Genomic DNA, 135,511 nt, shown 5'->3' with positions numbered 1-135,511 from the left:
TGCATGTTTGCAGGGCAGAGCTGCATGCTCACCTGCAGTCCCAATCTCTGCTCATCCCACTGCTTGCTTCCACTTGTCTGTATGGATGTCTGGTAGAAGCCTGTTGACGTCCTGACCTGCAGGACGGGTAAACAGTAAACATGTAAACAGCAGACCCCTCTGACCACCTCAGTGTCTGCTTTACATCTGCTTGTATAGTCATCCCTGTAGTGCACCAGTTAGCCATTATGTCTGTCTCTCCTGTCTCTGTTCTTCATTCTGTCTGTTCTCTCTTTTCCTGCTCTGCCCAGCTATACATATGTACATACATGTATATATATCTTGTTATGTTACAGCCTTATTCCAAAATGGATTAAATTCATTTTTCTCCTCAAAATTCTACACACAACACCCCATATTGACAATGTGTAAAAGTTTTTTTCAAAAGTTTTGCAAATTTATTAAAAATAAAAAACTAAGAAATCACATGCACATAAGTATTCACAGCCTTTGCCATTAATGTCAATGTTTTTAATCAAGTGTCATTCTTTGTCATGAATTCTTTTTAGCTTTCTGATCCTTGTATATGTTTGTTTCTTGTTTTGATATGTTTTTATTTATTTTTTTGTAAAGTTACTTGTCCTTGTATGTATTTTCTTTTATATGAAACTGAATTTATTTTTCTGCTGCCATCTTGACCAGGACTCCCTGGCAGAAGAGATAGTGTATCTCAATGGGACTTTCCTGGATAAATAAAGGATAAATAAATTAAGCTCAAAATTGAGCTAAGGTGCATGCTGTTTCCACTGATCAGCCTTGAGGTGTTTCTACAGCTTAATTGGAGTCCACCTTTGGTAAATTCAGTTGATTGGACATGATTTGGAAAGGCACACACCTGTCTATAGAAGGTCCCACAGTTGACAGTGCATGTCAGAGCACAAGCCAAGCATGAAGTCAAAGGAATTGCCTGTAGACCTCCAAGACAGGATTGTCTCGAGGCACAAATCTGGGGAAGGGTACAGAAAAATGTCTGCTGCTTTGAAGGTTCCACTTTTTTCTCGAAATTGTACTTCAACATTATTCTCAACATTTTGAATTTTTCTCGACATTTAAAATTTTTTCTCGAAGTGGATAATGAAAAAAAAAATACCTCCTCTAAAATATTATTTTTATTTTTCTCCTGCCTGGCCCTAATACTCTTCCGTAGAATCAAGAGAAAAAAAATTTGAGTGGATTTTTTTTTTTATTGTGCACTTCGAGAAAAAAGTCCTAATGTCCAGAAAAAAGTCGAAATGTCGAGATTAATGTTGAAATACAATTTCGAGAAAAAAGTCGAAATTTCGTTAATAAAGTCGGAATTTCGAGAATAAAGTTGAACAACATTTCGACTTTTTTCTCCGTATGAAATGTCGAGATTAATGTTGAAATACAATTTCAAGAATAAAGTCGAAATTTCGTGAATAAAGTCGGAATTTCGAGAATAAAGTTTTTTTTTTCTCGAAATTGTACTTAAACGTAAATTTCGTGAATAAAGTCGAAATGTTGAAAAAAAAGTCGTAATGTCGAGGAAAAAAGTCAAAATGTCGAGATTAATGTTTCGACTTTTTTCTCGACATTTCGACTTTTTTTTCAACATTTCGACTTTATTCACGAAATTTTGACTTTTTTCTCAACATTTCGACTTTTTTCTCAACATTTTGACTTTTTTTCTCGAAATTTTACTTCAACATTAATCTCGACTTTTTGACTTTTTTTGTCAACATTTCGATTTTTTTTCTCGACATTTCGACTTTTTTCTCAACATTTCGACTTTATTCACGAAATTTTGACATTTTTCTCAACATTTCGACTTTTTTCTCGACATTTCGACTTTTTTCTCAACATTTTGACTTCATTCACGAAATTTTGACTTTTTTCTCAACATTTCGACTTTTTTCTCAACATTTCGACTTTTTTCTCGAAATTTTACTTCAACATTAATCCCGACTTTTCGACTTTTTTTGTTGACATTTCGATTTTTTTTCTCGACATTTTGACTTTTTTCTCGACATTTCGACTTTTTTCTCGAAGTACATAATGAAAAAACATCTACCTCTTCTAAAATATTATTTTTATTTTTCTCCTGCCTGGCCCTAATACTCTTCTGTATGAACGAGCTGAGACTTCGGGGATCTTTTTTGTTGCCATCAGTGATTTCAGAGGCTGCCTGAGCCTGAATTATGGTTCCGCGTTAAATCGACGGCGTCGCCGCGTACCCTACACCGTAGGCTCTGCGTAGGTGTAACGCGGAACCATAAATCCTTTCACTCCAACAGGTAGGCTCTTCGTGACGTGGACGCCCCCTCCCCTCCGGCCGTGACGCTGCTGCCAGCTGCGTCTCCTCCTCCTCCTCCTCCTCCCGTCCGCCGGTGTCTGCTCCGCGCTCCGCGCCGCTCCCGCCCCGGACCCCGGACCCCCGGTTCCCCGGTTCCTCCAGCCCCCCCGCCCCCCCGACCCCCCCCAGCCCCGGCCCCGGTGGATGCCCCAGCCAGCGCCGCGACCATGACGGGCATCGCCGCCGCCTCTTTCTTCTCCAACTGCTGCAGGTTCGCGGGCTGCGGGCTGCAGTTCGAGTCGCTGGCCGAGCTCATCGTGCACATCGAGGACAGCCACATCGGTGAGTCCGGCCCTGGCCCCGGGGGGGGCCCGGGGGGCCCGGGGGGCCCCGGGGCCGGGGCTAGCCGCTACCCGCTAACTAGCACTAGCCCGGTGCCCCTGCAGCTGATCCACCTCTGCAGAACCGAACCTGCAAGGGGGGGCCGGTCCCAGGGCCGGGCTGGACCGAGCCAAATGGTTTCTTCTGCAGCGGGGGCCGGGGGGAGTAGCAGCCGGGCCGGGCAGCCGGTCCCCGGCTAGCGGTCCTGCCGGCTCCAGGCCCGCCCCTGGTACCGAGCCGGGTACCGAGCCTGGTACCGAGCCTGCCACCGCTGCAGGCTCGGTACCAGGCTCGGTACCAAGTCGCTGCTTCAGCATGCATGCATGCATGTCAGTGCAGCTGCAGCTGCAGCCGCACTGACACACCTATAACCCGCTAGACAGATGTGCAGCGACATCAGCACAGACGGACACACACTTTCACTGGTGCCAAAAATAAGCAAAAGTGCATGTATGATTTTGCTGATAAAATGCACAAAAAAAAGAAACTCAATGCAATAGAAAGTGTTTATAAAGGTGTCTTGTTTTGCTCTTTTTGTGTTAATATGACAAGAAAACCATCATTCTAACCTGGTAACCTGCAGTGCTACTACTACTACTACTGTCATTTAGTAGACACTTTTAAAATGCAAAAAGAAACTCAATGCTGATGCAATAGAAAGTGTGTAAATGTGTCTTGTTTTGCTCTATTTGTGTTAATATGACAAGAAAACCATCATTCTAACCTGGTAACCTGCAGTGCTACAACTACTACTGTCATTTAGCAGACGCTTTTATCATAGTCATAATCATGTTTATTTGGCCATGTCAGGTCAAACAGGACAGGGAATTTGACTCGGTTATTTTCGCTCACTGTACAGTAAATATACAAATGGCTCTTAACATATATACAGTTTTAAAAAAAAGTGCAGAAGTATGAGGTAGACAGGTAGGTTATTGGAAGGTGCATTGTCACAGCATATGATTGTGGTTGTTGTTATTATTATTGTTATTATTATTATTGTTATTATTATTGCACAGTGATTGATTACTAGTGGTTAGCACTGTTGCCTCACAGCAAGAAAGTTCCCGGTTCGACTCCCAGGCCTGACAGGGTCTTTCTATGAGGAGTTTGCATGTTCTCCCCGTGCTTGCGTGGGTTCCCTCCGGGTACTCCGGCTTCCTCCCACAGTCCAAAAGCATGCTAAGTTAATTGATGATTCTAAATTGCCTCTAGGCAAATGTGATTGTGAGTGTGCATGGTTGTGTGTGTATATATGTGGCCCTGCGACCTGTCCAGGGTGAACCCCTGCCTCTCGCCTGAAATGAGCTGGGATAGGCTCCAGCAGACCCCCATGACCCTGCAAAGGATAAAGTGGGTATAGATAATGGATGGATGGATGATTACTATGAGACTCTATGAGTGTTGAGAGTTCATCAGAGCAACAGCTTTGGGGAAGAAATTGAGTCTCTGAGTCTGGAGGTTTTGCGTACATTGCTCTGTAGTGCCGTCCAGAGGGGAGGAGCAAACAGACTGTGTCCTGGGTGTGAGGGGTCTGCAGAGATACCTGCACGTTTCCTGGTCCTGGAGCGGTACAGGTCCTGGATAGATGGGAGATTAGTCCCAATTATCCTCTCTCCAGACCTGATTGTCCGTTGCAGTCTGTGCCTGTCTAGTTTGCTGGCCGATCCGAACCAGACAGTGATGGACGTGCAGAGAACAGACTGTATGATGGCAGAGTAGAAGGTGCCAAAGCGACTTACATTTGAGAGAACGACACAAGCACAAAATTACACATGAAGTGCTACTTCCAGTGCTCCTAATAATAGTGATCATAATAATAATAATAATAATAACAACTGGTATTACATAACTTCTGGAAACAAGCCAAACTCTTCCCTCTGCTTAAACACCAGATACACATACTGGCAGATTGGACTTTGCTACATCATAAACGTGACACGGCCGAAGCATTTAGTGAGTCGTGAAACCGCTGCTGAGCCTAATGCCTAATGCCCGACTCGCTCTAATCATTATTTGTTGCAAGGATCCATCTTCATGAGGCCGTTTGAATGGGGGGTGAGGGAGTAAAATGGATGCTTCAGTGAGCCGGTCTCCATGGCAACTGGCTGTCTCCAACGGGGTTGGGGGCAGTTTATTGGCGGAGTTATTGCACACCTGCTGTCTCACTAACAAAGCGCTTTGCTGAGCCGCCAGCTGTGGTGATGACACTTCATGTAATTTCACTTTGGCGTGTGGGATGAGACTGCGTGCAGGTGTTTAAGGATGGCTTATATTGTGGAGGTTTGTGTTCAATGGAGGAGGAGATACATAAGGGGGGGTGGGCAGTGCTGTGAACCGCTTTCCTTCTTACCCATATGCCCCATGGATCACTTCCAAAATTAGCCAAAGAGGGTTGAAAATGTGCCTCCTACATTTCTTGACCGGCAGCTATATAAAAGCAAAACCCAGCAGTCAAACGGTTGAAAGAGATAGACATTGTTCCCCTATTCCAACAACCCAAACACAACAGACTCTGATATATGCCCCATCTGGCTTTTGTGACCTTTGACTCCAACTGTCAGCTGAGCAGGGTGTTGGTTTACCAGCCTCCTCTTTCGGATTAATGAATCGCCCCGTGCTCCTGTTATACCGTCGCTTGTCATCAGCAGTGTCAAGATCATACGCTGTTTAATCAATACAGATCCGTTACCACTGGGACCAGTGTGACAGATGGAGAGGATTTAGGTGGGGGTGTGGTAGCGAGTAGGAGGGGGTTACTTGCATTTGACTTTGAACCCTCCTCCTTTTGCTTTTGCGGTAACAGAGTGGTGGCAACAGAATCATTTAAATGATAAGCAAACTTAGCTTTCTCATAAATTGTAGATTCATGGAAAATAGGTAGACTTTATTATCTAGAGGTGAGAGTACATTGGTGCCCCAAGATGTAGCAGTGACTAAGTCAGTGGGACCTGGATCAGGGTGCAGATATCAGAGCAAGCCTGTGCCTGTTATGGTCTGTGCTGCCCTCTTGTGGCAGGGCATTTTATGTGCGCCATATGCAGAAACTAGTTAAGTTTACAGAGTATCACAGGTTTGGACCCCTGTTTAACTTGGTATCGGCAAGTTGCATCACTTTTGGACTGGTGCCCTCATTGATGCTGCACACAATACCTGGGAGCAAACGGACCAGATGAGCCTATCAAGATCCTTTCCGTGAGAAAATCAGGAAATATGTGGGATTTAGGAGCTGACCTCATCCCAGAAGAAAGGGTAGCAGCCTTTCAATGACATACCCCACTGTTTAGATTACAGCTGGATGCAAGAGGAAGTGGCTTAGGAGGACTGTGTTTAACGTGTGGAGCTTGGTTGTTGTTGTTGTGTGCTTTGTGCAGTGAGTCTAGGTAAGGTCTAAGGAATGTAATGATGTCAGGCTCCTGTGCTTGTGTGCACGACTGCAGTGTGTTGTGTTCTTACCTGTGCAAGCACATACCTGCCTCTTACCTCAACAGAAAAGCAACTGTTAAGGAGGAGGGGCATAGATAAAAGAGTGGATGAGATTTGTAAGACAAGGATAAGAAAGAGAAAGAGAGAGGAAAAAAGGGTGCACGTCCAAGGAAATCTAATTTTTGTTTGGACAGATTTAAATAGGGCTTTTTTCAGTTGGATTTGCTTCTTCATTTATTCAAGATAGCACCGTTGCTTGGTGGTTGTTACTGTTATCTTGCTGCCAGGTGATCCTGGTCCAAAGGCTGGGGGCTCTCTGGATGAAATATGGATGTTCTCCCAGTACTTGCTTGTGTTCTCTCCAGGTACTCTGGCTTCCCTTCACGGCCCCAAAACACGTAGATTACTCTCATTGGTGGCTCTAAATTGAGCTTAGAAGTGAGTGTGAGCCTGCATGGTTGTCTGTATATGTGTGTTCCTGTGATTGACTGGGGACTTGTCCAGGGCGCCCCCTGCCTTTTGCCCAGGGATAGGCGGGATAGGCTTCTGCAGATCCCCCGGCCCTGAAGAGGATTGAAGCAGACTTATAAAATGAATGCATGTATGGATCTTGAATCAGAGGTGTAGCTGTGACTTAATATGAGGAGTTCAAGCAGCATGTTGGTGGTTAACTCTCATCAGTCATTTCCAGAGCTGTATGTTTTAAGCAGATTAACATCAACAAATTGGCAGACTTGTTGCAATGATGATTTAATGGACTGATCACATCTATATGAGCCAACGACGATAAGTATATAAGAGCTGGTAGATTTGTTTAGGTATGAACACAGTAGACTCAAATGAACAGATATGTTTCATTTTAATCACTGTTATTCTCTTTAATTTGCACCATGTTCTTTTACTATGGTTAAATTGCATTAATTGTGTATTTCAAGCAGTTGAGTGTATTTTTAGTTAGTGTCTTGTTATATTAGCATCTTGGATTTAGTAAGAAGGAGCTTTTAATCATAATTATTTTTGATGAAATCTAAAAGTGAAGTTTGGTTTGATTGGTTGGATAATTGAATTTTGAGCTGACTCTGACTTCACAGCACTCTGCAATCCGGTGGGGTTCACCGAATGACATATCTGAAGACTCAAAGTGCAATTTCTTTGTTTTTTTTTTTGTTGTTTTGTTTTTTGCTTTTGAGTTGTGACTTCACATACCCAAATAAACACCAAGGCATTTTTCCAACACTTAAGACGCCATCTGAAAATGTCAATTTTCACAAAGCCTTAGGGGATCAAATAAAGCTGGTGGAGCACAGAAGCATCAGCCAAGTTGTTAAGGATGAAATTAGAAAACGGTTCAACACTGTTATTATGGTGCATAAAGGGGGACATGAAGCATTTCCTTTTGTTTCGGAGTTTGAACAAATAACTGATCAGTGACTTGGAGCATATTTTTAATTTACTGGAACAGAGAGAAGTTGTGTAATTTATTTTTTTAAATGTATATTAAAATATAATTTAATTTAAAGGAATATCTTTGTTACGGGCAGCACTGTGACTCGGTAGTTATGCCTGATGTCCCTCAGATAAAAGTTTGCTGGTTTAAACCACAGGTGGCGGCACCTCTGCGTGTAGTTTTCATGTTCTTCCTGTGCTTGCGTGGGTTTCCCTCAGGGTACTCTGATTTCCTCACATTCCAAAATCACGCATGTTCGGCCAACCGGTGCTTCTAAGCTGACCATAGAAGTGAATGTAAGTGGCCACTTGTCTGTGTCTTGCACTCAAAATGGCTCGCTGACCTATCCAGGGTTTCACCAAAACACAGCTGGGATAGGCTCCCCCTCACCTCTGTGACCAGGAATACCAAGACGTGGTTTTGCTTTGATAAAACTGGTCTTGGGAAACCGACCAAAAAAAATTGCTCTGACTATTTCAGATTTTTACGGAGTACGTCCTCTTTAAGAACTCAGTTGACAAACGAATACGACTTGCAGGCACATGAATAAGTTAGTAAGTAAGTTACATGATAGCCTAGTTACCTGAATGTCCAGCTCTCAGAGGTGTTATACAGGAATGGGTGCATGTTTGTTCATGTGAGAGGGGTATGTTCACCACACTTCCTAAATGACCTGTGAGGGTGTAGCCGAGCAATTACTGAACTGGCATCCCAGGCTGGAATCAGCAGACCTTCTCTTTTAACCCTACCGCACACACACACATACACACACACACACACACACACACACAATGCCTTGCGGATGTTGCAGGCCCAGCGCACACCGCCAAGCATCGGGATGTGTAATTACAGAGGGGGCTAGCCACACCTCCTCCCCCTCCTCCTCCTCCTCTCATCTCCCTTCATCCGGTTGCCTGCTGCTCTTGAAACACGTTAAAATGCTCTCTGTGGCTTAATTAGCAGGCTGCAAAACAAGCCATGCATTCTTGGTCTGGTTCAAACACATGCACACATAAAGATGCATATGCACAGAGCACGTCATGACGCACAGGCAGCCGTGGACGCACACCGACCGCTTGTCGCCAGCAGGGGGCAGCAGTGTGCCGTCGGTGCCACATGCATTGGAAACAAATGGCGTGCGGTGGATTGGATGCAGGAATGTTGATTAGGGATATATTAACAGCCCTTTTGAAGACTAAATACAGACACACACGTGCAGTGGCCTGCTGAAATTACGGATGCGGCATGGGGGAATTTGAAAAGGAAAACGTTGAGAGGAAATCACGCTTAGTTGACTTGACTGCATGTGCAGATCTTCATGCAGGTCCAGCTACAGGATGATCGATCAGAGTGTTAGTTTCCAGTCCTGTTAGGTGCTCGGAAGTTGTAAAGGTGTCAGACTCTGCAGCTTTAGCTCGCTGCACCTGGCTTAATACTTTAGCAGCGACGCCAAACACACGCACACACACAGCTTATCCAAGGTCCTCATCGACTTGAGCATCCAAAATGGTTAGGTTTTGACTGAGTCATGCCTGGTTTTTCCCTGTATTTTATCTCAGTATGGTTAGATATAAGCGTGTACGTGTGTGTGCGTGTGCGTGCGTGTGTGTGTGTGTCATGTGGGTTCAGAGAGCTCCACATCTGAGCAGCAGGTAGGATTTTTAAAGCGCAGCTATAAAAGCCTCTCAGAGACCACCTCTGTGAAGCATGTCACATTTAAGAGTGTGCGAACTTGTGTTTATGAACACACACACACAAAAGAAAAACCTCAGCTCCTTCAACCTTTTTTTTTCTCAGCTGGATTTTTACAGTTTAGAGTCTGTTTTTGTCTTTTTTTAGAACTGTTGTTTGTAATGCAGCCTCAGTAGCGTGCATGACTTTCTCAGGGTTGTTTTCTAGTTCGGTGGCCCCGTCTGTGTTCTCCTGCACCGTGGGAAGTCTCTGCATTTTCTTTCTTTCTTTTTTTTTAAATTATGAGGTGCGAAAGCCTGAAAACCAAAGGGCTAAGAAGGCCAGAGCACACAAATAGTAGGGGATTAGTTGGAAGGAGGGTCCCGGAGTGCACACATCTGAACTGCAATCCATCTGAAAGCTTTTAAATATTCATCTGCAATTATTTCTATTCTCACTCATGGAAGAGAGAGACAGCTTTGTTCCACGGCTGAACACTTGATGGCACTGGTAGTTCACATATTCAACACTTTGGTCAGTGTTTTCATATACAGTTGCTTCTGTTTTCCAGGGGATGGGGGGGAGAGTGGGGCTTTGAAGTTCCCACTGCAACCCTCAGGGAGTGGAAGTTGCCTACTGTTGTGTTACTGACTAAGCAAGTCAGCTGGAAAAAGCGCATGTGTACGTCTTGACTAAGACTTTGTGCACATTCATCACAGTCTCCTTCAAGTCGCTCCCTCAGCCTCTGACAAATCTCTTCTCGGCCGCACTGAGATTTGGGAAATGATTGAAAAGCCTCGGCCCACTTGTGGAGAAAGGGCATCGGTTTGTCGACTAGACTGAGGTCGGTGCTGGTCGAGAAATTCACTTAAAAACAAAAAGAAAGTAGTATCTGAAACTAATCTGCAGGGCACCATGCGTTGTAGACTAATACAGTGTGGGAAACCTTCAGCAATCCATCAGCCTGTCTGGCAGGAAGACTGGATGTATGAGTCAGCTACATACCAACAGTATTCACACACTTTTCCTCCACAGGATGAGTTAATTAAATGTGGTTGTTTTCTGTCTTTTTCAGACACGGATCCGCGGGTCTTGGAGAAGCAGGAGCAACAGCAGCCCACTTATCTGGCCCTGAGCTACATCAACAGGTACACCCCCTTCGCACACTCACAGAAAAAAAGCGTGCATCTGCAGAGGGCAGTGTTGTTCCACCAGTGGAAGTCTACGTGTGTGTTCATGTGACTCACTGAGACGATCTCAAATGACTGATGTGCACGAAAACCACACAAAACAACCTCTCCTAACTCGCTGTCCTGCCAAAGTTGGGGTTTCAGGTTTATGACACGTGCGTGGTGAACCAATGTGCCACATCCCATTTAATGTCCCATTAAATTGCTGCAAGATGAAACTCTTGAGTGAGATATTGGCAAAATGAAGAGAGGAAGTAAGGTTTACCCTTTTTTTGTGTGTGTGTGTGTGTGTGTGTGTGTGAAAATTGCTCAAGTGTTGAGGTTGTAAATGTCATCCAGATTCATTGTCTGCGTTGTCAAAGCTGTGTATTCAGTAGCTCAGTTATGTTTTACAACACCACAGATTTACTTGTAGCTGGATGACATAAAGACATCAAGTTTCAGACTGTCAATATCAAATAACATTAAAAATAATTTAATGAAGGGGTAATCCCACTTAATCATAACTTCGACCTAATCTAATAGTATCCTGTCAGTAACCGTACCCAAACAGGGCATGACTGCTTTGACAAATTAAACAGGCAGTAAATTTGAGTTATGAGTAAAGCACACAGATTTTATATGAAGATATAACTATTAATAAATTAGATAAAACAGAATGTGACTCTGTGGTTCCAGCTCAGTTTGTTCGGCGCATGCCGTCATTATTTATCCACAAGGTGCTCGAGCCGTTATGAACATGTTTTCTGGCGTGTATCAACACATGGCCTCAAAAAATCTGCGTCTGAGCGGAGCATCGATCAGAGGCCTCTCTTGTGTGCCGTCAGGTTCATGACTGACGCGGCGCGCCGGGAGCAAGAAACCCTGAAGAAGAAGGCCACACCCAAGCTGTCCCTGTCCATCACGGGCGGAATGTCCAGGAGCAGCACGGCCACGCCTCCTCGCCACACCAGCGGTAACCTGACGCCTCCCGTCACGCCCCCCATCACCCCTTCCTCCTCATTCCGCAGCAGCACACCCACAGGTACGACAGGTGTGTGTGCGGATGTGTGCGTGTCGAAGTGTGTGTTTGACAGGAATAAAGGGGGTTTTGCTAATACATGTGGTGTTGAAAGGAGGTATCGAAATGAAGCCTTCCGGCAGAAACGGAGGAAAAACCTCATGGTTGTAATTGCGCCATCGGGAGTCCATCCATCAGATTCAGACAGCACAGCGAAGAAAATGCATGTAATGCAAATGGAATGCAGTTTATTTCATACTTGTCCAATGACGTTGCATTATCGTAAGAGAGCATAGTCACAGATTTTATGTTTTATTACTTAAAAAAAAAAAAACCAACCCACCCACTATCACCTGACAAGTGTGTGTGTGCTGTTTGAGAGTTGGAGCTGGTGGCTCCTGTAGTGATCGAGCCAGTCAACACTCTGCTAATTACATAGCAGCTGTCACGCTGAGTGTGCATGGGGCCGTGTGCTGCACAGCCCCAAAGCAGATGTCCATTTCCAGCCCAAATGGTTCCAAACATAGTGTTAGGTCTGGGGTTACACACCAGCACTGCTCAAGCATCACACACACACACACACACACACATACACACATTCTTTTAACATGTGCCAGGGTGCCATCCACTTCCTCATGCTGAGGTGCAGCATTTCCTGTCTGATGGTGGGGAGTCCGTGGGCCTTTATGTGTGCATGTTTGAGTGCCTGAACATTGTAGTTATGTGGATGCCTGTGTGTGTGTGTCTGTGTGTGTGTGGAGTGGAAAATGTTCTGCACTTAGCAATGCACTTTTTTCCAGGCTGAGCAATGGGGATCACTCCCACTTAATGATCCCTTTCTCCATGCCAGTCCCCACATTTTGACTCACACACACACACACATACATGCGCACCACTTTTGTTTTGTCTGCCTTCTGTGGCATGTGCGCTGCTCGGTTATTAAATTAGCAGCAGAATACAGAGAAAAGCATTAATAAAGAGTCACATATCATTTTTGTGTGTGGTGAAGCCCCGTGGCATAATGCTCTCTTAGCTGTGTCCCCATCCATATTTCATTCGGGATGACAAATGTTTTTTTTGTTCTGCGTGGCTCCAATGTGCCTTCAGGCAGCGAGTATGATGAGGAGGAAGTAGACTACGAGGAGTCGGACAGCGATGAGTCGTGGACCACAGAAAGCGCCATCAGCTCTGAGTCCATCCTCAGCTCCATGTGCATGAATGGGGGAGAGGAGAAGCCGTTCGCCTGCCCTGTCCCCGGGTGCAAGAAGAGATACAAGGTGAGGAGAAACCCCAGGCTGGAAAAGTAATTTCCAACATAAGACATGAGGTTTAATCTGTGTTTAAATCAACACTGGAGCTTTTGTCTGGGTATCACATGTCTGGGCATAATGTGCAAAAGTGCAGCATAAATCCAGACGGTCGTGATTGGGGGTACTGATAAATACATAATGGTGCATTTGCTCTGGTTGAAAATTATCGCAGCCGCTAACAAGAACCTCATTCAGGTCCCTGTCCCTGTTCCTGAGCTGATGGACAGCATTGCAACGTTGATCCTTAACTTCCCTTTCAGGCGAAAACAGTGATGTGGGAAAAGCCTTATTCTTTGTAAATCTGGGTGATTCCTCCAGGACTCTAATACCAATCTGACACGTTCAACCTTTTTATTGTGCAAATTAACGTCAGCTGAGAATAATGTGCAGAAGTGAAGCAGTGTTCTGATATTCTCTGAAAATCCTTTAGGGGTTGAATTTTTTAAAATCCAAATATTTAATTGAGCGTCCTGTAAAGACATAAATGTGACGTATGAATGAAGATCCCTATCAAGCAGCTGATGGAGAAGTGTGCAAAGAGGATGGAAAGACCTCCCATGACCTGATGCGAGTCAGTGTTGGAGAACGTAGATCTACAACAGTCAGAAATCTAATAAATGTGAAATACTTCAATTATTTGTGATCAAAACGTAAAAAACAGAATTGATTGATTTATTTAATGCATATGGATCTATGTGCCAAGACTTCCTGTTTTGCACAAATGATGCAGACTAACCAGGAATCTTCAGGGAACAAGAAAACTCGCCCCTGCTTGCAGATTTAGCAAATTCATGCAATGACGTCAGTTGAAAAAGATTGCCATGTTACTTTCTTTAACTTTCTGTTGTATTAGAAAGTGAACGTTCCTTACTATGTAATAATAGATGGTAAGGTTGATTTAACGTCTGTAAGCAAAGAAGTTGGTGTAAATGTCCCAAACCTCCTTAGTGACGATGAAGTGCCCTCACAGGTTTGATGTGTTTGTCGTTTTCATTTTGCATCGTCTCAACAGTTTCAAAAACACAGATTTAAGTAAAAAAGAAAAAAGAAGAAGGGTTAGGGTTTGACCTACATATTTGCTTTTAACGATAATTTAGAGAAAGTATGTATATATATGTTTGTGTGTATATGTATGTGTGTGTGTGTATGTATGTATATATATATATGTATACATACATACATACATACATACACACACACACACACACACACACACACACACACACACACACACACACACACATATACAGATTACAATGTTGTTGTATTGTATATTGAGGATTTTCTGTTTCTGGTGTTTTATAATCCTGTAAGGGATCGGTTTTATTTATTTCATTTTACTTCCCTTCATTCATTCACTATTATTGTTTCATGCAGTTTACCTCTTTTATTGTGTTTCTCAAACAGTTTATCCACATATGTATTTATTTATATAGTTTCTTTATACATTTATGTCTTGCAGTGGAATCTTTATGTGGCACCTTGAGTAATGCCTCTCTTTGTTTCTCTTCCTCTTCCTCTCACTTTATTTCCCGATCCACCAGAATGTGAACGGTATCAAATACCACGCCAAGAACGGCCACCGCACTCAGATCCGCGTGAGGAAGCCCTTCAAGTGTCGCTGTGGCAAGAGCTACAAGACGTCGCAGGGGCTGAGACACCACACCATCAACTTCCACCCCCCCGTCTCTACGGAGATGCTGCGCAAGATCCAAGGCTAGAAGCCGCGGCCACAGAAGGCGCCTGCCCCCAAACATAGCCCTGTCCTGACTTTCTTTACCCTTCTACACACTAAAGGATCAAGTGCATGCTTTAAGTTTGTTTTTATTGTTATTTTCCTGTCACCTCTTTTGTTTATGTTACTTATTTTTTTTTCTACTTGTTATATCACTTTGAAAAAGAGTTATCGTTGTAGTATTTTTTATTGATGTACATTTGCACATTCGTATATGCTATCATTTTATTATATTTCATATTGTTTGACTTACATAAGGTGCTAACTGTAAAAAAAAAAACAAAAAACAAAAAAAAACTCCAAGAAAAGACAAAAAAAAAAAGAACAGAGGGAAAGAAGAGATTAATCAGGAAGCGTGACAGCTCCTGCTCGTCTCCCGCTCGTCTCGGAGAAGCTTTCTGCTGCGTTTTTCTGCTCCCTGTCCGCTGAGGTCTGTGCCTTCCACGTCTGTCACGGGAGTCTAAGAGAAAGAGTTAAGTTATACTTTAACAGATATATTGATATATAAACAATAGACAGATATGTAAGTGTACATAAAAACAAATATAAAAGTATTCATGAGCATATCCATAAATAGTTACACTTTATTTTCAAGCTTTATTTTATATATATTTTGTCAGTGTTTTAGAGTTAGTGTTTTTTATGTATCAGTAAGTGTTCCTTTTTGTTTATTTGCTGAGATGGCCAGTTTTGTTGTTTTTAAAACAAAAAAAAGAGACTGATTTGAGCATTAAAGGGGAGATTTTCTTACATGAGGAGCCGAAGCCGCGAGCGTCTGCCGCGCGTCCTCGTTCAGACTCGGCTGCTTCAGCATCAATCCGGATTCAAGTTGCCAAGACGATTGTTTTGTTGTGTCTGTTGTCTCGATCCTTTCCAACAGCTCTCCACTGCCAAACATTGACCATACCATGTGCCTGATGGGGGTGGGGTGGGGTCGGGGGGGGGTCACCTAACGTGTGACAGTAATTCCTTGAGCAGAATGTTTTCATGTAAACGAGATCGTCTACAACTTGTCATTTGTGTGTGTGTGTGTGCGTGCGTGTGTGTGTGTTTTTACACGGCAGCATTCCAGTGAATTGTTTTGTATTTCCAGCAGCGTCCCAGTCATCAGCCTAGAGAGTATTGTTGTATCTGTGTGCTACAGTGCTTGAATGTCTCATGCGTCTGTGCCGGGCTGCTGGTTCGACTCCCATGTGTCATGGTTCACTATGATGGTCCATCTTCATTTTTTTCTCCCTCGTACCAGAGTTTATAGTGCTCTGAAAGCTCAGAGACGCCCTCCCGTCCTCCAGTTTACTTCTGGGTTGTCACACCTTGCGTGGGCAGAGATTATAACCGTTAAAGGGTGGCCACCACACACCTGCTGGGGGGGAAAGGAATCATAATAGCAGCTTCTGAGATGCCCGAGTCCGTTCTGAGGTTACAGGTGTGAAGTCTTTCTTAGGATGGAGAGACTGCGGGCTCAGTCATCCTCGCTTCACAAACACTGCCAGCACCATGGCGATGGTTTGTGCTGTTTTGAAGTATTATCACAAATCGGAGAAGAGTTTTTCAGGAGGAGCGGATGAGGGAGGGACTTCAATATACCATGTACAGTGAATGTATTGTAACGTGCGTCTGTTGTCAAGTGCTTTTAAATTATATTTTCATATGTAACGTGGAGACCAACGTTTCCTTTTTGTATGGGGGTTAAACAAGTTCAGAGAAGAGTGATTTGTAAATTACGTCAAACCGTCTTTCTTTATAAAAGTAAGCTGCTTAAATGTAAACAAGAAATGACTGACATTAAAAGAAAAAAACAGCAAAATAAAGTAAAATATTCTGCAGCTCAGCCTGTTGGAGTTTGTTTCTTCTCTGTTTAGCACAAATCAAGGAAAACGGGACAATAAAAATGCATTTTAACGAGCTTAATTTATTCATAAAGATCTTTGCAATACACACATAAACCACCTTCATGACATTCACACGTGAAAACTGCAGGGTAGGACACATGACGTACACAGATCGGCCTGCAGATTAGTGGGCATGTGCAGATTTTAAAGCCTGAATACGAACACTGTTAGAACCACTTAGTAACGAACAGAGAGTCAGATCAGCGGTGGTGGTCTGGAGCCCCGAGAAAATAGTTTTATGACATTCACTCATCAGGGCACACAAAGCAGCAACTTTCCACACTTCGAAAATAAATACAAATTTAAATGAAAAAAAAAAAGTGCATGACGATAAAAGTGTCGATAAGTCAGCATCCTGCAGGCGGTGGGTTGGAAACATGATCCATCGCCTCTCAGCTCAGCTGCTTGTGATAAAAGTGCACAACAGGAAGTTAAACATCATTGGCCCTTCATTTCGTTGTTTAAAACATGAGGGAGGGGAGACGAGGGTTACGACAGTTATTCACAGGTCTCTTCACAATTTAGACTGAATTTCTTCTATGTACAGTACATTCAGAATAAAGCCTTTAAGTTTAGTGCTGACACGTTCCGGTTTACGCCATGTCACATCGTTACAAAACTCTTGCAGTCCACCCCGTATAAAATCAACGTTTTACAGTTTATAAGACATGAAAATAAAAATGATCGGTCTTCAATGAGGCAAATAAACCTCAGCTGAACACACGACATATACAACATTAATCAGTTGATTCCAGCATCTGGTTTCTTCTCACACTCCTTCCTGCTTATCTGCCACCACGAACACAATGTATTCCTTCATGGCTTAGTTTGTGTCAAATAGATCATGGCGTGATGTATTAAGTCATGTGTTCTTGTTTATCTGAGGTTTCATTTTCATTTCAATGCCTAGTGAGGACCAGATGTTTTTTACTATTATGTCCTGATATGTAAAACCTTTGATTTTGACTGAGGGGGTTTCTTTCTCCATCACGTGACTGAACATACAGCAGGATTGGAGTCAATCTCCACCACATGGTTTTACAGATATATGTACACATTCAGCTCCCATTCTGCATTTACGCCTCTGCCGAGCTTCAAATTCTCTCGTTGACCTTAAAGAAAGAAACCCAACAAAAACACAGACTTGATTGCTTTACTACTGAACGGTAAGCGTGTTTGGGTTAGTTTAAGGGGGAATAATATTTCCCTTTTTTTCTTCAAAGCCACAAATCAGGCTCCTGTCATAGTTGGAGAAGTAGGACTTTTTCTAGAAGGGCATTTTTTTTTATTTAGTTTTTTTAGTTTTAATTACAGAAGATGAGCATGCACTTTAAAAGGTGCTGTAATGAGCATAAAACTATACAAAAGTAAACATTAATGGCACTATCCTCATATATTTCTATGTTCCTCACTGTGTTTCCAGGCGAAAGCTACGAAACCTTGTGGAATATCCTCCACAGCACATACTCGGCTTTTAATCGATAGATCAACTACATTCTTTCACACCTCTAACTTTGCAAAGAAGTGCTAATGATTGTATATTAACAAAACAACGTAACGGACCCCAAATGAAAAATCGAGTAACAGCTGACAACATCCATCCATCGATGCCGTACGTTTCCGGCACAGTCCTCTACGTCCTTCATTCATTCATTCATTCATTTATTCATTCATTCATTCATTCATTCATTCAATCTGATCGAAGTTGAGCACGTGGCCGTCGAAGTGTGTGAGCACGTGCCTCTCGAAGAGCTGCTGCTGGCAGTCGAGGGGGAACTGCTCGGAGCAGATGGGGCACACCTTCCAGTGGCTCTCCACGTGCTGCTCGAAGCTGCGCTGCTCGAAGTGTGGCGGGAAGATCACCTCGCACAGCGGGCAGCGCTTGTGCACGTCGCTACTGGAGAAGAGGAAAAACGTAGGAGGGGAGAGAGGGATACAGGGGGGAGATGTAAACACAAGCGAGTCTAGGTGAGATCATGAGGCGGATGAACAAAAAGCAATGGCCCCTTCAAAGAAATGAAGCCTTTTTGGCCAAGTCATGATAGTCACACCGTTTATGAATATATTTGATCTTCAGACCAAATTACAACTACTGACATCGAGTATTTCTTCCCTCAAAAACAATCAAAAAAGCAGCTGCTGAGTCCTGGTATTAACACATTCAGATCTGAAGTTTACCTCCCTCCGGAGACCCTCACACTAAAGATGTACATGCACAAAAAACTACAATAAAAATCACCATACAGCTGTGTCTTTTTGTTTCCTTTTGCCTTTTTCTACACTCATCTCTTGAACCACTTGATCTACCAAATGATCAATCATTTTTCACAATTTTAACCTGAATTATTGAATATTTGCTAGTTTTGACCAGAGCTGCAGGACTTAACAGATTTATGCAGAAAATAATCTTGATGCATGACTATTGTATAGCAGGTTTTTTTGTGTATACATTATAGGGTCCCCCAAAGGGTGCAGAGCATTGGGATCGACTTGGATCAATGATGGTTTTATCATCCCAAATGTGATCAGCCAGATTGTTTTCTGTCTCCAAATGATTTAAATTGATCACATAGACGAGGAAACCTATCCAAATGTGTCATCGACAGCATTTAGCATTCACTACAGAACTATACACTACATGGTCTTTGTGTTGATTAATCTACCTGGAGTCAAAGCAGAAGCTGCTCCTCGCCTCGCTGCGACTGTTGGACTGATGATCACATGACTGCTGAGCTCCACCGCCCACCTTTAACACATGCACAAAGGGGTGGAACAACAAATCTGATCATTCACAGAACTGTGTAGGTTCCTAAACAGCCAATCGCTTAAAAAAAGGAGGAGGTTGGAAATGGCTCTGAGGACGTAAATGCACACAGTAAAAAAAACTAAAGGAAACACTCTTTTCTGTTCAGGTTTCTTATAAAACAGCCAAAAACATTTAATTTGACAATCGGAGACTGATCTCAGGTGTGTTCATATGCAAAACATCCTCCTAATTACTCTCTCCCAGCTCTCATTATCCCTCTCTCTTGAGCTCTAGGGGAATGACATTAATCTCAGCTTTATGCAAATGAGTTCAAAGCTCCCACTTTTAAGGGCAGCCTGTATTTTCTCATTTTCTCTCAGTCGGAGGTGCAGCAAAGGCGGGGTCGAGACAAGAATTCACTGGCTGAGAAACACACAGTCAAAGCAGAATAGGAAAAGACCAGGACTGAACCGCGGATGTCACATGTGTATATAGCTGAGGACAAATGAACGATGGTCTTGTAGCTCACTGGAATGTGATAAAACCGCGAAAATTTAAAAAAGAAATGTTTTGATGTAATGTCAGCTTCCTTTTCAAATTGAATGGAATGATTCTGTGAGGTATTAACTTCACTAATTAATAGTCAGCATCAATCAGGCTCCAACTTTCTCCTGTAACAGCTGATAGATCCACTTTGGAGCGTGGGGTCTGGCCGCCGAGCTTCTGGTCACCGTCTTGGTCCATTTCTCCCATAAACTCTTAAAACAACTGAGAGATTCAAACTGTTTCCTCGTCATGTGAGCGCTTTGCTTTGTGGAAAAATGTTTGACTGTCCTGAAAAAGGCTACAGCGTTTAAAAGTGAGTTGTAATTTTCCCCGTTCCTTTACCTGCCTGACACGAAACCTTCAAACCGGCAGTGACTGTGTGGAAATGTGCTTGTTCTCCTGGGTTAGTCGTCTTTGTACGTGTCCCGGGGTCTGTCCCAGGAGGAAAGTCTCCTTGGGTTCATGATTCAACACTGAATATCAATGTCATCCAATCCTCCAGAGCCTGGCTGCGCCTCTTTAGCCCACTGTAACCCTTTTCCCTTTTTTCTCTTCCAGTTTGGTCACAAACATCGACCAAACTGTCACAGTTTTTTTTAATTTTCTTTTTCTTTTATTTATTTTTTGTTTATATGAAGATTTTCTGTCCTGATATTTTGATATCTTTGATGGCCTGCCCTTTTTTTTTTTTTTTTAAAAAAAAAGGTATGTTTTAAAAAAACTGTTAATGTTCAGCTTTTAAATAAAATAGTTTTAAGTCTTTATTAGGGCCCGAGCACTGACAGTGCGAAGGCCCTATTGTATCTGTAGGAATTTTTTTATTTAGATTATTATTATTTTTTTTTTATTTTTCCGACGAAATGAGGGCCTTTTTGCCCCCCTAAACGTGCCCCAAAAGTCACCAAATTTTGCACGCAAGCCAGGCCGTGGCCTAACGGCTCAACAGCGCCCCTTAGAAAACTTTGTGCCTCAAGCGCCACAATACGGTTTGACGGAAAATCGGTACACACCTGTATCATGTCGCAACTTATAGAAAAGTTTCTTGGCGCCATGGCCGAAACCCAACAGGAAGTCGGCCATTTTGAAATAATCGTGTAATTTTGGCGCAATTTATGCCATTTCTTCGGCCGTTAATGCGGCCCGAACCATAACGTGCACCCAGGTGTGTTATACATCAAAATGTGCGTCTCCATCCTGCGACGACGGGCATTACTTTTCTCAGTCAAAAGCGTTACCGTGGCGACGATAGACGCCAAAAAGCGCGCCCCCCCCCTTCATCTGATTGGTCCATATTTGATAGTCCCTATTTTCTGCAATAACTTTTTAATGGTTTGACATAAAGACTCGTGGGTGGTGTCATTTCTGATATGCTTATGATGATAAGTTGAGTTTTATGTGAACAGCAAAGGCACTTTTTATAGAATTATTGACCTAGGAATGTGGGGCGAAACCGGGGGGGGGGGGCATGAGTGCGAGGGCCCGTTCATCGCTGCTTGCAGCTTTAATTTTTATTTTGAAAACCTACTTTTTGTCTGCCGTGTTTGTGTTGCTACTGACCTGCTGCGACTCCTCTGCTGGGTGCTCGGCGCTCTCTGGCGAACCCGAGCTGCGGGACGGTTGGATGCAGACCACCTTGCGGTCCCAGCCCGGTGCTCCGGGGCCGGGGCTGGGCGGCGTGACTGGAGGTGCACATGGAGGCGCGCAGGGAGGAGGAGCCTCGGGGGGAGGACGTGACATGTGCTCAGGAGACGGCACCACATCCACCTGATCTGTAATTACAATAATATGGGAGAGGGTTATCGCTGCTCGACCATCAGACCATCAGAATTGAAGGGAGAGAGAACAGGTGCAGGAAAGACTGAAGTCTGAGTTCCTCCCACCTCCTGTGGTGTCGGTGGAGTAAGGATTTCCGTACTGAAGCTCCGCGGGCCTCTGTGGAACTAGCGGTGGAGGGGAAGGGTCCTGGGGGTAGGGGAGGGGGTAGCGCAGCACCATCGGCTGCTTCACCTCTGCACCCTGGACGCCGGCTTCCTGCTCCCGCTGCCTGGACACATAACGCTGCAGCTCCTGGAGATACAAACGGGACTGGGTGTCATCAGGTGTCATTTGTGTTTACTTCCTTACTTCCTCCAGGTCTAGTTTGTATTAAAAGAAGTTTCTGACAAAATGTTGTTTTCCCTTAATCCTCTGTTTATATAGGTGCCACTATTTCTGCATATTGTTGTTACATTTACAGCATTTTGTTCTTCATGAAATCATACATGACTTCCTCTCGTCTTTCTCAGTTATTCCTCAACATGTGGAATGTGCCAGTGTTATGAGCGCAGAAGGCGGTCATTATCAGCATCGGTTTCATTCAGTCTGCATTTCCGCGGGAAACATTTTCACTGCTGGAACCGAAAGGTGAGTAAGTACTTTCAATTTACAGGAGGCTTCCCCAAACACCGTTTCTGCCCTTTGTGACTAGATCTAAAGCAAGAGCATTAGTAGCCTACTCATTACTGTAATGGGTGTCAGGCTCCGGCTCCCTCCACAATGGCTTTACGGGGATAGAGGAACTCACTCTCTCCGGTTGTGTCTCTCCTTTATTCCTCCCCGATATTCTCTCTTGATGACTTAATTAGTGCGCTCCTATCAGGTTTAACATTTAAACCAGGGTTGGGAAGGTGAAACAGACACGTAGCGTGGCATTTGCACTGTCTAATGTCACTGTACTGAAGGGCAAAAGAAGCAAGTATAGATGTTTTAATTAGTGGATGGGGGCGGGAGTGTTGAGTTGGAAGGAGAAAGCTGCAGAAAGAGTTCAGATGCTGCAGAAAAACTGCATATAAGCTCCGTCTGGTCCCCGATGGGTCTTAAATATAATCAATTTAGGACCATGTCAATGTTTATTTAGTAAAAACTAGATCAAAATGTAAAAAGAAGTGCACAAAGTACATCCCGACTGCTTCATAAGAGTTAAGATATGTGCTAATTATTAAATATACTCAATTCATTGATCCCCAGCAGGTGTACAGACCTCTATTGAAAGGTAAAATTTTAAAGTTTGCTGGCCAGTAACCTTCAGGTGTGTGCACACAATGCCAAGTAGGAAAGACATCAGTGATTGTTTTATAGAGGCAGTTCCTGCTCATCAATCTGGGAGGTATTACGAGGTCATTTCTTTTCAAATCTGGAGTCAATCATTGGACTATGAGAAAGATTACTCATAAACGGAAAATATTCAAGAGGGCCCTCCCACAATTACACTTTCCAGCATGTTTGCCCCGAGGTGACAGACTGACAAAGTGCCAAGCGAAAAATAAATGAATGAAAGAAGCAACACTGTAAAAGGAGAGTTGGCCAAATTCCTCCACTAAGAGACTGATCACTTTTTTTACAACTTCAGGTGGTTTGAGCTGCATTATTACATGGTCGACTTAACTTTTGACACTGCCAGGCCTTTGCACACCAAATTTAAATTTATTCAATTAATTTACACATGAATTTTGATGGGTGATGTGTTTTTTATGTTTCATGTCTAGAAGTCAGGTTTTGCTTACAACAGAATCACATCTGATCAATCCGATAAAACTAAAAAACCAACAACCGGCTTTTAAATAATGAGAAGATACAAAAGACTTTACCTCCAATATACCCCTAGTCGCTGCCCTGTGTCCGCCAGTCCTCTGAAATGACTCCACATCGCCTTGAGGCGCCGGGGTAACAACTAACAGCTTCTCAAACACTACGACAGATATCCTGAAGTCCGTCCTGAATCGCCTGCAGCTCAGTTTCAGCTCCAGAACCAAGCGGTGGAACTCGCTAACTTCTCTTCCTCAAAATGGGATGGTCCCCTCTATTTCTTTCTTTTTTTTTATGACGGTAAAAGCAACATGAGATCATCGTTACTTGATGATGACTTCACCCCCCACACCCCCGAGTGATTGTTTTTTTTATATCCTCAACATTTTATTAACATCGCACTTGATGTGGTAGATGTGACGAGGTAAGCAGATTCATATTTGACCACAGAGTGATTAGATGCCATCTACTCACTTCACCTTTACTTTTGATTTTTGGCTTTTTTTCCTCTTTTTTTTTTGCCAATCCGCCAATAAGTTGCAATGTTTTAGCAGAAAAGAAGAACATGAAGCTTAGTTTTTGCAGTTTTACCTCTTGTAGCTGCTGTTTGTCTCTAAGAGCCTGGGCAAGGTTCTGTTTGAGTTCGGTCACCTCGCTGGCTCGCTCTGCCATCAGCACCTGCACATGTGCAAAAGAAATAAAGAAAAATAAATCAGAAACACCACAATATAATCATGCATTTTCCTAGATAGATAAGATGTCTTCAAACCACACATCATCCTCTTGGCTTCCAGTCTGTGCCAACTGATGAGCAAGAATACGAGTATGGATGCACTCAGCTAAGCAAAAGCATTTGGCTCCTATTTAACCTGGTGCAGCGTCAGGTTTGTGGGGCTTACTGTAAAACACATAACTAAAGCCAAAAAAAAACCAGGTCAGTGTTCAAAGGAAGATGAAGCGGGTCAGGGGATCATCATAAATCTATCACTCTGTAACAGAACTGACCCTGTGGGATAGTTTACATTGCAAGCTGCTTGCTCGTCTCTTATTTCACTCCATTTCAAAGCCTCCAAACTCCCCCTCCTCTGCTGTGGTTTCTCTTTTTGCTTCACGTCTGTCCGTCTTGATTTCATCACTCTTAAATTCGGTCTGCTTCTTCTGCATCCCCCACTTACTCTCTCTCGTCTCCTTTTGTCCTCTCTTGCTCTCCCCTCTTCTCCTGAATTTACGGCGCAGCATTAGCGGGTTAAGTTCAGGTGAAGGGAGTCTGCTCCAGCGTGCATTTGTGTCTGTCCTCTCCCCCTGTCTGTCTGCGAGCCGGCTGATGTAAACAGCCGTAAAGCTCAGAGTCCTACGTCTGCCCCTCTCGTCGGTGTTCGGGGCCATTAAGAGCAGCTCAGGGCCCCTGGCACTTGCCGCAGACAGCAGACTCTATCAAAGTCAAGGCAGAGCTGTATTTATCGTGTCGATAAACAAACACTCATTCACTGAGATTAAATGCCACTCAGTACTCTGGCAGAGGCTCGCACACAAATTGCAAGAGGTCTTTTCAAGAACTGGCAGATGCATCAGCTCATTTGTAGAATAGATACAGTGTCCACGGTCCACAACCAGAGCGTGCATCATGCTTGCGTGTATAATTAATACTGACTGCTTTAAAGGGTGAAAATAGCTTTGAGATTTAAATGGTACATCAACATCAAAAGACCAATTCATAAACTCTTATCACGATTTGGAGTCAATCCTCTCTATTTCCTTATACTTTATGATGCTGTGCGTTGCCAAAAAAAAAGCCCACGTAAATTTTGATCACTGTAAGCCAAAAACTTTGATCCTATGAAATTAAAGAGGGCCAAATACTTACAAAACACATGTCAGAAACTGGTTGATTGATTTGACATTTTATGCTTTACTAAAATAATAATAAAATAATAACAACATTCTGCATCAGGAGTCAAAAAAAGGACAAGATAATTGTTCATAATTGCTCAAAATAAGTTATATACAGGAAATATACCTAACTTGAAGCTACAATACTGTTCTTTTTACTTTTTTGTGTAGTATCTTTCGGTATTGCATTTTTTTTTTCCCACATTGCAAATTGTTACTTTGTTATTGCTATTTTATTTGGCTACGTGTGCTATGAGAAGTTTTCAGAAACCTTACATTTTGATAAGGCGAGAATCTGATGGCAGATCAGAATTTATTTAAATGCAGACACTGAAAATGCAAATTTAAAATGTTTGGTGTCAATATCCCCCCAAAAAAAAGAAAACAAAGAAAAAGAAAAAAGGGAGAGCATAAGTCAATTATTTCTTTGTCACCTTTTCTCTCCTAAGCATTTAAATTGTACATCTGCTTCTACTAGAGGTTTCTTCCTGTTTCCTTCCTGAAACTGCCCAAATGTTGGGTTTCTAGATGAAAAGGATGGCTTTTCATTCTGAATTAGCATTAAATAAATAAAATCCAAATTAACTGAATAAAATGTTTTTTTTACTTTAGAAAAATTAAAAAAATACAAAAAACAAAATGACTAAACTTATTTAAAAGACAAATAATGATCAGTTAGAATGTCATAGTCATGACGGATCTACATATGAATAGAAAGAACTGAAGCCAAACTCAATCGCACTGATGTTAATGTGATTGAAAAAAAAACTAAAAACTAAAATAATTATGCTGAAAAAGAGCAACCCCTGACGTAATCCATACATTAAGCATGGGAGTGGGCCTGACAGACATTTCATCATTCATCAAGATGACGCTCTGAAGCTAATGGCCAAATCAAGTAGAGAACTCTCCAGAAGGAAGAGACTCATCTGTGCACGTCGTCAATGATCTGATCTCACCGTCAGCGAGACAACAATGTAAACATATCAAGTGGACCTGCATTTTAGTTGCTGAAGGACAGATTAAAAGGGTACTACTCCAACTATGAAACTTCAGCTGATAAATCACGTGCTGTCCAAATATAACATACTATATGTATATGTAAACCTTCAAAATCGAAACTGATATTTGGCTCCTAATGTGATTGTAACCATCAGGCGCGTCATTTCCGCCGGGGACGGTGGGGACACGTCCCTACCACTTTGTCTGACGAGCAGATTTGTCCCCACCACTTAAAAAAATAAATAAATAAATTAAGTAGAGAAAGTGCAAACGCCGCTTTTGGTGCAGAAGCTGAATTTTGGTTCAGAAGCTGCTCAAGAACGCCCCTCCCCTAGCCAGGCCTTGCCCTCCTAGTGACGCAACGCCTTCAGCAAGTCTCGAACAGAAGTGATTTGGAAGTGGATGGTAATCAGGCTACCCCTGGGGGGGTGTGTGCTTTGTGATGTTTGCAACAATGTTGCAGCCCAGGATGCTTGCAACATCCCATTGTGGTACAGCGCTCGGCCATATGTGGATGTATTGATTTGACCAGTCTGTGCATCATGCATGCAACAGACTACTCTGCAAAAACTATAATTGTATATCATGGCATTCTCCTAACCAAAGACTATTTGCTCCGCTCTGCTTTCACTCTCCTTGTATGAATGCGCTTGCGATCAGCCCCCATTGCCTTAGCAACTATGTTGAATCCGCTCCGCTCCCACACACTGCGCTTGCGGTCTGCAGTCTGTTACAGTGTAACGAGCGATGAAAGAAGTAGCTGGTGTTGCAGGTGAAGATTCGTCAGTGTTCATGATGCATATCAGGCGAGATAGACAAAAAAGACAATTAATGAAAACTTATTTCACAGAGGGGTTGCTGCTCGTTCACTCTTGCCCGACGTTTCATAGCCTGGCAATGTTTGAAAACTTTGTAAGGGCAAGGGCTGTTTGCCAGGCTACGTCTCCTGATGCGCTCTTGCTTGGTCGAGGTTTGTCTGAGATTTGTTGGTGTGTCAAGGGCTGTGCAATTACCGAAATCGTGTCTTGTACTGAAATGCGGATTTTGAAATACGAATAGGGCCTACCCATGACGAATTGTCCCAACCCATGATGTTTCTGACGACCTAAATAAGACCGGGGCAGATGGCTTTTAATATGGGGACAATATCGCGTCAATACGCATCATCTAATGCAATGCCTATTATTTATCATGAAACCTCAATTCGGAAGTAATGGGCCTAGCTCGTACCCAGCACTTTTCAAACCTTACTCAGGTTTATGGTAAATGTCCCCAGCACTTCTGAAATCAAACTGACGCCCATGGTAACCATCCAAATAAAATATGCAGTAACCTGTTTAATCAGGTTAAATCTATTATCGTATCAACACTGATGAATATTTAACACTTCTGAGCAACAGATGTTCAAAAGCAGCAGCTGCTGCTTTGTTTGCAACAGTAAGCTTTTTCTTTTGGAGTAAAAAGACAAAAAAAAAAAATCTAACTCAGTTATTTAGTCATTTTAGCCTTCATTTTTAAATCAGAAAGACACATAAATGGAACAAATGTGACGCCTTATTAGCCTTATTGATGACCATGTGCAAAAACCCGTGATCCCCCATCATCCCTGAGTGCACGTGTGCGTATGTATCTCACTCTGAATCGCTCCTCCTCATTGGCCAGCCGCTGTTTGAGTGTCTCGTTGATGGCGCACTGCTCCTTCCACTTCTCCTCCATCATTGCAAGCTCTGCCTCCACCGAGCGCGTCTGCTCCTTGTCCGCCTCCTCCTGGCTCCTCCCCTCCACCTCCGCCAGCAGCAGCTCCTGCTCCTTCTCTTTCTCCCCATCCATTCCTCCCTCTGCCTTCAGCGGAGCGTCCTCGCTGGTGTTCTCTTCAGCGCACAGCGTCTCCTTCCCCACGTCCACCCAGCTCGCCATCCTCAGGCTGTCCTCTGGCAAGCTCTGCTTCTGCTCATCCTTTTCATTCTCTCTGTTTTCCTTAGCGCCGTCTTCCATTTGTTTCACTTCCTTGTCAGTCTCTACACCGGGACTCTCCTCTGGCGTCTTGTCTCTCTCTGTTCTCTCCATCTCTGAGATGGAGGGAGCATCGGCGTACGTGGAGTTCTGCAGTTCTGGGCTGACTGCCGTCCCCATGGCTTCTTGTAGTGCTGCAGTAGCGATATTTACTGTTTAAAAAGGAAAAAAAAACAAAAACAATATCAATTCAGACCATTTAAATTTAATGAGCATCAGGATGAGATGAGGTTTTTCTGTCTGTTTAGATTTTACAGGCTCATCCATTTCAAAATCAACACTGCAAAATGGATTTGAGGCGGTTGGCAGTGTTTGGTTATCATTTGAATGTAATTGATATTTCTCGAGCACTCATTATATTAAAACACGTCTACTCATATTACTGATTTTCTAAAGAATGATTTTGGAGATGATTTAAGTTAAAAGCCTTCAAACTAACTCACAAATATTTTATTCACTGCAACAAGACTTGGTTCTCTTAAACTTGGCTATTTCAATAAACAGGGATGTCTCATTTCCAGTTGAATAGGGCGTTAATGAAGTGTCTACACTTCTGCACATGAGGATGCACACCTTCTGTGGGCGAGTCCGGACTGGGAGTAAGTGGCTCCGGTGTCGTCTCGGTGGATGCATTCCTCTTCGACTCCTGCAAAGCATCAACAAGCATGCATCAGTTGAATATGAATGCTGCTGTTATACGCAGCGGCAAGTTACTGAGATGTAAATGTCAGCGCTCACCCCTTGCGACTCCGTGGAGTTGAGCTTGGCCACCTGCCTGCGGAGCCGCTGGCACTCCCGGTACTTCTCCTTGTAATGCTCAGCGGCCATGTGCAAACGCAGCTTCAGCTCCTCCACCTCCCTCTGCAGCTCCGCCTCGGCCTCCGACACCACCATGATGCTGGGGGTCACGTCCCCGCTGGTGCCAACGCCCTGGAAAAGAGAAGGACATCCACGTGAAACATAGAATGTAAACAAAACCACAAGACGATGGAGTTGGCTCTCAGTTAAAAACACATTCTGTGATTACTCACAAAAAAGTGCTTTCTCAAAATGCAAACAGGTGTAACTCATAGCTCTCATATGAAGAAAACTTAGGATTGAAAGACATTTGGGAGAGAAAGAAGGTTGGACACTGACCACCTCCCTGTGTGCAGTGCTCCTCATCCGATCCAGCTGACTCTCTATGCGCTGGCACTCGGCCTGAGCATCAGCCAGACTGGCACGGAGCTTGTCGGCCTCCACGCGGGCTCGGTACAGCTCAGTCATTGTGTGGTCGCGAGCGCTGGCTGAGTCACGGAGCTCTGCGGCGAGTAGAGAAGCCTGTTGCCGGGAGGCCTGGAGTTGCTCCTCAGCCTGACGGAGCTGCTCACGCACGCGGGCCAGCTCCGCCTAAACACAAGCACAAGGGACTCAACTATCTTGTATGAGAACTCATTTATCTAAGAAGATCAAGACAGAAGTTTAAAAAACGACTTTTTTACTACTTGATGTTTCAGAGTCGATAAAAATAAAACAAAAAAAACAGTAGTTACCTTGTCGGCTTTGTGTGCCAGCAGCTCTTTCTCCAGACTGTCTCGTTGGGAAACACAGGCCCGGAGCCGGTCCAGCTCCTCCTGGAACTGAGCGATGGTCACCTCCCTGTTCAGCTCCACTGCCTTCAGCATCTGCAGCTCCGCACTCAGCTTGGTGTTTTCCAGCTCAGTGCTACGTAGGTGGGCCTGAAACAGGTGTTACGGCAGAGAAGGAGACCTTATTCACACAGAAACGCACACACACACACTCTGTCAGCCTTTCCATGTGGAAAGTTTTTCTCCAACCTTATAAAGATCCCTCTCGTCCTTTTCGTTCTTCAGCTGGTTCTCGAGACTCTCTCGCTCGGCTGTCAGCTTCTTCAAGCGCTCACGCAGACTGCAAGGTTGAAAGGAAGTGTTCAGCGTCTTTGAGCCTCAGTATCATTGTACTACGTAGACATTCATGGAGGCAGTCAAGACGCTCTAATGCAGCAGGACACTGATGTTGTGGGGGGGTTTTGGTTGACAGGCGTCTGATATCCGCTTGGATATCAGGGATAGGGCCTCTGCATTGGAGAACAGGGGTGGTGGTCCCCCCTTTTTAAGAGGAGTGACGGGAGCGTGTGTTGCTGAGCAGGGGCGAAAATCCCGGGGGGGACAGGGGGGACAAGTCCCCCCCATTAGTAAAGCTGTCCCCCCCTAGAATAATTTGAGACAGAATTAATAATTTTGGAACAATGCAGTAGTATTTAGTAGTGATGCACCAAAATGAAAATTTGTGGCCGAAACCGAAATCGAAAATAATAATAAACAGTAAAATCTCATTACACTTAAAACAAGAGTCATCACTGGAAAAAAACAACAATTTTCACCTGTTTCAAGTAGATTTTCACTTGAATCAAGTAGAAAAATCTGCCAGTGGGACAAGATTTATCTTCTTATTACAAGCAAAAAAATCTTGTTCCACTGGCAGATTTTTCTACTTATTTTAAGTGAAAATCTACTTGAAACAGGTGAAAATTGTTGTTTTTTCCAGTGATGACTCTTGTTTTAAGTGTAATGAGATTTTTTTTAACTAAAAATGAGACATTTTAACTAGAAATAAGACAAATATTCTTGTTAAGATTTTGGGTTTTTGCAGTGTATTATGTCAGATGTGCTGTATTATTGCCACCTTCCACCTAATACCATTGTTTTGTATTGCTCTAAGAAAGGTCTTCTGCCTGTTTGCGAGATAGAGTTGAAAATGTCAAAATGCTGTATTAAAGGAAGGCTAAAAGTTTTATTCCTTGTCCCCCACTGGATTTATTCTCTAAAATTTTACTGTTTATTGTCCCCCCCAACTATGAAACGGGATTTTCGCCCCTGTTGCTGAGGAATCAACCTCCTCGGCCTCCACGTTTGGGTCTTATCCAGGGGTGCTGACGAACAGCCTGATGGATTGTTGTACCCATAATTCAGGAGGATTCATACCTGGCCTCAGAACACCGGACCACGGCTTTGCCCTTGTTAGGAAATGGTAGTTTGCCCAGCCAGTTTACATGGTCCAATTCAGAGAAGGCATTCAACCCTATTCCTCAAGCCCGAGACATGTGAATGGAATTTGGATACGATCGCAATTCCCACCCACGTTTGTACTCTCATCTATAGTCAGGAACTGCGGCAAGAGACGGAAAGAACAAGATCTCAGACACAAGTGGCTTGAATGAGTTTTCCCCCGAGGGGTGGAGAGACTCTCCTTTGGAGAAAGGATGAGATGTTCACTAATTCGGGACGGAGTCAGAGTAGAATCACTTCTCCTCCCCATTATAGAAGCCAGCTGAGGGGGTTTGGACATCTGGTTAAAGTTCCTCCTGGTCACCACCGAGGAGGTGTTTCCAGGATGTCTGACTGGCAAACCGAGGACTTGCTGGGAAGACTGCGTCTCTCGGACGGCCTGGGAATGTCTCCGTATTCCCCTGGAAGAGCTGGAGGAGGCGGCCGGGAAGGGGGAGGTCTGGAATCTATTCTTACAAAAAACAACAGGCGCGGGGGAAACTCAATGTAGACCAGAGCTCCTTTGCAGCATCTAACCGGAGGGAATATCTCTTTAATTACCATTTGTCAGTTTTGTTATTGTTTATAAACAAAGTAGCCACTTTAAGCAATAATTATCAACTGAGTGCAAGACCGGAATTACCCACTTGATGTTAGTAAAATCTGCTCATGTGTTCGGATGTGGATGGATGGAAAGCATGTAATCAATATATATTTTACAAAAGCATGACATATATAAACTAGGGATGGGCGGTATGGACTAAAAAATGTATCACGATAATTTCTGGCATTTATCCTGATAACGATAAACCTTTGTAACTATAAATCTATCACCACATTCAGTCTTTGGAGCCCCCAAAACACTGCTCTAAAAGAATACTAAATGCTACTAAACGTCATCAATGGGAATCTTTCTTTCCTCGTTCGTTCTTTCTTTCTTTCTTTCTTTCTTTCTTTCTGGCTCATTTCCTTCCTTCCTCCTTCCTTCTTTCCTTCCTTTCTTTCTTTCTTTCTTTCTTTCTTTCTTCCTCCTTCCTTCATCCTTCCTTCCTTCCTTCCTTCCTTCCTTTATTCCTTCCTTCCTCTTTCCTTCATCCTTCCTTCCTTCCTCCTTCCTTTCTTCCTTCCTTCCTTCCTTCCTTCCTTCCTTCCTTCCTTCCTTCCTTCCTTCCTTCCTTCCTTCCTTTCTTTCTCTCTCCTTCCTTCCTTCCTTCCTTTATTCCTTCTTTCCTCTTTCCTTCATCCTTCCTTCCTTTCTCCCTTCCTTTCTTTCTTCCTTCCTCCTTCCTTCCTTCCTTCCTTCCTTCCTTCCTTCCTTCCTTCCTTCCTTCCTTCCTTCCTTCCTTCCTTCCTTCCTTCCTTCCTTCCTTCCTTCCTTCCTTCCTTCCTTCCTTCCTTCCTTCCTTCACGTACGTTGTGCGTGGATTTAACGCAGAACCATAAATCAGCTTTACACAAAAACATCATCAACGGGAATTTATCGTTTTTACCGCGAGATGACAAATTCTTATCATGAGGAATTTTTTTGACGGTTTATCGTGAACGGTAAAATATCGCCCATTCCTAATATAAACCTATCAGTGAATTAATAAAAATGTTGAGGACACAGACAGACAGACAGGATTGCGTGTCAGCATCCTCCACTCACCAATCCAGCTCTGTCTCTTTCTGCAGGCCTCTCTGGGTGACTCCCAGAAGATCCTCCTCCAGCTGACGGACCCGGTCTTTGGCCTCAGTCAGTCTCCTCCGTACCTCCTCCCTCTCCTCCGACAGACCCTGGGACGAGCGCAGCAGCTCCTACGGAACAGACAAGGGAGAAATCACGGCAGCTGGAGCAGCAGGCCGAACCGCTTTCCTCCACTAAATATAGAAATTACATACAAAACAACTGAAGGTGCATAAACACACTGAAATGCGTGCTCTCCTTTTAATAACATTTAATAATAATAACAAATATCATAAAGCATGCACTTTCAGTCTTCATAGTAAAAATCAACAATCAGTAGAGTGGGGGGGGGCTGAACTTGCTAGAATTAGCTCTGAATTTATGTGATCCTTATCATTAATAACAGATAATACTTCACACAGGTCTGATACTGTACCACCAAACAGGTCTGTATTTGTCTGATCTGCTCTTATGCAACACTTACCAAACCAAAGCAAGCTTGGAAATTGGAATTTCTTTCATGTTTTCTCTGTTTATGTTGAACCTGCTACACATATAGTCATACGTATATTTGCTTCTACTTTTAGTTTACCCTCTGCATATTTCTAGAGTAATAGAATGAATGGATTCCCCCTCTGGACATCTGGAAAGCCTTTTCTTATCACCCGTACATCAGCAGCTCTAAGTTATGACTCCTGTGAGCATTGATGGATGTGAATCACATGTTCAGGATGTGCAACTACTAATTGTTTAGTAGCATCAATTAAACGAGTAGCAGCGCAGTGCTGTGAAGTATGACCACCACATTTCCAGGAACAAACCCCTGATAATATAAAAATGATCACATGTGGTCTGTTTTCTCGGTGTGGTGTGCCTGATGAGGAAACGCTTTGTCTGAACTTGAAGGACTTTAAATCACCCAGAGCTAATATTGGTTGTGACAGAGCAGCATGCCTCTGCTCACGGCCGTCACTCAACAGGATGACACACTTTTCTGTCTCTTTTTCTCACTTGCAAACGAGGAGACGCTCACACCGCTGCAGTCAAGGACGGCTGCAGCAGCCCGTCCACGGCGGCGCGCACTCAGACCTGTCTCCCTCTGGGCTTGGCTCTGCATAGATCGCTGTATGATTTTTACGGCTGGCGTTTGGGGAAGCACTTTAGCAGTGCATAAAGACCTTATAAAAAGTGTAGTCGTAAAATTAGCAGCCACAAAATATGTACTTATGTTTTCATGTTAAACTCAAAGGATATTTTCATCAGAGCGCCACGAGTTGACGCACCCCTCTGTAAATGCTTTGGCAAAAGACACACACACACACACACACACACACACACACACCTACTCGCACGAGTCGTATATCCTACAGATGGACATGACTGTTGAATGAAAAGCAGCACGGTAATAGCAGTGTGCGCACGTATTACCGTTTAATTTATGGCGATTTTGTCCTTCGTAAAAAAAGAGCGGCGCACTAACTGAAAGCAGCCCGCTGCGACGGCAGGGCCGAGGCCCCGCAGCTGCACTAGGGGGCGATGCGAGACTGGATTCAGACTGTCGAAACTCCTGGCAAGTTTCAGTGTTTCCACCTCTCTCTGCCAACCCCCCCCTCCACTCCTCCCCCTCTCCTTCCAACCCTGAGCTTCCCTGAGTTGTGTTTGCCAAGCTACCGTTTTCAAATGAGCAACTCATAAAACACTAAAATCTGAATCATTCTCATCTTCATAGTCAAGAACAAGATCATGTCAATACAGGTTGTCAATTCAGAGGTTTGATCTTGAGGTTTCTTTACATTGTTTGAAATTGAACTTTTCTTTTTATGCCGATAAAATAACTTTGGAAGACTTAAAAAGTAACACCGAGTGGAGGACGGAGAGAGAGCAGTCAGGAAAGCGGCGGCCGCTGAATCGCGTGACTGAGTGGTGTTTGTCCCTGAGGCTGGGCAGGACTCTTTTTTCAGACAGGCGGTTTTGTGGACTACCCTCCTCTCATTCCACACGCAGACTAAAAGGTTTCGCGAGCGGGTGGCATAATGAGCGTGCTTGTGCTTGTGTGCGCTTGTGCGTGTGCGAATGCACATTACAGGGGCCCTGTGGTGCAGGAGCTGAAGGCGAGTGTGACACTGTGTGTGTGTGTGTGTGTGTGTGTGTGTGTGTGTGTGTGTGTGTGTGTGTGTGTGTGTGTGTGTGTGTGTGTGTGTGTGTGTGTGCGTTTGACGTCATGTTTGTTCACTCTGTGGTCGCGATGGCATCGTCCCTGACGCCAGATGCCCAGGAAAACTGTGTCCCTGTTCCGTTCTGGCCCAGTGGGCCAGGTCATTAAAGAAAAGAGTGAGAGACTGGTGTGCATACACACATACATGCACACACACAACACACACACACACACACACACACACACACACACACACACACACACACACACACACACACACACACACACAGCAGCTCACTGTGTGTCTGTCAAACACAGATACAGATTATTCATAAATGTAGGCCTTTGAAGTTTTAGCTCTATGATCAACGGTGAGGAACTGGCTCCATATGTATGTACAAATGGTTGTCCATCCACACACACACACACACACACACACACACACACACACACACACACACACACACACACACACCACACACTTAAATAGAAATACACACGTGCAAACATATCGAAACGGTTTCAACCTCAATCTTGATCTCAAAACTGGAATTATTTCTGTAGCTTCATCTGAAACTGTTTGTTTTACAAAAAACATAATGTCTCGTTCTTCTCGTTATCGTTGCTTCCCTCCTCCCCACCCCTCCTCCCTCCAACCTGGTTGTGTGTCCGCAGCAGGCAACACGTCTCCCTCTCTTGCTCCCGCTCCCTGGCCAGTCGTTTCTGCTCCTCCTGCAGCTGTTGTTTCTCCTCCTGCAGGAGGCGCATGGCCTTCAGCAACTCCCTGCGCTCCTGCTGTGCCTCTTCCACGCGCTGCCGGACAGAAGAAAGAGGGAAAAAAAACACAAAAAAAAACTTTCTGGTTTCATTTTCTTAAGATGCATATTTTGGAAACGGGGTTGTGTGTACTCCTGACTAGTTAAGCGTCTCACCTGCATTTGTAACTCCATATCAAGCGCCACGTACTTCAACTCAAACCTCACCACATAACAAAGTCGTGTGAGATATATGTTATTCAGACTGTCCCACCATTATTTCTGTGCTGCTAGGTAACATGGATTTTGGTTCGTGTAGACGTTTGAGACTAAAGTGTCCGCTTTGACTTCTGGGATATTTATACAATTTGATTTATGCTCATTGGGAATAACTATTAGCCTAGTTTGCCATCAATGTTCTCCCTGGTTCTCCAAACAGAGTTACCACTGCAACCTAGGAATGGGCGATATTTTACCGTTCACGATATACCGTCAAAAAAATTCCTCATGATAAGAATTTGTCATTTCGCGGTAAAAACGATAAATTCCCGATGTTTTTGTGTAAAGCTGATTTATAGGAAGGAAGGAAGGAAGGAAGGAAGGAAGGAAGGAAGGAAGGAAGGAAGGAAGGAAGGAAGGAAGGAAGGAAGGAAGGAAGGAAGGAAGGAAGGAAGGAAGGAAGGAAGGAAGGGAGAAAAGAGGAAGGGAAGAAGGAAGGAGAGTGCAGGAGGAAAGAAGGAAGCGAAGGGAAAAAAGAAGGAAGGAAGGAAGGAAGGAAGGAAAGGGGAGAAGGAAGGGAAAAAAGAAGGAAGGAAGGAAGGAAGGAAGGAAGGAAGGAAGGAAGGAAGGAAGGAAGGAAGGAAGGAAGGAAGGAAGGAAATGAGCCTGAAAGAAAGAAAGAAAGAAAGAAAGAAAGAAAGAAAGAAAGAAAGAAAGAAAGAAAGAAAGAAAGAAAGAAAGAAAGAAAGAAAGAAAGAAAGAAAGAAAGAAAGAACAAACGATAAATTCCCATTGATGACGTTTAGTAGTATTTAGTATCTTTTAGAGCAGTGATTTGGCTCCAAAGACTGAATGTGGTGATAGATTTATAGTTAAAAAGTTGGAGTTGAATTGGTATTTTTTTATCGTCATTTTTATCGTTATCGGGGTAAATGCCAGAAATTATCGTGATACATTTTTTAGTCCGTACCGCCCATCCCTACTGCAACCTAACCCCCTCTTAAAAAAAAAAAAAAAATCCTTTACATTTACCTAATTGTTTTTATGTTTTATCCTCCTCCAGTTGGATGAGTCAGTGACAAGATCTGTCATTAACTCTGTACATAAAATCAAACATCTGAATGATGACATGCAGAGGGCCGTGTGCAGCTGTCTGGACGTGACGAGACATAAAATCACACTCAGATCAGAGCTCATCTTTGGAAGTGGGGACTAGAAAAACAGCTGTCCTGATGTTGCGTGGTCGTGTACCTCGAGCAGGCCGGTCTTGGTGGTCACCACCAGTATGTCTGAGTTGTTGTCGTCCTCGGTAACGGTGAGCAGCTCCTCGGTGGGCGTCGCTGGCCTGAACTGGAAGGGGGTGCTGGCTCCTCTGATATCACCGGCGTGGGTTACATAGCAGAACTGGTAAAACTCCCCGTCGGATTTAGGAACATAATAACCTGCAGCAGACAGAAATACAAGCCAGTGTGTTTCCCATTTACTTTAATATTAAATCAATTAAAGTAGTCTCGTGTCACACATTTACAGCGTGTTACAGAACACATCATTTGTTAAACTCTTGACAGTTCAAACGGCTCGCAGTTCCACTCGGAGTGCCTCATTTCGAGCGCTTGAGCCTGTTTCTCTGAGGCAGTCGGAGTAAGTGCAGAGTATCCAGCAGCAGCCAACCGGTTTTACGGACTCCTAACACACCACAGCATGCTCTCATATTTTCACTGTGTAATATCTGACCATTCCAGGTCCAGTAAAACCAGTTCTCAGACCCTCAACGTGTGTAGATGTGTCTGTGTTTGTGTGTGTGTGGTTTGAGAGGTGCTTGGGTCCCAGGCCGCCGTTTGCGGTTATGTTCCCTTATTAAATAAAAGTGCTGGTTTTTATATGCACTGTAAAATGGAGGAGTTACTCTGGAAGAGCCTAGGTCTGTACAGCGGTTTACATCGTGTACCTTGAAACACCACAGTCCTGTGAACGGTACTTCCTGGTTCATAGTTTTCAGGCATTGGAGACCAAAGAAAGGTGTAGTAATCCCTGGCCGTGCTCCAACCCACCTGAGGAAACAGAATGAACACAAATGAAAATCTGCTAATAAATATATATATGTTTATATATACAAAAATAGACCCTTAGGAGAAAAAGCACAGCTTTAAACATTACTCTGGCAAATACTTGGTTCAAAAATATATTTCCTTTAACATGTATGAAGACTAGTTGGAGTTTTTTGAACTGTTACACTTTGAAGGGATTTTTTTCCCCCAAGATTGTGGAAGATTCAATGTGAGAAGGGAAACGTTTAAAACCATGTCCCCTCATTCCTCCACAAAACCTCCTCCTTCTCACAAAAAGAGGGCCAGCAAAGGTGTGAGAATGGGGTGGGAGAGGGGGGCTGTACTTTCTGTCCCCACATGTGCAGACTTGGGAGGCAGCTGCAACCCAAAACCAAACAGGACATGGTGGAGAACATACGAGTTAAGAAGGGGAGGGAGAAGAGGACAAAAAAAGAAAGAAAAAAGAAGACATTTCTCACAAAAAAAGAAAGAAAAAAATTGGGAGAGACTTACAATTTTCTGAATTTCAAGTTTGGTTAGGGGACAGATAAGCGAGCGTTAGTCCGATGTTGCATCATAAATCTTTCCCCGTCCAGATTTTCACACAAACGCATAACTTTTACTCACATATGTGATACAAGTTCATGGCATAACGTGAATTGTGCCTTTCTTAACCACCGGGACAGTAATGCTTTCGCATTCAAAAAAAGAAAGAAAAAAAAGACTCAACATGACACAAGGCGTTTTTTGATAGCTTGAACATACAGTAGTAATATAATATTAATTGTGAAGCTCCTACTTTCTTACTCTGTGCAAAAATAATAATAATAATAATAATAATAATAATAATAATAATAATAATAATAATAATAATAATAATAATAATAATAATAATAATAATAATAAAAAGATAAAAACAGTGGGAGGGCTTTAATTTTAAAGGAGACTTTTTTATTTTCTTTTTTCTTTTTTAAATATGCCTGTAAAATTGAAAATATCAAATAAAAATGGAATAAAGGATAATTATAAATGCATTTACAAGTATTTCACTCAAGTATACAAGACATAACAGCCCAATCCCAGATAAAACATTTGGGAGCTCTCTATTTGTTAAATATTTCAATGTTCCTGCTTCAAACATAATTGCAGGGTGGTTTTTTTCGCCCCCATAAGCTTATTATACTGAGTATAATGCTGTTCCAAACAAATGGTAATACTCAACATGAAAACTTAGGCCAAGAACATTCCTTCCACCTCCACCAGTATCTCGGTGAGAAACAGGGCTGAAGTGGCCTCCTGCCAAGTTTGCTTGTGTGCTCACGTGTATTTGCTTAAGACAGAAAAGACATCAATAATTCAACTAATTGCAGAGTGAGGTTGACTGACGTTTGGTTCGGCGTGGCATAGCATTCCAACACAGGAGTGATGTTATAAAATAATCACAGGCAAAGCAGCTATCAATCATTCAGCCAAAGTGTGACGGGACAGCATGATGACACTTTAATTATACGCTCACACAACGGGTTTCTCCCTGTCGACCCAACAAACATGCCAGAACTAAAAACCCCCGTGCTTTTCTTTCCTCCCTTCTATCTTCTTTTTAAGGAGTTTTTAAGGGTTTTGTATGCATGTATGAACTTAACAGGGATGGACAGAAAAATGGGTTCAATGAAACAGGTTATATATGAAAATATGACAAAGTGGTTTGGAATAAACACTACTGCTGTTTATCGTGTATGCAAAATATGTGGTTACTGCTCGAGGGCATTGTCTTCTTTGCACAGGTTTGTTGCACCAGAGCCATCATCATCTCTGAGCTGCACAAAAGCCCACAGACACTAGGGGGCGTCTGTACACAACTCAATAAGTTACTACCATCCGAGTCATTCTTAAGACAACACTGCTTTATCGCTCAGACGCTTTCTGTCTTTCAAATATACATAACCGGTAAGTGAAAGAGGAAGGAAATATTCTCTCTCATTCATCTCAGCACAAAGATTTTGCCTCTGGGAGAAAATAAAGACTCGTGAATATAAGAAAAAAGAATGAGAAATTGCTGATACTGACATAAAACCTTCCAAACAGCCAAAGCCTAACAAAAATACATAAATAAAATATGTCCTGATTACTGGCATGAGCTTTTTTTCTACTATAAATGACTATTATTTGTAAAACACAAAAAGATTGATCTTTTAAATTGCTGAAATTGGCTAATTCTTTCTTAAATACATGAAGTGCATACTCACTGCTAAGGTGTCACTACTATCAAATAAGTCTTTACGAACACAAAAAAGACAGTCATCTACGTCAAAACGGATTAAAGAAGTGTGGTCTGCTTGTTCCCCAGCATGCCCCGCTAAACATCAAACACATTTCATTAGCATGGATTACCATAATTACATTTTCCAATCGTCCTTTTTCCAAATAAACTCAGCATCTTTATTCCTTTTTAATTGAGCTGGTGGATTTGAAGTCAGTTCTTAAACAACGATAAAATGTTTGTCTTGTGACTTTACAAGACATAAAGTTTCCTAGTTCACATTTCCTCTTAATTACGTGTGAGATTTGATGGTCTTGATAAAAGAGCAGTACAGAAGTGGGGGTTGATTGGCAGGAAGCAGAGAAAAGGCTGATGGAAAGACAGAGGGGAGTCAACATGTAAAGTGAGGGGAAAAGGAGTCCTAATAAGAATCAGAGTGGTTCATAAAGAGCACCAAATGTTTGCCCGCTCCCCCACTGAGACCTACTGCAACCAGCCCACCATGTACACTCTTCCTCTTTCTGCATGCAGAACCACCACACCAAAGCCTGTGGTAACGTTTTAGACATGTATTGAAGAGTAGACTCATTAATGTGAGGGCGGATGTACGTGTTAATGTGCCAAGTGCAAACCTATGGGCGATTAATGAGACCATAGCACACAATCACAAAAACTTGTGCAACGGATGGCAAACTAAGTATCTAAGACTACTAAAGATGTTGTCTTGACCGAATACACTCAACGCTGAAGCTTGAAGTGAGTAGCAGCTGCAGTGTGTATGCACTACCTTGAAAATGCCCACCCAGTCTTTGGGGTGGGGAGTAATGTAAGGGGTCAAGGTGTAACGACACTCCAAGGGTGCCTGGGGTAGGAAACTCTTTCCCACATTCTGGAAAATGACGTGGGCAAAGTTGGATGTTTCCATGATGCTGACGCTGCTGCCAGGCGATGAATCCACCACCTGGAATGATGACATGGTACCGTGTGGGTCACTTCATCTGTCTGCAAGGGAAAAATGGCAGAGGATATGTACACAGGTCATCAGTAACAGTAAAGGGAAAGACACACGAACACACAGCAAAAACTTTACTGTACAGCTCATGTAGCTACACTAAACAATACTGTGTGACCAAACGAAACAGAAGCCAGTAATGTTAAAAAAAAAATCTCATAAAATTTCTTGCGTGTCTCAAAACCTGGAAACTTCAGCTTCACAACTTTACAGTTAAAATAAACACTTCTCAGGGAATGAGTGTAATTGCTACTGTAAAACAGTAGTTTATGCAGCTTTACTGTTTGTAGATGGGTATGGAGGATTTCAATGATACTTCTAAACACTAAAAATGTGGCATCCATAGTTTTACCAGTCAAAATGAACTTGTGAAAAAAAGCTTTGCCTTGCATGTAAAATCTTGGGAATAATGCGTCCTCTTTGGCTCTGGAGTTCAGTCAAGACAGAGACGGTGGCTCCATGGTGGCATGAAGGCGTGCTGTTTCACCCAGACGTGGCAGCCTAAGGAAAGACAATTATTTAATTTAATGTATTATACAAATGGAGCGCAAGTTGTTGTTCGTTTTTTATTCTACCTTTATTCTTTATTAACCCAAAAGAAGTAAATGGACTATCTTGCTGAATACAAAGATGATACAGTGTTTTTACATCCCATGAAGATTCATGCCCATAAATGTTGTTTTAAATCATCAACTGTGACCTGAAACTTCATCGGATTTTGATGCTTATCTGGGAAAAGGGATAAAAAAAATATCTGTTCCATATTTTAGGTCATATGAAAACACCCAAACAGAGGAGTGTTAATGGTTTGCAACTAGCCCTCCAGCTCAAACATAAGCAGCTCTGCAGGAGGGCAGCTGACTTTTACATAGTCCATGGGCCAGAGCCCAAAATTTCACTTGTACCACTCATGGTGACAAAACTTACTTATGATTTTTGAAAGGATCCACATCTATAGATTATATTTTGGTATGATAACCCTTCCTGAGTGGCAGCTGTATCATAGTTATCAGCTCATGAAGTTACCCACCCCTTTCAGAAAATTACATTTTAGATGCTGGTGCATGTCCTAGTTTAGACTCATGTACAGGATATCTGTCAATGTTTCACTATAATGTCTTTGGTATCATTTTAAAGGGTACCTTTGAAGCATTCATTCAAGCTAAGATGTGATGCATTTCCTGAATCCTTATGGTCCTGCGAGTATTCAAATTTTTGTATTTTGTGTCTCTGTTGTTCCTAGATGACACAGGGCTATAAGATAGTGTGTAGATAGAAAAATGTGTGTTGTTTATAGTTTAAAGGACTGCAGTGACCTCAATGTTGGTCAGAAAGATTCACATCTTAGCTTGAATGAATGCTTAAAATGATACCAAAGACAATATTGTGAAACATTGACAGATATCCTGTACATGAGTCTAAACCAGGATATGCACCAACATCTAAAATGTCATTTTATGAACTTCATGAGCTGATAACTATGATACAGCTGCCACTCAGGCAGGGGCGAAAATCCCGGGGGGGACAGGGGGGACAAGTCCCCCCCATTAGTAAAGCTGTCCCCCCCTAGAATAATTTGAGACAGAATTAATAATTTTGGAACAATGCAGTAGTATTTAGTAGTGATGCACCAAAATGAAAATTTGTGGCCGAAACCGAAATCGAAAATAATAATGAACAGTAAAATCTCATTACACTTAAAACATCACCAGAAAAATAACTTGTTATTTGACAATTTTCACCTGTTTCAAGTAAATTTTCACTTGAAATAAGTGGAAAAATCTGCCAGTGGAACAAGATTTATCTTATAAGCAAAACAATCTTGTTCCACTGGCAGATTTTTCTACTTAGTTATTTTAAGTGAAAATCTACTTGAAACAGGTGAAAATTGTTGTTTTTTTCCAGTGATGAGTCTTGTTTTAAGTTTAATAAGATTTTTTTTAACCAAAAATGAGACATTTTAACTAGAAATAAGACAAATATTCTTGTTAAGATTTTGGGTTTTTGCAGTGTATTATGTCAGATGTGCTGTATTATTGCCACCTTCCACCTAATACCATTGTTTTGTATTACTCTAAGAAAGGTCTTCTGCCTGTTTGCGAGATAGAGTTGAAAATGTCAAAATGCTGTATTAAAGGAAGGCTAGAACTTTTATTCCTTGTCCCCCACTGGATTTATTCTCTAAAATTTTACTGTTTATTGTCCCCCCCAACTATGAAACGGGATTTTCGCCCCTGCACTCAGGAAGGGTTATCATACCAAAATATCATCTACAGACATGGATATTTTCAAAAATAATAAGTAAGTTTTGTCACCTTGAGTGGTGCTGATATCTGGTCTGGAACATGGACTATACATGCTGGAATAGATCCTGTGATGAAGATGTAAAACAAGGTGTGAATGTCTGCAGCAGACTCCTCGTCTGGACAGGAACCATTTAAAATAAACACAAAAAAACCCTGTCGATGACATAACAGTGGATCAACTACGATGCAATAATAATAATAATAATGATGGTGATGTGAAACATGACTATGGCAGATCGCGATGATCGATCCAGCTGCTATAAACGTCTCTACACGGACACTGCGCGACGCGTTCGCGGTGGATATCTGACAAAAGCAGGTTAATGACAGCTCAGCCGGCAGAAACCAGAGAACAGATTAGGTTTATGTCCTCACACACAGCTAGGACGCTAACGCTAGCCCGTGGACGAGGCCATGTCGAGTCACTTTCTCCGCCGGATAAACGTCCTCCTGGCCGGACCGACGACACGCGAGCCCCGCGGCACACACGCTGCTTTAGCGGGAAATAAAGAGGCTTACCCTTGTCACTGGTCAGGACCGTCAGGACCGGAGGATGAGTGGAGTTTGGGCCGACGTCTGAGCCGCTGTCCCTGCTGTTGTCAGAGCTGTGACGGCGGAGGCTGCACTTCCGGGATGCTGAGCTCATCCAGGGATGCTGAGCTCAACTAGGGATGCTGAGCTCATCCAGGGATGCTGAGCTCAACTAGAGATGCTGAGCTCATCCAGGGATGCTGAGCTCAACTAGAGATGCTGAGCTCATCCAGGGATGCTGAGCTCAACTAGAGATGCTGAGCTCAACTAGGGATGCTGAGCTCAACTAGGGATGCTGAGCTCAACTAGAGATGCTGAGCTCAACTAGGGATGCTGAACTCAACCTCATCCAGGGATGCTGAGCTCAACTAGAGATGCTGAGCTCAACTAGGGATGCTGAGCTCAACTAGGGATGCTGAGCTCAACTAGGGATGCTGAGCTCAACTAGGGATGCTGAGCTCAACTAGGGATGCTGAGCTCAACTAGGGATGCTGAGCTCAACTAGGGATGTTGAGCTCAACTAGGGATGCTGAGCTCAACAAGGGATGCTGAGCTCAACTAGGGATGCTGAGCTCAACTAGGGATGCTGAGCTCAACTAGAGATGCTGAGCTCAACTAGGGATGCTGAGCTCAACTAGGGATGCTGAGCTCAACTAGAGATGCTGAGCTCAACTAGGGATGCTGAGCTCAACTAGGGATGCTGAGCTCAACTAGAGATGCTGAGCTCAACTAGAGATGCTGAGCTCAACTAGGGATGCTGAGCTCAACTAGGGATGCTGAGCTCAACTAGGGATGCTGAGCTTAACTAGGGATGCTGAGCTCAACTAGAGATGCTGAGCTCAACTAGGGATGCTGAGCTCAACTAGGGATGCTGAGCTCAACTAGGGATGCTGAGCTCAACTAGAGATGCTGAGCTCAACTAGAGATGCTGAGCTCAACTACAGATGCTGAGCTCAACTAGAGATGCTGAGCTCAACTACAGATGCTGAGCTCAACTAGAGATGCTGAGCTCATCCAGGGATCCTGAGCTCAACTAGAGATGCTGAGCTCAACTAGAGATGCTGAGCTCAACTAGGGATGCTGAGCTCATCCAGGGATGCTGAGCTCAACCTCAACTAGGGATGCTGAGCTCATCTAGAGATGCTGAGCTCAACCAGGGATGCTGAGCTCAACTAGAGATGCTGAGCTCAACTAGGGATGCTGAGCTCAACTAGAGATGCTGAGCTCAACTAGAGATGCTGAGCTCAACTAGAGATGCTGAGCTCAACTAGATGCTGAGCTCAACTAGAGATGCTGAGCTCAACTAGAGATGCTGAGCTCAACTAGAGATGCTGAGCTCAACTAGGGATGCTGAGCTCAACTAGAGATGCTGAGCTCAACTAGAGATGCTGAGCTCAACTAGAGATGCTGAGCTCAACTAGAGATGCTGAGCTCAACTAGAGATGCTGAGCTCAACTAGGGATGCTGAGCTCAACTAGGGATGCTGAGCTCAACTAGAGATGCTGAGCTCAACTAGGGATGCTGAGCTCAACTAGAGATGCTGAGCTCAACTAGGGATGCTGAGCTCAACTAGGGATGCTGAGCTCAACCTCATCCAGGGATGCTGAGCTCAACTAGAGATGCTGAGCTCAACTAGAGATGCTGAGCTCAACTAGAGATGCTGAGCTCAACTAGGGATGCTGAGCTCAACTAGGGATGCTGAGCTCAACTAGAGATGCTGAGCTCAACTAGGGATGCTGAGCTCAACTAGAGATGCTGAGCTCAACTAGAGATGCTGAGCTCAACTAGAGATGCTGAGCTCAACTAGAGATGCTGAGCTCAACTAGGGATGCTGAGCTCAACTAGGGATGCTGAGCTCAACTAGGGATGCTGAGCTCATCCAGGGATGCTGAGCTCAACTAGGGATGCTGAGCTCAACCAGGTGATGCTGAACTCATCCAGGGATGCTGAGCTCAACTAGGGATGCTGAGCTCAACCAGGTGATGCTGAACTCATCCAGGGATGCTGAGCTCAACTAGGGATGCTGAGCTCAACCAGGTGATGCTGAACTCATCCAGGGATGCTGAGCTCAACTAGAGATGCTGAGCTCAACTAGAGATGCTGAGCTCAACTAGGGATGCTGAGCTCAACTAGAGATGCTGAGCTCAACTAGAGATGCTGAGCTCAACTAGAGATGCTGAGCTCAACCAGGGATGCTGAGCTCAACTAGTGATGCTGAGCTCAACTAGGGATGCTGAGCTCAACTAGAGATGCTGAGCTCAACTAGAGATGCTGAGCTCAACCAGGGATGCTGAGCTCAACTAGAGATGCTGAACTCAACTAGGGATGCTGAGCTCAACTAGTGATGCTGAGCTCAACCAGGGATGCAGCGTCAAGTCTCCACGGTTACAAACATTTCTTCTTACTTAAGCCAAAATTATGGTTCCGCGTTAAATCGACGCAGAGACTACATCGTATACTCTGCGTTGGTGTAACGCAGAACCATAAATCATCCTTTACTTACACTACTAAAATCAACTCACTATCATCCCTATTACCGCCAATATTTATACACAGTGTTGTATACACATTTAATAATGTGTCCTTTCATCTCAAGACAAAAACGCAACTAAAGAAATAAGGTCACTGTTAAGTTTACCGGACTAGTTTAAACGTTTCCATCTAAAGTGGATACAGTAATAATAATAAGAGTGTCGGCTGGTTTTGAAGTTGAGTCACAGGATGTCCCGCCTCCCCTTCGTTCTGATTGGCTGGTCGGACTGATGCGCTGCTGTGATTGGCTGGTCGGACTGATGCGCTGCTGTGATTGGCTGAGAGCGCTGTTAATCAGCAGGGCTGCGGGGGCTTGACAGCTGCCGCCTGGACGCCGAGGTCAAGAGGAGAGAAGCATGGCTGCGTTGTTTAGGGGCTCCCGAAATATATGGTTGCGGTGCAGCAAGCATGTCGACTTTGCACTCGGTAACGTATTTGTGCATTTTGTCATTTGCCTCGTGTTGCTTTTTTCCCGCGGGTGAAGGAGTTTTCAAGGGTTTGCTCTGCAGCATGTTAGCTAAGCTGTTAGCCCCTCAGAGGAAACTGTAAACACTGACTGGACCACTGGTTTAACTGGTTAACTGGTTAAACTGGTTAAAGGCTGCAGTCTGGACACCATGTTCCTGCATTCACTGTGTGCTTTAAGGAACACGGACATGCTGAAATGTAAAGCATATGTCCAACAAATGGTGGTTTGTGATGATTGCACTGCTTTGTTAGACCTGCTTATGGCTGGGTTTTATCTGTTTTTGTTGGTAAATAATTGATAAGCTCAACTGTGAATGTACATGATTATTGATTAGTCTTGATGGAGTTGCACCACTGCTGCTTCGCCTTTTAAATCCACGACTTCCCACTGATTTCACAGTTAAGAGCACACTTATGACTTTCTGAATCATCAGCAGTGGATGTAGCTCATAAACTCATTGTAAATTAATGTCAACAAATACTTGACAAAGTTTGATATACTTTCAGACTATGACCAGAACCAGATAAACTGCAGTTTTCAGTCTCACCATTACAATTATATCCAATTTCATTAGTTCAAGTATATAGTTCAGAACAATACAGTATTATAGTTATGGCAGTTCCTGAAGAGAAATATTTATACTGAAGATGATTTTAGGCATATTTTGAAAATCTGCTTAAGGAAAACAGGGCGTTAAGGAGATTATATATATATATATATATATATATATATTAGTATGTATACTTGAAATGAGTATCTGTTAAACTATTTTATTTCATGCCATTAGAAATTCATGTTTGTATGTGTCATTGTTTCCTCAAAATAATGCATGCTTGAGCAAATTAGATTTTACTGGTATATTTTGGGCAGTATCATAGCAGTATTTATGAAAGTATTAGTGTGGCCGAACCATATTTGCTAAGCTCTCTGTTTTGGCATCTTTATCCAAATTTTATATTATTTTAGTTTGTCTGGTTTGCTTCCAATTTCAAACTTTTTTTTTTTTTTTTTTTTTTTTAATAATTTAAATCGGTATGGATGTTGTTTTGAGGCAGAAGTTGTTAATAGCGTTGCCAGATTTATTAAAAGTACGTAACAACATAAAGATGTGCTTTATTCATTTAATTCATGCATTTCCTCAAGGAAACATATTTTAATGTCTTTTCTTGCATTTTCGTCTTTGTTCTATGTTCTTATTGGTGGTATTATGTGTGTATTTTACACCAATCTATCTCAACACGTTCTAAAAGAGTGAAACACCATCAGATATCAAATTCAGTTTATAAGGTGTTATAATGCTATATAATTCATATTTATTTTTATGTATAATTGTGTATATGTAAGTTAGCTGGAAGAAATGCAGCATTTTTGTATTTAATAGTTGAAACTTGTGAGGAAAAAGTCTTGATTGACAAACCTTCAAAATAACTTAAAATCAACAATGCCATTATTTTCTTTTCGTCCATCAGTGTCAACACGATCAATGGCCTCAAAAACACCGGTGGGGTTTATCGGTTTGGGAAATATGGGTACTCCCATGGCCAAAAACCTGCTAAAAAATGGTTACCCTATCATTGCCACTGACGTCTTCCCAGAGTCTTGCAAGGACCTGCAAGACACGGGTGCCCAGGTAAAACTCCCAGCAGTTCTTGGAGCATTTGTTTTTAGGGCTGCAACTAACGATTATTTTTGTTGTCGACTAATCTATCGATTATTTTTTCGATTAATCACGATTATCTTCTTTATTTATAAACACCTATTTTAGACTTCTGTTTAACATAACTTACTTAAAATCCTGTTGTACTCCGATAGCATGCTTTTTAACAAATATATAAATAATAATGACATAAAACATTTACCTGCAATATAGTTTATTTATTTTTCAATGTAAAATACCACACAACAAAAATAATTAAATTGTACAAACTTAAAGTTGTACAATTTACAAACTTAAAGTGCAAGGTAGTAAACAAAAACTCTTTATCAAGAAGTATCAAAAAAAAGGTGCAGGTAGCCTGCCTTGCAGGTTGAGGAGGTAATTGGTTTTAAATCAACCAAGGAATTGCTTTTACTTAAAGCAAATAAGCCCATAAAAGTAAAATATATTTTTCAATTTAAAATACCACTTTGACCACAACAAAAATAATTAATTGTACAAACTTAAAGTGCAAGGTAGTAAACAAAAACTCTTTACAAGAAGTATCAAAAAAAAGGTGCAGGTAGCCTGCCTTGCAGGTTGAGGAGGTAATTGGTTTTAAATCAACCAATCAGTTTGGTAAAATGAGTTCTGGATGGCAAGGTGTAGCCTGGATGAAAGGTCTGGATCATCTGCTTGAAGCCATCATCTTCAACCATGGCTATTGGTCTCATGTCGGTCACAATCATGTTAAGGATGCTCTGTGTCAGGACTGTAGCCATTTGGGGGGTGCATGAACCTCTTCTCATGACAAACTCATCTACACGCCTCTGCTTAAAACTACTAAAACAAAGAGAATAAAACGAGTCATATTACTTCACAATTCAAATTATAATTTTTCAAAATTAAATACCTGAAACAAATCACAGATTTCTTAGTTGTGAAATATCTTAAATATTAAACTAATATGCTCCAAATCACACAGTTGATAAGCGCACGAGGTTTACAATTCAGTATAAAAGGCTGATTTATGGTTCCGCCTTACACCAACGGAGAGGCTACGGCGTAGGGTACGCGGCGACGCGCACCGTACGTTGTGCGTCGCCGCGTACCCTACGCCGTAGCTCTGCGTCGATTTAACGCAGAACCATAAGTCAGGCTTAACGCCTGTAATTCATTGATTACTGCCATAAAATATGCATTAACGTAAGTAAATAGCGCTCTGGTAACGGCTGGTGATTAATTAACAAACAAGCATTCGTCGTTTTAAAATATCTCCGAAATATCAAAGTTATTTGTGAACTCACCTTTCTGCGGCACGTGTAGGTGTTACGGCTCCGGGGTGTCGGCGTTTCAGATGCTCATGCATCGCCGTCGTGCTTCCATGGTATGAAAGCTGGGCGTCACATAGCTTGCACTTAACTTGCTTTGTTGGCTTGTTTTCGTTAAAATGTTCCCAAACTGTGGACGTTTTGGGACGAAGTTTTTGGGCGTCATCTTCAGTTCTTCCTGCCATGCTGGGTGCATTCTTCTTCTGTGGTTTCGTCATAGGTTTGCTTGCGGGATATAAACCGCGAGCGCTACTGCCCCCTGCACATCCTGGAGTGCAGTGCAGTTACAGATGAGCATGAGTCGCCGGCATGTGAATTTCAAAAACAATAACACGACGCGTCGACGCTTGTGTTTCCGTGACGACGAATTTTTGTTGTCGACGTCATCGATTACGTCGACTAATCGTTGCAGCCCTATTTGTTTTAATAATGAAATGTATTTCCTTTGCATAAATGATGACTCTGATGTCCAGGTAGTGGATTCCCCTGCAGAGGTTGCAGAGAAAGCAGACCGTATCATCACAATGCTGCCCTCTAGTCCAAATGTTATAGAAGTCTACACGGGTCCAAATGGTATCCTCAAGTAAGCAGATTTTTGTATGGCTACTAATTATGACTTCTGACAATTAAGCAATCCTTATCCACACATGCAACAGTTCTAACATAGAAACAAAAATGTACTGGGTAAGCAAAGGTACACTTCATGTATTTTGTGTGCCCATTTTCAGAAAAGTGAAAAAGGGGACCCTATTGATCGACTCATCGACCATTGATCCTGCTGTCTCCAAAGAAATGGCTGTAGCTGCAGAGAAGATGGGTGCTGTTTTCATGGATGCTCCAGTGTCAGGGGGTAAGGTGTCAACTAAACAAGTAATAAGAATCTCGTCTCTGCTAAGTCTCTCTCTCTCTCTCCATGTATGTACTTGTTCATATTTGTGTTTCAACATAAATACCGAATGCAGTGTAACACATTGAAAAAAGAAAGCAATCATTTATCTTGCACATTTTTTTTTAAATAGTACAGTTCTGACATTAGAGAGTGGAACTAAATTATGTCTTATTTATTGTAATTTTAAAATTGTCAGCAGAAAGTTAAAAAAAACGAAAGTTAGGGCATGTGTTCATGAACTCATTGCATAACCTCTTCTTTCGACAACTATCTTTGTTTGGCAAATGGAGAGAATAATTGCTGTAGTTCCATGTATAGTATGTATAGTCGACAGTAAATTTAGGTTTTGGGTTCATGTGTAATACAGGATTTCAGCTTCAGTTCAAGGTCTCTTTTGTTGTGTTTTGTATTTGATAATGCTCCAGATGTTTTCAGTGTTGGCAAGTCTGGCCAGCTTGCTGGCCAGCTTAACACAAGCTGTTATTACAGAATCTTGCTGCTATACTCTCTACACACTTCAGTTTAGTGTTGTCATGCTGAAATAACCAAGTTACTCTGTGACAAATATATTGTTTGATATCAGAATAAATCTCAAGATTTCTCAGGATAACCACCTAAGGCTTTGTTTGCAACTTTGTAAACTCTAGCCATCATAGCAGTTTGTCATGGAAGCTTGATGTTGCATTTCTAGTCCACATGGGTCCTCCCTTTTTGTTGAAGCATATCTAAGATCAGTTCTGTGGTATTGGGGATTGCATCCTCCTCTTTCTTCATTGGATTTTTGCACATCTTAGAGGTACTGCCTGTTTAAAGTTTGGACATATCAGACGAGTTTCTTCTCTTGTGTGTAAGAGTCCTTCTTTAATTGGAAACTGTGCTGTCCTTCCAGAGTCACTAAGTTGCAAACAGCAGCTATCTGTGAAAAGATGATCCAGGTGCTGCAGCTGGGTGGCTGATTTTTAAGTTGAGCTACCAGCAGTGGATCAGTTGAGCATCTGTCACACAGACAAACGTGTTTTTGCTGACCTACCCTGAGCCTCCCACTCCAGGCAGATCAAATCTACAGCGGGAGATGCTGATGTCCAAAAGCCTTCTATACTGCACCTGGTGTAATGTAGAGCTGTGGGTCGGGGTCTTTTTGTTTGTTGTTTTTGTTTTTTCCTACCATGCAAGAACATGAGAGCATTTATTCCAGCTAAAACATGAGACATTTTTCTAAATTAAAATACAGTTACAGTTTTACTTCAGAAGATGACTTGAAAGTCAACAATTAAGAGGGCTTTTTTGGGGGGGACTGTCAACAATACAGTTCCTTAAACACTGAACTTCAGTGTTTTGTAATGTTCTGTTAAGCATTGTGATTTTGGTGTTCTTTGAAGCTGTTTCATATCAGTAAGTTTGATTTTAAGATTGAAATTTTTCAGGCACAACTATTAGTGTCAAATTAGCGTGTTAATTGCGATTAATTAATTACAGGCATATTTAGCGCATTGTTTTTTTTTTTTAAATCGCTTAATCTATTTTTTAATCTCTAACTTCACTTTTTCTGTTTGCGAGTTGCCTTTTATTATGAAATCTGTGTTTGTGCAGTGGGTTTCTTGTGCTTGAGTTGTGGCTGGAAAACAACGGGCAGTCTCAACTTGAAGTGGACACTGATTAGCTGTCCCTGGAAAATGGAGGAGCATGTGAAAGTTGTCGGTCCAGTGAATGGGAAATTTACATTTTAAAAAAAGGCCCTGACGGCACCATTGATAAAGGTAGAGTGATATGTCTTTGTGTAAAGGACTTTTCTCACCACGAAGCAGCTCAAGTTTAGCCACATAAACACAAAGCACCCGGTCGCGAGCGCAGCCACAGCTAACATTAGCAGCAACGATGTTGCCACAGCAACGATGTTACCACAGCAACGATGTTACCACAGCAACGATGTTACCACAGCAACGATGTTACCACAGCAACGATGTTACCACAGCAACGATGTTACCACAGCAATGCTCTTCACCAAACTAGACTCGAGGAGAGCAGCCGCGCATGCGCACATCTGCGTCAGAGAGGCTGGCGAATGTTCTTGCCAAGCGGATGTAAATGACGAGGACTCAAAACTTTTCTCAAAACTGCTTAATTGTTTTAATGATTTAATTGGGTATAAAATCTTACACATGGACTTTTTTTTAAAACTGGAGTTATTTTATCAAACTGTATAATCCTCTGAGTCAAGGGTTCGGGATTCTTGTTATCCTGCCTCCTGTAGTCTTGGAAAATCTGTCATTCGTAGCTACGCGTTTTGTTCCGTATCAGCAGTAAAGGGCTGTTTGTATTTTGTTGTAAACACTTGATACATAAAATGGTTAGATACTGTTGTGTGCCTATATAGAAGTAGCAATAATGAAGAAAATATACAATGGGGTAACTTTTTATGGCTCATGTTTATTATAAACATGTAAAATGGCACTCTACTCTTACTTCTTGCCAAGCGGATGTAAATGACGAGGACTGACTGTTCAAGTCTATTAAAAAAATGTATAAATTACTTCATAAAACCACATTTGTTTGTTATGTCTTTTGATTTGCCACAATAATGTAATGAATTCAAAGGAAATTTCTCAGCAATTTTTAGGTGAGATTTAAAAAGAGAGTACCGTAATTAGATTAATTACAGATCTTAATTAATCGCTTGTTTTTTTTTGTTTTTTTTAATCGCTTGACAGAACTAACAATTATACACTTTTAAAGATTTTTTTATTGCCTATATATATATATTAGGGCTGTCAAACGATTAATTTTTTTAATCGCATGTTGTCCACAGTTAACTCACAATTAATCGCACATTTATTCACACATTTTTTGCTGTTCTAAATTACCTTAAGGTATTTTTTTTTAATGTTTTTATTACTGTTAACAACATGAGAAAGGGCAAATATGTTTGCTTTATGGCAATGTTTATTCAATTTTTCACAAAAAAAGCTTTTGACCTGAATGTAACATTCCTTCACAAAATACAAACACATTGTAATCCCCAACTTTACACTTTACACTTTACACTGGTCAGTAAAATGTTCCATGTAATTATTATGTCTAACCTCATATGGAGGAAAATAAAAGGCTCAAAAAATATCCCCTTCTCCTAAGTGGGATCAAAACAGGGGGAATACAAAAAAAAAATCACAAATAAAGTGCACATGTAACAGCAGGGAGTGTAACTCAACCTATAAAGTGAAGTTAGGCTATAATAAGCTGATACTTCAGATTCTTTGGAACAGATCTCTCTTTGCTAATCTAATGTATTCAGGTGAGGAACCTCCTTCCCTCACATCTATCCAGCGTTGTCTGCTTTTGACGAGGGGGAGGGGGGCGGCTGCGCTGCGCTGCGCTCTCTGCATCGGCCGTGTTTGGCTGCAAGTGGTATTTAAGACTCGACGTACTTCGATGGTAATTCATTTCAAACAACAGTACATGCAAATAACTTTAGTCTTGTCCAACGAACCCTCTGGCATCTTTTTGAAAGTGATCTTGCTGTTCAAAAGTCCCTTTTTCATTCTCCATCTTTCAGTTCACCAGACTTTTCCTCCAGCTACGGGTGCCGTTGACGGCCAGAACTTTTAGAATGCACTTTTTTTTTTTTTTTTTTTTTTTTTAATCCTGCGCGTTTAAAAAATTGTCAGCGTTAACTTTGACAGCCCTAATACACACACACATATCATATATCACACAAGCTGTTTTTTGAGCTGTGTGTTGAAAGTAAGTCAGCTGGTCGCTTTCATTTTTATCGTGAGGACTCATTATGATGGTTACTAAAAGAAAGACTGTTTTTTTTGTTTGTTCTTTTATTATGATGTTAAACAGGAGCATTTGTCCACTTTGCCTCAGTTCGCCTTAAATAAGAGTTTATCCAGAGAAGCACAACACAACCTTTTCAGTGTCTTCTTTTTAGCCTCAGTGCCAACTGGTTTTCTACATGCTAAGGCTCCTATATACCACATGATTTCTGAACTTTTATAAGATCATGATATTTCACACTGCACGACTTGAATCTGCTTTATCTTGTTTAAGACATGTAGGATGGTATAAGACTATACGATGACTCCTGAGTCGTAGGCTACGGCCTGATGTGGAGGGATGCAGGATTGCATCATCAGCATATGCTGTGGTAAACAAAAATGTGAAAATGGATTGCTCTGTGGCTGCTTTTATGTGTACCGAAAATGGCCTCTTTTGTTTGCAATGGCGCAAAATCATGCAGTTTCTGGAGACTTTACAGGCATAAATTTCAGTATAGGCAAAGTATTTTTCTAAGCAATCAATTTTTTTTCAGTTTCACATGCTTTATGATGTTCTTGTGCTGTATTTTATGGAGGCTCTGAAATTGTTGAGAGAAGTATCGCACTTAAAAATTTCAATTTTCCAGAACGCTAGCTCTGGTTTGCCTCTTTGGTTGTAATAGTGCAGTGACAGACACTCCAAAATATTTGACTTCACAGTCCGTCTGGTTTTCAAAGTGATTGGCACTAAATATCAAGATGAGTAAAATATAACATGGCTCCTTTCTGTTAATAGTATGCAACTATTTCTCTCTTTTCAAACAGCATTGTTACTCTTGACATGAAAGAAGGTTCTAAAAGAGTAACAAAGTCAGGATTTCACTGCTAATTTGACCATTTGGAAAATAAGTCACCATCGTGTGTTAGACCTATGACCCTTTACATGAACTGTCTTACACTCTTTTGTGTTTCTAAACTATAGGACCTTTTGGGTTAGTGGTCGGACACAGGTTGTAATTACTGAGCGGGCCAGCCAGTAGGTGCCCTCATGAGGTTTTTTTATTGCTGCATTTGACCGGGGGTCTTAAAGGCAAGGTTAAGGTTTTAAGTCCTCATTATGTTGGTGCTGTCTGCTTTTGACGGCTTCTTGACAGAGCACAGGATCACCAGTCGTCCTTAATGGGCTGAGCCCGAAGTGGAGAATCTCATGTCAGGACTTTTCATGTTGATGGAGCCGTAATGGCGGGTATCCCATGTTAGTGCCTTTCATGTCAGATAAAGAGTCATAAAAAAGAGAGAAACTGCCCTCACATGGAGAACAGGAGACGAGAGGAGGGAGATAAGACATGAAGGAGATACATTGCAGTAAAACTGTCCATCTCTCTTCCCTTCTCCATCTTTCTCTTTTCACACTCACACACACAGCAATTTTGATTTCAAGTTAAAATTTTTCTGCATGCTGGCACTCCTCCATGTCGGATTGGTAACTCTGCATACAGTAATCTGTGTTCATATTTTCCTGCTCAATCTTTAATTTGTGCACAACGTGCGCTGTACTTCCTGCCCCCTTCCATACAAACACAGACTTAGCCCATTTTTGTGTGTTTACTAGCTGGCGTCTGCAGAACAGACCGACGGAAGATCAGAGCCCCAAGCCTGCTACTCTCATCGCGCATGTATTGTTTACATACGATAGACGTGTGTGTGTGTGTGTGTGTGTGTGTGTGTGTGCGGTCCTCTGTGAAGGTTCGTTCTTTCCAGTCTTCTAACTAAACCTCATTTACTAGCTTGAGATGACCAATGATTTACCTGCTTCCTTTGGTCTCTGAGTCTGCAGGCACTCCTATTTCACATGTCCACGTTCTGCAACTGCCCATTCTGTGTCACCTCAAGAATATGTGTGTGTGTGTGTGTGTGTGTGTGTGTATGTGTGTATATATATATATATATATATATATGTATGTTTGTATGTATGCATGCAGGCTATCACGCATAAGGAATCACTGTTGGTCATTACGAAGGGGAAATCTTTTATTTCGTCTGCTCTACGCAAGTGAATGAAACTTGACAGCCGAGCCAGATGTGTCATGAAACACTGCTCCTGTGTGGGACCACTCGATGGAAAATTTCAGAGATCAAATCACTGCACCCCCACGGTCCCCATCTCTGGGTGGCATGTGAGGTTACACGCTTTGCTCAACCAGGAGATGGCACCCTACCCAAACAGGGTGGTGTGTGTGTGTGTGTGTCTGTGTGAGAAAGAAACTCTATGAGGGGGAACAGAGGACATACAGACTATGATCTTCTGTACTCTTCTTTTGTGGTTTCAGTATTTATTTTTAATGTAGCATTGCTTTTTACGTGAAATAAATCCCTTTGTGTGAGATGGCATATTTTACACAAGTGTCTGCTTCTATGTTGTGTGCGTCAGCAGAGGTTTGGCAGGGAATTGTGGGATCTCATTTGCAGTCACAATCTTTTTTTAAAAAGGGAGCGTTTAAAAAAAAAAAAAAAAAAAGTCACTTTCTTGTTTTCTCATGGTGCTGGCTTTCACTCTTCCACTTTGAGCATTTTCTTGGCTTCAGACTCACGTGCAGTTTGTCAAATTTTAAACATCTTACCCCCAAACACACACAAAATGCCCTCTCGCATAGACGCAGTCGTATTAACTTGGCCTCTGGCTCTTTACAAATGCCAGCGCTTGCTTGTGCGCACACACTCCTACCACTGTCTGCTGTCATTAAAAGCGTCCGCATGCGAAGTTGACCCACAACAAAACAAGCTCTGATGTCACAGGTTCGGGGTGTTGGCACAACCATGGCAAAAATAGGAGGTCTGGCTAACAAGTGGCAGGGTCGTTAGCAGTAATTACCCAGAATGCCTGAATTTGTGTCTGTGTGCCCATGGTGGGCTGCCACATTGCTAACGCACGATGGCTTTAAAAAAAGGCCCTAAAAACCTTTCATTGTGTCTTTTCCCAGTGCTGGGAAAGTCGGCTATCGGCACAATGAAAGCAAAAAAGGAGTCTAACTGCTATGGGAGTATAAGCATCCAGGCTAATGTTGCTTGTTTGTGAGATCTTATGGTCCTCAGTTAATTACCCTCTTAGGCCGAGTCTCAGCACCACTCTAATCATATCCATACCACATCAACTCAGTGGAGGTTTTTCAGGGTGTCATTTGCTGACAGCTTGAACGTCATCCTCCGGCTTGTAGGAGCTTGTTGAAGCCGACGCTGGCATCCGTCAACGCCGCTAAACTGCTCCTCTGCAACTTTTTCTCTCTTGAAACGAGGAAACTTTTTCAGAAAAATGAACTTTGGCAATGGATTATCCGTATTTAAAATATATTTATGTGGAAGAAAGATGAATCATCTTAATCATTAAAATATGGCGGTTAAATACATTTGAGTATAATTAGTTATTATAGTTACTTTTCTCAAAACTGCTTAATTGTTTTAATGATTTAATTGGGTATAAAATCTTACACATGGACTTTTTTTTTTTAAACTGGAGTTATTTTATCAAACTGTATAATCCTCTGAGTCAAGGGTTCTGGATTTTTGTTATCCTGCCTCCTGTAGTCTTGGAAAATCTGTCATTCGTAGCTACGTGTTTTGTTCTGTATGAGCAGTAAAGGGCTGTTTTATATTTTGTTATAAACACTTGATACATAAAATGGTTAGATACTGTTGTGTGCGTATATAGAAGTAGCAATAATTAAGAAAATATACAATGGGGTAACTTTTTATGGCTCATGTTTATTATAAACATGTAAAACAGCACTCTACTCCCACCATGCCTGTTTACCTTTTTAACCTGAGCTCTTCACACATGATGGATTTTATTTTTAGATTGACATCGTATTTTACTGCACTGCTGTTTGGTTTTGCTTTGTTTACAGTTTTGTTTATTAGACTTACTTGAAGAGCTTCTTGGTATTGTTGTTTTTAAAAGAACTGAAATATAGTTGTTCTTTCTGATTTTGTGATTGTTTTTGGTTCAGCTTCTTTCATCATTTGCTTATCAGTTTATGTCATTAAGACTGACGACAGCTGCTAAACACATATGCAGAAAAGCACGTTTGACACCACATAACTTTGTTGGCATGTCTTGGTGGTTTGTAAGTCCCGCACACACGCTGTGGACGCGGTGGACCTGCTCACCTGTCTGTACTTACACCTGGGCAAGAGAAGCCAAGTCTGGGAGGAAGCAGGTGGGGTCAGCTTTGCAGTCTTTGAGATCCTGTATGGATTAAACGACTCAAAAGCCACATCTGATCCAAAATTATAGTCTTGCTATAATTGCTTGCTTGCTTTGGTTAGTAACTGTCACTTTAAAGACGATTTTGTTATATGCCTGTGTGTTTTTTTTGCTTTTATAACTTTATTTACTTCCCTCCTATGACTTCTCATGAGCACTTATAGCCAGCACGGCCACCATGGTGCACAATGAAATGGGTGTTCACAAGTCTTATAATAAGGAAAGCTCATTCTTTTTTTGGGGGGAGGATGTTTTTCAACTTTGTGGACCTTACATTTTAAAAGACTATTACAGTTAAAGGAACACTAAATCAGAAAAATGTCGTCATTCCTTCATTGCGTTTTCCACGTGCGTACCATAACACGTTCTATATATGTTTTTTTTTTTTTTTTTTTTTTTGACACACACCCACACATACACACAAATTAAATAAACAAAAGGAAACTCTGTAGCCACCAGAATCAGACTGATTGGAGACACTTGGCTCTCTCCGTAGACCAATCAATTTTAAATATGTTAAATTGCCACTTATACAACTGCACTTGTCATCAACTAATCCCACTTGATAATCTAATAGTTTTTGGAAGCTGAACAATGAAGCCTTGGCATTAATTATCAGAGTTAAACAGTGAGCTGAGGCATCACGCCGGACAGCCAGGGGGTAGGACTGTCACACTCGCTCATGGCTAACCAGTTCAAGAGTGTCAGTTGTCCACAGACCAGATTAGCATAACAAACCTCTCGCTGACGGGCTCTGCTGACAGAGAGGTGGGGCGAGGGGTGTGTGGGACGACGGGTATACGGTGGTAAAGTGACCAGGGATGGTGATGACAGAGGGGCAGTGAAGTGGGGGGTGTTGTCCCTCCTCCAGATGGAGGTAGACCCACAGCAGCTGGGGGGCTGGTTCGTGTGTGTGTGGTCGGTCAGCTGGTGTATGAGTCACACAAGACATCTCTGTCCATCAAACATAGCCCAAACTTCACACTGCATATCAGTTATCTGAAAGCGAATTAGCATTGTGTCTGCATAAATGTATGTTTTAGGGGTGTAACGATACACTAATCTCACGATACAGTACGATACACGATATTGAGGTCACGATTACGATATTATAGCAGTATTTTTTTTAACAACCTTGAATGAGGAACATATGACTGGAAAAAATTGTCTTTTATTTGAAAAATACAAAACAATACTGTGTTTGCCCTATTGTTCCAGTTTGTAATGCTTTATAACTGTTTAAGTTTTAAAGAGAAAGCCAGGCCAATCATTTTCCACAAACTGAACTAAAAGTAAATGTCAGGTTTGCATTATGCATCTTCAGTTTCATACAAGTACAAATATTTTGCCACAAACTGAATAGTTTCTCTCATGTATGATTTTACTTTTTTCTTTTCCAGAAATGTAACAACTAAAATTAAGTAAATAAATAAATAAATACATACAATTTTACATCATAAAAAAGATTGATTCATGCTCTCCTTATAAGTGTAAGAGGAGGTTTATTTTTGTTAAGGTTATTTTGATAATTCAGGGTTCATTATTTTATAAATATATTCTTTATATTCTGATGTAAATCAGGGACTATAATGACACTAGTCAGTTTATCTGTAGTGATTAGTCTGTTTTAGATTGGGCGGAGTGATACGCCACAGTACGGCACTAGGTGCTGTGTTGATGTTCTAAAATCCTACACTGTTGAGGGACATTAAAGTACACTCGAACTCTGAAGAAGTTTTCCCCGTGTTTATCCTACTCACGACCCGAAAAAGGTTTAATTTAATAAGGTAAGGCTTAACTCTACACCAGACTTAAAGGTTCAGAGCTCAAAACCCTAAAAGTCTGTGATCGGGACCACAAAACGGAACTAGTTTCTTCTGAGCGGAGGAAGATTTTGGTGCTCAGATGCGCGTTACTAGTCAACACAATAGATTAATATTAATAACCCAATATCGCGATACAGTTTGTCACCTCCACGACATGTTTCGTGATGTTTTTGTATCGCGAAATTTCATTGCACGATATATTGTTACACCCCTAGTATGTTTGCTTCTGCTTTTTGCTCCCAACAGCTTAATTGGGGATCATTATGAACTTGCTCTATCCTCGACGAGTCTCGTTGGGCCAGGGGAAGGATTGATTGTGGCTCTCTCTAGCTCCCTTCGTTCTCTGTCACTTACCATTGACCAGCCGCTCCCCTCCGGAGCAGAGCAGTTACTGATGATGATAACAATAATGATGATGATGAGAGCTGACCTGGTGATCAATAGATAAACACTGCAACCCCCGTGGAGCTGTAGTAGCTGCTACATACAAGAAATTACATTTACACTCTAAACTGGGTCGACCTTCTGGCTTTGGTTTTATTTTAGCTCCCAAAAACGCGTAAGAGTCTTCAGTGGCCGACTCACTCGAGGTTCTCATGGAGTGTTTGTGTTCTGAAGTTGGTTCTCATGACTCCATGCTCATTAAGTGCTGCCGATAAAGACTCTGTTTTTGACACAAAGGAAAAGCATTAGTAGAGTTGGCAGAAAAAAAACGTTAAAAGGGCTGAATTTGATGCTGATGTGTGTGAGTGATTTTGGTTAACGTGCAGCTCTCGTCCCATTTCACTTATTTACTTTATATCCGCTATGCTTTTTTTTTTTTTTGCTTTTTTTTTATGGGGTCTGTTTGCATTTTAATTTGTTTGAGAAAAAGATCTGTGCTTGGGTGTAATTATATTGGTGGACCACATGAGGCTGTGTTGTTGGCCTGTAAACATCCTACCCCCACCGGCTCACGACAGCAAGCGGTATTGGCTGAAGGCTGTTACGCTATGAAGGCTGAAGGCTCTTCTCTCCAAATTAGACTGCATCGAGCAAAAACATCTTTGCATAAGCATTTTGTTAAGCATCAAGCATCATACCATACTGCCAAGCCTAGAGTTTGCTTTACAGCAACTATTTTAAGGCTCAAGATGTGAAATACAGCACGTCCTAAAATCCTTCCTTGCATTATTGTACTAAGAACAGCTACATTATCACTTAAAGATATTTCACAGCGCTCTATATACTCTCTCGACAGGAAAGCAGGGTTCTGGAGGGCTATCAAATGCGTCATTCATTACCAAACACTTGGAACGTCCCATTTTATGTGTGGAGTTTGTGTATCCTTGTATCCACAAATGTAGTTTAATTTAAACCTACCACCAATAAAAAGTGGCTACTGGTTTACATGCAGCTCGTAACTCCAAGACGCAGCCTCACAAGCTCCAACTGGCATCTGAGCACTAGGATGTGCACCTGTCTATGGTACACGGACGCAGATGTGGCTCGTACATATACACGCATACTTTTGCTTTGTACATGCACCACTTCAGAGAAAGATCAGAGTTTTTAAAAGGTTATATTGCCGTCATGAACTGCTCTGGTTGATTCCTTTGTGTGTAATGAAAGAAGTGCTAATGAACTTGGTGTTCACTACAAACAGACCAAACCAAAGTTGTTTCTCTGATCTTCTTTGCCATCACAGAACCAGTTTCACACTCGTGTTCTTAATTTTATGCCGTAGTCGGAGCCTGCTGTTAAGCATCTGTCCTAATAGTGCTCGCCTTCTTGCTCGTTAACTGAAAGGTTTTACTACTCGAGGAGTTCAGATGGAGGAGATGGCCTGCACCAAACTTCAAATGCACCAACTTTAACGTGCAAGCCCGTTATGTGTAGGGCCTTTCTATCCTTCGTTCTACGGCCTAGTTGAGCAGCAACTGTAAGTCACTTTCCACTTATCTTGTAAAAACAAAAAACGGTTATTAAGTAGCTTTGCAGTAGCAGTCTTCAGATTGCCGTAAATATTTGTGAGTTTGTCGTTTTTTGAAGGTGAGGAGCTGGACATCCACTAGTAAAACAATTGAAACTTTTGAAAATGTCTCTTTTTGGTGTAAATTGTTTCAATACTCAGTGTTTTTCAGGAGACTTGGAACCAGTAGCAGCAGGGTGGGTCGTTTCAGGATTATTACATTAATTTTCGTAACTGTTGGTAACTTTTACATTGTTTTCTTAGCACCATCATCCTTTCTTTAGTCTTTCCACTGTACGTCCCTGCCTCTTCTATCACAGCAGCCCAGCAACCCTGCACACATACACACTCCACGTCTGTTCCCCCCTAGAGGGCGTCGTGTAGTTGTGCAGTGCTAACGATTCAGTACTGTCACTCCTGGTGGGATGGATGAGCCAGCATACCCGGCACTCACGGAGCCTCATTATAGGATTCCTCCTTAATCCGTCTCTGACAGGGCCGAGGCGAGAACGGGATGCCCCCTCATACATGCACGACACGGTGACGGCGCACGCACCACATACACAAAAAGTCAGAATCACGCAACATGAATACATTTAGTCAGTGCTCAATGAGCAGAGTCACCGATGGCCTCAAGATGCTCACACACGTACACAGTCATGCACACAATTATGTTAATTATGTCTTATTCTTCCTCCAACAAGGATCTTTCATCATCCTGGTGTCACTCCTTATAGAAATCCACTACAGATCATAAGAGCTTATTATGGGTGATTAGTTAATTTGAGGGAGGGATGCTGGGAGGTAGAAGGAGAGGGAGGGAGAGATCGTTTTTTCCTTCTTTGCTATCTCTCTCTGCTTCTTTCTCTCCTGACTGGGATATATTGATCAGCAAGTTGACTGTGTTATCAATAATCTCCTCTTTAGTTGTCTGAAACCAGCGATCTTCACTAATGAACCTGCAGAGTTGTCCCACTGTGTGTGTGTTAGTGTAGATGTATTTGCATTTGTGAGGCTCATTCTGAAATTGAACAAAAAATGATGTAAGAACTTCTATTATGAGTCAGACTTTAACAACTATCTATTTTTTAAATATAATATAACTTGACAGTTAAAGTGTTTTTAAAAATAAAAGTGGGTTAAAATCAAATGCAATAATAAATGTAAGATGTCTGTTAGCCATATGTGTATATGATTGGTGTCTGCGGTGGCCTTATGTTGACCGCGTGTTCGTGCTGGTCCGAAGGCAGCTGCTGCTTCTTGGGTTTTGGGCTTCAATTTGTGGCCCTAATGACCTGCTGACAGCTCATCACCGACAAAGTCACACTGATGCACACAGTGGCATCGTCTTGTACTTGACAACGGTGGAGCCAATTAAAGAAGGGGGAGGGGGAAAGATGTAGATGGAAACGTACTGTAAATTCTGCCTGTCCTCTCCTCTGCAGTGAAGTCTTCATAATGTCATTTCAGCTGTTTTGACTTTAGTAATTCCCTTTTAATTATTAACACTAACATTATTAGGTTTTCACTAGTTACAGGCCTTTCATTACAGCTTGATGGCCCCCTAAAGAGAGATTGGAATTCCATCTCTTCTCGTCAGTTCTTTCCTCAGCAGCTGTGCTCCACTTCCCCTTGTCAAGAAACTGGAAATGTAGACTTTATGAATTTGTGGACCTGATTTAGTTGGAGTTGTTAATTGGTAAGAATATAGGATACTAATCATGGCATTAGTCACAAGATACACGAGGTGGGAATCACAACTGAGCAAGCAAAACTTTGAAGACGAAAAAGACTGGTCGCTTCTACAAATCAAAAGGGGTTACAGTATTTTCAAATGGCCATATTGTAGTTTAGAGCTGGAAATATTTAGGTTATCACACCTTTTGGTTTTGGTTCTTGGGGTCACAGTTCAGTTTAAGTCTATTGTGTGCATTTAAAAAAGATAAAATAATAATTTAAAGTAGAATAAATGTATTTCAATTATTTTGATTTTGATAAAGTCTATATCAACAGATAACAATACTCATCCTGTTAAATGTAAATTACTTTTATTTCTCACAATATTGCCAGTTGATGTTCATCCATAGAAATAAAATGTGAATTTCTCTTCTTACCATTTGACAAATACATGCACAGTTAAAGTGGAGGGAGCATTTAAAAGAATATGCAGTTAGTGCAAAAGGTAAATGTCAACCAAAACATACAGAATTCTTGGTGATATACTGTACTTCTCAAAGATATGCAAAAAAAAGAATCCTTATGCACTGAAGCTATAACTCTGGTATGGAGATTCAGCTTTGTCTTATTTCCAAAGAAACTTTAAACCAAAAGTCCCTCGACTTGTGGCTTTCTCTTTCTGATTTTGAGAAAAACAATAGTTATGTCTCTGGCAAACTCCCTTGACATAGATGCCTCGACTTGCTGTCCTTCAACCTGAGCAATTCAGAAATACTCTTGTGATTACTTTGGCAGCTATGACTACCATTATTATTTTTATTCCCACACCCATGTCCTTTTTTTTTTTTTTTAATTTATTTATTTATTTTTTTTATTCACATCAGCCAGTATTGTGCATATTACCTCTAGACAAGTGTGAAATGCTTATTTAACCATTTGAGTTAAATATTACTGCATCAGAAGTGATGTGGCTAAATTCTTATCCTTAATTTCACACAGAAGCATTGTGTGAAAACGAACTATAACTATACCCATAACTGCTTCATTGCTGGTCTGCAGGTTTTCAGGTGTGTGTTTACACGGGTTCAAGGTGGAAAAACCTGCTGTTAATAGTGTCAAAGGCCAGTTAAAAAAAAAAAAGGTAGATCTTTTTGCGTAAGAGTCTCAAGCTGGCTCGGTTACAGTTTTCTTTCTCAAAAGGAAGGAGGTTGCTTATTTTAAATAAGGGAGAGGGGTGGGATGGGGGCTTAGGTTGCCTCCTACAACATGGCACGCTCCTTAAGCCATCAGGCATGGGGAGGGATGCCTAATTGAACATGATAAAGTGTAAAGTTAATTACCCCTCACGCCTGTCACGGATACCCCCACGGGGGAGGCCGGCCTCAGGCACAGCTGTTTGTGTGTGTGTGAGTGTGTGTGTCTATGTGTATGTGAAAGAGTAGGGGCGACAATACAAAAGGCAAAGGTTCCCACGAGGGTTGTGCAGTGGATGATGGCAAAAATCGGCTTTTAAAGATGCCCCGGTCCCTGTGGTGCTCCGCTACTTAACACGTCTGCCCCACTACAAGAGCTGTGAACACATGTACACAGCAGACTTTTTTTTTTTTTTTGTTTTGTTATGATGACACAGTTATACAGCTCTTTTAAAAAAGTCAAGTCTGTGATTTTATTGTGTTTTGTGGATGTTTTAGTTTCAGTTTACCTAACTTTTCTCCCATTTTTAAAGGATTTTATGTTGATATGCAATAGGTTCTTACTAGTGTTGTCCCGATCGATGATGCCTGATCACGGCATTTTCAAAACATTGGTATCGGCCAAAAAAGTATCGGGACATACCTAGTTGTTGTTGTTTTTAATATATATTAAATCGTTTTATATATTGTTACATTTAACGTCACTTCCGGCCGGAAGTAACGAAGTAAGCGAAACTAACATGGTTTACATGTTTGAATTTGTGAAATTTTATATGTTCATGTTGCATTAAGCTGCTGGTATTCATTTCATGCCATTCAGAATGTTGCACTAAGGTTAAGCCAAAAAGTATTTTAATTTTCTTGTGTTTGAGTTTGACTGGATTTCATTCAACTACCTCTTTTGAAGTTACATTTATTTATTTTTGTTATCGCACTATTCTGCAGTTCTTGTTTTAGTTTACAACTCATGTTTTTACATTTTGTGGCACCAGTGCTGATAAGCTTTGTTGAAATGTATGTCCATGTTGTTCTCCAATGGACATTTAAAGAAACTTGGGATAATTATTATTTTTTTTTTTTTATAATTCATTGCCAAAATGTATCTGATTTGGGAAAAAGTAGCGGAAATGTATCGGGAGCCAAAAAAAGTGATCGGATCGGGAAAAATCAGGATCGGCAGATACTCAAGTGATCGGGATCGGATCGGGAACTAAAAAATCCTGATCGGGACAACCCTAGTTTTTACACATCCAAATCTTTGGCTTGACTGTCTTTGAATCATGGTGCCATTTGTGTGCATTGGCAAAAAGATTGTGAAGCTCTAACACACTATGTGCACTTAGGTGTTGGGGCTGCCAGCATGGCCAAGCTGACGTTCATGGTTGGTGGAGTGGAAGAAGAATACAAAGCAGCACAGGAACTGCTCACCTGCATGGGTGCCAATGTTGTCTACTGTGGACAGGTCGGCACTGGACAGGTAAAGTCAAACGCATGGAAAACTGGACAAACTACTCATAGACAGAATGTACATAAGAATGGGGGGAAAAATGAACATGGGCATAAAATCAACAACATTCATGTCATATTTGTAATCATTACTTATGTTCAATTTTGAACCTTGAATATTGAAACATGCCGGTTATATGTTCTTACCTTTTGAATTTCTTACCATAGTATATTATACAGTAAACTATTTGCAAACCTTAAACATAAAAAAAGCTCCATCTTTTGTTTACAACCTTCTAGGCAGCGAAGATCTGCAACAATATGCTGCTGGCCATCGGGATGATTGGGACAGCAGAGACAATGAACCTTGGCATCAGGTACCGTACCATAATATGTGCCAACTTGTGTCCTTTTGCTCTTTTTAAGGCAAAACAATCACTTCAATCAGTACCATCTGTCACTCCATTTACATGCTAAAGATTTACCTATATTGACAAACCAAGGTATATAGACCAGGATGATCACAAGTACCTCATCTATAGTAGTTACAAATAATCTATCCCAATTTAAATCGGCTACATGAGGTAGTGATTAGAACATTTGCAATGTAGAAATTTGATGTTACTGCTATGAAGGATGTGAATAAATGGGATCTTCTGACCCATGTCGTGTGTATGTAATAGTTTTCATGGTAAATGTGAGAAACATGAACATAATTGTGGCTGCTATCATTTACCCATGCTTTAATTTGGGCGTGAAATTTCACTTGGATACAGCTGTCACTATAGCACCAATTACGATACACACAATCTCGTTGTAACTGCAATTTACAACATCAATACGAGTTTGGAATTTTGGGTGGGTGGGAGCACATACGGCTTGGTTGGTTTATGCAAGTGCTAAGAGGTCATCCCTGCACCAATTCAGAGGCACTTCTGTGAGAACAAGATGGATGAAGGGGTGGAGCCACAATTTCTGATTTACATCTGCTTATTGAGTGCTCACTTGTAACCCCCACCCCTGACAGTAAACCCCCTCTGAAGTCCCAGTTGTCATCATGCCTCACCCTGACGCATAGTATTGTTAGCCATGTGAGCCTTTTGAGTTTAACATTCTCATGAGTGGATTTTTTTTTTTTTAATTCATTTAAAAATGACTAATATGGACCAAGTCTTGCTACAAAAACTATAGTGAATACAAAACAATACAGTTTCCTAATTTGAGTCATTTAGTGAGATGAGACGGGTTTTTAGTTGACATTGAAATACTAGTAAAGAAGAGGAAAACCTGGTTCAGGAGGCAAGTCAGTTCCCGTGTGCTACAGTTGATATCAGAATTTGGATATCAGAAAAAAAACTAAAAGCTATTTGTACAATGAACTAAGACTGCGGCCTAGAGCTAAAAGAGTTCTGACAGGGTTCTGTAGATTGGTGCAAGACCGCTCAAGCACTTGTATTTAATCAGCAGGATTATATAAATTATCCTGTTCTGGGCAGGTAGCTCGTGTAATAATGCCAAGGTAGGTGAAATATGTTCATATTCTCATGTACCAGTCAGGAGTCTGGCTGCAGTCATGATATTAGCACCTGGCCCATTCCAACATATAATGAATTGCAGTAATCCAATCTAGGGGCAATAAATACACGAATGGCCTTCTCAAGGTTATTAAAAGGAGGAGAGGTTTGACCTTTGCTAAATGTATGATCTTGAAAAAGCTTCAAGCACAGATTTTACATGCCAATCTTCAAAACGATGATAACTAAAGATAAGTGCAAGCTTCTTTACACGTAATTTTCTTTAGAGTTCCAGGATAGAATGTTTTTCTGATGTGATGATGGACGTATGATCAAAATGTATAATTAATTTGTATTAATGTTATGAAATATTTTGAATGAACTAAGCATTTTCATCAATAGGAAACAAATGTGTTTATTTAAGAATCAGTTATGATTTCAGTGACAAGTAAATCTGAGTATTGTTAATAGTGTTAACAGATGAGGCTCTCACATGGATCCTTGAGGTACACCTTAGGCTGAATGAGAGTGCCAACAGAAAAAGAACCTCAGTCAGATGAGACCCAGACCAATTTAAAGCAGCTCTGCTCTTGATGGGACTTAAAAATGTATCACTGTATCAAACATCTGTGAGATTTAAAACAAAAGAAAAAAAAAAACATAAGGAGAGACACCACAAACGGCATTTTCAGTTCTTTGTCATTTTAAAACCAGACTGAAAAACTTTCAGATGACGAGTAGGAGTAATCTTTCAAATTCAAGTACATACACCATCTTATTCTTGGTGTATTTTACTTTTAAGAATTTTTGTTATTTGGAAGTGGGGGTCAGGGAAATGGCCCATATACAGTATATCTCGGTGTACATAAATGTATATAGTTTCTCCCTGAGGCGAATCATCCATCACTCTATATTCCGCTTCATTTATGCATATCTCTTGTCAATAATAGACTGTTTCCTCTGGTCACTCTTATACCGTTGTGTTTTTATGAGTTTTGTGATATAAAATGCTGTGTGCATCCAGTTGTTGTGAGTGTAAATTAATTGGTCTTTGCACAGTGCAGCTGTGTTAGAGCAACTGATTTATCTATGCTGAGACAGAGGAGGAAAATTGGCGTGAGCATTCGCACATAAATCCCCTCACTAGGCCTCTGAAATATGGAGGCATTAAGGGAGCAACATGGATTTACACATTGCCACACTGTCTCTGAAAGTGTGCATGCACACACATACACACAGATTTACATCCAGATACATTGAAGACAGCAGATTTCTGCTCGTGCAACAACTTCAGTGTGCATATCCGTATGATGCATTTCTGTGTGTGTATATTATCTAATTTCCGCTGATTCTCACTCAATCACTGGGGCTTCATCCGAGGGTTTGAGTAAGTCTGTCATTATTTAGAGAAAACACACGTGTAACTCTCAGATGTTGCGTTGTGACCTAGTCTGTACTGCAGAGGACTGTCTCTTAAGCAGATGTGTGCAGACACTCGCCAATTCAGTCCCACACAAAGGGGACTGAGCGCTCGCAGCCAATTTACAGGAATATGGCAATAACATTTTGTCATGCTGGACTTTGGCCTGATGGAGCTGCCCTTTCTTCAAATATGTTTGTGTGCTTCTCCTTATCCGCACATGCTATCAGACACGCGCGCGCGCACACACACACACACACACACACACACACACACACACACACACACACACACACACACACACACACACACACAGTTCTGTTCGTACAGCTAATTTGTTGATCTCAGATGGAAGCTCTGGCCATCTCCAGCAGACTGTGACGCTCTCTTAGTGCAGGGAGTCACCATGCGTGACTGTTAGGAATACACGCTCTCCCAAGCTTAAATATGCACATTGTCTTTGAATTTTGATTTTCTTCCACAACTATGTTTGCTTTGCTTGCATATATATATTTTTAATCTCCATCTTGTGTGTTTTCTGCAGTATTTTAATTCATTTCGTTTGTTTCTCATGTTTTTGCAAGCCATTAAGAGGTGGTGAGAAGCAGCAGAGAGCTCCATAGATACAGCCAGTTGTGTTTTTTTTTTTTGATGGAGATGAAAAGAGGCAGAAAATGAAAGGAACAACTACTCTAGAATGAGAGATGATGTTTTTAAACGTGGCTTGCCTTGCAGACCTATGCATCTTCACCGGTTCATACATGCAATCATCATTCATTGATGCAGGACTTGAATTTCTAATATTTGAGTCTTTGATTTAACTGTTGTTTCCTGCCATAAAATAAACAAAGCGTACAACGCACAATCCCCGTTGCCTGACTGATAAAACTGATGAAAAATGGCTTACAACAACACAAAATTGCACAACCACACATCTCTCCTCCGCTCTTTGTAGTTCAAATGAATTGTGAGCATATGTTTTGAGGAAGAGTAAACATGAGTGATTAAATGTGCTTGTTGCCTCTGTAAATGAGATAGTAAAGGCTTGTGTGTCTGTATATGTGCTCGTTAGCTCTTTAATGAAATAATAAATGAGTAGCGGGTTGGGCTTCCTCTTATGTGGCATCAAATGAGGACGAGAAGCTAATCATGATGAAACAGACATTTAATATCGCTTCTGCAAATAAACTCCACCTGCTAGAACTAGCAGCACATAAACACTTATAAACACCCCTTTTATTTCCATCTGCAGCGCCATGTCTATTACTTTTTTTTTTTTTTTTTTTTCTCTCTGCAGCAGCGCATTTGTTTCACCTTTTGATGTCTGTTTGTCCATGTCAATCTTGTTAAAGCATGACACGTCCTATTTTTCACACAAATTACCGCAGACGACAAACACCAACTTGTCAACTGATTGCCACAGTTGAGTGTGTGTGTGATTATTTTTTTATTTTTTTTGGGGTGTGACTGGACCGGGGTTTGGGGGGGGGTTTCATTGATTTATCGTTAACGGAGGACAACGGCTCCCCGTCAGCGTCTCCGGTCGCTATAACAAACGATCTGCGCGCTCGGACGCGCTTTATTGTAGCTCCGCCAGTAACCTTTTCAGCTGCTGACCCAGAACGCAGGGAGGAGCCGCCTCCTTATGGTGCGTAAGTGTGGAGAGCCGAGTGGGGGGAGTGGGCGGGGAGGGGGGGGGGGGTATGTGCGTTGTCGAACATATGTTCCAAAAAGTCCTCAGACAGAGAGGTGTCGACACAGATGACGACAGAGAGGAAGTTTAGAAGAAGAGTAGAGACAAAGACGGCGAGATCCAATTATGAGGAAAACGGCAGTTAAGATTTTTTTGCATGCAGTCGTTGATGCCACATTTCCAAAAGCATTTGCTTAAAAAAATGATGGAGCCTAAGAGGACTCGTAAGCCTTAGAGGGGGAGAGGGAGAGACAGAGAGAGTGTAAATGCAGTCCCGATTCTTAATTGGTTTGTAGACAGCTAATAAAACTGTGGTTGTAATAGCAGAATGAAAGCCAGGTGGAGAGATGGAGGAGGGGGGGGGTGCTGCTGGCTTTAAGGACCAATGATAGTTTAATTGTCATATTGAGAGCAGAATAGAGTTACAGGCCTGTAAGTAACAATAAACGCAGGCAGCTAGGACTTGATGTGGTCAGCTTTACGTTGGCCTTTAAACCATTAATATGCAAAGACTGCACAAGCTCACCAAATCCCTGCCAAAGACGCTGCAGTTCCACCCTCGCTGTTGTAATGGCTGGTGCTTGGTCTCACTCTTTGCTTTTGTCTGGCTGTGCTTTGTTCTCTTCTTTGTCTTTTTTTTCTTTTCTTTCTTTTTCTTTTTTTTTTTTGCTGCTTCTTATCACAGTCTGGAGATTGGTCGTCCTGTATATGGGAGTAGGTTGCTGCAAAATGGGCTAGCAGAGGGAAGAGTGTCTCAAAATGTGACAGCGAGTTTTATGGCTCCCTTGTGCTACTTAACCTCTTCTCCTCCTCCACTTTCATGAAAGAGGGATGATGAAGGATAGTTCTGTGTGTGAACATCAATACTGCATTAGCCAGCATTACAAAGCCTTCAGCCATTAACACTGAGGAATGGTCACACTCAGGCTTAAGGTTCAATGGGGGTCAGTAGGAACATCAGGCACCCCCACAGCCATCTTTTACCACATTGCTCCTTCACACTCTTCTCAAAAATGGTCAGAGCTACTGTTCATCCTGCACCCCTATCTTTCCTATTTTCTTGCTAATCCCATTTCCTTTTTTTTTTTTTTTTTTAACTGTGGTGTCTTGTCTGGTCTTTTCCTCATCTCGTACTAATTTTGTAAAGTATAATCGATACCCACTCTTCTATTTATCCACTAAACCTTTCTCTTGCCTCATCTTACCTAGAAAAATCACAAATCTGTGGTGTTTAACAGGACTGAATGACTTCTGTCTTCTTTGTTGGTTCAGGCTCGGTCTAGACCCCAAGCTGTTGGCACAGATCCTCAACATGTCTTCAGGTCGTTGCTGGTCCAGCGACACGTACAACCCTGTGCCTGGAGTGTTGGAAGGAGTCCCTTCTGCCAACAACTACCAGGGCGGCTTTGGAACGACACTAATGGCCAAGGTACGAGACCTGCTCACGCTTCTTGTGTCAGGTTTTTCTTAAATTTGGCTCATGTAATGAAGCTAATCTGCCGCTATGATGCTTGATGGGAGATTGATGTTGTGCAGGGGTGTGGTGCTCCGCGATCAGAAATGTCTGGTTTAACTCCTCTGTTTGAGTCCATCCATTAGCGTCTGGTTAATTTGTGTTAATCGGGGGAGGTTAGTTTCATTAACAAATACGGCCCGGTACGGTCCAGCGGATTTTTTTACTTCAAGAAAACATAACTCACAGCTGTGTAGTCGGGTTGTAACATCCATCTGTGGGTCAAGTTGAAGGCTGAAGACAGAAAAGGCACTCAAACTGGAAAGTTTTTCTCCATTCAGGGAAACTCATTTAAATTTCTGATAGCTGACTGAATAATTCATCAACTTTTTTGAGTCCTTTGGTTGTTATTGCTGTTGACTTTCCTTTTTTTTTTTTTTTTTTTATTTAGTATCTTCTTGTACACTTTTACGTTGTTTCACTTCTAGGGGTGTAACGATACACTAATCTCACGATACGGTACGATACACGATATTGAGGTCACGATAACTATACGATATTATAGCAGCATTTTTTAACAACCTTGAATGAGGAACATATGACTGGAAAAAAATTGTCTTTTATTTGAAAGACACAAAATACAAAACAATGCTGTGCGTTTGCCCTATTGTTAAAGTTTGTAATGCTTTATAACCGTTTAAGTTTTAAAGAGAAAGCCAGGCCAACCATTTTACACAAACTGAACTAAAAGTAAATGTCAGGTTTGCATTATGCATCTTCAGTTTCATACAAGTACAAATATTTAGACACAAACTGAATATTTTCTCTCATGTATGACTTGACTTTTTTCTTTTCCAGAAATTGAACAACTAAAATTGAATAAATAAATAAAAGTAAATAAATACATACAATTTTACATCATAAAAAAGATTGATTCATGCTCGCCTTATAAGTGTAAGAGGAGATTCATTTTTGTTAAGAAGGTTATTTTGGTAATTCAGGGTTCATTATTTTATAAATATATTCTTTATATTCTGTAAATCAGGGACTATAATGACACTAGTCAGTTTATCTGTAGTGATTAGTCTGTTTTAGATTGGGCGGAGTGATACAGCACTAGGTGCTGTGTTGATGTTCTGAAATCCTACGCTGTTGAGCGGACATTGAAGTACACGCAAACTCACGCAGAAGTTGTCCCGTGTTTATCCTACTCACAACCCCAAAAAGGTTTAATTTAATAAGGTAAGGCTTAACTCTACACCAGACTTACATAAGTAAAGGTTCAGAGCTCAAAACAGGACCGCAAAACGGGACTACTTTCTTCTGAGTGGAGTCGCGGTCAGATGCGCGTTTCTAGTCAACACAATAGATTAATATTAATAACCCAATATCGCGATACAGGTTGTCACCTCCAAGACACGTATCGTGACGTTTTTGTATCGCGAAATTTCGTGGCACGATATATTGTTACACCCCTATTCACTTCAAACTATTCTTTAATGTCTGCTTGCTTCCTTCTACTTTTTTCTTTTCATTCAGTTCTGACACATTGTCACTGCTCTAAATCCTGTGTCATTTTTACTCTGTCTGGATTAGAAGTGAATTGAGTGGAGCGTTTCTACCAATCCCATACGCTAAACTGCAGAAAAAAAAAGATATAACTTGAGAAACATCAGTTTTCAGAGAAACAACTCATCCAATGCTCATTAAACACAAAGTTTCTCATTTTTCTTGTTATTTTACTGACTGTCTCTCTTTTTTCAAGGATCTCGGTTTGGCCCAAAACACGGCCACCAACACAAAGACGCCCATCCCTCTCGGTTCCCTCGCCCACCAGATCTTCCGAGTCATGTGCTCCCGCGGCTACGCTAACAAGGATTTCTCATCCGTCTTCCAGTTTCTGCGCGAGGAGGAAGGACAGTAAACGGAGGGGGGGGGCAGCTGACCGTACTGCTGTCATCCACAAATATGCGCACGCAGCCACACACACGCATCAGAACCACGCACCCCAGTGTCCCTTATCCTACTAAGCTCAGGAGAGACTAAGGCGTTGCCCTCAGGCTCAGATCCGCAGTCCAATTAACAACTGTATTATGACACATGTTCCCTCGTTGCTTTAGTTAAATCTTATCTTCTATTCCTGGCCTGCGGTCTTTGTAGAGGAAATGCTAAATCCAACCTCCCATCAGTATCCATAGACACTGCAACTCAGTCCACCGGAAGACCAGTTAGTGCTGCGTGTTTACATTTAACGTTACAAAAAATCAACGGTTTTTCATGGTGCTCGGCGAGTAATAATTGTACGAAGGTTAAAGGTCGAGTTTGTTTTTGTCACATTTGTGGTATATGCCTGTTAACCTAGATTATGTGAGCCTGTCCCTATTATATGATGGGGGAGGGGACCAAAAACAGAAATGTATCGTGTGATGGAAATGTAATTGACCAGGTCTTGTTATTTCTGTTACTACCCATATTTACGATGTAAGGTTACCAAAACTGGTCGCACTGCAGGCTCGACTCTCACTGATTTTGTTTCATTTGCTTGTTCATCACAAGAAAGTAGTTTCTTCAAGGCATTTCACGTTTGGTTATTGCATAAGTCAATGAGTACATTGTCTTACCTGTTACCTGAAATTGCAGTAGTTTGGGATCTGTGCTACTCTATTTAAGCTCCTTCTTGCTGAGTTGACCAGTCCTTGCCTACAATGCTGTAGAATAAATTTCTGGCTATTTTTGTACCAAGTGCATCGCAGTGCGATGTGCTGAGCCATTTTGATACCGTTACAGACTCTGTTTGAACTTGCTTCTTTTCTCTTCTGTCAACATCTGCTTATTGAGCCATCAACTTATTCCTTTGTGACCAGTGCTGTTGAATTGTACACTAATATCTTCAAAAAGAAGTTCTCACTGTATAGCACCTTCTTTGTACCCGTTTTCTCCTGAAATATTACCCCCCACCTCTCTTCACGCATCCACTGCATCTGTGTAAAGTGTCGGGCAGGAAAAGTTCCTTCCTGCTCTGAGAAATGTACAGAATTTATTTTTCAGAATATTGTGTGACATTGAGATGGACAATCACGTTTTCTTTCCATTTTTAGTAAAAGTAAATTATGCTGTCTACAGTTTCTTTGCTCTGTGAAACAGATCCTAACTGACACTGTAGACAAAGATTAAAGATGCTCTGTGTATTTGGTGTTCTGTTAGTGATGTGCTTTGGAATTTACATCAGGTATATTTTCTGAAACACCTCACCATTTATCTGGGCTTGGGAGCAGCACTATCAATGTGGGGTTGGTTGCACATGACAGGGTGGGATTTGGTCCGACAACCATTCGGTTGTGTGATTGTTGAATTCACAGAAATCCAGGGTGTTAGTTTGGTTTTTTTTATTATCCTGTCAATAAGCACATCATAATGAAGCAGTCAACAGGAAAAGCGTCAAAAAAACGTGTCTGTAAGCTCAGGAAACCCCCTAAAGCACAGTAACGAAAACATTTGGGACAAAAATGTAAAATTCAGCATTTAAGAGCGTCACCTTAGTATGCTGTAAAGGTGAGAAAAGGCTAAATATAAATCTAGAAGAGGACAACAAGAAGCCCTTATTAGCGTCTCTCGTTTACCACGCACATCACAAAACAATATATTTACAGAAAATATAGCTGATGCTAACAAAGCAAGTTAAGAAAATTCACCCAGCAAGACGAATACGTGTCCAAATAAAAAGTGAAGAAATTTTTGCACTGAGAATGTCAAGACACTGGTATTTATTTATTTTATTTCACCTTTATTTGATATAGAGGGGCAATGTACCTACATGTGAAATGTAAATGCACCCAATTATAGCCAGAAGTCTAATTTCCATAGTAGTCCCCCTGCCAGATGGAGCATGGCAATACAACCTAATGATAAAAGCAACATGTATAAAAATAAATACAAGTGCGACATTACCTTTTTTTTTTTTTTTAAACATTTAGTCAAGAGACTTTTGTCTAAAGCCATTTATGAGACGGGAGCAACAGTTGAGCTTCGGTGCAGTCAGACATTTTTGCCTATGCATGTGCTAAACCAATTACATCCATGTAAATGACAATACCATTTCAACAGGTGCAGAAGTAAAAAGCAAGTCCACGTGTGATTTTTTTTTTTTTTTTTTTCTCTTTTATAAATAAAAGTCACATCTGAAGGACACATCCTTTTTAGGTCTATAAAATTTGATGTCCATCCCAGAGCTCATCCATGTTTAAATTTGACATCATGGGGGCCCTGGATAGCTGAGTGGGTTGTAGAGGCTATAGTCCTCGTCCAGGCAGCGCAGGTTTGAATCCCGGCCAGTCGCTCTATAACGCAACCCCCCCCCCCCCCCCCCTTCTCTACCCATTTCCTGTCTACATACTTTCTAAATAAAGGCCACTAGTGCCACAAAAACCTTTAAATAAGATACATTTGACATCATGAAACTCTAGGCCATATTTGCATTTCTGTTTTGTATAAATTAACTCAGATCTTTACACTAAACTTTTTTTTTTTCTTCAAGAACTCATCTCGTCTAAAGGTTTCAGCTCATGATCCTACCATCCTCTGAGTAGGTTGTTATTCCATTGTTTCTTTAAAACCTCCGAGCTTAATGCCAGTTGAGGGGGAAAATAGCAGCAATAATCTCAGAATGATGCCCTTATTTCCATCACTCCTATGAAATGGGAGGAAAAAAAACAAATGTGGTTTTGTTTTATTTCACGCTCTTGTTTTTTTTTCTGAGAACTGGTGTTTCTTCAACTTTTTATGGAGCTGCTGTTGTCTGAGTGGCAATCGCAGTCGTAGCAGACTGTGGCGAGTCGTTGGTGGCAGAAGTTGTGTTGTGGGCTCATGACTCATTCAGTTATTGTACTTTGGGAAGTAATTCACTTGCCACAGTTGTATGCTTTGAAGACGCTCTTCATCTGATTATCGTGGAGTAAAATTATTGCTTTAAGAGCAAGAGATTGTTATCACGTTTCCCTTCTGAAGCACGTTAGCTGATAGGTCACTGCTCGGGCAAGGCTGTGTCGTCTCGGCAGTTTTTCTGACAATAGGTTTCGGTAAGGCCAGGTTCTATCTAAAACAGAGCTACGCCTCTGGTTTGGGTGAATTAGGGAGTGTAGCTGATTCATATTCGGGTGTTTTAATTTGCTTGTGTTTTATAGCGAGCTGCTGAGCCGGCGGTTTCCTCATTAAAGGACACATGAAAGCAGGCTGTAAAGGAGCGGTGGTGAGGCCGGCCTCCACTGACGTCTGAAGGGGACCGAGCGACCGAGAGAGCGACCGGGTCCTGAGCCAGCCGGTCTGAGCCAGAGGGCCTCACCCTCCCAGCCCGGCAGCCAGTGGTGGGACACCAGACACACCACAGTGACTGTGTCGACACCAGGACACAACACCAATCTCACATGTCAGCAAGAGTTCAGTGTGTAAGGCATGACGTCTGCTTCTGTTCTTGGAGTCACACATCTAATACTTGCTTACAGTACAGTTGCATCGGTATAGTTGAGCCCAAAATCATCCATGTGTGTATTTAATGCAACTTTGTACATATCTTTTAAGGAATAAAAAGATGGGATTTTTTTTCCTGAGGTTGTCTCCTTGTTTGCAATGGCATTAACAAGTAAATGTTTGACGGACTCTGAACAAAAGGTCAACACATTTTAATTTTTTATATCCACTTACAAACCACCTTTTTCTTTTTTTTTGTGATCAAATGTTTTTATTTATTTTTCATGATTTTCTTATCAACGGCGGCATCCACAATTATGTTAAACAATCATTAACACATATTCTCGGCCCCTTCCAAACCCACCCCTTGGACCTAAGCATTCGAAGAAAAAAAAGGATAATGCAGAAAAACAGATACTACAAAGATAATGGAACAAAGGACAGAATAAAACAAAGGCAAAACATAATCAAAAACTGGACAAGGATAGCTGCACCAATATGGGGCTAGAACCGTCTCATAATTCACAAATACACACGCCGATCCACAAATGCACAGGACAAAATTCACAAATGCACAGACCGATTCACAAATGCACAGACCGATTCACACGTGGGTATAGGACAATATACACAAATGTGTTTTTGATGCACACACAAATATAACCTGATTTACAAACGTTTTTTGTCTGTGAGCTGCGCTCGATTTGCGTGTGACTTTTGAGATTGGCTGAAACAACGGAAGACATCTGATTGGTTGCAGATCCTTCAGTGTTAAAAAAAACATTTGTGGATTGAGTCATGTCAGAGTCTCAAAAGTCACACACAAATCCAGCGCGGCTCACAGACAGAAAAAGGTTTGTAAATCTGGTTATATTAGTGTGCGCATCAAAAATACATTTGTGTATCTTGTCCTACGCACGTGTGAATCGGTCAGTGCATTTGTGAATCTTGTCCTGCGCATGTGTGAATTTTGTCCTGTGCATTTGCGGATCGGTGTGTGCATTTGTGAATTATGAGACTGTTCTAGCTCCATACACCAAGGTAATCTATGTCAATTTTAAATACATATTTCAAGTTTGGCCTTAATTTTATCTGCTGCCATAAACCAAAATAAAATATTTTGTTGTTTTGCATTATGGATTCGGGCTGTAGATATTTCCACCTTTTTCTTTTTAATGTACACCTGTTTAACTGCTTGTTCCATCACAAAAGAGCAGCTCAGTACATTTCGAGCAATATTCTCCAACCCTGGTCCTCAGGGCCGGCTGTTCTGTACGTTTTAGATGTTGCTCTGCGTCAACACACCTGTTTCAAATGTCTGGATCTCCATCAGCTTGTCATCAAGGTCTACACAAGTCTGTCAATGGTCTACTAATTCGAGCCAGGTGTGTTGGAGCAGAGCAACGTCTAAAACGCGCAGCACGCCGTTGCCCCGAGGACCAGGGTTGAAGACCACTGATTTAGAGGAATGTAGATGAGGTCAAGATGATCCGCCGAGGGTTTGAATAGGGAACGTCATAAATCTCAGATAATCTCACACCGGTTCCTTGAGCATGAAAACGAGGTCCCGGGGCTCAAATTACATCCACAGTCACCAGATCTCAATCCAGTGAAGCACCTTTTGAGACGTGGAAGAACGGGTGACTCCTTTCTCAGCAATCACTGGAAAAAAAAAGGAAAAAAATGTTCTTATGCATGCTCATAAACATTCTACTGGATCCATATTTGAACTCTGGCCCGGCCACTTTGAAGTGTTCATGTTTTATCTTATTTGGATAGCCTTGGATAGGATATACTGTGTGTTTCAACCTCATTACTGACCGTTGGATCAGCATCAACTGCTGCCCAAGGCCCAGTTTTCTCTGCAGGCTAATTAATATACTTTAGAAGAACCATAATATACTCCTTAATTTTTCATGGTCCCTTGTATTCTGCCAAATTTCCCTGAGACCAAGTAGCCAGCTGAGGAACTAAAAAAAAAAAACCTGAACTCATCTCTCAGCAACTCATCTTTTGTGTTTAGCAAGCTTTTGCAGAGAGCGTGCATGGAGGGCATCTCATGCAGAGACGACTAGAGCATCTACCTCCAGATGCTGGTAGCACACTTGTTTATGATTGCAATCCTGGGACCTTTTTGAAGATCCTTAAAAAAAAAAAAAAGAATGACATTATGTTTCAGTCATAAATGTCAAGAAATCTGCAGAAAAGTTCAGTTGTTACTTTATAAGCCTGGATTTTTGAGCAAACACAGCTGAAGTTCAGACCTAAATCACTAGCGGCTTTGGAGGAAGTTATGGTTACTGATTACTGAGTAAAGATACATTTGGGTATGACGTTTTAACTTTTAAACAAGCAATATAAAATATATATATATATATATATATATATATATATATATATATATATATATATATATATATATATATATATATATTCTTGGACAGCTTACTGAATTCAAGAGGGTGACTATGACATAGTTAAGTACTCCTGAATGGTCAACAAGAAGAAGAAAAAGGACAACATAAATTAAGTCGTATACCTGCACTTGCACCTACATTTAATCTATATATCAAAAAGTAGCATGGATAATGCTGGACTTAGATTACAGAGACGGAGCGAGAGAGAGGATTAGTTTGTGAAGTTCCCTGCAACCTGTTCACCAACACATCTGATTATACCGTCCGGGAGGCCTCCCCGCCTCTCAGACTTTGAAGTTTATTCCCCACCTGCTCCCCACCTTTCTGCCATTTAGAGATTAAAACAGCCTGAGTTCTGAGGGCCACTGCTGTGATAAATATCTGAGGCAACAGCGTTCATTATTTCCCCATTATAACTGCTAGTGGATCCTCTCGGCTGTTTAACGACTTGCTCTTTAAGGAAGTAAGAGTGGTGAGGTCATGGGGCAGGGAGGTGGGGGCGGCCGGGGAGGCAGGCTCCTCTGAGCACCCAGTGATTCATATCAAACACACGTTAAGTGGCATGCAGCTAAATTAGTGGCTGGAATTGAGCAGGTATAATAGCTCATGCGGTGGTGTGTAACGAGCCACTGTCTCACTGTGCAGTAATGTGGCCTTGATATATTTTGCATGAACACACCAATAATATTCAGCCCATTTAGCCCCAGTTCATATCCACACCCACAGCGTCTGCACTCCAGCGCGACACCCACCAGTCTTCTTCCTGTTTTGTAGACATCATTCCCTCGTACTGAGTCACCGGCTTCACTTGGGTTCATTAGTGAAGATAATTCCATTTCAGACGGCGAGTCGACACCAAACATGTCACGCCGACGGCGAGGCACATAACAGCAGCTAATTATAACGATTAAGTCCTCATTAGAATTTCATCTGGACCGTGTTTAGTTGTTGTGAAACGTTGACCCCCACTACCTGGTGAAAAGGCTCCATCTCAACAATATGGGTAAACAAGTTGGTGTAAAGTGGACTAAATGAACTCCATCCCTGTCCCTTAATGCTTGCACATGCTGGGGGTGGATGTGGCATTCAGAGGGAATACAATGCGTTTCATAAATGTCTAGTGATTTTTAAGAACATCTTCATCCTCTGGGTTCTTTGATAGCTTCATATTTTCATGTTCTTTTCTTACCTTTGGCTCCTTGTGCAGTTCACGCTATTTTCCCTTCTTTACATTACCCCCCGCATACTTACTGTCACCTGTGAGTAATGACAACATGCAAACACTATCCATCTTACCCTAGTGCACGTGCTCGGTAGCTCTTCATTATATAAAGTATTCTCATTGGAAGACTAATCATCAGCACCGTCAGAATCCATCACCGTGGTTCCCACAGAGGCCCACGTCCTGTAAATAATCACTGGTGTTGGTATCGTGGGCCCTGGGCCCACCTTTACCGTCATACCCGCCATGGTGGACCCCGAATACCCCGGGGAGGAAGGCGGAGGTGGGTGGTGGGCAGGGTTTGCACGGCTCCCACTTTCCTCACATTTATCTCTGCCTCCAGCAGGAGAAGAAAGAACCCCCTGAACGAGAATCAGCTTGGAAACAGGGAAGAGTGTGGAGCATGGAGGTGGGAGTGTGATGATATGGGACTATATGAATTAAAAAAGGTGCTGGAAAGATAAAATCTATAAAGAGACTGTGAATGGTTGCGGCTGTATCGAAACACTTACCGGTAATCTCTTAGCCCAGGGGTCGGCAACCCAAAATGTTGAAAGAGCTATATTGGACCAAAAACACAAAAAACAAATATGTCTGGAGCCGCAAAAAAATGAAAAGTCTTGTACAGTATAAGCCTTAGAATGAAGGCAACACATGCTGCATGTTTCTATATTAGTTAGAACTGGGGGAAGATTTTTTTTTTCATTATGCACTTCGAGAAAAAAGTTTAAATGTTGAGAAAAAAGTCGAAATGTCGAAAAAAAAGTCAGAATTTCGAAAAAAAAAAGGTGGAAAAGTCGAGAAAAAAGTCGAAATGTTGAGAAAAAAGTCAAAATTTTGAGAAAAAAGTCGAGAAAAAAGTCAAAATTTTGAGAAAAAAGTCGAAATGTTGAGAAAAAAGTCGAAATGTTAAGAAAAAAGTCGAAATGTCGAGAAAAAAGTCGAAACGTCGAGAAAAAAGTCGAAATGTTGAGAAAAAAAAAAAGTCGAAATTTTGAGGAAAGGGAATAGAAAAAAAGAGAAAAAAAAGGAAAAAAGAAGAAAAAGAAGAAAAAAGAAAAAAAAAGGAAAATTTTTTTTTTTTTATTTTTTAAAAAGCTCCAGGAGCCACTAGGGTGGCGCTAAAGAGCCGCATGCGGCTCTAGAGCCGCAGGTTGCCGACCCCTGTCTTAGCCCAATGGAGGAGTTGTAAAAGAGAACCCAAACACCATTGGTTGCTTTAATTTGAGCGACGCAAACCCAAATAACTAAAATTCAAAACAGAGACAATTAGAAGACAATGGCTACTGCAGCATCTGAAATGCCAGTCAGAAATATCGGACCCCACATTAGATATGAATTGATGTAGCTTTTAAGATTCACAGTAGTTGCCCTTAGCATAGCAACTTTTTGATTGCCTCATCTTGCTCCGTTTAAAGCTCTCTTCACGGCCAATTGACCTTATACTTCATTCTCATCTCTTGCTAATTGAACGGAGAAGGAAAGCGAGTGAGAGGCAGGGTTAGGGATAGAAAGAGAAAATTAGAGGTGCTGAGGAGGAGGCAGTGATGTGATAGAGGACGATGAGAAGGCATAAAAGCGAGCGGTGTAGCAGCACGAGAGGCTTCATTGATTAGGGGGTGAGTGGTGCAATGTTTCTCTCCTGACACTTACACGCATTAAAGCTACATAAACACCCATAATTGGTCTGTTTAGAGCAGAGTGAAGGGGAAACGACACACACACACACACACACACACACACACACAGGCATCGTTGACTCCATACACATTAGGAATACAAGAAGACAAAAGTGAAGAAAAATTAAATGCTCATAAAAAAGGGCTCTCTAGCATACAGTATGGTCGGTGTGGGTGGAGAGATGATTGTGTATATCTCATAAGTCCCAGTGCTGTACTAAACAGGAATGATAAAACCATCCTGAGAGACTTGGGATGACAATAACACTCCCTTCTGGAAGAGTAAGAAATGGGAGGGACGCTGCTGACTGTGACAAATTAGCTCTCAAGTATCACAGCAGATGATTGGCTGTGGGTGTCAGGAGGGAGCGATACGGTTGGCTGGCTGAGTTGATGGATAGTTATTATGTCATTCTAATAAAAGAAGATGCAACTTTGGGGCTTTTCAGTTCAATGATAGTTGTGGAGAGCTTCTCTGTGCTGTCAAATGGGATGCCGCAGAGTTTGCGTGTGTATATAGAGTTCTGTCCAAAAACTCAAACATGTACTAAAACACAGCTGTTTGGAGGAAAAATGCACTGAGAAAATGAAATGCTTTCAAGAACTGTGCATCCTCAAGCTTGAGTGTGAGAGGCAAAATCCAGGGTGTTCTCTTCGTCCAGTAACAATGCATCCATCAGGTCATAACACCCCCTGACGTGGCGTAACAGGCACCCTCCTATGGCTCAACCCCAGAGGGCCGTGTCAGTGGCTGGATGTAGGGCTCCCTTGACGTGGAATGATGGGATTCCTCAGTCTTGGCTGTCATCTCTAATCCTACACTCTCACCCACACACTGAATCTTCATCTCTCCCTGTCTCTCATGTTGTGCACAAAAGACACACACACACACGCACGCACACACACACGGTGAACCCTCTTCCCGCATCTCCATTCCTGGACACAAATAAATTTGCATTCACTGCCAATTCAGATGCTGCATCAACATATCTACATATTGTTGACACGTCCGGGTTGCTAAGTTGACATATTTTTCTGTCTTCGACACGCACATGTGTGCACAAACACGCTCGGGCAGACAGGTCACTGCGGCCCCAGACCACTGGACTGTGATAAGCAGGTAAATATAGCGAGGACAGGTTTTATTAGAATAGAAAAGGCTCTTTTGCTGTCAGAGGGTAAAGCGTGACCAGTAAGGATGGACCTGTACGCTCAGTCCAACAGTCACCCTCAGCTTTTTTTTTCTCTCCTTTTCTTATGCTACTTCCAAAATGAGTACTTTGTCATTGGTACTACTCCCATTTTCATTCTTGTCACTTTACTAAATTGAAAGGAGATATTAGCGAGCTGCTTCTATAATTTACCACAAATGTCCCCTGTTCATAAAAAACTTAAATTAGCGAGTGTGTCATGTATCTAATGTAACTGCCCAGAAGATAACCACATTTCTTGTAAATCAATACCCTCAGGGGTGAAGAATGTGTCACCTCTGCATCCACCCTGTGTACAGAGAAATGCTCGTTTCTTTCCATGTGCATGTGTGAAGGTGTGTTGACAAATTCAGTAGAAGTGTGGAGAAATAAAGAGATGATCAGAGAGATGTGGAATGCAGACTCTGTAATCTTTCCAGGCCTCTCCAAATGAGGAGCTATCCATTCTTGATCCTCCGAAGCTCATTGATCCCATCAACCACTAACCCCCCTTCCTTTTGCAGAGCCTCAACACATTATAGGATCAGTATTGATAATCATCCTTAAACTGTAAAGAAAAGGCTTTGGTTTTGGTGTTTTCATTGTGGAATTCCATAACTTAAAGCTAAAGAAGAAATGAAGCAGAAAAGTGGATGTGGGTAAAAGAGGCAAAGCTTCACATTTGCAAATATACAGTAGGATCAGAGTGGAGCTCTCCTCTTCCCTGTCCGTTTGCCCCACACCTCTGCCTCACACCTTTAGCTCCACCCGTCAATCATTCCTCCCAGATAGCCAGATGATCACAATCGACACTCAAATGATGGAAGTGAATAAAACTCATTACTGACAGTCAGTGTGAGTCATGGACGGACATTAAAAGTTGCGTCCGGCACCACAGTTGTCCATTCCTCAGCCATGCTTTATGATGGGAGAACTGATTGGGTTCCCATTGCCTTTCTGCGCCAATCTCCATCAATCCACTGCACCTACAGACACCCCCACCTCATCCTCAGGACTTAATGCACCCTGTGTTGTCAGCTGCTTGTACCCTGATGATGAAAGGGCTTGTTTTTTATTTTATATTTAGCTCCAGGGCTTGCCCTGTTGGAGTCATGGAGGAACTGGTGTCCGAGGTTGCAGTAGTAAAACAAATGAGTTAAGTTTTAATGTCTGATTTGATACTCATTGCCACCCTCAGGAAAACTGAGTCAATCATTTTCCAACACTACATGCTTGGATAACTGGGACACCACTTACCTTATACCCTTGAAGCCATTAGATCGGTGCTGTCCTCTCTCCATTTGGCTATGCTAACCACTGCCTAAACAAGTCTTTACTAAATGTAAACTAAGACAGAGAAGTGAGTCATCCGGCCTCCTCTAAAGCGGTTCTGTCCTCATAAACCCAATGAAGAGAGAGCAAGGGAGAGCACTGTGTTTACAGAAACACAGGAGCGGCTCACTTCTGATCTGCCCTGCGATAGGGGTAAAAAAAAAAAAAAAAGGAAGAAAAAAGACAGAATGAAAGACAAGGGCGCAGTGTGAGAAACAGAGGAAGGGAGACGCCAGGGGTTTCATGATTGCAGAACAAACTCATAAAAGTTCCATTAACCCGTGAGGACTTAAAGAGGCCCTGTTTTCATCCAGCAGACAGGCGTCACAAACAGAGCATCACCATAAACCCTACCCTCCTACCTCACCTCCATCTCTCTCTTGATCTCTGAAACCCTTCCTGACACAGTTGTCTCTCCTTCCTCCTGCTTGAAACGTTTTTAAAATTTGACATTTGCATTTCTTCCCTCTTACACAGAGAGCAGATGTTATATACACAAAATGATAACTCGAGTATTCCCCTTGATTCCCCGTCTTCCCCTGTTCTACTTCCTCCCACTCTGCTGAACAGAACAAGGCTCCCTTGTTATTGTCCTCACCCCATTTCAAACTGGGTTCTTGGTCTGTGAGTCACAACCAGAAGACGCCATCTAAGTCCATCTATCAGCCTCACTCTGTCTGTCTTATTAAAAGCTCACCGGTCACTGGCGAGGGCGACCAATCAGGATCTTTGAGAGCATGCCCATCGGGCCACTTAACATGTAAACTGGTACCAGATCAGGGGAAAAGATAATGTTCATCATTACACTTTTTATTCTGCTTGAAACTAAAAATGTTTCGCTACCACGTGCTAAAATGTTAAAAGTGGCTCAAACCGAGTATGTGAAACCAATCACATCTGATTTCATGTGAACTATTTTTTTATGTGATGTAATGACTGTAAACATGGGTGCGCTCCCTGGTTTTTATTTTTATTTATTTATTTATTATTTTTTTTTTTTTTTTTTTTTTACCTTTCTGTTAGTGTTTCCAATTACTGTTCATAAAAAATGCCTGGAGGACAGTAGGGACAGAATAATTTAAGTTTAAAGATTGAATGCATAAATCTGTAAGATGGAATACTGCTGTTCTAAATAAAAAGAGAATTTCAAAAAAAAAAGTGGCTCAAACCACATAGGCTGAGTTATGTTTAGTTCTTGTTTTAATTTTTTTCTCCTTGAAATACAATATGTCAGTGATAAAATCTCCAAGACAATATGAATTATTTGATTGATAAAATTTGCTAAAAATCAAAAAGAGGTAAGCCGGTCTTGGACTTCTAAGTCTGGGGCTGACGGTTGGCTTCACTGGCAGATTAAGCATAAGATCCTTTTCTTGTTGTTTGTAATAACTGTAAGAAAACAATTAGTTATTAGCATTTTTAAAAGGCTACGAACATGTTACGAGGTAGTCGGCCAGATGCTAGTTAGTATGTAAAATGCTAGTGAAATGAGTTTATGTTCAGGAAACCGGTCGTCCACCGCAGGAAGAAACTGGGACGTGCAGGCCTCTGTCCAAAACGGAGCAGTTAAGTGATGAAATGAGATACTAAATAGATCACACTAAAGTAACGCCAACATTTTCAGTCCTACTTTTGTCACAGCAAAAAACACACACACACACACACACACACACACACACACACACACACAGAGCCGGATTAACGCAAAGGCAAACTAGGCATGTGCCTAGGGCCCGATTGACAGTGGGGGGCCCAGACAGAGGGACAAAAAAAAAAAAAAAAATTTTTTTTTTTTTGTCTGCACACATATTAATGGTTGATAACAGGCCGGTAAAAACCTAAGGCATATATATATGTGCATTATTACTATATTTAGTATACATACATATATATATATATATATATATATATATATATATATATATATATATATATATATATATATATATATATATATATATATATACGCATACATACGCACAGGGCCGCCGCAAGGGGTGTGCGAACCGTGCGACCGCACGGGGCCTCGCGCCCCAAGGGACCTGGCGCCCCAAGGGGCCTGGCGCTATGGGCCGTTTTTTTTTTTCCCCAATTTTTTTTTTTTTCCTTTTTTCCCTTATAAATATCAACAGTCACGTTCCATTACAGACCTAAATGTGTACTAGTCTGTGCATATCAATAAATATATGTGCAATGATGACGCGTGTCTGTTGTTCAATACAACTGATCAGACCAAGCGCAGACACAAGGTGCTCTGATCCAGACGGGTGGAGTTGGAACAAACTGTCACACAATGTCGAGAGAACGAGACAGATTCAGGAAATTTCCATCAGGGGATGAAAAAAGAAAAAAACTAAAGAAAATGGAAGAGTTTAATGCCTCTCTGAAAGGCACGTTTGATAAATTTGTTACAAAAATCACCGATCCGACCGGGTCTCAAGCAGCCGTGGGGCCCCGTGTCGAAGCAAGCCCAGATGATGATGAGGCAGGGGAAGGTATCCAGTATTTTGCTAATTGGAGAGTTAAAATTGCGCATATAGACAGCCAATCCGACCCGAAAAAAACCCAAAAATTTTGCGCGCGCGCGCCCCTAGCCATTTCACACAGGGCCTCGCAAATCTCTCAAACGGCTCTGCATACGCATACACATACATACATATACACATACAGACATACATACTACAGCACACTTTGTCTTACTGCAAATTTTATTGGTCTTTGTAGATTTAACTTCTTATTTAACTATTCAATTTAATCAACACATTTAATTAAGATTTTCTGCAAAATGCTCACAATCGATAAGATAAGGATAATTTAATAGCATTTAATAGAGCATTGTAATAACGTATAAATAATAAAAATCTAAAAAATAGTCTGATAGACTGTTTAATATACAACACATGACTTATTTTGGAATACAAAGAACCAACTTGACTATGACTATGCTATGTAAAATGTGAATTAAGTTTTATTAGTAACTTTGGTAAGTTTAAGATTTCATAAATAACAACGATGGAGGCGGGCCCAAAAATCACAGTCTGCCTAGTGTAGTCCATTTATTTAATCCGGCTCTGCACACACATCTGTAATAGGAGTTCCATGTACTCTTTGTGCTACACCTCAACAGTGAAACACAACTGATCTTTGATCAAGCGCATTAGGATGTTAGAAAACAATGTTGCTCTCAATAAGTTTCTCTGAAAAATCTCTAATAGTGAACATAAAAATTGTTTAGATGTAGTCAAATATTATGACATCACCAGGAATAATAAACATGTGTGAGTCAATCAAGTGGATTAAGTTTAACCCTGCAACCATGCATGTAGTATTACTCTGCAGCTTTTCTACCTTCAGAGTGTTCTTTAATCCCAAAGATAAATACCCGGCGAACTTGTTTTATTTTAGAGAAATTTAGAGCGCTGAGTGCCAGCATGCAGCTGACCCCACCTTTACACTGTCAGTCACCAGGGTTTAATAGTTATGGGGGGGGATTGTTCTTTGAATTCATCCATTAAAGCACTAAGCACGGGCTCTTAACTTTTCTTCTGATGCCCTCACTATCTGGTACCACTATCTCCACTGCTGCCTTTCCCATGGTGTAACCTAACCTCCCAGAATGTATCTTGCCTTACTGTTGCTAAATACACTCACATGTACACCCCCCTCTCTTTTGTATGTTATGGTGTTTGTTTCACCATCAAACGTTTTGCTGTGAAGTGCTACACTGCGACTATACAAATACAAGTACAAGTACAAGTGAGTTCGTCTCCTGTAAAAGCCCGTTTCAAATCTCTTTATTTCAGACTAAAGAAGAATGACGCTAAATGTTTTCCACCTTTTCTGCTGACAGAAGGAACCATATGTCACTGAAAACCTAAACTTAAGAGGGTGGGTAAGTTGCCTAAATGTAACCAAGCAGTAAATGAAGGTCAAAGGGGAAAACGAAAGTAACATTTAAGATGAAATGAACTAAATAAGAGGAGACACGACAGCAAAACAAAGAAAGCCATGTCTCAAGAGGTGAGTTCACAAGCTTCTCTGAGGCCGCCTGCTACACTTCACTGCAGCGCTAACTACTGATCCTACAGTCAGCTTGGTAAATAGTCAGTAATGTTGTTTTTTAAAATCTGATTAGTTTTACTGCAAATGTAATTAATAACCAGTTGTGCAATAAGTTGTAAATATGAAGCAAACCCCTTCATGCATAATACCAAAAGAGTAAAACTGATGGTCTTTTTGATTTTATCTTGCACGAGTCCCTCTTGTTTTTGCTTGCTGCTCTTTAGGCTTTTAAATCACATCATTGAGGATTCAAAATGTAAATGTGTTTATTGTATATTCCACTGAGATCAAGTAAACATCTGGGCTTACCTTAAAGTAAGTCTTTTACATCTACCACATGTAAGAAATCCCAATTTTCCCGTTTCCTTTTTCCTTTTAAATATTTTTTTATCCCCGATTTTTTACCCATTTCATCACCCAGTGCTCATACCTAAGTAACAGTCCGTTTCCTTTTTCCTAAATGAGTCCTTTACTATTCACAAAATGCATAAATGTAGTGTAAACACACTGAATTTGTGCCTATTTCTACAGTTCTCCATAAAAGTGGTCTGGCCCGCAGTAACTTCAACATATAACCTTCTCAAGTTCACTCAACACCACCAGAACGTACAACCGCTGGTCAGTGGTGGACAGTAACGGAGTAAATTTACTTGAGTACTGTACAAGTACATATCCAAAGGATTTGTACTTTACTTGAGTATTAGATTTCTTTGGTACTTATTACTCTTACTTGAATACATTTCCAAGACAAATATTTTTACTTTTACTCGAGTAAATTTCTAGGAAGGCTGAAAAGTACTTGTTACTTTGAGGTCTGCTCTTTTTTCTTCTTCCCTAAAATCCTATTGGACACAAGCTGTTTTTGTCAAAGGAGGAGACCTATCACAGTGCACGCTCTCCACTGGGATGTATGTAAAGCGGAAATACGTCAAGCCTCCTCAAAACGATACCGCCAAAGTAGCCTGCGTTTGTCAAGACAGAGCCGCAACAATGGCTACGCCTGCGTCAGGAGAAGAAAGACAATCCGCTGAGTCGTCTGAGTCTGATAATGAGCCGGACTCGGAGCAGGGACTTTCACAAAATCCTTGGCCGTATCTTAACTCAATGTTTGAGTTCGACCGAGTAAAAAACGAGGGAACAGACAAACCACAGACATTTATTTTCAAATGTTTATTGTGTCTTCCGAAGCAGAACTACCTCTCTGCTTTGAAATGTACTCTTACTCTTACTTTTACTTTTACTTAAAGTAAATTTAAAAGCATTTACTTTTGGATACTTAAGTACCTTTAAAAGCAAGTACTTTTCTACTCTTACTCAAGTAATATTTTGACTGAGCTACTTGTACTTGTAACAGAGTAAATTTTGACCAGTAGTATTTGTACTCTTACTCAAGTACTGGGGTCGAGTACTCTGTCCACCTCTGCCGCTGGTCACCAGCGAGATGTCAGCGAGACCCAGCAACTTCACCCTGAGAGCAGGATGGGGGATGTTGGCCGTTGGAGTCAGAACGAAGGGCAAGATGGAGGAGAGGTTGGAAGAAGAAGCCCAGACTCCCAAGTCCCCAGGAGAGGACCAGCAGTCCGGATTTGAGGGCCATGGGATATGGGCATAATGAGGATACATCACTGCAGCAATGAGGTACTCTATCACATGAGCAGACATAAGCAGACATGAACCTGCTGCGTACAGACATCACCAGTAGCCAGCAAAGATATCACAGCCATCACCCTTGTTAATGCTATATGGAGAACATCAAATACGCCATAACTGCAACACATCCACAGTATAATGAATGATGTAATCCCAGTATTACTGTGGGAACCAACTTGATTCGTATATATATGGTGCTGGAGTTTGGTTAATTCTCTGGGAAAGAAGGGGACAACTTTTCCTGTCGCTCTCAGTCACCGCTGTTACTGAGCAGTAAAGCAGCCAGTGAGTAGTAAAATAAAGTGAGGTGCTGGAGGAATTGGACTGATCTGTGAAGCTATTGGCCGCCAAGAGGGCTGTAAAATAATAACGCTCAGTTGTAAAACAAAGTGCTTATTAAATCATTTTTAAAGAATATCACACGTTGTGGCGTGCTCTGTGAACTGTACCACAAAACAAAAAGATCTCATGGGGAAAGCAGCTGAACAATCACATGAAATTTAATAAGATGATCATTATCACAACACTGAGTAAGACTTCTGGGAGTCCATGGCTCCTGAGCCCCGACCAGCGCTATCAATAAAGTCACACCGAGCCATTATGGAGTCATTACTTGGACTTTAAGTGACAATTGTACATCATAGGAGCAGTGAGGTACAACCTCTACACAAAACTGGATTTTTTTTTTCTTTATAGTGGTGCTAATATAGAAATAGATGGGCAAAGTTGTGCATGTGTACCGACCATATGTACAATCTAAAACTCATTTGGTGCCAGGCAAAGGTTAGACGCACCCATCCATTCAAAAGTTACACGTTTGTGGGAAATCGGTGCATGTTTTTTTATTAATTACAAAGAATATTACATGACATACATCACAGGACTAGGAACCATATCAAAGGACATATAGGTTGTTATCCTGTGGTATGTAAAAAAAAGAGCAGGAGCGCTGGGATAGGCTCCTGCATCCCACAGAGCCTGAATTGGAATAAGCGTGTATGGATAACAGATGGCTGGATGGGTAATTTTAAGAGGAACAATTTTAATGGACACCATTTCCTCCACTAGGTGTAAGCCAGACACAGTCTGCACATGCTCAGTAAGGTCCGCCTCCCTCTGGAAAGACAGCTGAGCTCTTTTCCCAGAGTATCGACTAAAATACCTTATTTTGTAGTTAAAATAAATGTTTTGTGAAATTACTTTTTTTCTACTCGTCCACAGTTCAGATAGCCATGAATTGAAATTTATATAAAATATATCTTGAGGTCTGTGTGCGTTGGAGTGAATGTACACAGCTGTTGTACCTCACCTCAGCCTCCATGTTGTTGAATGGGATGAAAAAAGTTTTGAAAATGTTGTCCGATCAAAAAATTCACTGTTGGACTTGAATTAGTCTGATATATTAAGGAAAAAAAGGCAAAACAAACCTCCTTTTATTATTGCGAATATCTTAGCTTAAGTGCCATTAAATCTGTGATACCTGCTGACATGCATTACCGTTTGATGTGTTACAGTTTGCCTATTAGACAGTGGAAATAAAGCTTTCGACTTTGATGAACTGTAGCTGCAATGCTTTGAACAAATTGGTGTCTTGGACTGCAACTTCTTTTTAAATTATATGTCTCTCTTCTTTCACTTGGGGCGAAAACCAAAATGCACACACAACAGTGACGCAGCATTTGATTTTCATGTTCCAGTCAAACAGATGCTGTCTGCAGTCTCTGCATTACCGGGACAAAATCCACTCTCACAGGTAAATACTCATGTTTACTGTCCTCTTGTTGAAATGTTGAATTTTGACCATTTCTGTCTTACAATAATGGCTGCTTTTAGGTAAAACTGCTGGTATTTTAGACTTTGGTCTAGACTAGAGACACTGGAAAGATATTCAGAAAATTCACATCCAAGCCAAGACTTTCCTTCTGTAGCCGTAGATGCAGATAAAAAAGCGAGAGGTTTCTTCCTGTTAAAGGGGAGTTTTTGCTTTCCACCATCACCTTGTGCTTGCTCAGGATGTGGAATAGTTTTAAAGAAAATTCTTGGTGCAATCTGGGTTTTTTTTCTCAGCAATAATGATTTTTTATTGCCTTTATATAATTTGGAATGAACTCAAATGCATTTTTGAGGTGCCTTAAGATGACGGCTGTGATTTGGCACTATAAATAAAGCTGAACTGAATTGAACTGGATGATGATGTGGCCATGACAGCATTAATCTATTTTCACATGCTGTAACAAGTCCTTGGTCATGGGTGTCTTGTTTCTAAGTCATGATAGAAACCACAAAATGGAAACTTTTCAGCTGAAAGCGTGAGGACAGGAAGGACACGTAAGATGTGTCTCCTGAGGCCACAGCAATTCCTGCTTCCCTATCAAAACTTTGACACATGGTGTTCATAACATTACAGTTTAATTTGGTTACCGTGGCCCTGAAGGAAACATGCAGTGTTATGTTTCACTGCCTTTATTTGTACACATCAATGTTTAGTACAATAATACATCTCTGAAAAAAGGAAGGAATATTGTTACAGTGTCCCTCTCTTAATGTTCAGAGCTGCTTTAAGATTAAAGCAGTTTTGAAAAATTGTGAGTCATCTTAAATTGGAAGTAGGGACCGATGATGCCATTCAGCCTTGAAGCAATTGATCTATATGACACTAAAGGTTCTAGTATAGATGCAACCCCAAATTTTAACACGTTGGAGTGACATGAAAAATATAAAATAAACAATTATTAGTTTTATTTTGTCTATTGTGTATTTGCAGACTGCAATAGACTGGCGACCTGTCCAGGGTGAACCCCTGCCTCTCGCCTGTAATGAGCTGGATAGGCTCCAGCAGACCCCCGTGACCCTGCAAAAGGATAAAGTATAGAAAATGGATTGATCGATGGATGTATTTGCAGACAGTATAAACACAACTTGTTGCTAAACAACTTGATTGGATTTGTTAATATACATTAAATTTAGTATTTTTCAGCTTTGGTAAACATTCAAAAATGTTGCCAGTGATGTTATTTCAAACAGGTTTTGTTAACAGGTGATGCTAATGCGGAGTGGGCAGAGAAGCAAGGCAGGAGGGGTTAGAGTTAAGGACAACTATAATGTTAAATTTGCATATTTTTTCCTTCTACGTTGAACATTAAATGATTCAGGGGATATGGAGGAGGTGAGCTACATTTACAAATGCACTCACGTTTAAGACTTCATCTTGTCAAAAGGAAGCCTTACGTTAACCTCCAGAGGCAGTGTCCAGTTATGCAGGCATGTGGAACATCATCAAGTTTAAACATGTGTAGTGGTCCTTTTTAGAAAAAAAAGTGTTGTGTGTCCCTGACCGAAAAGGAAAAGGACAAGTCCAAAAAACAGGATCTGTGACCGTACGTTGATGTATCAGTGCCTTTGGCAGAGATCATGCACATATTTATGCTACAGAAGTTCAGCAAGATTACATTATGATACCTGCAAGACCACGCCTTTTTCCAGGGATGTCCAAGCTTTCCTCAGAAAGACAATTCAAAACCCCTTTCTGCACATACATCACGAAAGAAACAAATCTGCTGTCCTGACCTGACTTTTGAAACAAAAGATGTGACATTAACAACTCCTGCACATTTTTAAATGGATTTGCAGGAAATTAGGACATAAAGACAAGTAAAATTGTTCATTACTTGGTGTCCACAAAGCCAGAGCACCTTTAAACCCTTGGGGAAAGGAATAACATACTAAAATCGCTATGGTCCAAACTTGTTATAGAATGTGCTAAAGGTACAAAAAAAGATGAATATTAACAGCATAAATTATGCTGACCAAAAAGAAGAAAAAAAATGGAAGTCAAAAAAATTGTTTCTGCCTTTGGGTTATATATTTATTTGAACTGTAAAGTCAGTCCTGTAATATTCAACCAATAACCATAGATAAAGATATTCAAAATTATTTAATTGTAATACCTTCAGTTTCTTGATTGTTGTATTAATCTGGGCTGAAATGCTGTAGATTAGCTCTTCACCAAAACAGTGCCTGTGTGGGCACACAGATAGTCTGTTCTAAATATAAAACTACAATTTAGTTAGGCTGTAAACAAAGACATATTTGCACATCACTCCCATCTTCTCCATGGACCCAGTCAGCTGCAACAGCTGACTGAACACGGAGACAGAAATCAGACTCTTAAGATCTTGCAGAATCCATCAAGAGGATTTTGAAACATACTGAGCTACAAACTGTCCAGCTCATTAACATATTTTACTTTTGACGATGTCTGAACTTTTGGAAGTATTCATGTTTTTGGGAGGGGATCGGAGCATTTGTGTGATGTATTGGACAAATGTATTTATATATTCATTTATTTAATAAAACTGTCGAGAGAGGAAGAAGATCAGTGTGAACCAGAGCTGATAACAACACTGACTTCTGAAACATGATATCAGCTTTTCCAAGATGTAAACATATTAAAAACATTTGGAAACCTTATATTACCTCTTACTGTGTGTTGTATTCATAAAGAATGATTAAATCTTGATATTGGTTCATTGGAAAAGTAAGAGGTGATCAAAGCTGTAAAGCTGTTGTGGAGCATTAAGTACAATGTTTCTCTAGAGTGAGGTGAGAGTGACAAGGCGTGGAAAACTCAAATCTTAAGAAAACTGTAAAGTTAATTAGTTCGAGTAAAACTTCCAAACCTGCCTTTCATTTATTTAACTTACTACCTATGTTAATGTGGTGCAGCATGTTATGCAAACATGCATCCTCTATATTATCCTTTATGTTGCACATATGTGCAATTTACCAACAAATATAATTGCTTTACTTCAGGGAGGTTTAACTAAAACTACCCCAGCTGTAAGCCCAACATCTGTATATTGGACACTTGTGTAGTTTTGGAGGCCCTTCAATAAATAAATACTTAGGTTTGACTACAGATTCAAACCTTTACAAAATATGTTGATGATTTCAGGCAGGCATGGAGTTTCAGTAAAGATTACTGACCTACATGGTTAAACTGAGAAGTGCATGTGCACCTGCAGAATCATTTCTTTATAATTATTTTATTTATTTTTCCAATAACGCGCTGAAGTTGTTCGATGACCCCGGTACATTTTAACCACAGCATTTACAAGACACCCTGAATGTCTCGGGCTCCACTTGACTTGGGCAGCTCACGATGAGGATTCAATTAAGTGCGTGTTTTGATGGCCTGAATCTCTCCTGCTCGGTTTTTCCCTCTCCTCCCTGGGCCACAGCCGGCCCATTTTCCCGCTGCATGCGGCTGTCTCTGGCGCACCGTAAATAATGTTGATAAAGACGCCGCCGAAAACGACTTTCACGCGTCCTCCGATTGATTTAACGTGACCTCCGTTTCCAAATGATATTGGAAGCCTGTTTCAACAGATGAAGCCTTAAATTGTCTTGCTTGTATGCGCATTAATCTCCCATTCATCATCATTACTGCGTGATTGGTCCATCCACGCCTCCGCCAGCCTCTTGCGTTACAACAAGGGTCTGTAAATTAGGATGTAATCCAATTTAAACAGCGGCAGCAGCCGCAGCTCCACTTATCAACACCCCCCCTCCGTTTTTTTTTTTGCCTGAATGTGCAGTCGAAGGACAGCTGTAGCCTACTGCACCGCCCCTCTCAAAATGCTTTGTGCTTGTTGTGGGAGCTGGGGAAGCCGGAGCCAATTCACTCTAACGGCATCTTATCAGGCTGCTGTAATTGCTGTTGCACCCGCAATCTATATGAGCCCATCATATCATGAAGCTCAGTCATACGCGATGTTCTAGCGATTAAAATGCATGTTGATGCTGAATTAGACCACTGAGGATTCAGAAGTGTGCAGTGAAGAGATATGGAGACTGCTGCGTGAATGTGGTTGTAATGTGCGTCCCTTTATTATATGTCATTCTGGCACGGGTGTGACGCGCATTTTTGTCAAGATGATTGTGCATATATAGCTGCTGCACCAAAAAAAGTTCTCCCTGTTATAAAGATCGTGTGATTTATTTATTTATTATATTTTTAGACACTGCACCTCTCGGGTGTTCATGCCGATGCGTTCATCTTTATTCTATGGCGCGGTTTTATTATTGCGCACAAACGCAGAGCCACTTTTCCCTGCTTGACCTGCAGCCTTAAAGCTGATAGTTTACATAAATCTGCCTGGTGATTTCGCCCCGATCCGGGAGGCTTAAACGGTGTATTATTCCAAACATATGCATTTTAATCAGCTCGGTCACACTTACAAGAACTCCAGTTAATAAGGCTATCAATCAAGCGTGTGTACTGGGGCGGGAGTTGGGGGGAGGGAGGGAGGGGGATGGAGGGCTCATTGGCGTAGTGTCTGATTAGGAAGAACATTGTTTTGTGTTTTTTTTTATAAACATCAGAAGCTTCGGGTGATGAAAATTTTGTTGATAGAACTGTGTTGACGGTTTGTGTTTATATAAAAATTCCCAGATGAGTGAATCGAAACAATTAATAAAACCTGCAGGGAAATGTCATGGGCATTTGAACCATTTTGGAAAATGCAGTCTCGTTGTCCAAGGTATTACACAACTAGACAAGACTTTTGTACAACAAGGACCTCCACCATTGATGTCAGACATTTATCCAGACTGAACTGGCCTCCGATCTGCGACCTAAATCTCATTTTAAACCCTGATTTCTGCGTCTCTCTGAGGGCCAGCATCTCTTCTCCTGAAAACTCCTCTTAATTTGCGAGGCCGCGGTCAAACGCGTGCCAATTAAGATCGCGCTGATTGTTGGTGGCCTTCTCCAAATGATCGATCCCTTTACATTTCCAATATTTTCAGACAACTAATTGTGTGTCTATTAAGTGGTTGCAGAGAAAATATGCGTGGCGTTAACAGAGCCCGGGGACCACTTAGCTGTCACGGTCAATCTAGCGGTCCCATCAGGAAATATGGGGGTGCACTCTGCTGTTTTGACAGGGACCACTTGAGAACAATCATCGGGGATGGGGGGGTTGTGGTTGGAAGGGTGCGCCACTTGAGCCAAGTCTATTGTGCTGCACAAAACCAAAATGATCTTAATGGGTTGAAACTGGTTTGAATCAGTTTTATTCTGCTGCCACGAGCAGAAGAAACGATGAAAGGAGGCTGTGGATCCTCATGCGGGACTTTGGCTGTTTAAGATATAACAAATAGGTTCAGAGGGACAAATACTCCATTGCTCCATTGACTATTTGACATAATTTATTGCAAATTAGACGTTATGGACAACCCAGCCAAAAACACAATGGAACAATCATAAAAATAAAATAGCCTAAACAAATAAAAAGAGACAGATAAAAATAGATTAAGAAAAAAACCAACAAACAAACAAAATAATCCCTTTTTAGTCCATATTTTAGTGAAATGCAAAGCTGATGCAACGGCAGCTGTGCAAACCAAAAAAAAAAAAAGATTTTTAATGTAATCACATCTTAATTAGATTGGACTGTCTTTTATATCTGCATGGGAGGAAAAACTGACGGTGTGTATTTGATAGCCTTAAAAATTGTCAGACTTAATTTCTATATTTTGATTGTCCTCTCCTCGTCCTCCTGTGGGGCCCCGAGTCGCTCTTTTCAAACCGTGCGGGATGGAGTAATCCGCTCCCTCGGCGCCTTGTTACCTTTTGGCAGCAATCCCCTCCTGGTATTATCATTAATTCAACACTCAAAATTCGCCGGCTCGTGCTTATACATGGCTTGCTAATTTTACTTGCATGCGCACATTTGGGCCCGGGGCCGCCGCTGGGGCCACGGCGCGGAGAGCTGCTTCTAATGAGACGGCAGCAGTCTGTTAACAAATCCCCTTGTTAAGAAGAGAGATGGAAAACATCACTCTCCCGTAACTAACAATATGTGGAGGTCGTTTTGGGCGCATGAAGGGGCGACAAAAGAGGAAAGGGAAAGAAAAAAACATCTTAATGCAGTCCATCACGTAGATTTAAACGTTGGTCTGCACACACTGCACCCCTCTCTCACTCATAGTTGTTCTTTAAAAAAATCATATTTAATTTTGTAGCAATGCGATCATATTTCAGCTTACAGTCCAGGCTCTGCGATGGAACTATTATATTACAGCAATAGCAGATCTGTTGTGCGTTTTTTTACATCTCAAGATTGGTCTAAAACCTGCTCAAGTCTTCACTCCTTCATCTTCTGGATCATATATATCTAGTTTAAAAGCTTATTGTAGAGGCTTATGTGAAACAAGAGTTGGTTGGGTTTGGTTTTTATCTGGTCAGAGGCACTTCTTCCCTCTGGTCTAACGTGACAGGTGATGATTTGCTGAGTACTGAAGGCGTGAAAGTGACAAAAGTGTCCGTCCTGCTGGTTGGGGAGCAAGCGAAGTCCGACCCGGAGGGCCTGGCTGCGATGCCGTTGGCCTGGCTGGAGTGGCAGGCCAGGCAGGAGCAGGGGCTGCCCCCGGGGCCCAGGCCGTGGGGCGGCCCCGGGTACATGGACGGGTGTCTGAAGGCGCACAGTAGCTCCGGCCTCTGGTAGGGATGGGACAGCACCCGGAAACTGTCGAGGGAGCGCAGCGGGTTGGAGAACGGGGCGGCTGCGGGGGCCGCGCCGGCCCCGACCCCGACCCCCAGGGGGGAGTAGTAGGGCAGCGGCAGGTGCGACGGGAAGGGGTAGGGCAGGTTCCCCGTGGCCGCGGCGTGGCTCATCATGTAGGTGTAGAAGGCCGGGTCGGCGGGGTGAGGCCACGTCATGGCCAGACGCTGGCGCTTGTCCTTCATCCTCCGGTTCTGGAACCACACCTGAGACGGAGACACGTAGGATCAAATATTAACCACAACCCTCCCTCTGACCAGCTGCTAGAGTTCCTATATAGCTATAGTTCCGCTTTTTTTCGTTGTCTCTGATGTATATATATATAAATATATATAATATATATATATATATATATATATATATATATATATATATATATATAGGCTACAGTAGACCATAGGTTTGGACACACTTCCCCATTTCTTTGAATGAGAAGGTATGTCCAAACTTTTGGTCTGTATATATATATATATATATATATATATATATATATATATATATATATATATATATATATATATATATATATATATATATATATATATATATATATATATAAATATGTATATATATATAGCCTATAAATCCATCCATCCGTCCATTTTCTATCCTTTGCAGGGTCACGGGGGTCTGCTGGATCCTATCCCAGCTCATCGCAGGTGAGAGGCAGGGGTTCACCTGGACAGGTCTCCAGTCCACATAGGCCTACACACAACCTGACAAACTCACACATACGGGCAATTTAGAATCAACAATTAACCTACTACGCACGTTTTTGGACTGTGGGAGGATATATCAGAGACAATATTATATATATATATATATATATATATATATATATATATATATATATATATATATATATATATATATATATATATATATATATATATATATTGAGAGATGTGAGGAAAATACCTACTTTGATGGTGGTTTCAGGTAGATTCAAAGCAGCCGCCAGCTCGCATCTGCGCGGCCTGGATACATAGTTCTCCCGGTAAAATTCCTTCTCCAGTCGTCCGATCTGCTCCCGGGTGAACGCTGTCCGGTACCGGCGGATCTGGTCTGCGGCGTAGGACAGCGAGCCCTGACCCGGGACCGACTTAGCCGGATCTACACCCATCTCACTCGGGTGACCTGGAGAATCTCCGTTCCGACCTGAGCCAATGTGCAAAAAATAATGAATCATTTTCAATTAGCAGTGAAAGGGTGGTCATTTCAGAAAAATAGAAAGACAATTAAATTAAATTAAATTAAAAAGGAACAACTCAGATTGATTTTTTTTTTTTTTAATAATAATATTAATTTCTTGTTTGAGGCCGGGCAGATGCACTAATTATTTTTTTGGTAAATCAAGGCCTTCTCCCCATTAGCTTTATCATAGGCTAATTTGTTTTTCAAGGCTTATCAATTGCGTGTTATCTTTAATTTTTTTATATCAAACGTGTATTGATTATAAATACACAATAATTCAATACATTGATTTTTGGAGTAGATTGGGTTGCTAGTATTTTCTTCCTAATTAAGAGGAGCATGAACTCGAATTTATTTATAGCCGACTGTACATCTCTTTAGTAGACTTGTGACTTTTTTTTAAAACAACAAAAACATGAAACTGATGACTGATTACCCCCCTTTCCCTCCCAGATTCCCACTTTCCTCGCACTGTTTTCACATTTTTGGCGTGTGGTTTAGGCTGTTTAAAACCTCGCATTCTTCCACAAGCAGTAAATGCAGATACAGGCACACTTGCTGTCACGGTCAGTGATGAAATTGTCTGGTTAGATTGTGTCACCTCAGCATTTCCAGCCACATTGCTCACTTGACAGAACCGCTGCACACATTGAATGCACATTCACTGTATTTGAGGTTTATCTGTACATTTCACTTCTTGTATTTTTTCTTTTATGCCACTGTGCATTTTCATGTAATGTGGCTGCAACTGTTGCCCCTTGTGTGTCAAACGTTTTAAGATGCATAACTCCTGCATTTGTCATTCATTTGACTTCCCAACTTGCAGCCACACGCACACACATCATGCATGCAGCAACCTACCTTTCGCTGTCGGGTAGTCCATGCTTTCAGGCGTGCAGCTGACCTCAATTTCTTCATAGAAGTCTGACTCGGTGTCTGAGCTGCTTTCGTCTTTGTGGCTCCTTTCAGCCCGGTGCCTCTTGATGGAGGAAGACGTGGTGAGCGGTCTCGCGTCGGCGCACATATTCCTTCGCGTCCTGTCCTCCGCATGCAGCAGCTCGCTCCTCTCCCGGGAGTAGGGCGCAGCGCCGGGGCTGAGGCAGCTCCTGGAGCCCGGCTTCCCCGGAGCTTCTCGCCCCGGGCTCACGATGCCTTCCGGCGGATTAGAGCCGCTCTTGCCGAGCTGACCTCCCTCCGCCAACCGAGCCGCCTCCTCTCTGCTTTCCATCACCGGCGCCGCTTAAAAACACTCGACTTCGCGGGAGATTGCGAGCCGACAAAAACCCCAACGGCGATGATTTTCAGGCTGGAGGGGTGTGTGTGTGTGAGAGTGTGTGTGAGTGTGTGTGAGTGAGTGTGTGGTAATGATGGCGGTGGAAGCGGAGGTGGGTGGGAGATTTTCTCCACACGGATAAGGGAGGGTTCTGGAAAAGGGGATGCAATCCGGTGTGACCCTCAGAGGAGACCGCTCCGGAGTGCGCAGAGGGAGCTCTGGGAGGGATCACCATTTACCCTGCTCTCTCTTCCTCCCTCTCTCCCCCTCTCTCTCTTTCAGCTGTCATTCCTAACAGGCCAGTGTAGTGATGGTCCCCCTGATGACGACACGCATTGATTGGATATGTGGGTAAACAGAAGGAGCAAAGGCAACGACGAGACGGAGGTGGCGGACACAAGCAGCACTTTAACATAACACGGCATCTTTGTGTCACTGAAACTGCTGCTGACGTTTACCTTCAATTTGACCATTTCTGTTAAAATAATAATAATAATAATAATAATAATAATAATAATAATAATAATAATAATAATAATAATAATAATAATAATAATAGATCCTTAATCATATACTCCGATACAGTATTTAGTTGCATTTCAATTCAGAAAAAAATAAATTAAATTAACTAGAATAGAATAGAATAGAATACAATACAATAGAATAGAATAGAATAGAATACAATAGAAAAGAAAGAGAATCACTATTATTCTTATTTCAGATCTTTGAGTTATTTTATGTGATAACAATAACATGAAGTAAGGGATATAAAAAAATACTCAAATACTAATTATTCATATTTGGGTCTCTGGTGACTCCTTTCCTCATCTTAAATGGAGTCAAGTAGTCCTCAAAGGTCAAGTCTTCGGTCAGAGTTTAGATAAGAGCGCATTCAACAGGAAATCTTCAAACTCAACAAATAACCTGGACCAAAAAAACGAAATCGTGCAAATCATATAAAATGCACACTAATCCAAGCACTTTACGCTCATTTCTTTTGAATATTTTTTGTTTTATGGAGTAAAAATTACATAAAAATATTTGCAGTGTAGAATTAAAACAAACAAAAAAGATTAAAGATGGGATGTTTCGGTTAAAAAGAGTGTTTAATGTATCTGGACAAATGTCACAGAATGCATTTATTTATGTCTAAATTTATTATAAATTTCTTTGTCTTTACGTATCGACTCGCAGTGTGCGTTATGTCAACTATGTTGAGAAAAACAGCCATTAACATACGGTCAATATATTTAGAATTTGAAGTTTTTCAGGAAAATGTCACTTAATAATGTCAAGGAACAGTCAACTGTCCATCATATTGCTCCAGGAAGAAAAACCTGGACTTGTGCTCTTAAGTGAAATAGATTTTTTCAAAAGATACATTAAGCTAAATGAGCGTCATGTGAGGCATTTGCTGCTCACTGTGATGTGGATATTTTTGTACTCCATCACCCTCGGGGAAGTTAATTGTATTGTGCTGGGAGGACTCCTGCAAATGTCCAATTATTTTAGTTCTTTTAGACTTTATTCTTATCGATGACAATTGTGCAGTTTAGTTAGCTTTTGTCAACTATAACTTTGAATCCTGTGTAGGCTACTTCAGTCTTCTCGACAATTCTCTATTAAAAATCTCTCGTTTCAATCTGAAGTCTAAACATAGATCAATATTCAATGCAGATAGGTGCATTTGTTAAGTTATAGCCTAATATCTGTTTAAACTTCTTAAATCACAATATCGACAGTCGCTTTACTGATGACTGCTCGTTGGGCAGTGAACCTGTCATGCCTGATTCCAGCTCCATTCAGCCTTTCAGCTCTTGGTTTGCTTCTGAATTGAAGTCTGTGCCTGTGCAGGAGACAGAGTGGGGGGGCTGCCTGGATGCAAATGATATACTTCAGATGGATGGTATCATAAGCTCTCACGGGGAGGACAGTGGCAGACCGAGGCGCTCCTCCAGCCTCCGCTGTACTTGTGCGCCCTCGTCTGTCCGAAGGAGGGAAAGAGCCCCGAGCAGCTCACAGTCCCCTCCCACCGCCCGGAGCCGAAGGAGTGAGGGAAATTCCTTTGGCTTTCTCCCCCGACTCTTTCATCTGTTTGAAAAAGAGGGTGAAGCAAAAAGGAAAAAAAAAGTGAGCTCCTGTCTGCACTCTCCTCACAGCTTTTCTTGCAAAAGCAGGCACTGATGAAATGTTCGTTTTTTAAATTAGATATTATATCTGTGCCATGTGCTGAAATGACTTCATTGAATGTGTCTATTGACATAAAACACAGTCAAACGTCGGTGGTGTTCGTTTGGGATGCGGAGCCCAAAAAGTATCAACACGTGGTCGATGTTTAAGAGCATCCAACAAATTAACCACACTAATAGAAAATATGTTTAAGCAGTGAGAGATGCTTTCAGCTGAACCACAAATATTGTGTATTGGCTTAAAGAAGAAAGTTGTTGTGCAGAAGCAAACACTTAGCTGGTTAAAAGCATCAAGCAACACAGGGGACGATTGTTAATGTTTTATATTTTTATGCAGTAAATAGAGTATTTGTTTATGAGCAGAAATGTACACAAGAAGAGTTTTTAAGCTTGTCAGGTCCCATCTGAGGAGGCGCAGAGACAGATTCCTTTGTAGACTGAGAAAATTCCCTTCTTTCCAGAGGCGGAGTTGGTGTTCTTGCGCTCTTGCAGTCATTACGGGCACATATGTGCAGGCTTGGTGAATTCCCCAAAGGTGGCAACGATCCCAACCTTTCTGCTGCTCACCAAGAATTGTGCAACGGGTCGAGCAGGGCAGATGGGATCTTGTGATCGAGAAGAGATAACGCTCAGAAGCGCTTTGCGCAAGCAATGGTTCACCTTGCGCGTGTACAGTAGTGTAATTTATATTGTGTGTGTTTTAGATAGTGAAGGACACCGGATGGGTTTGGTGAGCTGGATGAGTATCGATGACCTTTCCTCGTTTTCCTGAAGAAACTGCCACATTGTTCACAGCTCTATACCCTGAAATGCAGAACTGGTCCAAACTCTGCACATTCTTGCTGCAGGGGTGCAGGGCAGCTCTGCTCTGGTGTCTAGTTCTGCAGGAGAGGATCAAAGAGGGGGAGCGCCCCCCGTGGCAGACACTGCAGAATGCGCCCCTCAGTTTTACTAGACAGGCTAACTTGAACTTGACCATGGAGCTTGCGCAGTGTGCTTTGGGATCCTGTTCGTGTTTCTGGCTGATCAGACTTGGCAGAATAGTTTGCTTTTAGCACGAAGAATAGTTTTTAGCGCGTGACAGAAGTGAATAAGGAGAAAAATGACTGATCGTCAAGCTGCCTCTGAATTTGCTACACTGTGTTTAACGGAAGGGGGGGCGCAAAACCACACACATCATGCCTGTCATTTATTATGGTGGTCCCCTCCCGTCTCCTTTGCTCCGACTTAGCCTTGAAACAGGATGACGCAGCGAGCAGAGACTCAACTCCATGACCTTGAGGAACCAAGTCCCGGTGACTGTTTCGCAGGAGAGCTCAGCACCGTCAGAGCCTTTTTTTATCGCTCTTCCTTGCTCCATCTTGAACACTCCTGCGCTGTTACACAAAGGGCTTAGTGAGACACGGAGATCGGGCCTGCATTGCCCCATTAAAGGGGGCATGGCTTACCACCAATTCACCAGTAGCAAGGCAACACACCAGGTGCAAAGCCCCGACGTTTCACGAGAGTGCATGCAATTCTTCCGACTGGTCCTGGCATCTTTGAGAAAGGTGATATTTACAACTCTGTCTACTTACAAATAGATTTTTTTTATTTATACTTTTACAGGGTGTTGTGGTTGTTTGGGGCTTTATTTTAGGCTGCTGTTAGTCACAGGCAGATCTGGGTGTTTTTAATAGTCAACCTTTTTTTGAGGGGCATTGCTGTGTCTACAGTCAGAGTGATAAAAGGAACTACAACATTAAAACAGGTAACGAAGCTGATCTGGATGAGAGCGAGGTTTTGGTGCAGAAGGCCTCGAAAGATGAATGGACATCGGAGCCTTTCAGTCTTCCACGTGTTGAATGGAGCTCAAATTATTAGCCGACAATTTAGTCGACCGTGTGTGCATTGGTTTGTCAACAGTGGAGGTCAAGAGCACAGACACACAGACAAATACAAATAAAAAACATCAAAAGGAACTTCGTGTCTGGATCTTTCCTTTTTCGTTGCGTGATTGATTGTTGTATTAAGAATTCTTTTTTTTCTTCTTTTTAACAATGGACTGTATTGATTTGCAGGTAAGCGATTTAATGGAATTAGTTTTGTTTTATAAAATGAAAATGAAAAAAAAAACACCAAACACAGAATATAACAATTCAAAATCCACGATTTTCCCTGTCTTGGTCTGTTTTTGTTTATGTTTTTTGTGCGTTTCTTTCATACAAATGCTTTAATTTTGAAGCCAAAATATGGAAAAGTGAAGGTTTCCCATTTTCTAATTTACTTTTCTATATAATTCAGTTTCTGAACAGAGGCACATTTGTATTAGGCTACTCTGTCTTCACGTAGTGCACGCTGCGAAATGAGATCCCCGAAGATGCATTTTTTTAATCAAACAAAAGAAAAAAATTATCCAAAAGAAGTTGCATATTTGAGCCAAATATTGCACCTTTATCGTCACTTAATCCTCTCAGGTCTCATTTTATCCACGCTCACGGAAGCTCACGGTTTTCTATTGTAAGTGATTGTACATCAATTAAATGTTGAAATAGCAAAACAAATCCCCTGCATTGTGTGCACATTTTTTATAAATGAAGAAAAACTAAATCTAAGCAATAACCAATTTATATAGTTACATATAGTAAGTTTGTCCACATGTCGCACAGAATTCAGTGAATCAAAGTGAGGGCTTTTATGCCTACTGAGCTTCCTGTATGCCAATAAATGAATGTCACAGGCAGCTTAGAGGCTACAGCTTTAGCAGCCTGTTAACGCAACATTTAAGACTTCTGGAGAGGCTGAAACAGACCGAAATGTGTCAGTCAAAGCCACACATTAGCGCACCTCGGGAGTGAACCTTTCCAGCCTATAAGGAGATCTTTAAGTAGCTTGCGCCTGAAAATGAAGTGGCTTGGCTTTCCTTGTTATTTTTTTATGCTATCCGTCATAATCACACCGCAGGCAAGTGTCCAGAAAATATGGAAAAGTCAAGTGTGTGGCCGCCCTGTGGTCCGAGCAGCGGACCACAAAAACATATTAGCTGTTGTGTTTTGACAGTTCTCTGACAATCATCAACTTTAATCGCGTGTCATCAACAAGACGTCAACTTACTGCATGGTTCTTAGCAGTCCATTTCAGTTTTCAAATCCTGTTATTAAGGATATAAATTTATAGCACGAGCATAATTTTATGTGTAGCTTTCCCTGCTTTGCCCGGGCTCCAGGCGCTGAGGTCGTGGAATAAATGCACTCTTTCTTTCTCTGGCTTCGTAATTTGGATGCCAGTACAAACAAGGGGTTGAGCTTTGATAATGACCTCAGAGAAAAGCCTTCGGGGTCTGCTGCCAACTCCCAAACTGGAATCCAGGTCAGTTTTCGGGATCCTTTACATAGATAAGGGGCAGCATGAGGTATTCAAATTCCCAGTTCAGTTTATATAAGATAATACAACAACAAAATAATCTTCTATTCACCATTTACTCTCTCAATGTTACCCTCCGTGTATCTTTTGTTTTGTTTATAGCTGCATAAGAATTCAAAAGGGGGGATCCATGGGAGTGGTGCATTAATTTGGCCGGCGCGCGCACCGTCTGTGGACGTGCTCGCTCTTGCTGACCACATGTGCGTGCACGGCCACCCTGGGGAGGACGAATGGCTGCCACTGCACCAGGACACTAACGTGGCGAATTTAGGGCGAAACGTGGATGAAAACAGAGGTGATGCCTAGAATAAAAAAACAAAACAAAATTAAAAAAAAACTTTCTCTGCTGCAGAAAAAAAAAAACCTGATTGAATGAATGTAATTCAAATAGACATTAACAGGACAAAACACGACTGCAAAACCGTTAATGATTAACTCTCATTTAGGAGCTCGATTTGCAAGCATTGACGAAAACGCCACAAGGCAGCACGCAACAGGCCGGGCCTTGTACCATGACTCATAATTATTGCTGCATGTCGCTGCCGAATCATTTCATTTTCTTGAACTTTTTTGTGTGATAGCGTCAAGACAAAACCCTACTACTGTACGTGGCTGAAAAGACAGCGGCTTTGTGTTTACCTGGAACATCACTCGGATCCAGACTTGCTGCAGTTGCACTTGATTTCGCAAGCTAAACAAAAGAAATGGCGCACGTGACCCCGTTTAACGTCTTGAATTAAAGTTATTTTTTAAGAAAATAGGTTCTGTGTTCGGAAGAGCTAAAATAATCATTGTATTTGGGGTTGAAGGTAAATAAGAGTCATCTGTGGTGTTTTCTTAAGACAGAAATGAACCATAATGCGCAGTATAATCTACTGTTACCAAACAATGCAATATTTGGCTCTGAATAAGATTACATACCTCTTATTCTATACTTTTATATATTGTGATTCTCCAACATATTTACTTTACTATTTACCTTAAAATATAGCTCATTAAGTTTCATTATTTACGTCCTTTAGGCGATCTATTTTTACGCATATCCTAAGCACATCACCTAAATGGATACCAATTTAAAACGTTCACAATCCATCATCTTTTTTTATTTTTCTTTCCAGTGATATCTAACATGGTATAGAAAGAGCCAAGAGTCAGAGTTTTCATATAAACTGAAAAGGTTTTTACCGTTTGTAATTTATTCAAATTTCCGTTAAGATAATCTGACATTTAATTGTTGCAAATTTTGAGTTGCGATTTTTAATAATTTTATTTTTTTGCAGTTGGAGTTTCTGTTAACCTATCTAAATGAGAAATACTAGTATATGTCGAAAAACACAACACATTATGTTCGTATTCATCAGTCGTGCGTGTATAAGTAAAATTTTTTTGTTGAAATCCTTTTTTTTTCTCCAACTTCTCAGCAAATATATTTAAGCAACGTTTGAAAAGTCTGGTCACTAATTTAGTGAAAGTTGCTCCATGTTCATTTCCTTTGGCAGAATAGACTGAGGGCCACAGGTCATAAACACAAAGCAGCAGACCAGACACACAAACGCGCACACGCACAGACACACACACACACACACACACACACACACACACACACACACACACACACACACACACACACACACACACACACACACACACACACACACACACACACACACACACACACACACACACACACTTGATCTCTCTCATTCCTTCTCTCTCTCTCTCTCTCTCTCTCTCTCTCTCACCCACAAACCCCCTTTTTAAGGGATCAACATCATTTTCTCACATCTGCCCAAAACACGTTAACAACACACGAAAATAGGAAAAAAGAGTCACAGAGAAGAAACGACAATCATTTCCTCACTCAAACACTGTGAAGCCAGGAGAAGCGGCCACTGACCAGTCCCTGCTCCGTGAGAGAAATCGGTGGAGAAACACACAATGACAGTAAAAGTTAATGTCCACCAATAGCTTTCATTGGGACAGGAATTCTCACCCCTCTTCCGCTCTTTTCAAGCGCTCAGACGGGCCCTTCAAAGCCCCAACAGTCCGACTGGCTGCATGGCTAGACAGCAACTTTCAACTTGACCTTGGCCTCCAGCCGCGTTTACCTCCGATGTAAAACACCTCCAAGTCCAGAGCTGTTTTCTGCTTTTCCGTGTTGTGGTTGCGTCCGAGGGACTGAAATCCTCGCCGAAAAACGTATAACGTTAAATCAGATTGCTGTTAAATTGGTATGTTCTTTATTTATCTAAAGGTATAAAGTCAAGCCCATTTAATTCTCAGCCAGCTTTCTGTATTGTTTAAACAACTAAGTGGACGGTCATCGTTTTAGTAGCCCTATACACGTCCCACGAACAGTGCAAAGACAAGGCTGATCAGATACACGCGACTTCTGCATCACCGAGCAACAAAATATGTCTGGAATTGCATTAGTATTGTGTACAATACACGTGTTTATAAACAAAATATTCAGTTGTTTATGATCGTGTAATAATACTCATTTCAAACTGCGTCCAAGACAAAGAGCACTCGACGTGCGTGCGTAAAGGCCAGAGTTTATACATTCGTCACATGTAGGGGCTTAAACAAAATGCTGACTCCTTTTTTAGTTTGTTGTTTCAATCGTCTTTTATTTAAAATGTACATTGCAAAATAAACTATTTTCAGTCGAGTGTTTTCATTTTTAGCATTTTCAGATAGAAAAAGATATACAAACAGGAGGTTACTTTCACGTGCCAAACGTCTTTAAGGTAAAAATACGCCATGTATCATAATCAAAAGGGGAAAAAAGACAAAGTCAAATCCCAAGGTACAAGATAGGTAGGCTACTATCACCTTGTTCGCATTTTTCTCCATTTAATTATCTGCTGATGTTTACCGTCCTCTTTGCATAGCCTGGTCATGTGACAACGCTTGGACCAATAACAGCGCGACCTGCGCGCTCTTGTGCGCGTCAGAGTCGCTTTACTCCCCAAGAGCCAGTGTCTCCTTTTTTCAGTCTCAGGGCTTTTTAAAAAAGAGCCAGAAGCTTCAATGTTGCATGCCGTGCTATGACAACGTCACTGCTTCTCCGTCCGCGCTGGGTCGACCCGTCGGTGATGTTTCTCTACGACAACGGCGGCTCCGATGAACTGAGCAAGAACATGGAGGGTTTTGCTGGTGGCAACTTTGCTGCGAACCAGTGCAGGAATCTGATGGCGCACCCCGCGTCCCTGGCACCCAGCGCGGCGTACTCGTCCGGCGACGTGCCCGTGTCTGGCATGGGCGAGCCGGTGAAACAGTGCAGCCCCTGCTCCGCAGCTCAGAATTCATCCAGCGCGTCCCTGCCGTACGGCTACTTCGGTTACCCGTGCAGAATGTCGCATCACAGCACCATTAAGTCGTGCGGAGCGCAGCCCCCCTCGGCGTATGGAGAGAAATACATGGAAACATCCGCTTCTGGCGACGACTTCACCTCTCGGGCTAAGGAATTTACGTTTTATCCAACCTACCCCTCGGGTCCATATCAACCTGTCCCCAGTTACCTGGACGTCCCCGTGGTGCCTACTATCAGTGCGCCGTCAGAGGCCAGACACGAGTCTCTGCTGCCCATGGAGAGCTACCAACCGTGGACTCTCGCCCCCAACGGCTGGAACAGCCAGGTTTACTGCGCCAAGGAGCAGCCTCAGCCTGGACACATGTGGAAGTCCTCCATACCCGGTAAGCTAAACCCTTTCCAGTGCACATTTTTACAGGAGAACGCTGCCTGATGTGTTGTGTTAGTGCACAGCGTAGTGTAGAGTGCATGAAATGTCAGGTTACTGCCTCAGCCTGCGGAACAAATACCAGAACTGTATGTAATTTATCCCCCCCTTCCCCTCCGCATAATAATAAGTCGTTATAGTGTGGAAAATAGTTTTAAAATTGTTCTTCTACACCAGCAAACACAAAACTCAGAACTGCGCATGCCCTTGTCATTTTACTTTTTAGAATATGATACTTTGGAATAATGTAATCACCTTTTCGGCATACTTCTGCTTATTTTTGCAATTTGACAGTTAGATGTCAAACAAAGAGTTGGAATATTTTATTTTATTTCAAAGCAAGCAGAAAAAAGTCACTTAGCAGTATTTTATCCACGAGAAAAGAACTGTATCCTATACTGAGAGGGCCCACAGTGCCGGGTTCCATGTAAAGCAAGTGGACAATAACATTTTCTTTTGTCTTTCTTCGTCAGACACCGTGTCTCACACTGGAGGAGAGTCCGGCTCTTATCGACGGGGAAGAAAGAAGCGCGTGCCATACACCAAGGTGCAACTGAAGGAACTCGAGCGCGAGTACAACGCCAATAAATTTATCACGAAAGACAAAAGGCGGAGGATATCAGCGCAGACCAACCTGTCCGAGAGGCAGGTCACGATATGGTTTCAAAACAGACGCGTAAAGGAGAAGAAAATTGTCAACAAATTAAAAACCATCAGCTAGTTTGTTCTGATTGTGGACACAAAAAAAGTCAAAAAAAAAATCAATGAAATAAAATTTCAGTGGGAGATACACACATTAACACGAGCGGGCCACTGGACTCGTGGATCGGGACAGCGAACTCTTTCCTGACTGAACATGATTGAATTTTATGTTGGGGAATGACTTCCAGGAGCCTCTGGAACAAACTTGCAGGGCCTATGAAGGCCGGGACCTCCATATCCTGCCACTTGTTGTTAAATATTGTTTTAAGTAATCAAGAGGGAGAAAATATCCAGTATAGCTGCAATTTGTGTGACCCCCACCCCCCTCCTTCCCTCCCCTCCTTTTCTTCTGGCATGCTCAGTTTCAGTGCAAGTCCATGTTCAGAAAGTTGTGCTCCACCGAGCAACACCTTTGTCTTTAACGAGAGTTATAAACAGAAGATTCACAGGACGTTTCGGTGTTATGGATTTGGACCTTGGGAGTGTTAAATATTATCCAACACAGACTTCCTTTTAAAAACTCACATGCTTTTATGAAATTTAGTGTTATCATACAAAATCTGTGTTCTCATTCATATCCAGTATTGGTGCAATCTTATTATAATGCTTAGATAATCGTCCAGGAGATGTGTTGATGTCAATCACGGCTTTTATAACGTGTGAGTATTAATGTGGTTGTATATAAGCAAAAGTAAATTCCAGCATGATATCTTGGCTGTGTGTGAGTCTAGTATATCGGTGTTAAAGTCCGTCCCCATAAAACAGGATCCTGGTTGAATTTTATCTAAATCCTGTTGAGGGTGGACTCCTTCAATTTTTTTAAATATATATAAATATAAATATATGTATATGTATATATATATATATATATATATATATATATATATATATATATATATATATATATATATATATATATATATATATATATATATATATATACGTGCGTGTGCTCTTGCCTCTGCTGTACATGTGAGAATGAATATGCATTTACAAAAATGTGCAGGTCAATGAAAATGCTCTGTGTGCGAAGTGACTTTGTTGTGTGTGTGTATGTATATATATATATACATATATATATATATATGTGTGTGTGTGTGTGTGTGTGTGTGTGTGTGTGTGTGTGTGTGTGTGTGTGTGTGTGTGTGTGTAGAAGGTATATATCTTTTATCTATCATTTCACAGCCTGAAGAAAGGACTTGTTGAGGCTGGCCTCTGCTGGAATACAGGCTCATGCCGCCATCTAGTGACTGCATTGTACCATGCCCCCAGTGAAGAGCAGTCAAGTGTCTATCTAAAGCTTATAATGCTACATAATAATAATAATAATAATAATAATAATAATAATAATAATAATAATAATAATAATAATAATAATAATAATAATAATAATAATAATAATAATAATAATAAGCGGCTTAATTTAAAAGATATCTTCAATTGGCCACAACTCTCACATTAACAGAACCGAAACGAGAAAAAAATACACACTTTTACATCAATCTATATGATATTAATATATATTACATACATACTCAAATATTCTGCCCACTCCTGTGAATTTACAATATTTACATGTATATTTATTGCAAAGACATTTAGCCCTCAAAAGCACTAGAATGTAAAATATTTAAATATTATACCATAGAAATGTATTTACTTAGGTAATATTATCGTAAATAATATGTCACATATTATTTTCGTTACATGAAAAAAAATCAAAAGTAAAGGAAACCCCGTTTTTCCCCCTCCCTGAACGCCTCGGGAATACATTCGTGTATTCAAATATTTAAGATGAATCCACTTAGACTTGACTTTTATGAGCGCTCAATGAACCACTGACAAGAATTAAGAACACATTTTAAAAGATATGTAAACAAATATCCACGTAAAGTTCTATTTTTAATAAGAAAAAAGGATTGAAGCCCCGCTTGGTGCATTTTCTTCTTTTTTGAAATTTTCTTTTTTAAATTTTGCCCTTTGGAATTATAATTTCAATTGAAAGGCAATGTTATATCCTATTATTCATTTGCAGGCAAACCTTTAATTTTTACATTGAGCGGAAAAGTGTGACTAGGCCTACTCCATGGTAGCAATGTGCGAGTATTTACATCAGTATTTATTTAACACATTCTATCTATCTATCTATCTATCTATCTATCTATCTATCTATCTATCTATCTATCTATCTATCTATCTATCTATCTATCTATCTATCTATCTATCTATCTATCTATCTATCTATCTATCTATCTATCTATCTATCTATCTATCTATCTATCTATCTATCTATCTATCTATCTATCTATCTATCTATCTATCTATCTATCTATCTCAGTTAAGAGTTATAATTATAAATCCGCTCCCCTTGCTCGATAAAGCTGTGAAATAATTTTCACAGTTGGGCAAGAGAACAGATCCATCCTCGCTCACAAGTCCAACTCTTAAGTGAATGTCCCTTTATTGAAGCTGATAACTTATGACGGCACGTTATAGAGTGATTTGTTAAAGAATGACTCTACTTTATATCTATTCATATAAATATATGTATGTGTGTGTGTGCGTGCTTGCGTGCGTGCGCATGTGTTTGTTTGTGTATGTGTGTTTTCATATGTAGACTTTCAAAATCATAAACGACCATCCCTTCGGCTAAAAATGTTGGGCCTTTTTGAGTCTTTTGAACGCCGGAGCGAGTTCTCGCGCTCGTCCACGTGCCTGTGAAAGACAGCGCGTCCACTCTCATGACATCTGACGTGAACGCCACCGGCTGCTCACGTGTTAAATGACGAGCTCAAAGATGGGACAGAAGGTAGGATGTGCCACTGCGCTGCGTATCCGCTGCAAAGAGAAAGGACTGAGGGAACAAAAGCGGAAGGGTGCTGATGTGACGTCACGTAAAGCGCAGCTCATTGGCCGGGCGGCAGTAAGGAGTTCTCCTATTGGTGTAACAGGAACCAAAACAAGCCCGCAGGGCCAGCCTCCAGCCCGTGACGTCCCCTAACGTGACAGTCCAAAGCTCGCGGCGCATTGTCCTCCCCCGCTCCTCACATGAGCTATCTTTAACTGTGGAAGGACAGGGAGGGGTCTCGGAGCAGTTTTTCTAAAATTGAGCTCTACTACCACACTAAGGAAGAAGGGTGAACTACAGCTTATTCTAACGCATAAAATGAGCCCAATACACACCTTTTAAAGTAAAAACCCATCCGTTTTTTTTCATACATTTTTTTTGCTTCATTCATAAATCATTAAAAACAAGACCTAGAAAGGAAAGGAATTGCTATTTAAATGTGATTGAAAACAGCAACATTAAATTATCTCTTAAAAAAAGGTTTAACAAAGAAGACAGAGCGGTGCATGAACAGTGAGTCTGTTGTCTTATTTTCATCAAATAAATAGCATTAAGCAAAGAGCAGTCTGTGTGGTCTCGTCTTATCTGTAGGTTAATACAATTTAATCGATGTAAATCCATAGATTAGATGCTGTGTATTGAATTAACAGATCCCTGCACATGCTGTAGGACTTATGTCCACATCTGCAGAAAGCAGGGCAGTATGTCTCCCGTGCTGCTGTCAGGCGTGCGTGCGCAGTCAGGACCAAAGCTGCTCTTTACATTGACCTTCAGTGTCTCTGCCAGGCCAAGCCTGCAACCTTCAGGCGCTCGGTGCAGCTCTGGTCAAGCTTAATCGCGTAATCTTGGCGATAATCTCGTTATTTCACCGCAAAAACATGGTTGAACAGCGATTTCTAGAGCGACAAAGCGGTCAAATAGAAGCAGCAGATTACACGACATGCAGACTCCTCCACGACCCATTTGGTGCGTGATTCGTCTGGAGACATGGGGGCTTTCCTGCCCCCCGGTATCACGGCATCTTGCTTGTCTGGAAATACTAATGCAAAATCATTTACTTTGGTCATTCGTGAAGGATGTATAGGCTTTTAAAGAAAGAAAAAATCAAGTTCACTCATCACGGGTTACAGCGAACACATAGTTAATTGAAGTAAAAAAAATAAATAAATAAAAGACACAAAGAAAACGTGTTATGCCTTTGTTATCATAAAATGCACCCAAATCCTAATAGATAAATTGAAGAATTCTTGTCCTCACGGTCACATATGTCAGGAATACTGCCCACATGAATCTATCTTTATGTTCAAATATAGCCCGTGATGAGAGATACAATGCTTATTTTATGTTATAATGTTTTAGGTTTAATCCGCAATGATTATTTGAATAGAGTCTCTCAGTATTAACTATTCTCTAGCGTGGGTCCACAAGAAACCACATAAAAATACAATGGATTCAATGGAGGAATAAAAGAGGTTAATACGTTGGATATGAAATATTCAAAAATGAACGAAATAGAAAAGACTCAAGTTTTATATGGATAGAGCTGGATCGAAATGATCAGTATCTATGAGAATACATCATCCACTTGCTGACGTGCACATTAAATCGGGTCTGCAGTCCAAGAGTTTTTGTTTCTAAATAAAAAAGAAATAAAGGGAGCTATCTGTTGTGAAGAATGCCGTGCCTGGACACATATCTCTACATCTAAATATGCTTTTGTAGTCCATTTAAAAGAGAATTTCAGGTGACTAAATTCGATTATTTGTTTTCTTATAACAGAGAGATATTTCCTATTTGGAATATGCAAAATAAAATACATTTTTGATGTCAAAATATCCTGAATGCGCTATTCAGTTTGTTCTATTATTGTTCCAGCCAACACTAAACACACGTAGATATTTCCTAAGCAAACGCTATACTTTTAGAGCTCCCTTTTTTCAAGTGAAACTGAAGCTCTAATACTTATATTCATTTGGGACTTTGTTCTTACTCCTTTTTTTATTTCTTTTTGTAAATGTCCATTTCTTCCCCTACTGAAGTCCAGTGTATGTCCTTGTGTCCGGCCCCCTGGCCTGTCCTCCATGCCAGCCAGCAGCGCTCTGAGCCTGCGCTGGTCCCGTTGACCGTGGAGTTGATCGGGGCCTCCGCGGCGCCTGTGTGGTCGTTCCCAGCAGCCCTCTGTCGCTGCCGTCGCCGTCGCCTCACTTTCCTGTCACCTGTGGATAAAGCAACAGTTGCTCACAGAATCAGGCTCAAATTTATCGACATATTAGGGCTTGTTCAATTGTATGCAACAAAGTGCGAGCTCTGACTGTTTCATGTTCCAGTCTGATGGTTTTAGAATCGCCTGCAACATGTTAACGGCGGAACCCCGACCTCGCCATCACGGATCTAATACAATTCAAGTTCAACACCATCAAAAAAATATCTGCTGTTTGGCTTTAAAAAAAAGAGTCCACAATACTGTGAAAATGTAATTTTTTTAGGATAATTTTGGCAGAAACACACACATACAGGCGTCCATCAACTCGTTTTGTCGTCACTGCAAGTGTTGCCATTGCATAGCGCGTGGTTGAGATGTGTTACTTTGGCTTTTAAATGCAAATATAAGAACATTCTCCTTAACCACTACTCTTGTTATTGTCAGGTTAGATGTGTATCTCCTTCAGACTCCTGCATCCCACACTGTACATGTATTTCCATCTTGAAATTGAAAAAGCTGGTCCAAAAACGGAGCTTTGAGAAAAAATTGTGGTGACCCATTTTTCCAACCATAAAATGAAAACAAAAACAGCCTGTGGTAAAGCCATGGGCTTTTTTTATTCCCCTTGAAGACTAAAACTACAGGAGGTGTCTTTGCAAGGGACTGAATAGTCCCATTTAGCCCCATTTACAGCCTCTGGGTCTACCTGCCGTGGCCTTAAACTGTACGTTCAGGTCCTCCCCACGCTTGGTCGTTTGCTTGTTGTCTGACAAGGTTTTATGACACAATGACTGAGCTATGTCACATTCCCCTTTTAAGCAAAATCCGCTTCGCTATTCTACCCGTCCAAATAAAGGGATACTCTTAATTCAAGCCGCCATCCAATGATTTCTATATTTTTAATGGTTTGATCTAAAAAGCAACCCCCCCTCCCCAAAAAAACAGAGTGTCCTGTTTGTATTTGGGCTTTATATAGGGACAAATAGGCGACACAACAAGCCAGACAAAGGAGGAGAAAGCGGTGTCCTTGAGCAGGACGGGTTTGTCTGTTTGCGTATACAATCCAATGAATAGTCTCTCCTGGTTATATATTACCAAAAAACTCAATTTAAAAGTTAAAGATTGTATGCTATTTTCTTACAGTTTAAAAACAACAATCAACAAAAAAAAAAACCATCCCAGTGCATATTGTATATGCTCAAATCGTGAGTGACATTAACAAAGTAGAGTCCAAGCGAGCTCTCCAAGGAACATCTTGAATGTGTTCCAGGTATTCAGACATAAAAAATAAAACCTGCATGTCTGCGAATTTGGTCATAGATCTTCAAGATTAATGCGAAGGTGAAGTTCATTTTTTTTCCTTTGCTTACGGCTCGATGCTCACACTATCAGGCAGTCTTGTAACCTAAACCCTGAGTGGACGAAAAAGGCAATTAAATTAACTCCATCCGGGGTACAGTGGGGCCTTTGCTCTCTGTGAAGGACCCTCTCCCTCCCCCGAACTTGAAGTCGACCGCACAGACAAAGCTTTGGCTTTGAGAGCTTTTACGCGCGGGGCAAGAGTGCCGCTGACCAAAAACACCACCTGAGTGCTGGCCAAAGAGTCCGAGAGAAGGCTGACAATTAAAGGAAACAAACAAATACACATTTGAGATAAATTTGTATCTCAGCTTTTCCTGACTTTGTTTGTTTTGCTTTTTTTGTGACAATAATTTAATACATTTTCAAAGCCACCAATCATGTTTTGAATGTTTATTTTGCGTAAGAGGAAGTCTTACCTTGGCTGTGTATAGACAAATGTTTCTGTATTATTGAAATCCCCCAGTTGCTGACTTTGAGTCCGCGTAGGTGGCGACTTCCTATCACGCCTGGCCAGTTTTGTGGTGTCTGTCTGGTTTGGGGGAGAGGGGGGAAACGCGCTACAGAATACTATGGCAGCTATAAAACGCAGTTCTGTGCAGAGCTGGCTTTGGTTTTCCTGGGCATCCTGTCCTCAATTACAGCTTAAAAGGTTTAGCTCAACTCGTAGAATTTGTCTAGATTGACTGAGAGGCGGAGCGTGAGGTCACAGAGACACCGGAGTTGTTTGTGTCTGCATTTTATCCAAATAAAATAGCCTTTAAGCGAGACAGTGTCCATCACGCACATGCATTTCTTTCTCCGTGTTGTTCTGATAGACTCACAAGGCGTCGGTTAGTGCACACAAAGTGTCATTGTGTGGTATATTTCAAGGTTATTTCTCCTTTCTGCCAAGAGGAACTCCTCGGATCCTTATGTGCACATCGGACTGTGGGGCCAGACCAGCCACGGCGGTCTTAATCCGGGCTCAGGTCTCTCGTTTACAGCACATTAGAGTCAGGTTGCAGCCTCTCTAAAACAGGCTGCACGGTGGCCTCAGAGCAGATACCGGGGAATGTGCAGTGTGGCATGTTTACCAAGTGAAATAGCAGAGATGTATTTCTATATAGGTTATGTTGTTGTGGTGTACTTTTCTATTTGATAAACTGCTCTAGACAATACCACCTATAAATATAACTATATATATATTTATTTATGTATATATGTATATGTATTTATATATAAATATAACTATGTATGTATGTATATATATGTTATATATGTTATATATATATATATATATATATATATATATATATATATATATATATATATATATATATATATATATATATATATATATATATATATATATATATATATATATGATGTAACTAAACATTAGATTGCTTTGATAACTGCTAGACGGTTTATATTTGGGGAATCACCCAAACTTGAAACCATTTAATGACATAAACATTGCAAAATAGCCGTGCGTAAAAGGGGAGCGAGCTTAAATATTTCGCCTTTTGGAGGAGCCAGTGGATTCATAAAATATTATTTTGAAGCAAAACAGAGCAGCGGGACGACCATAACTACACATTTGACATTTCCAACAAGCTTATATAACATCACTCATGAAACAGACTGTGTAATGATTCCAGACAACAGATTTTCACCCTTAGTTCTGGCGTATCGCTTTCAATAATCCCCCGATCCCTCCAGTCAAGTAGCTGATAGTTATTACTTTTGACTTACATGGAATTATTATAATTGCTGTGTCAAAATGTTCATACATTTTTTTTTTTTTTTACATTTAAGCACCCGCATTTAAAGGTGACATTTTTCACGGACAGCTCAAACTGTTAACGTTCACGTTCAACTTTGAGGTTGTGGATTTCATGATGATGTCCAGTATTTATTTATCGAAAACTCGTGCTGATATGCTGATTTTAGTTCAAGGTTGCATCCATTTGAAACATTAGCCGCTACTTTGAACATGACCCTGATAAACAAATGCCCACTGTGCCAAATGCCATGTTGTAAAACCACCAAATGATGATGACTAAGATCTCTAAAAGCAGCCTTTGAGATGCTCGTTTTTTATATTAATAAAGGTCTCTAACCGCACATTGATGCTGGTTTAGTCGTTATTATGCTCATATGTGCATCAGCGATTGAGCGTGCGCAATCCTTTTGGGTTTTGCATTTAATTTATGTGGGATTTTAAACAAGAAATAATAGGAAATGCTACAATAACAACAAATGTTTATCATTTTTTTCCACTTTTACTGGGGGACATTCAAGAGGACATTTTTCCTGGCATTTCTGTTCAAAACATTCCTTCTTAAGAGCCACCATCCGGTTATACTTTGGACTTCTCTCGATTTCTGTGCATGACAATTGGAATTCATTTTAATCTGATATGGCGATCATCTACCAATGTCAAGCTCCATGACACATGGCAATCATGTCGATTACACTCCTACAAACTCTTTCTCTTTCCAAAGCCTACACACCCACGGGCACGCACACGCCAGGACGCGCGCACACACAGATACGCACACACACACACACACACACACACACAAACACGCTCACACATACCGAGCTTGAAAATCTGTCAATTTCTGCCGCGTGGTCACGTGACCTCCTCCTCAGTGGAGTGGATGGAGATGGCTCTCCACGTCAGCTTACGTCTCTAAATTTCTGCTTAGCGAACCTGCTTCAAAGAGGCAAGAGGCACGGCGCTTCAGAGCCATGTTCGGGGCGGCTGTAGAGGAATCAAACCCCAACATAGCGCCATAGAAGTGGCTGATCTACAATGATGGATTTCGACGAAAGGGTCCCCGTCGGGTCGAACATGTATTTGCCCAGTTGCACTTACTACGTGTCGGCGGGGGCAGATTTCTCCGGTCTTCCCTCATTTTTATCCCAGACCCCGTCCACCCGCCCCATGACATACTCGTACTCCTCCAACCTGCCGCAGGTCCAGCCTGTCAGAGAGGTGACATTCAGGGACTACGCGGCCATTGATGCGTCGGGTAAATGGCCGCACCGGGGGAACTTGCCCCAGTGCTACCCCAGCGCGGAGGACATGGTGCACCGGGACTGTCTCTCGGCGCAGACCGCTGTCGTGGGGGACATGTTCGGGAAAAACAGCCCCGCGGCCGCAGCTGCCGCCTATCACCACCACCACCACCACCACCACCACGCAGGCACGGGCTCCTCTGCTGGCAATTTCTACGGGAATGTGGGAAGAAATGGCGTCCTGCCCCAAGCCTTCGACCAGTTTTACGAGACGGCTTACGGAAACGCGGCGGAGAGCTCCTCCACAAACGCCTTCTCAGGGGAAAAAACGGCGAGCAAGCAGCCCAGCTCTGCGCCGGATCATGCACCATCTTGCCGGGACGCCGACGCGAAGGAGCAGCGGGATGAAACAAGCAGCCCCGAGTTATCTTCCGGCAACAATGAGGAGAAATCCAGCAGCAGCAGTACGTATTAAAGTCAGCGCCTTGGTTATGAGAGAAAGTTTGCAATCTTGCGCGCTGCTGTTAAAAATTTTATATGCTGTTTTATAAGCATATAAGGTTTATAGAGGGCCTGTAGACCCCCCACTTCCCCCACCCCAACCCCCAACAAAACTTTGTTATAAACTGCAGGATCACGTGTTTGGAATTGAAATTGGCCGTGAAAGACAGCAGGCCAGTGATTTTTCTGTAACACTCCCTGACGTTTTCAGTAAGCACACAGTTATTATGGAAGTGGATTCCTCTCACTGACCAAGGTTGTTTCCATTTATTACGAACGTGGTGTTTCACGCTTTCTTTGCGTTAAAGGAGCCCTTGCATGTAATGAGGGTGGTGTCTGTGTTTTAAGGTTTTGCACACACGAGCCTTGCTGTTAAAACTAACATAGAGTTTGTGCTCCCACTTGTACATTTGCCCTCTTTGTATTTTTAAATAAACCCATGCACGGCTCTGTGTGTATATGTGTGTATATATATATTTGTATATATATATATATATATATATATATATATATATATATATATATATATATATATATATATATATATATATATATATATATATATATATATATATATATATATCGATATTATATCGTAACATTTATTTTGATCTTTGAAAATTAATCAAAAGAAGCGTGTCCCAAGTAGCGAACCAGTGTAAATTGTGTAATATTGTGAAACAATAAGTATTGAAATCATTAAATATAGATAATATTTTAAGCAAGGAATACTTTATCGAGCATGTAAGTGTAACTGGTTTCATCCAAGTCAAATAAACCTTTTTTCCGCCCTTGAAATTGTCATGGTTAATTTGAAATGTTTGTATTTCTTTTAGTAACCAGTGAACCTTTTTCTGTCCTTTTTCTTGCTTGCAGGTGGACAGCGGACCCGCAAGAAAAGGTGCCCTTATTCCAAATATCAGATAAGAGAACTTGAGAGAGAATTCTTTTTCAGCGTGTACATAAATAAAGAAAAACGGCTGCAACTGTCTCGGATGCTCAACCTCACCGACCGACAAGTAAAGATTTGGTTTCAGAACCGTCGCATGAAGGAGAAGAAACTGAACAGAGACAGATTACAGTATTACACGTCTAACCCTTTGCTTTAGGAAACACAGCAGCCCCCTTCGACACAGCTTCACGAGTCTCCAGCTGTGGGACTGGCTACGTTTACAGACTCTAAGTGTACTTTGTGCACCACAATGGCCGCGACGGCAGCAATAATACTGCTCAATGGTTAATTTCAAGTTCGAGGACAACAGTGATATGAAATACCACGAACTGAGACAGCTTGTGGACTCTAAATCCGATCCACAGACTCTTATTTGGGAAAATGTAGAAAATGCGCTATGTCTTCAAGACGGTGTATTTCCAAAGGCCCGTGCTAGTGTGACTCAGAGACACCTTGCCTATTTCCCTTTCTCGGGGGGTTAAAAAAATGTCACTAATGGTGTATTTTGTAATCATGATTATTTTTCTTTATTTGGCCTGTGGTTAAAATCAGTAAATCGGTCGATTGTGATGGTGAATATGCGACACGCAGACTAATCAAATCTATATTGGTGTGACCAAATATTGAGCCCGCACGGATGAGAATGATATTTTTCTTATGCTTATTTATGTTGTCGCCACCCGTTTACTTCCTTCCGTATTGCCACGGCTGTGCAAGTCACAATTACAGGCAGGCTGTTGGGATTTCATGTTGAGCCTAGCTGATCCCAGAGCCCGCTTTATTCGTCCCCCTTGTTGCCTGCAGAAATGGGGCTGACTCTTTTACATTGCGTGTCTTTAGATGCTCACATCCACGCTACCTTCTCGGGATTCTGGGGGACTAATAGTGGAGTATTGATCATGCAGGCCAAACCATGACATAAGCTTGTCCACTGGATTAATGTGGAGTTGCACTGAGGTACACGCCCAAAACATTCATATGGTGTATAGCCTACATGCCTGTATATGCAGGAGGCCTCTTGGGTCTCATATTGAAGGCAGATTTTATTTTATTTTGATTTATATTATTTTTCCTTTTTTGTCGTATTCCGTGATCCTCGGGTACTTACAGTACAAAAAGAGAAGGAAAAAAAAGCGACATTTTGAAATGTGCTGTCAGGGCAAGGCTGGTCAGGGTCATTGCATTCAATCGATTGCTTGGAATGCCCAAACTATTGTGTATTGTACTATATTTCCAAATAAAATCAAATGAAAGGATTGCTGGAAAATATCTTGTTAATGTTGTGGTCACATCTTTTTTTTGCATTACTTCCTCTTCGGTCTTTCTGCCTTTCTCTTCTGTCGATGACCCAAATACAAGCGCACAAAAAATATTTGACTATTTTATGCACGGAAGATCAGCACATGCAAGAGGAAGATTGTAAAGACTGAGCTTTTGGCGACGTAGCAAACAGCGAAAAATAAATCTGTGGTTTCAAATACACAATATTTGCCAACCAACGTTGGTACTGCATCTTTATAAAAATGATACACCTCAAGAAATGTTTATAGAATAAAGTGGTAAACTAAATTAAACCGGTACTTAAGTAACACTGTCAAATAGTGTAACATATTTACTTGTGGACTCAAAATAAATTACACACTCAAATGTTCTCCTACAGTCTGAATTATATTTCTGTTGTTGTGTTTCCAAATATTATTAAAGAAGTCCCGCTGTGTTTTGAACTTTATGTGATTTTTTTGACAACTTCAGAATTCCCTCTGAAGGGAATCTTTGTTTTCCAACACAGTACGCAGCTTATTGAGCCACTTTTATTCATCTCAGCAGAATGCACTGTTGCCAAACATCTAGCTTTGTACCATTTTGTATTCCAACAAATCTCTCTCTGAGTGTTCCTCTGTTTCTGTGCTTGCAAGCTGTCAGTTTGCTGACTAGCGGTGGAAGCACTCATTCAGCAACAGTCTCCTTTGGCGAGGGTCGCCATATTTGCTGTTGTTATCACTGTGTTTATGGGAGCTGGCCGCAGCGCATTGGCGTTCATATATGACAGTCAAAAGGGCCATAAACGTGGGGAGAGAGGCTGAAGTTTATGGTTGCCTCTCTCTGCCATAGTCCGGCCTTGCCTTGCGCATCCTTTACTGCGCGCTGGAATTCCGTCCCTAATTATGGGACATCCTCCCCGTTGCCACAGCAACGCCGCCATAAAAGCTGTCTGAGAGTCTGGAGCATTTGTACAATTGGAGTGCAGTGCAATAAACCGTCTGAGCCCCAAGGTTATTAACTGTGTTACCAAGGAGGCGATAGCAACGACAGGGAGAGGACGGATAGGGAGAGTCGCTGCTCGCTTGCTGTATCAACTTCATTTGAGAAGCTTTTCCCCCTCGTGTGGTTTATCCACCTCGAATCAGTCAAGAGAAGAAGGGTGCTCTCAGGAATTGGACACTGCTACCACCGGGCGGCGCTATTGGGACCAAAGTCATGGCCTTGGATCCTCTGATCTCCAAGCTCACTTCAAATACGCACAGGTAAAAGTTGCCAGGAAAGCATGGCGCTTGTATAATGTGTTCAGGAAAATGTTCCAGCGTGTACATTGGGGCTCCAGACTCCTCTAGCGTGCGAGGCCCGTTGGGCTGACACAAGGGTCCTTGCAGTTCTTTCCGATGTCTGTCGTGCTGAAGGGAAAGTCGTTTTGAAGCCTAATAAGGCAACACATGTGCTAAGACTTCATGGTGCATGTGCTATTAATTTCGCTGAGCTAAACCTTTTTAATGGTTGGAGTATCACATACCCCTGCTCGTATCTGAAGAGCTCTGCAGCTCAATCCAACAACAAATGTTTTGTGTTTGTAAAACTCCTCCTCGATTAATAGCAGTGGGCGCATTTAGTGTCTAAACGCTAGAATGCAGTCGGCAGAGTCTGGGTCCCTTCAGCAGCCATATTTAACCCATTTTAAATCACGGCACATGCCTTGCACGTTCATTCTTTTTCCTCTCAAAAGTATTTGATCCTCTTCCAAAACACAGTGGTCTCTGTGCGTGCCAAATAGTACATACACGCTGTTATGAGCAGGTCGATTTGATTGTGATAGGGCAGCAATCGCGTCTCCCTTTCCTTCCTGTCACGGACACAGAGCTGAACTTTTTGCGATTAGGTGTCACTTGGCTGTTCTGGACCTTAATGTGCGTGGACCGAGTCTTTTTTTTTTCTTTTCCTCCTTTGTCTCTCGTGAAAAATAAATGCTTCCGCTGGATGTAATAAAACGCCGCATTATTGTTCATAACTGCACTCAGGACGAACATGATACGACTCAAACGGCCTCTTCACGATTATATGGGCCTGATCAAAGCCAGTGGTCAGAGTGAAGTGTTTTCAGGATATAATAGCCGGGCAGCTGTGAAAATGAAGATTTAATAGCTACAATTAATAACTGTAACGCAGAGATATCGATAGGCCCCACCATGCTACTTCGGCATCGTGAAGTGTGCACGCCAACACAACTTAATACCGGCTAACATTATTAATTGACGTATTTGGTTACCTTGCGGGCTCACATGTCGCACAAAGAGAGGGTCAGTGTGTGGAGACAGCACGCAGGCTTTTGGAGTATGCTTGTAGTTGATCTGTATTTAAGGAGATAACACTGTGGATAATTTGATATAATTTGGGAGGAAGTCGCGGTGAAAGAAAGCCTGCTTGGTGCGTTTGAAGGTCCCAAGCACTGGAGAAAAATCCATCTTATGTCAGTTTAATATGTACGTGGCTTCTTGTATGATTTTTTATTTTATTCCTTTTAGTCAACTCATTTTTACTTACGTCGTTTGGAATATTTCCCTTTTCAATGACTATTGTTAATAACAGTCGACATGGAAAAATTGTAGCTTTCTAATGTGTAAATGGGCTTTGTGAGTAATTTTTGGAGCCTAAATGTGCTCAATTTATGAATTTCTGACAAATTTCTTCATTACAACAGGGTGCAAACAAAAGCCAGGGGTGCGTGAAGCCATCTGGGCCCGGTAATGATAAAGCTGGTCAATATTAGCTCCAACCTGCAAAACGCAATACTGTGCACATGTCCAAGGACTCGACGAGTTGAAGAAGTTTTATTGCGGCTTTTACTGGCCCAAATTGGATTGACTTGTGTATTAGGGTATGAGCTGAGCGCTTTAGGTCTACTCCACTGCTGAGGCACTTTTATTCATCAATACTTTGGCAGATAGACACATCTAAACGTGTATTACCTTCGCCATTTTACCATTTAATTATTTATCTCTAGCGGTGGGTGACGACAGTTGTATACTGGAATTATATGCAGTCTATTCTTGTAGTTACAGCCTTGTCCTAAAACGAACCGCATACAGGATTAACCTTTCAATAGCCCAAATGTGTACCTTTAGGAAGCATGCAAACGTCTTTATTCCCAAAACAGCGAAGATATTTGATTAATGTAACTCGGTGCTAATGAAAACTCTAAAATAATTATTCCATGATAACTTGCACAAAATATAAACTGTGCTGTGTTTTCATTTAAATGTGTTACATAAAGAAAGACAGGCATTATTATTTACAGCAATTTTGTTGAGCTTGTGGCTTCTCTCTGGTTGTGTGAGAGACACCGACGTTTTTCTTTCTGTTCCCCCGTACTCATTAAAGTATATTTTATTTTCATTGGTTCATGTAATTTTGATGTCGTTAACACACACACACGGAAATATTTTGAAAATATGCCGATGAATCTAGGTGGATTTCTAATAATTCAGTTTTACTTCAAACACGTGAGGTGCGATGCTTTAGGCAAGAATATAGAAAAGTGATGAATTTTTGAACGTGTACATTTACTATTACGGATATAATTATCATTGAACAAATCGTGGAATTTAAAAAAAATCCTTAAAATGGTATACTTTTTAAACATGCCATAAGCAAGAATGTCCACGTTTTTTGTTGTGTGTGTGTGTGTGTATGCAAAGAAGACCGATTGGCTCAAGGCTCAAGGATGCACCAAATAAAATGGCTTTAAATTTGTTTTTTTCCTTTGCTAAGTCATTTTTGCCAGAGGCGAATTCTCTGTAGCCTATACAGATAAATAAATGTTATTACCACGGACTCCCGTGGCTTTATTTGATGTCTACTTGATTTTCCACTTTCAGGCCAAATCCGCCGAGTGTAAAGTAATCTTGATTGCTCTGTAACCAAACAGAAAAAAAACACTTAAAAAGGAATCTTTCGACTTTACTTTTCAAATGACAAAAATACTATAATTTTAGAGTCTTGTTTTGCTGTAGTTTATTTTTTACTTTGTTGAACCTATAGATTATTTTTGAGATGTGGTGGAAAAAAAGTGATTTAAATCAGTGCCTTAGTGGAGGAAATATACCAAAAACCCATTAAAGGAAGCTTCTATGAATAGCATTCTTTTCAAACATAAATAAGTATTTTACAACTTTGAGCAGTGTTGGATCTCCTCCCTTTTGTACAGGGTGTATTCATACAAGGTGAGGGAACACGCTGATTGCTGTGCCGTCTTAGCTCTCTGCCTGGGCTCCATGATGGATATTGTTCCTAATGCTACGTAGGTTCAGGGTGGGAGGGACTACCCAGGATCCGGCATTTCCATTGGCTTAGCGGTCAGATCGGTGGAGAGGGGGTGCTTCTAATCATATCCAGCATGTTTTGCACGAGAAATGTCAGCCAGAAAGGGCTATCTTCTTCCTTCGCCAAAATACACCACAATAATGTCATGTTCAGACAGTCCGTCAGGAAATGCGTTCTTGGTGGATTCTCTGATCAGCGGTCGCACCGAGAGCGGCGGAGGTCACTACGCCGGGAGCGCAGTGTGCGTGCCTCACAGCACCGCAGCAGAAGTGCCTTACGGACTACACAACTATGGATACTTCCCAGGTATGGCTAAACGGACAGAGGTGGGTCCGCAATCTATGGTTTCCGCCTCGGGTTCCTACATGTCCAGCATGGAGATGTGGATGGACGCGCAGAGGTCATGTCGAATGGACCAAGAGCACCCGGTGGGTCCTCAGGTCGCACCCTGCTCCTTCCCGCAGAATATCAAAGAAGAGAGCACCTACTGCCTGTACGAGCAGTCCAAGTGCCCCAAAGCCTCCACCGCAGAAGACTTTACATATTCAAGGTTAACTGCAGCCGGCCTCGGGTCGAGTTCTTGTACAGTTACCGATGGCGGCGGCGGCGGCGGAGGCGGCGGGGGTTCAGTGCCTGTGCCGGGCTACTTCCGCTTGTCTCAGACGCACACACATTCTCATAAACTTTACAACACCAACGTCCCTCAGTCGAACCCTTCCCATTCTCATTTTGGCCCACACCCCACTGCTCCCGCTCGCTTCCACACGCCACCAACCTCGACTGCTGCTCATGCCCCGGCGCAGGAAGAGAGGGACGCCGAGGAGCCCGCGTCCTCGGGAAACGCTGACCCGCAGCCGCACGCTGCTGCTGCTGCTGCGGCCGCCGAGGAGGCGCGGGACTCCTCGGATGGGGAAGCCTCCTCAGCTGACGAAACAGAGGAGCATGACAAAGAAAGACCAGCATTGGCTAATAAAGGTATTAAGTGTTCAGTATTATGGTTAGGTGTGGCCATTCTTGTTTTGTTGACATGCAGGTAGAGTGAGTCCCCTTTGACTGGCACCTGCTAAGTTTTATTTGACAGGGTTACGCTACTGAACCCAGTCAACCCTTGTTTGCAAACATTGCATTTGCATAGCTTTTTCAACACAGTTCTGCAATCAGAGTTTAGTATGAATTGATGCGTCAATATTTCATGCGTCAAATAAATAAAACCAAAAAAATCTGATGTAGTTTCGGATTTGATTTGGTGTGATCATCCATGCTTATAATATAGATGTATAATAACCACATACTTATTTTTAATTGATGCAAAAAGTATAGTATTTGGATGCAAAAAGTATAGTATTTGTTGGTTTTCCTTCGGTCGCTGCGTTAATGCTGGGCAGAAGGCCTTCGTGTCAGTATAGGGCTGGATATTATCTTCGCTGATATGCTTCTAATTGTATTCAGTGTAAATGTGAGAATATAATGTTTAAAATTGTTGTTGCTTTAAATGTTATATCAACCATTATCATCATGATAGCTGTAAATATGCCTGAGCAAAACAAAGAAACAATACTTTACGCAGGAGACACGCATGTGTGGAAAAAGACAGTCTTTAATGTATCATTTATAGTTTCTAATATGTCAATACAAACTTTACTTTCTTAATACACAGCAGGTGTTTAAATATATTAATACTGAACAGATTTTATAGAGTAGTTTATTTTGGAGTTATAACAAAGTACTTTTATGTTACGGTTCTCACAGCAAAGCCTTGGTTTATAATAGCAAATATATTTTACCAAAGACGTGTATTACAGTAAGTTGAATTGTACTTTAAATTTTATTTTGTACTAACATAACACAAACAATATCCATGAACTCTTTGTTGGTCACTTTCCATTTTTTACCCTCTCAAACACATCTCAGTTATTTCCATGCTGCACTCTTTTAAACCGTTCATATGACATTTTTCTTCAGGAGACGCAAAAGGAGAAAGCACGGCCAACTGGCTGACGGCTAAAAGCGGCCGAAAGAAACGTTGTCCCTACACCAAGCACCAAACACTAGAGCTGGAGAAGGAGTTCCTCTTCAACATGTACCTGACCCGAGAGCGCCGCCTAGAGATCAGTAAGAGCGTCCACCTGACGGACAGACAGGTTAAGATCTGGTTTCAGAACCGCAGGATGAAACTGAAGAAAATGACGAGGGAGAACAGAATCCGGGAGCTTACCTCCAACTACGGATTTTCGTGATGAACGAGGTGATTGCGTCCACGCAGAGGAGAATAGGTGAAATCAATGACACCCACCCTCCTACACCAGTCCTCCCGCGCCACTTTGTCCACACAATGACTCATTTCACTGCGGGGTGCCACTTCCTTTCATTTCCAGACACGCTCAATATCAGTGCATCCCTTGTCTGTGACCTCTTGAGGGGGAAAATGAAAGAAAAAGAAATCATAGAGAAAAAAAACAGACTTGTATAATTTTTTTCTGATATTGTGCTTTTGTATTGTTGATCCTGTTACCTCTGTTGTATGGTTGGATAGTGTCGTTGAATCAGTGCGGCGAAAACACACACACACACACACTCACTCAGACACAAACACACACGTTTGTACCCTGCAGGGTGCATGGTCTGTTCTCATCTGTAGCCAACGGTATTCTACCATACTGACAAAAAAATATAATTTTATTTTTTATTGGAATTGGAATTGCATGATATGAAGTTTGCTGACATCTTTTTACGCAATTTTAAAAACCACTCTTGAGTATGATACCCTTACATCTCCAAGCGGAGAGTCCTTCACCATATGATGATTAGATGTAGTTGATATAGGCCCTAATCTATGTATGAGTTAAATGTATACATTGTAATTTTATTCATGTTGAGGACCTTTACACGAACATATTATAAAAAGTGAAGGAGGAATGTTTTTACTGTATATTTCTGTGTACATATGGTATTGTGTTTTTGTGTAAGCTTAATAAATTATCAGCTCGCACTCAGGAGAAGCTGCTTGTATTTTTATGCTATGGGTCTGTATAGAAAATCTTTAGGTTTTTTTGCAGACATTGTGTGGTCTATACAGCAGGAAGGAATACCACTTTACATAGGACTCGAAGTCCAAAATAACACAGACACCTACACAGTCAACAGGGACTTGTGTTTTTTGTGGAGCAGCTGAGAAAGAATAGTTGTAAGGGGTAATGTCTAATGGCCGTCGGAAATAATTAAGATATTAGGCTATAAGCCGTCTTGCTGCATGCCCAGCCGGCTATTGTAGAGTTTTATGACTGGCTGGTATATGAGGTTTCTCCCTCTCCTCGAAGAGCAGCTTCAGTTGTGAGAGAGCCTTTCGGACGAAGAGGAGGCCCGTCTCACAGCACACACAAATACACACGCCGTGGATAAAATACTTTACACTTGAGACTGGAAATCACTGGGATTACCATATCGTGGATCGGGTAAGTGCAGTACTCTTTGTGAATCTGTCCATTTTGCGCCTTGTTTGCAGCGGCTCCTCTTTATTGTGTGCAAACCGAGTTGCACTCCCATTTATACAGACGACTTTTTGGACGCACGCTGACGGAAGCGACCTGCACGGTGCATTATGAATTCGGTGATTGTGTTTCGCTTGAGGCCCGGATCGACTGTCGAGTGGTTTAGGTAGTTTCATGTTGTTGGGGTCCATTTCTAACTCTGCAACATGAAACTGTCTTGATTGCCCCAGTTTCAAACATCGTGACCATGCAAGCTGAAAGCAAATCGGGGGACACAAAGGTGACGGGATTTGTCTAAAAAAAGAAAATAAATGTGGAGAGGTGTTGTGGAAAAGGACGTCGCAGAGCTCCCCGAATAATAAATCGGGGAGGGCTGGCTGCGGTGCATGTTCTCAATCTGTCTCCTGGAGTGTTTTCTTTACATTCCTCTTGACTTGTTTTTGTTCCTGCATGGGAAAATAAGCCAGAGGGGGCATGTGTCGAATATCAAGGTGATCAAAGCCGAGCCGCGGTATGCGACGTGGACTCGGGATTAAGTGGAAAGCCGTGAGTGTTTTCCGTGAGTAGTGGTGACGCAGACGCGCCAGACAAGGCCTCGGTTACGACCACTGCAGTGGAGGGGAAGGGGAAGGTGAATGGGCCAACAGCGACCTCCGTGGGCAATGAGACCGGATGCTTCCGCTGCGCAGTAGTGGCTCACACAAAAGGAGGGGAAGGGCTTTATGGCGATATTTAGATCCGCCAGACAGGCTGTTATCTGCAGAGGCAAAAGAAGTGAATAGCCCCTGCGGTAAACTGCAGGGCGAAAAACAGGCTGATTTAGGTTTACAGCCTGAGAGCCATTGGCATGGTGGCGTCTTGTCCTGCTCTGAAGGTGTTTGTCTATTCTTGTTTGTCCCCTTGCAACTGTATAGTGCACAAACAGGGGCACAGTCTATCCTTCCCTCCCCTCCTCGGCTCGTTTGATGTCTGCCGGCCAAATAATGTGCACGTACTACAGAGGTGATAGTCTGCGACTAGAATGCACGTTATGGACACTTTGTACCTTTATTTTTTTCACCCTCTTCTGTGAATGCAGTCCTATCCGCAGAGTGCAGAGAATCTGTGCGTGCTGAATTGCCTGTGGCCTTGTAGGGGTGTTGGCCAGGGTCTATTTTATCTGCTTGTAATAAATAAAACACCAGTAATATTACAAAACTCAAAGTTTATCCTCTGAAACCGCCAGGAGGTTCATGATAGAACAGAGTAAACATTTACACGGTGATATTTCTTGTAAAACATAAACTCAGTTTATTTTTTTTCCCCTTAACAAATATTATTTTCGGCTTCCCTTTTAGTCCGGATAAATGCATTTTTGTTATTTGTAACATTTACTTTAATCCCGTATAAAGAGAATAAATACAGGACTATACTATTTTGAGTCTCACCGTGCAGATTTCTTTGTTTATAGGCCTATTTGTGTTTAGGTCGTTTAGGCGCGTTTTATAAACGAAACCGCAGTTCAATAAAGCGTATTTTTGTCTTCTCTTTTTCACCACTCTCGACGCCCTTAAATTTTAAAAGGAGCAAAGCACCAACAGACTTTACACGTATTTTGAGTTCCGTTTAAGCGTAACGTTACACCAAAGCTCAGGCTACTCGCATGTTATTAGAGAGTTTGTTAATGGCGGTGAAGATACAAATATGTAGGCCTATGGAAGTGATAACGAGAGGGCAAATAATAAACGGCTTCATGAGAAGCTATGAACAAGTCTCACTCTGTTATTAGTATTTCATTATCAGAAACAAATATAGAAATTACTAGTAATAAACAAGCACAATTTTACTAATTCAGGATGGTTGCAGATATACCAATATTGTCAATGCTTTATATATGTAGCCTATATATATATATATATATATATATATATATATATATATATATATATATATATATATATATATATATATATATATATATATATATATATATATATATATATATATATATATATATATAAAATATATTAAAAATATGCATTTTGTAAAAGAAAACGATTTAATCTATGTTACACGTGCACACTTTAGAGCTACTTATTCGCAATTTCGTGATAGTAATCAATGCGGAAATAACCGCAAATATTATGCGACCGCACCTACTGTTTTGCCGTGAAACATTTCTGCAGCCCTTTTGTAACTGGATTTGAAAAAAATAAATAAATCTATATCCTCTAAATGATACCACGTTTGAGACATGCTTTCAAGACTATATTGTACTAATTTATTTCATATGGATTATCAAAGGGGCCCCGACGTACATATGTGCACACGCTCCAAGAAA

At 41.6% G+C, this 135,511-nt stretch overlaps 7 protein-coding genes across 12 annotated transcripts; 5 read left to right on the top strand and 2 right to left on the bottom strand.

Annotated features, from left to right (window-relative positions):
* The first annotated feature begins 2,390 nt into the window (after window positions 1–2,390).
* On the top strand, window positions 2,391–16,282 carry jazf1a (JAZF zinc finger 1a). 2 transcript variants are annotated; one of them, XM_061742773.1, is made up of 5 exons: window positions 2,391–2,635; window positions 10,294–10,366; window positions 11,236–11,363; window positions 12,516–12,685; window positions 14,263–16,282. In XM_061742773.1, the coding sequence occupies exons 1-5, from the start codon at window positions 2,521–2,523 to the stop codon at window positions 14,437–14,439; spliced, it is 663 nt and encodes a 220-aa protein (XP_061598757.1). In that variant the 5' UTR covers window positions 2,391–2,520; the 3' UTR covers window positions 14,440–16,282. The 2 variants fall into 2 exon arrangements, with proteins under 2 accessions (XP_061598757.1, XP_061598756.1); XM_061742772.1 differs by having other exon boundaries at window positions 11,236–11,432.
* An 83-nt stretch (window positions 16,283–16,365) lies between these two features.
* tax1bp1a (Tax1 (human T-cell leukemia virus type I) binding protein 1a) lies at window positions 16,366–44,193 on the bottom strand. Of its 5 annotated transcripts, none has more exons than XM_061742761.1 (18): window positions 44,094–44,193; window positions 41,654–41,769; window positions 41,044–41,258; window positions 37,897–37,999; window positions 37,200–37,390; window positions 35,632–35,787; window positions 32,802–32,950; window positions 29,924–30,014; window positions 29,639–29,824; window positions 29,244–29,495; window positions 28,845–29,036; window positions 28,680–28,752; window positions 27,729–28,258; window positions 23,793–23,879; window positions 21,518–21,704; window positions 21,195–21,406; window positions 19,009–19,091; window positions 16,366–18,242 (listed from the first exon to the last, which is right to left on the bottom strand). In XM_061742761.1, the coding sequence occupies exons 3-18, from the start codon at window positions 41,230–41,232 to the stop codon at window positions 18,032–18,034; spliced, it is 2,892 nt and encodes a 963-aa protein (XP_061598745.1). In that variant the 5' UTR covers window positions 41,233–41,258; window positions 41,654–41,769; window positions 44,094–44,193; the 3' UTR covers window positions 16,366–18,031. The 5 variants fall into 5 exon arrangements, with proteins under 5 accessions (XP_061598745.1, XP_061598747.1, XP_061598748.1 ...); XM_061742763.1 differs by having other exon boundaries at window positions 16,366–18,239; XM_061742764.1 differs by having other exon boundaries at window positions 27,729–28,240.
* A 2,751-nt stretch (window positions 44,194–46,944) lies between these two features.
* Window positions 46,945–77,089, top strand: hibadha (3-hydroxyisobutyrate dehydrogenase a). Its single transcript, XM_061742759.1, has 8 exons — window positions 46,945–47,063; window positions 48,576–48,736; window positions 50,547–50,656; window positions 50,802–50,923; window positions 66,972–67,105; window positions 67,375–67,451; window positions 72,974–73,130; window positions 74,920–77,089. Exons 1-8 carry the CDS (start codon window positions 46,994–46,996, stop codon window positions 75,076–75,078), a joined length of 990 nt encoding a protein of 329 aa, XP_061598743.1. The 5' UTR covers window positions 46,945–46,993; the 3' UTR covers window positions 75,079–77,089.
* Window positions 77,090–99,414: 22,325 nt separating this feature from the next.
* Window positions 99,415–103,442, bottom strand: evx1 (even-skipped homeobox 1). The gene is made up of 3 exons (XM_061741920.1): window positions 102,792–103,442; window positions 101,659–101,894; window positions 99,415–100,942 (listed from the first exon to the last, which is right to left on the bottom strand). The coding sequence occupies exons 1-3, from the start codon at window positions 103,156–103,158 to the stop codon at window positions 100,409–100,411; spliced, it is 1,137 nt and encodes a 378-aa protein (XP_061597904.1). The 5' UTR covers window positions 103,159–103,442; the 3' UTR covers window positions 99,415–100,408.
* An 8,319-nt stretch (window positions 103,443–111,761) lies between these two features.
* Window positions 111,762–114,007, top strand: LOC133461135 (homeobox protein Hox-A13a). The gene is made up of 2 exons (XM_061741918.1): window positions 111,762–112,493; window positions 113,011–114,007. The coding sequence occupies exons 1-2, from the start codon at window positions 111,845–111,847 to the stop codon at window positions 113,256–113,258; spliced, it is 897 nt and encodes a 298-aa protein (XP_061597902.1). The 5' UTR covers window positions 111,762–111,844; the 3' UTR covers window positions 113,259–114,007.
* An 8,255-nt stretch (window positions 114,008–122,262) lies between these two features.
* Window positions 122,263–125,380, top strand: hoxa11a (homeobox A11a). The gene is made up of 2 exons (XM_061742757.1): window positions 122,263–123,122; window positions 124,036–125,380. The coding sequence occupies exons 1-2, from the start codon at window positions 122,453–122,455 to the stop codon at window positions 124,266–124,268; spliced, it is 903 nt and encodes a 300-aa protein (XP_061598741.1). The 5' UTR covers window positions 122,263–122,452; the 3' UTR covers window positions 124,269–125,380.
* A 1,268-nt stretch (window positions 125,381–126,648) lies between these two features.
* LOC133461627 (homeobox protein Hox-A10) lies at window positions 126,649–132,693 on the top strand. The gene is made up of 2 exons (XM_061742751.1): window positions 126,649–130,678; window positions 131,666–132,693. The coding sequence occupies exons 1-2, from the start codon at window positions 129,793–129,795 to the stop codon at window positions 131,938–131,940; spliced, it is 1,161 nt and encodes a 386-aa protein (XP_061598735.1). The 5' UTR covers window positions 126,649–129,792; the 3' UTR covers window positions 131,941–132,693.
* Window positions 132,694–135,511: the final 2,818 nt, after the last annotated feature.

This window comes from Cololabis saira, chromosome 15 (assembly GCF_033807715.1).
Source record: "Cololabis saira isolate AMF1-May2022 chromosome 15, fColSai1.1, whole genome shotgun sequence".
NCBI classification, from domain to species: domain Eukaryota; kingdom Metazoa; phylum Chordata; class Actinopteri; order Beloniformes; family Belonidae; genus Cololabis; species Cololabis saira.
The sequence above is the reverse complement of the archived record's forward strand: the minus strand, read 5'-3'. Positions and strand labels throughout refer to the sequence as shown.

Excerpts from the sequence above, each read along its gene's own strand:
- jazf1a (XM_061742772.1), top strand. The coding sequence starts at position 2,521 with ATGACGGGCATCGCCGCCGCCTCTTTCTTCTCCAACTGCTGCAGGTTC. Across the intron at positions 2,636-10,293 it reads CATCGAGGACAGCCACATCG|ACACGGATCCGCGGGTCTTG; the intron begins GTGAGTCCGGCC and ends TGTCTTTTTCAG. Across the intron at positions 12,686-14,262 it reads GGTGCAAGAAGAGATACAAG|AATGTGAACGGTATCAAATA; the intron begins GTGAGGAGAAAC and ends CCGATCCACCAG.
- tax1bp1a (XM_061742761.1), bottom strand. The coding sequence starts at position 41,232 with ATGTCATCATTCCAGGTGGTGGATTCATCGCCTGGCAGCAGCGTCAGC. Across the intron at positions 37,391-37,896 it reads CAGGACTGTGGTGTTTCAAG|GTTATTATGTTCCTAAATCC; the intron begins GTACACGATGTA and ends TGTCTGCTGCAG. Across the intron at positions 35,788-37,199 it reads CCAAGACCGGCCTGCTCGAG|CGCGTGGAAGAGGCACAGCA; the intron begins GTACACGACCAC and ends TCTGTCCGGCAG.
- hibadha (XM_061742759.1), top strand. The coding sequence starts at position 46,994 with ATGGCTGCGTTGTTTAGGGGCTCCCGAAATATATGGTTGCGGTGCAGC. Across the intron at positions 48,737-50,546 it reads TGCAAGACACGGGTGCCCAG|GTAGTGGATTCCCCTGCAGA; the intron begins GTAAAACTCCCA and ends TCTGATGTCCAG. Across the intron at positions 50,657-50,801 it reads GGTCCAAATGGTATCCTCAA|AAAAGTGAAAAAGGGGACCC; the intron begins GTAAGCAGATTT and ends GCCCATTTTCAG.
- evx1 (XM_061741920.1), bottom strand. The coding sequence starts at position 103,158 with ATGGAAAGCAGAGAGGAGGCGGCTCGGTTGGCGGAGGGAGGTCAGCTC. Across the intron at positions 101,895-102,791 it reads GGACTACCCGACAGCGAAAG|GTCGGAACGGAGATTCTCCA; the intron begins GTAGGTTGCTGC and ends ACATTGGCTCAG. Across the intron at positions 100,943-101,658 it reads TACCTGAAACCACCATCAAA|GTGTGGTTCCAGAACCGGAG; the intron begins GTAGGTATTTTC and ends TCTCCGTCTCAG.
- LOC133461135 (XM_061741918.1), top strand. The coding sequence starts at position 111,845 with ATGACAACGTCACTGCTTCTCCGTCCGCGCTGGGTCGACCCGTCGGTG. Across the intron at positions 112,494-113,010 it reads GTGGAAGTCCTCCATACCCG|ACACCGTGTCTCACACTGGA; the intron begins GTAAGCTAAACC and ends TTTCTTCGTCAG.
- hoxa11a (XM_061742757.1), top strand. The coding sequence starts at position 122,453 with ATGATGGATTTCGACGAAAGGGTCCCCGTCGGGTCGAACATGTATTTG. Across the intron at positions 123,123-124,035 it reads GGAGAAATCCAGCAGCAGCA|GTGGACAGCGGACCCGCAAG; the intron begins GTACGTATTAAA and ends TCTTGCTTGCAG.
- LOC133461627 (XM_061742751.1), top strand. The coding sequence starts at position 129,793 with ATGTCAGCCAGAAAGGGCTATCTTCTTCCTTCGCCAAAATACACCACA. Across the intron at positions 130,679-131,665 it reads ACCAGCATTGGCTAATAAAG|GAGACGCAAAAGGAGAAAGC; the intron begins GTATTAAGTGTT and ends ATTTTTCTTCAG.